The sequence below is a fragment of the Lepidochelys olivacea genome (genome assembly GCF_965140295.1).
Source record: "Lepidochelys olivacea isolate rLepOli2 genome assembly, chromosome: 3".
NCBI classification, from domain to species: Eukaryota; Metazoa; Chordata; order Testudines; family Cheloniidae; genus Lepidochelys; species Lepidochelys olivacea.
The window spans coordinates 3473585-3617763 of NC_140413.1; the positions used below are offsets into that span (position 1 = coordinate 3473585).

Consider the following 144179-nt stretch of genomic DNA (forward strand, 5'->3'; position numbering starts at 1 on the left):
TGTTGGATATATAACTATATTGACCACCTTCCGTGACCATAATAAGATAAGATTGATACCCGCCTATTATCCATATGTGGCCTTTTGGGTTTTCATAACTACAACTTAATCATTAATATTAATAAGCTACCTCATTCATTTCTTAATAATCTCGTAATAATTCCAATACATAAATGCAGTCCAACTTCCTAGTTACTGCACAGCAACCAGGTTGCTAATGCTCCCCAAAACTCCCTGCCATGTACTGGCCCTTTCATGATCATTTGTTTAACTTCCCAGAATGAGAGGGCAGAATTTGTGTTTTGCGGTTCTCATTTAATCTAAAATTCCACCTTTAACATAACTACTGCCACAAGGCCTCACACCAATACAACAGGCCTGTAAGCATAGCAAGCTTAATAAACCGGTCAGTTATGTTCACCTACTTGCCCCAATGCACATTCCAAGCCAATAAGCAATATATACCCATCGATTTTGTACCGCTATAACGTCATTCTGCCTATAGCAAAGCAAAAAGTCACTCACAAGATGTGGCAGGGTCATAGGTCAACAAATAGACACACACACTTTCTGCTAACTGCAGCTATTACAAGTTTAGATAAACAAGACTCCCATACTTCAATGATGAAAAACTGGAATTTAATGTTAAAGTAAATGGTTCTTGCATACAAAGTACTTCTCTATCCAGATATACAGAACAAGGAGCAATGGTCTCAAGTTGCAGTGGGGGAGGTCTAGGTTGGATATTAGGAAACACTATTTCACTAGGAGGGTGGTGAAGCACTGGAATGGGTTCCCTAGGGAGGTGGTGGAATCTCCATCCTTAGAGGTTTTAAGGCCTGGCTTGCCAAAGCCTTGGCTGGGATGATTTAGTTGGGCTTTGAGCAGGGGATTGGACTAGATGACCTCCTGAGGTCTCTTCCAACCCTAATCTTCTATGATTCTATGATACCAGAATATTATAAATTTTAAAAAAAACTGTTGACCATAATGTAACTGTACCCAGATTGTGCATGTAAAATCAAACATGGCAGTGTACATTAAATACTTCTGCACTTTAGTTAGCTCTCATGCTGTCTGGGCATGATGGAGCCCACCAAATGTGTTATGCGCCTCTATGATGTTCTGTCGTGAACCAAATCTGGCACATTCTGAAGTAGGCTGCCCATAATGGACAGGTATCTGATGCCATCCCACCATTGTGTTTTAGGTCTTCCAGGTTTTTTTTTTAATATCCTGCTTTCGTTGGGTTAAAGTCAAAGATAATTCTCACAGGGAAATTGGCATCAGATCATAACCTTTTATAAAAATGGTATTTACTAATGCGTTTCTTTGCTCTTCATCTGGCTATTTCTTGCTGAGCGAGTTAATCTTTCATAATATGCTCACACCAGGGAATTTTTTTCTTTATACACTAACACACAGGCAGGTGAATTATATCACTGTAGTTAGGAAAGCTACAAGGCTCTGACGTTATAATGAGGCAACTTCACTACTGTACACTGATATGAATAGTCTTATATTTCTCTGAGTTCTATGAGAGATTAAATATAGTTTACCTTGGATGATTATCTTCCTAAATCAAAATACAAGAATAATATTTGAAAATACAGTTGTTTCATACACTTTCAAATTAGAACAACGAATTTGCTATCAGGCTTAGAATCTTTCATTCTGACTAACTTAGAACTCCTTTTCCAGCTCAGAGAGGACATCCTTTTTCGTAATTTGTTTCCACTGAGAAGGGATCTCCCCTTTGCCTTCAAATTTCCCACTGTGCCAACTCTCTAGCTCTGCCCTGAAATGACACACAAACCATTTCCAGTAAGGCTGCACAGAGGTGTCAGGTGTGATGCTCCATTTGGAATAACAAGGTCCTGCATCCCGATAATTCTTGTATGGAATTTTACGGTCTTCATCCAGCACTAATGAGCAATTACTTGCGACAAGACTTGAACAAATGTCAGTAACTAGATGATTTGTTTTATGCCACCGAATGCCAGTTGTAGCTTGAGGACGATGGAAAGAAAGACTGTGATCTCCATCATGGTTCAATATGGTATTTGTGCAAAGAGCGTTGCAAAAGGGACACGGCTCCCAGCACCCACAGAGCTGTTCAGCTAATATTTTGTGTGGTTTTCTTTGAAATGGCTCCATGTCAATGACAGCAAAGTCTTTTTTCAGATTTTCTAGCACAGGATCCAATGCTTTACTCATTGCTTCCTTAAGAAATTCTACATCTGTCGTCTCCTGATGTTCAATGCTTTTCAGATCACTTCTGGGAAGGTCTAAGACATCTCCCAGTCTTCTGCAAAATTCATCTAACCATAAGGATACATTGCCACTTCTGTCTTTGACAACTTTAGTTGAGTCACGAATAGCTGCATGAACAAGATTCTGGAAATGATCAAGGGAAATATCCAAGAAATCCTTCAATCTTTGATCTTTCTTGTCTAAACAATAATCATCAACACACTTCTTGATAAATTTCTCAAAAAAGTCCTTTGGGAAATGAATGTACTGCCTGTATTTCTCAAAGTTTTCCTCCTCTGCCAGGGATTTCAGAATATAGATTTCTAGTTTGAATCTATTGGCATTGAGGGCAGGATGGTTAGACCGCATCTCACTGGCTACATTAATGGCAGTCTTGTCATAGACTGCCTGGCGGACAGCTTTAGAAAGCTTGGTGCATAAGAAATCAGCAAATGTTGTGATGGATGTGGCTCCTTGACAGGAAATCTGAAAACATTTAAAGAAATCTTCTCTTTTACTTTCCAGATAGATGGTTGGATCATTTGCTTTTTTAAATGCTGTGTGCATGTTTTTAAATCTTTCTGCTGCCATTTTACACAGATACAAGGATAAATCTATCTTGTAGTCATCATTAAATGTGTATTTTGAGTCATTGGGTGCAGATGATTCTGTACCTCGCCTTACTTCCTGCAATATTTCATGAATGTAACTTCGATTGTAATCCATTTTCTGCTGCTCTTTCTTGTCAATGTTTGCTATGACAGCCTGAATGATGCCATCAGTAACTTGCTGAATGTTGCTTTTGTCGCATTCATCTAAACTGTGGCTGAAAAGGAACATTTTTTTCTTCATGCTGATATGTTTAGAAAAATCAACAGAAAACGTATTCTTTTTTGGGAAATTCTTAATTTTTCCTAATAAATTAGTCTGTTTAAAATGCTCTAGAAGGATATTTTCTACATCAACATTAATATCAGACTCTTCAGCCTGTGGAGCATTTGAAGCCACTTCAGTCACCCACTCGATCCACAACAAGTTAAAGTTCGCTCTCAGTTCTGCTTCACCTAGTTCCTGGCCTTTTAAAGACAGAGCCAACTCTTTGCTTCTTTTCAGAAGCTCATTTTCATATTCTGACTTCTTTTCATCCAGTTTGCTTTGGTTCCTCTTTAGTTCAATAAGTTCTTCAGACTTCCTCTTAGTTTCAACAATGAGTGACTCTTTCAGATCTCTCAGTTTCAGTTCAATACTTCCTTTCCACTGAATCAACATTTCAGAGTCTTTGTCTTCACTGAAATACTTTTCTAGACCCTTCATTATGACACCATAATTTCCTTGAATTTGCTCTTCAAGGTTTCCTTTGGTGACTGAGTGCACTTCTCCATTCCTAATTCGATTCGTAAGTTTCATTTGCAAATCTAGTACGTGACTTCTCAACTGCCAGGTCCATTGGCTAAACATTATTTCTAGCTTCTTGTACGTTGCAATCTCCAGTGTATTCTTGAAGCTGAAAATAAAATTTTCATTTAACAAAGCATTCCACAGATCACTAATGCGGACTTTTAAACCTGACAGCCTTAAAACACTGCCCTGAGATTCTTTTTTGGCAGCCAAGAGAATCTTGCTTTTTAGTTCCTGCACATTTTTGCTGTAGCTGGGGTTTGGAGGTGCCATTGGTGGGTTCCCTTCCCAGAGGTGAGCAAAGTAATGAATGTGGGTGTTCACATCAAATCGGATAACGTCACTAAAGCAAGTTACATCACAGAACTCTTGCTGAGCTGCTGTAACAGTCATTTCATCTAGTTTTTCCTGGAAGCGTCTTTGTCCTTCCATATTCTGTTCTTTTGCAGTTATTTCTCCAACATTCTGGTGCACAAACAAACAACTTGGGGAGAGCTTTACTTGCTTCATTCTCAGAAATGCCTGGACAGCGATCTGCAGGACATCTTGCATTTCTGAAGGGTTTTCACCAAAAATATTTATCACAGTCATATTACCAATACCAATAACGAAGGTGGCTAGCTCGTTATCATGATTAAATGACTGTTTATTAGCCATCTCCATAGCCCGGAGCCCTTCTGTATCAATGACTAGTATATAACTAAAGTTCAAATCCTGTTTGAGGTTCTCCTCCACTTTAATCAGTTGCATGAATGCTCCTCTGGTGCATCTCCCTGAACTGACACTAAACTGAAGACCAAACATGGCATTTAGCAATGTTGACTTTCCAGTGCTCTGGGTGCCAAGCACTGAAAGAACAAACACTTTTTCGTCTCCTAACTTCTCAATTAATTTGTCCAAAACTGCTCCAACCCATTTTAATGGCACATATGACGCATCACCATCCATCAGCTCAATGGGATAACCTGAAACCATCAGGTCAGCTGCAATTTGAGGTAGTGCAAGAAAACATTCATCCTGTTGTTTCATTGAATCCAGAGCCTCATAAATCTGAGCTACCTCTCTCAAAATGTGTTCAAGGCCAATTGTAGAATCAATTATCGTATTTGAGAGTGTTTCTAATTTATTTAGCAAAGCATTTTTCAAGTAATCATTTTCTCCTTTTTTCTTTAGTTCCAGGACTTGAGACCACAATCTGTGGTATTCTTGGTGAAGTTCTGTAAGGCAGTCAGAGGACAAGTCATCCATAAATACTTTCATCCACTGCAGGAAATATTTTTTGGTGGCTTCTGGATGTGACTGGAGAAATTCAAGCACTGACTTCATTAGATCATTGAGAGGGAATGCTCTTTTTAACTGATTGCTTCGTATTTTATGCTTGTCTGACTCAACTTGGCCCCGGTGCTGCTCAATGCTTCTGTTTCTTTTCTCCTGCAAGCGGGTAAGTTCCTTGTCCTTTTGACACCACTTGTGCCACAATTCTCCTTGCAGAGGCAACAGTTTTGACTTTATCTCATATAAATTAGTCTTGTTCAAGAGCGTCATCAGAACCCGTGCCTTTGTCTTGGCTTTCGTGCACTCTTCTTCATCTTCATCAATGACAAAACCTTGCTGGCGAGCAATATTTGTACTGTTCTCAAGACTGCAAGTTATGTTTGAACCTGCTAGTAAATCCTTGATTGTTGTCATCAGTTCATCTATTAACTCTGCTTCATTTCTGTTTTTGATGGCTATTTTTATGTTCTGTCTGGATTTGCCAGCAACAACATTCTCTTTTTCAGCAAAAAGACAGATCAAAGGTTTTTGAGATTTCCAGAGGTCATGTATAATTTTCATGCCTCTCTTATCATTTTGATCAACATCTGATATGAGAACCACATTAACAGAAGAAATTTCCTGTAAAAATTTGACCTGCTGTTCATGCTGCCTTGCATCTCCATGCAGATTAGTGAATGCGACGCAGTTGTCAAATCTGTCATCGTCTCTCCCACCTGGACAATACCAGAAGATTTCCACAACCCCATTCATCAGGAGACAATCTTTGCTGCTGCCTTTACAATGACGGTGGAAAAAGATGTCATGTTTGTGATTACACAGCAGAGCATTCAGGATCTGGGACTTTGAAGAAGAAGAAGAATGACCAATCCGTATGAAGGACACCATGGGCATAGCTGCCTGATAAATCATTTTTTTATAATTTTTAAACCTAGTCTCCGTTCCTGTTTTCTCAGCACCCTTCCAGCTCTTTGTCACTTGGCTAAGGGACCAAAGAGGGAATTCTATTTGTGAAGTACAAGGATTTGGCACCAGAAGTGGGAGTGCAAACTGGCAGAAAGCGAGCTTTGTTGAAAGATATTGTCTCATGAAATCATCTGCACAATGAAAAATTGCCATCTGGATGTCCATTGGGTGTATGTGTGCCTGATCTGTAACAGATTCATTGGTTCCATGACTGATATCATTAAAAAAGTCATCAAATGTATCTGAGGATCCACTCTCATTTTCTAGGGTGGTCAGTGTATTTGTTGTTCCTTGTTTAGATTTTATGTCATCTTTGTAAACGAGGTATCTTACCCGATAGTCCACCATCAACAGCTTTTGCAAAAAGTAAAATGGCAGCTCACATTCGGTGCTGGGCTGGCTGTCATGTAAAGAGGTCTTGTAAATGACATGGAAGTCTGCTGTCCCCATTTTCTTTGGATAGCAACTTTCAAGTCCAAGTCTCTTCAGTAAATTGAGAAACTCTTGGTTTTCAATAGCTTCATACATTTTAACATTGCTAGATTTCACTTCAGGTTTTGATTTTGGTTGATTTGAAGGTTTTGTTCCTCGGCAGATGCCTTCTAATTCTTTTATTATACCCTGTTTCTTCAACTCATCATTTGTGGCTTCAAAGTCCCCATTTTTGAGGCAATTCAGGTCTGTTTCCAGTATGTCCCAATCACTGCATGCACTGTGCTTTTTAAGGACATTTGACATTTCAGTAGACAATGAGTTTCCCATTTGATGTTTCATAAAAGCTAAACGTCTGTTCTTTTCCTCTGGAGACGTGTCTTTACATTCAAATGTTACAGTCAGACCCACCAACAGCAGGAAAGCCTGAGCTCTGGAAACATCCTGAGCCCTAAGCGTCAAATATTCCTCCTGTGCTGTTTGCATTTCCTGCAATATGAAGTTAATTTCTGGGCACCCGAGGAGATACTGAAAAGTGTGACTGTCCACCCGGTATCCTGTGCTGGCTGCAATGGAGAGCAATAACAGCTCAATATCTGTCTGCTCTCTCTCCCTTAGAGCCTGCAGAAAGGAAGACAAAGCTAAGCTCACATTTAAGGTGGCCTTTACCTTTGCTACTTGCACTGCTTCTGCAGAGGACATAGGGTCATAAGTAACTTCCTGTATGTAATTCTTCATTTCCTGTAGGACTTGAGTAAAATCAGCAAATTCAGAGAGAGAGGTATTTTTTTGCTGCTTTTTTTCTTCATGAAAGATCCACTGCATAATGGAGGAAGATTTGGGGAAATTCTTAACTGAATAGACATGAGGGTCCAGAAGGCAGCGCAGTAGAGATTTGATGTATTCAGTATTTTGTGCAGGCGAATCTTTGCACAGTGAAACTGTATTTTCCAGGAAATCTTGAAGCACCTTATCCGACAGGCAAATGTTAATCCATGTACTGTAGTTCTTAGTTTTTGCAGTCAGCTTTTGTTTGAAATTGTTCAGTGTCACTAGCTGCTCTTCATCCCCAGTGACTTCCCAGGTCTTCATTTCCTCTAAGAATGATCTGGCCTCATCCACTGCACTGACTAATCCCTCTCCAAACAAAGTACCGACCCTTTGGTTAGTTAGGACTTCATAGGCATCTCTGAGGCTGCTGCTGACTTGATGAACATCACTAAAATCTTGTCTGTGACTGGACAGGACTATCTCCCACACAGGAATTAGCTGAAAGCCTCGGTCAATGACACTCCAGGTTTTGTTACTGGCCAATAGTCCAGATTTCCATGCTGTGAGTGAATCCACTCCAGGTGGGCCTCCTGTCTTAGTCACAAACATCTGAATCTCTGTTTGGATTTGTTTTCTATCTGTGCCCTGAAATGAGGCTTCAGAACCTGATTTTGATGCAGTAACACCAGCTGCAACGCCCCAACCGAAGCCACTATAGCTGCCCCCAACATAAGAGCTGAGCGCATCAGATGTTCGTTTCTTCACCTCGTCCAGCTGCTCTGCCCGGAATCCCTCAGAAGACGCTTTCCACCAGAATATCCCACCCAAGTGAAGCGGACCCTGGTTTACGTGAGACCCGAATCGGTTGAAGAATCTCCCGCCCCTGCTCTTCAGCATGTTGAGCTTGTCCGGCTCTGGGGTGTGACTCAAAAGCTGCTCGATCTCTTTTAATTCTTGCAGTGCTGCACTGGAAAGTCGAAGCTGAGCCTTGGGGAAGTAGCCTGAGGCCAGTGGGATGTAGTTGTACTTGGTGGTGCAAATGTAGGTGTGTTCTGAGCGGGATCTGTGGGTTTGTTCGGACCCTGAAGAGCTGCTGTAATCTGTGCTGGTTTCAGCACTAAACCCCCAAAATCCACCCTTGGCTGTGACGCTAATGCTGAAGCCCAGATTTTCCATGGTCCTGGTGAATGAGGACTCTGCTTCGGCAGATGAAAACTCCTTCTTCTCAAACAATGGCCCTTGCTCTGGACCAAAGAGCTTGAACCCTTCTGGGATGTCTATGAGCTGCTCTCGCTTCTCCACCATCTCTGCAAGCTTGTTGGTTTTGTAAATGCCCTGCAGGGCCAGCCCTCCTGATGCCCATCTCAAAAGGTCCTTATCAGGGAAATTCTTGCTCTGGGACACCGTCTCCTCCAGGAGGTCTAATTGTTTGTGCACATTCTCTATCACTTCCTTCAAACACTTCTCAGGTGGTGCCCAGTACTGTGGTGCTATGTCCATAACTCCCTGCAGCTCCTCCTCTTTCTTTCTTACAGCTTCCTCATGGCGGCTTCTGCCTTTCTCCTGCATTTCTTTCAATCCCTGAAGTGCCAATGTAGCCTGCTCCTGCTTCTTCTTTAGCATCTCCAAGCGCTCCCCCTGCAGCTGCTTCATTGTTGTCTTGCTCTCTGCTATGTTAAGTAGAGTTCGGAGAGCCTGCTTTTCCCATGGGTGCTCTACTTCACACTCCAGCTTTAAGTAGTCTTCATATCTTAGGTGTTTCAAAGCATGTGCGGAGGTAATCCCCAATTTGTCTTGTAGTTTGGGCAGCCAGTACTGTGTACTCAGTCGCACTTCATCGAGTCTCTGCCCCAGTTCTTCCATCTTGGTATGTGTTTCCTTCACAGGGGTGCCCTGAACTGGATCATCGTGGTTTATCTCCTCTGCAGAGAAGGATTTAAACATAGAGAACATATTTCTGTCAGTTCTTCATGAAAACATTTACCCTCCATCAGATCATATCCTGAATCTTGATGTACTGAAGTATTCTGACATTTTACCAGCGCTCACCCTGGAAAAATTAAAATATTGCGATCCCTATCCTATCCCCCAAACCCAAATACACACTGCACTAATCCAAACCACTGTCTATGCACTCGCCCCATAGGACTAAGGGTGGACTGGCCATTCCTTGTCAGTAGGGTGACCAGATGTCCTGATTTTATAGGAACAGTCCCAATATTCGGGGCTTTGTCGTAGATAGGCACCTATTGCCCCCCATCCCCTGTCCTGATTTTTCACACTTGCTATCTGGTCACCCTACTCTTCAGCAAAGTCTATGGTCCTTAATTGTCTATAGTTTTGCTCCATCCACCCATGCCTGTTGTTTTATTAATTTCTCCAACATGCAATCTTTCCTTAGACTTCCATTTTCTTTTTTCTGGTTATTTTATCCCTCTTTCCTCCCTTTTTAGTGACTTTCCTTTTATTTTTTTTAAAGAATTCACTATTCTATTTTGTTAACTTCCTTTTTTGTAGTACTCTCTCCATCCCTCATTTGATTTTCCTATTAAGTTGTATTACACTGTACCTAGAAGCCCTAAGCAAGTTCAGGTTCCAATTGTGATAAGAGCTTGTGTGTGGAACTCAGGCACAGACAGATTAAATGATTTGCCCAAGGTCCAGAGGTGAAAGTAAGCCGGTATGGTCTGGCACGGCGTATCAGCAAGAGCCGGTACACCATCGACCGTACTGGCTTCCCCAGGTTGGTGATTTAAAGGACCTGGGGCTCCCGACAGCGGCTGGAGCCCTGGGCCCTTTAAATCGCTGCCAGAGCCCTGCTGCTGAAGCCCTGGGGTACCGGCAGCAGCCGGGAGCCCCCAGGGCTCTGGCGGGAATTTAAAGGGCCCTGGGCTCCGTTGCGGTGGTGGGAGCAGGGAGTCTCTGGTCCTTTAAATCACTGGCAGAGACCTGGGCCTCTGCCACTACCCGAGGGCTCTGGCAGCGGAGCTGGGCTGTGATTTCAAGCAGTGGTTCTCAAGGCCAGTCCGCCGCTTGTTCAGGGAAAGCCTCTGGCGCGCCGGACCAGTTTGTTTACCTGCCGCATCCACAGGCTATGCTGATCGTGGCTCCCACTGGCTGCGGTTCGCCGCACCAGGCCAATGGGGGCTGCGGGAAGGGCAGCCAGCACGTCCCTTGGCCCGCGTCGCTTCCCGCAGCCCCCATTGGCCTGGAGCAGCAAACCCCGCCCAGTGGGAGCCACGATTGGCCAAACCTGCGGACATGGCAGGTAAACAAACCAGTCCGGCGCGCCAGGGGCTTTCCCTGAACAAGCAGGGGACTGGCTTTGAGAACCACTGATTTAAAGGGTCTGGGGATTTAAATCAAGATTTAAAGGGCCCGGGGCTCCGGCTGTGGTAGCAGCCGCCGGAGCCCCGGGCCCTTTAAATCTTGATTTAAATCCCCAGACCCTTTAAATCAGTGGTTCTCAAAGCCGGTCCGCCGCGTGTTCAGGGAATCTTGATTTAAAGGGCCCGGGGATTTAACGATTCCGCCTCTTTTGCTTGAGGCCCTGCCCACTGCTCGGGACTCCAGTGTACCGGTAAGTCCTTTAAGTTACTTTCACCCCTGCCACGGTCACACAAGGAATTAAACCCAGAACTCTCAAGTCCCATGCTAGTACCTTTACCAGAAGCTCATCCTTTCATTCCTCACTTGTCCTTTCTTTCTTATTTTCTGGTGTGCCCGTGTCCGTCCTCTCCTCCCCCCAACAAATTTCTATTTGGTCTTTTATGTTCCTATTTTTGTCTCTGGTGTTTCTATTTCTCTTTCACTTTCCCATTCTCTTCTGTTTCTTGGCCACCCCTCATCTGTCTTCCCGCTTAGTTCTACCTCCATCAGTCGCCTTGTCTTCCACAAAGGACCACAATTTCTATTCCCTCCTTCCAGGGCACTCAAATTCTGCTGTGTCTCATTCTGTATCCATCTTCATTCTTTCCTTCTCTTCTCTGGGGACAAGTGTGGTGCAAAAAGTGCCACATTTCTCACATCCCCTCTTCCCTTCTGGTCCCATGGGAAACACAGACATTCCAGAAACTGGTTTACATGGGCAGTAAGTATAGAAGGTGCTGAAATAAATGCAGGAGAGAAGTATCATCTTTCATTCAGTATCAAAAGGTTGAATCCCACCCCCAGCTGACCATGAAGTAAGCCTCTGTCACCCACTTATTACATTTTGAAACACCTCTGTGCTTTCCCCATGCTGTGCCACGCACTTGGGAAGCATTTCCCGTAAACATCAGCAAACCTAACTCACTAGCCTCCTTCAGAACCCTCCTTTGCCATGAGGCCCACAAAAACAGTGACAATGGGTAGGGTGCTGGTGTGCTGAAACCGCTGCCTGTCGTAGTGACTAATATTGTCTATGTTTCCTTGTGCTCCCCCGGCAGCCTGTCGGTGCCCATCTGTTGTCTCTTGTCTTCCACGTAGATTGTCAGGTGTTTGGGGCAGGGACTGTCTTTTTTCTCTGTCTGTACAATGCCTGGCACAATGGGGCCCTGGCTCATGCCCAAAGCTCTAGGCACCATGATCACACAGCTAATAAATAATAATAAAAGTAAAGCCTGTCATGAGGAAACTGTTCAGAAAAACCAAACCAGTAAACTGTGGCTTTGAACATGACTCATTTTAGTCCCAAAACTGCCTTTGTTCCACACAGCATCAGCTTCCCCTCACTTCTGCTGCAAATTACTCACATCAGAAATGAAGGATCAGATGGAGGTAATAGAAAGAATTATCTACAGTACAGGACAAATCCTGCATTTAAAGCTTCCCATGAAATACTTTATGACCTTTGTTTTGGGTCATTGTCACCCTTTTGTGCCATGGTGGTTTCAGACATAGGCACCAACTCTGTCGGGTGCTCCAAAAACATTAGTGGGTGCTTAGCACCCACCGGCGGCCCCACCGATCAGCTCCTTCCCCCCATCCCAGCGCCTCCCACCCACTGCGATCAGCTGTTCTGCTGGAGGGAGGGGAAGGAGCAGGGATGGGACGCGCTGGGGGAAGAGGCAGAACTGGGTGGCAAGAAGCGGAGCAGGAAGAGGCGGAGGGTGGGGGATTGAGGGAATGGGTGAAGTAGGGGCTGGGCCTGGGGCGGAGCGGAGCGGGGATTGAGCACCCCCTGCACAAGGAGGCAGCTGGCGCCTGTGGTTTCAGGAACTCTCAAATTATTAGGAGTAGACCCAGAAGCCGCCTCAGCAGGTCCGACTCCTGCAGCATTGCAGGGGTAGGAGGAAAGATGGGACCCAGCTGGGTCATCCCTTCTCGCAGCACCCCCTGGAGCCAGAACCATGCAAGGGTGTCCTTTGCAGTGCCTCCCCCTTACTCTTCCCTCCCAAGCGATGAAGGCTGGAGAATTAAAATTTCAGGGAGGAGCCAACCCTTGGAAGCCAGAGAAACTAAACCTGGCAGGTGCAGACATATCAAGAGCCTTAGCAGGTCTTGAACCAGGCACCCTCGGACACTAGTGATGTCATCAGACTGGTAGTCTCTTGCACCAACCCACTCCAGCCTGTCCCTCCCAGTCACTTCACCTCAGCCTCACTCCACCTGCCTTCCTTGAACTCCGCTTCTTCTCCCCGGCCCTACTTCCCTTCCCCCTTTCCTTTCTGGATCACCTTTCCACTCCTGTGTCCTTTCATCTAGCTAATTTCCTCCTAACTGGAGGCCTTGGATGAACAAGGAAAGAAAACAGAAGTAAGGAAACAGAGGTTAACAATGGACAAAGTGTGAATTCACAAGTGGCCTTGTAAATAATACATAGCTAGTAAATAAGAATTTAAGAATGGCCAGACTGCATTGGACAAATGGTCCATCTACCCCAGTGTCCTGTCTTCCAACAGTGGCCAGTGCCAGGTGCCCCAGAGGGAATGAACAGAACAGGGAATCATCAAGTGATCCATCCCCTGTCACCCATTCCCAGCTTCTGGCAAACAGAGGGTAGGGACACTTCAGATCATGGTTTTGCATCCCGGTCCAGCCTGGCTAATAGCCATTGATGGACCTATCCTCCATGAACTCACCTCGTTCTTTTTTGAACCCTGTTACAGTCTTGGCCTTCACAACATCCTGTGGCAAACTGCTACAGGGTAACTGTGTGATGTGTGAAGAAATACTGCCTTTTGTTTGTTTTCAATCTGCTGCCTATTAATTTCATCTGGTGACCCCTAGTTCTTGTGTTATGAGAAGGAGTAAATAACACTCCCTTATTTATTTTCTCCACACCAGTCATGATTTTATAGACCTCTATCACATGCCCCCTTAGTCATCTCTTTTCCAAGCTGAAAAGTCCCAGTCTTATTAATCTTTCCTCAGATGGAAGCCGTTCCATAACCCTAATAATTTTGTTGCCCTTTTCTGAACCTTTTCCAATTTCAATAGATCTTTTTCTTGAGATGGGGCAACCACATCTGCGCGCAGTATTAAAGATGTGGGCGTCCCATGGATTTACATAGAGGCAACATGATATTTTCTGTCTGATCATCTCTCCCTTTCTTAATTATTCCCAGCATTCTGTTTGCTTTTTTGACTGCCGTGGCACATTGAATAGATGTTTTCAGAGAACTATCCACAGTGACTCCAAGATATCTCTCTTGAGTGGTAACAGCCATAGGTACCGACTCCCTGGGTGCTCCGGGGCTGGAGCACCCACGGGGAAAAATTAGCGGGTGCTCTGCACCCACTGGCAGCCAAGCGCCCTCTGCCCCGCCTCTACCCCGCCTCCTCCCCTGAGCACACCATGTTTCCGCTCCTCCCCCTCCCTCCCAGCACTTCCGCCCCGCTGCCCAGAACGCTCCAGGAGGGAGGCGGAGGAGCAGGGAGGAGGCGGGGAAGAGGTGGGGCGGGGACTTGGGAAAGGGGGTGGAATGGGACGGATCGGAGGCAGAGCGGGGGCAGGAAAAGGCAGGGCAGGGCTTTGGGGGAACAGGTAGAGTGGGGGGCGGGCACCCACTGGCGGGAGCAGAAGTCGGCGCCTATGGTAACAGCTAATTTAGATCCCATCATTTTATATGTATAGTTGGGATTATGTTTTTCAATGTACATTACTTTGCATTTATCAACTTTGAATTTCATCTACCAATTTGTTGCCCAGTCACCCAGTTTTGTGAGGTCCCTTTGTAACTCTGCACAGTCTGCTTTGGACTTAATTATCTTGAGTAGTTTTGTATCATCTACAAATTTTGCAACCTCACTGTTTACCCCTTTTCCAGATCATTTATGAATCTGTTGAACAATAGTGATCCCAGTACAGAACCCTGGGGGATACAACTATTTCTCTCTCCATTCTGAACACTGACCATTTATTTGTATCCTTTGTTTCCTATCTTTTAAACAGTTATTGATCCAGAAGAGAACCTTTCCTTTTATCCCATGACAGCTTACTTTGCTTAAGAGCCTTTGGTGAGGGACCTTGTCAAAGGCTTTCTGAAAACCTAAGTACGCTGTATCCACTGGATCCCCCTTGTCCACATGCTTGTTGACTCCCTCAAAGAATTCTAGTAGATTGGTGAGACATGATTTCCCTTTACAGAAAACCTGTTGACTCTTCCCCAACAAATGGTGTTCATCTATATTAGATAATTCTGTTCTTTATTATAGTTTCAATTTATTTGCCTGAAGTTAGGCTTACCAGCCTGTAATTGCCAGGATCTCCTCTGGAGTCTTTTTAAAAAAATTGGCATCACATTAGGTATCCTTGTCTTCTGTTACAGAAGCTGATTTAATTGATAGGTTTCATACCACAGTTAGTAGTTCTGGAATTTCACATTTGAGTTCCCTTAGATCTCTTGCATGAATACCATCTGGTCATGGTGACTTATTACTGTTTAATTTATAATTTTGTTCCAAAACCACCTCTAATGACACCTCAATCTGGGATAGTTCCTCAGATTTGTCACCGAGAAAGAATGACTCGGGTTTAGGAATCTCCCGCACATCTTCAGCCGTGAAGACTGATGCAAAGAATTCATTTAGTTTCTCCGCAATGGACTTATCTTCCTTGAGTGCTCCTTTAGCATCTCGATCGTCCAGTGGCCCCACTGGTTGTTTAGCAGGCTTCCTGCTTCTGATGTACTTAAAAAATTTTTGCTATTACTTTTTGAGCCTTTGGCTAGCTGTTCTTCAAATTCTTTTTTGGCCTACCTAATTATATTTTTACACTTCAGTTGCCAGAGTTTATGCTCCTTTCTATTTTCCTCAATAGGATCTAACTTCCACTTTTTAAAGGATGCCTTTTTGCCTCTCACTGCTTCTTTTTACTTTGTTGTTTAGCCACGGTGGCTCTTTTTTGGTCCTTACTATGTTTTTCAATTTAGGGTATACATTTAATTTGAGCATCTATTATGGTCTCTTTAAAAAGTTTCCATGCAGCTTGCAGGGATTTCACTTTTGGCGCTGTAACTCCATCATATCCCCCCTTACTAAAGAAATAGTAAGAAGAAGAGTAATGTGTGATAAGATTGCAGCTGTAGTTTTGTATTCTAGCACACTTTGTAGCTCACGGACAGCTTGTGATCTATACAGGGCTTGATTCACAAGATTAGAAGCCAGTCATAAAGCGTGTGATACAATGTGGAAAGTAATGTGCGTGTGTTGGTGTGTTTTAGAATATGTACCTAATCTCACAGGTGCCGACTCTATGGGTGCTCCGGGACTGGAGCACCCACGGGCAAAAGTTGGTGGGTGCTCAGCACCCACCAGCAGCCCCTGTGATCAGCTCCTCCCCCTCCCTCCCAGCATCTCCCACTCGCCGCGATCAGCTGTTCAGCAGCGTGCAGGAGGCGCTGGGGAAGGAGTGTGGATGGAGCACGCTTTGGGGAGGGGGAGGAATGGGGTGGGAAGGGGCGGGGGTGGGGATTTGGGGGAAGGCATGGACTGGGGACAGGGCCTGGGGTGGAGCAGAGCAGAGGTCGAGCATCCCCCTGGCAAATCAGAAAGTTGGCACCTCTGCCTAATCTGATTGGTAATGATGTATTTTGGAGTTGTGGTGCATCCCAACCCACTGCCCTACCCCGGAGCCTGGTCACCTCAGGTGTAGCTTTATGAAATGCCCAAAAAAAGAACCCTCAGTGACAAGTCCACATTTGAACGGAGGGTTTGGATCCCAGAGAGCTGGATGAAGTGTCTCCCAGAACTGAACGAGGTGTTCTGGATTAAGCTGAGTGGAAAAGGTCTCGGAGGGAATCCCCAACTCTAAATTCCACCCAAAGAATTTTAAAAAAATGTGGCACTAATGACATTTGCAGCCCTTCACTGTGCTGGTACGTTCTGCCCTGTTCCCACAGGGCTGGTCTTGTTAGCTCTTCGGGGCAGGGACTGTCTTCTACTCTTTTGTTCAGTGGCTGGTACACCAAGTCTCTCTTCTCAGCTGGCCCTCAGGCACGGCCATGTCATCAAAATAAATAATAAGTTGAGAGGCGTGGAACCAGCTAGACACTTTCACAAGGCTCTTTGCGAGGTGTCATAACTCTAAAGGAAAGGGTAACCACCTTTCTGTATACAGTGCTATAAAATCCCTCCTGGCCAGAGGCAAAACCCTTTCACCTGTAAAGGGTGAAGAAGCTAAGATAACCTCGCTGGTACCTGACCAAAATGACCAATGAGGAGACAAGATACTTTCAAATCTGGATGGGGAGGGGGACAAAGGGTTCGCCTGTCTGTGTGATGCTTTTGCCGGGAACAGATCAGGAATGCAGCCTTACAACTGTTAGTTAGTAAGTAATCCAGCTAGAAATGCATTTGATTTCTTTTTGTTTCATGGCTGGCAAAATAAGCTGTGCTGGATGGAATGTATACCCCTGTTTTTGTGTCTTTTTGTAACTTAAGGTTTTGCCTAGAGGAATTCTCTATGTTTTGAATCTGATTACCCTGTAAGGTATTTACCATCCTGATTTTACAGAGGTGATTCTTTTACCTTTTCTTTAATTAAAATTCTTCTTTTAAGAACCTGATTGATTTTTCATTGTTCTTAAGATCCAAGGGTTTGGGTGTGTGTTCACCTGTACAAAGTGGTGAGGATTCTTATCAAGCCTTCCGCAGGAAAGGGGTGTAGGGCTTGGGGGGATATTTTGGGGGAAGACATCTCCAAGTGGGCTCTTTCCCTGGTCTTTGTGTAAGACGCTTGATGGTGGCAGCATAGGGTTCAAGGACAAGGCAAAGGTTGTACCTTGGGGAAATTTTTAACCTAAGCTGGTAAGAATAAGCTTAGGGGGTCTTTCATGCAGGTCCCCACATCTGTACCCTAGAGTTCAGAGTGGGGAAGGAACCTTGACATGAGGGGAGCTGCTGTGGCAAGAGATGCTCATCTCCGGCCCTGCCCAACCCCTTTCGTGGGGTAAAGGGATTTGGGAACGTGCTCAGCCCTGTCCTGCCAGGCACAAGAACGAAAAGATCATGAGAGAGATCCCAAAAATTCATGTGATGGGTCCAGTAATCATGACTGTTTAAAATGATCAGCTAGTGGGGTTTTCTTTGTTGTGGTTTTTTTTGGCCTGTCTTCTGACTTTTGAACTTCCCCTGGCCACTCCCAAAGTGTGGGTGACAATTCGTCCTGCCGACTGCTGTAAATTTAAAAAAAAAGAACGAGGAGCACTTGTGGCACCAAATAAATTTGTTAGTCTCTAAGATGCCACAGGTCCTCCTCATTCTTTTTGCTGAAACAGACTAACACGGCTACCACTCTGAAACCTGTAAATTTAAAGCAATTTTGTCCCCTGCCGAACAAGGTGTTGCTAGCAAAGCCACCTGAGATCGGGGCCCCGTTGCGGTAGGCACGGTACAAACGCATAGTAAGAGACCGACCCTACTCTACCCTGAAGAGCTACAGTCCAGTGCAAAGAATAGCGATGGGTTTGTGACATGGGAGCTGGACCTGGGACTCACCAAACTGGTTATGTAGAGAGGCTATCAAACATCCATTAAGTGGAAGCCCTTTATAATTCTTGCTGAGCTGAGCTGGATTCAGACTGACAGCCTCCATAACCATTAATGTGACACCTGTGAGAATGGGACTTGCTTTCTGGAAAGAGAAGTTTAGTAAATGAAGTTCTGACCATGTTGATGCTCACAAGCAGGGTTTTCTCCCATTCTCTGAACAAGGCAGCAAAATCTTCCACATGTTGCTCTCAGTTTCAAATATGGTGTAAGCCTGCCACACCTTGTTCTTAAAGGGACAACTCCCATTAACCAAATAATTTTTTTATAATTTATAACTGTGAAACAATACGAACACTACATCCACCCTCACTTCCAGATGCATTGTTTTGCGGTACAGAGGCACCACTTACAATTACTCCAGGATCCTTACAGTTCCATAGTTAGGGCTGAGTTCAGATTTGCACTTAAAGCAGGGATTCCTTCACCTGATTATGTATGAAACATACAGTGTGTGCTCTCCAAAGCTATGCCACTTGTTGAGTTCAGAATGAATTTTTCTGAAAATGTACAAGTAAATTGAATAATGTGTTCATGAGTTAAATTTGATTTTAAAATGGTTTTTTAAAATAAATTTAGCACAGGTGCCATAATATTTAAGAACATAAGAATGGCCCTACTGGGTCAGACCAAGGGTCCATCTAGCCCAGTATCCTGTCTTCTGACAGTGGCCAATGCCAGGTGCCTCAGAGGGAATGACCAGAACAGGGAATCATCAAGTGATCCATCCCCTGTCGCTCATTCCGAGCTTCAGGTAAACAGAGTCTAGGGACACCATTCCTGCCCATCCTGGCTAATAGCCATTGATGGACTTATCCTCCATGAATTTATTTACTTCTTTTTTGAACCCTGTTATGGTCTTAGCGGTCACAACATCCTCTGGCAATGAGTTCCACAGGTTGACTGTGCATTGTGTGAAGAAATACTGCCTTTTGTTTGTTTTAAACCTGCTGCCTATTAATTTCATTTGGTGACCCCTAGTTCTTGTGTTATGAGAAGTAGTAAACAACACTTCCTTATCTACTTTGTCTACACCAGTCATGATTTTATAAACCTCAATCTTATCTCACTTTAGCCGTCTCTTTTCCATGCTGAAAAGTCCCAGTCTTATTAATCTCTCCTCATACGGAAGCTGTTCCAGACCCCTAATCATTTTTGTTGCCCTTTTCTGAACCTTTTCCAATTCCAATATCTCTTTTTTGAGATGGGGTGACCACATCTGCACACAGTATTCAAGATGTGGACGTACCATGGATTTATATAGAGGCAACATGATATTTTCTGTCCTATTATCTCTCCCTTTCTTAATTATTCCCAGCATTCTGTTAGCTTTTTTGACTGCTGCTGCACATTGAGTGGATGTTTTCAGAGAACTATCCACAAGGACTCCAAGATCTCTTTCTTGAGTGGTAACAGCTAATTTCGACCCCATCATTTTATATGTATAGTTGGGATTATGCTTTCCAACATGCATTACTTTGCATTTATCAACATTAAACTTCATCTGCCATTTTGTTGCCCAGTCACCCAGTTTTGGGAGGTCCTTTTGTAGCTCTTTGCAATCTGCCTGGGTTTTAACCATCTTTAGTAATTTTGTATCATCTGCAAATTTTGCCACCTCACTGTTTAGCCCTTTTTCAAAATCATTTATGAACATGTTGAATAGGACTGGTCCCAGAACAAAGATCCCTGGGGGACACCACTATTTACCTCTCTCCATTCTGAAAACTGACCATTTATACCTACCCTTTGTTTCCAATCTTTCAACCAGTTACCAGCACCTCGATCGTCCAGTGGCCCCACTGGTTGTTTAGCAGGCTTCCTGCTTCTGATGTACTTAAAAAAAAATTTGCTATTACATTTTGAGCCTTTGGCCAGCTGTTCTTCAAATTCTTTTTTGGCCTTCCTAATTGTATTTTTACACTTCCTTTGCCAGTGTTTATGCTTCTTTCTATTTTCCTCACTAGGATTTAACTAACACTTTTTAAAGGATGCCTTTTTGCCTCTCACTTCTTCTTTTTCTTTGTTGTTTAGCCACATGCTCTTTTTTGGTTCTCTTACTGTGTTTTTTAATTTGGGGTATACATTTATGTTGAGCTTGTATTATGGTGTCTTTAAAAAGTTTCCACGCAGCTTGCAGAGATTTCACTTTTGGCGCTGTACCCTTTAATTTCTATTTAACTAACCTCATTTTTGTGTAGTTCCCCTTTCTGAAATTAAATGCTACAGTGTGGGGCCACTGTGGTGTTTTTCCTGCCACAGGGATATTAAATTTAATTATATTATGGTCACTATTACCAAGCGGTCCAGCTATATTCACCTCTTGGACCAGATCCTGTGCTCCACTTAGGACTAAATCAAGAATTGCCTCTCCTCTGGTGGGTTCCAGGACCAGCTGCTCCAAGAAACAGTCATTTAAGGTGTCAAGAAACTTTATCTCTGCATCCCGTCCTGAGGTGACATGTACCCCGTCCATATGGAAATAATTGAAATCCCCCATGATTATTATTATTGAGTTTTTTTATTTTAATAGCCTCTCTAATCTCCCCGAGCATTTCACAGTCACTATCACCATCCTGGTCAGGTGGTGGGTAATATCTCCCCACTGCTGTAGTCTTATTATTAGAGCACTGAATTTCTATCCATAGAGATTCTATGGTAAAGTTTGGTTCATTTACGATTTTTACTTCATTTGATTCTACGCTTTCTTTCACATATAGAGCCACTCCCCCACCAGCAGGACCTGTTCTGTCCTTCCGATAGATTTTGTCCCCTGGTATTACTGTGTCCCATTGATTATCCTCATTCCACCAAGTTTCTGTGATGCCTATTATATCAATATCCTCATTGAATACAAGGCTCTCTAGTTCACCCATTTTATTACTTAGACTTCTAGCATTGGTATATGAGCACTATAAAATCTTGTCTCCTTTTAGCTGTCTGTCATTATACCATGTAATTGAATGGGACTCTTTTTCATTTGACTGTTTCTGATCAGACTCTGCCTGTATTTTATCATTTTCCATCCTCTCGTCCTCACTAGGACATATTCTCCATTAATAGATCCTCCCCGAAGGGATGTTCAAACCACACATTCCTACACACCTGTCGGCTTTCCCCCAGCCCTTAGTTTAAAAACTGTTCTACGACCTTTTTAAAGTTAAGTGCCAGGAATCTGGTTCCATTTTGGTTTAGGTGGAGCCCATCCTTCCTGTATAGGCTCCTCCTTTCCCAAAAGTTTCCCCAGTTCCTAATGAATCTACACCCTTCCTTCCTATACCATCATCTCGTCCACATTTATTTTGTCCCAAATCATCTTAATAATAGAATAGTGCAGACCTTTCAAACTGACCGGATAGTTCAAAATCATTTATGTATTGGTTACATCTGATGGTTTGGGGTTTTTTTTAGGATTAATGGTCATTTTTTGCTACCATTCTTCACAGTAAAGTTTTCCCCTTCAGCCATGGCTGAAGAATGATGCTGTACTACAGATCGTTCCATGGCAAACTGACCCCTTTCAAAATGGCCGCCATCTCTTATTCTCAGTGGGACGGAAGCCAAGCAGTTCTCAGGGAACATAGTCGTGTTGACAGCATATGTGGCCAGGTCACCATCTTCCTGAGAACAGTTTGGCATTCAGTCTCATTCACTCTCAAACTCTTTGGTTTCATGTTTAATTTTCACATTGGAAATTTTAATCTGGGAATTTCCTTGTTTTTTAAAAACCATGTAACAGTTTAACAGAAAGAACATTATAGCGATGTTTTAATGATCCCCAAAGAAGCATTACAGATCTAGAAAATTCAGAGGTAAGGTTAAACTTAAAAGAAATCCAAACATGTCAAGGCATGGAAATGCACAGATACCACATGTACTGGTTACATCTGAAGGCACAGGTTCCCTCTAGAGCTAAGGTACAGAGTACCGAGCAGTAATTTAGGTTTAAATATTTTTCAGACATATTATAATTATCCCCAGACCTAATATACTAAACATGCTGTGACACATGGCTGGAAAGGGTAGTTTTTGCAAGCAGTTTGCTGCAACTGATGGGTGTGGAAGTGATTTGATTGAATTAACTCAGGGTGAATCACTGTATAGAGAAAGAACAGGAGTACCTGTGGCACTTTAGAGACTAACAAATTTATTGTAGCATAAGCTTTCATGGGCTACAGCCCACTTCATCAGATGCATGCAGTGGAAAATACAGTTGCATATACACACACACACACAGAGAACATGCAAAAATGGGGGTTGCCACATTAACTCTTTAACAAGACCAATTGATTGAGGTGGGCTACACTTCAACCTCCCTGGACACTCAATTACAGACCTAAAAGTCGCAATTATTCAACAAAAAAACCTTCAAAAACAGACTCCAACGAGAAACAGCAGAACTGGAATTAATCTGCAAACTGGATACCATTAAATTAGGCTTGAATAAAGACTGGGAGTGGATGAGTCATTACACTAACTAAAAATTATTTCCCCATGCTAATTTTCCCCCTACTGTTACTCACACCTTCTTGTCAACTCTTAAAAATGGGCCATCCTGATTATCACTACAAACGTTTTTTTTCTTCTGCTGATAATAGCTCACCTTAATTGATTGGTCTCGTTAAAGAGTTGGTATGGCAACCCCCATTTTTTCATGTTCTCTGTATATCTATATCTATATCTTCCTCCTGTATTTTCCACTGCATGCATCTGATGAAGTGGGCTGTAGCCCACGAAAGCTTATGCTGAAATAAATTTGTTAGTCTCTAAGGTGCCACAAGTCCTCCTCGTTCTTTCTGCTGATACAGACTAACATGGCTACCACTCTGAAACCTGTATAGAGAAAGCAACAGTTTGTTTGGGAGACTTGTTCCAGTTCCTAACTGCCAGAGTCTTTGTGAAGTGTATGGATCCACTGACGTTGCTTTAGAAAGACCTAGTGTGGATACCTTTGAAGAGATTTCAGATGGAATACAAATTGTTAGGGAGTTCAAACATCCCTATAAGCTTAACCAGCTTGTCGGGGAGACAGTGTTGTTGGGACAGGACTGTCTCCATGTTGATTCTTTGAGTATACAGTATGTATCTCAGGTTCAGAGGGAAGACTGGACAGCTAAAACTGCAGAGCAGGCGAACAGTTGTGCAGTTAATCTCTTGAGAATATAGGGGATGGCAGGTAAACTCTCATCTCTAGATATTTTGGATATGACTTGTAGTCTCTTAGTGGACTTGACATCTGATTCCATGTGGAAGCAGAGGTTGGTAATGGAAGGACAACAGAACTTTGAGTCTAGCTTGTTAGTGAAAATGGATGGTATCTCTTTAAGACAGAGGCCAGCCTTGGAATTGGTAAAGCTTGAGGATTTGAAAACTAGTAAACAAGCTAGTGTCTGTGTTGATGCAAATTACCTGACTGACTGGGGGGAGAAAGACTTGCCACAGTCATTAGCAAAGAGGATGCACCCAGCCAGCCTATGGATTCTGTTACACAAAAGAGTTCAGATTTTGACCCCACTGGACAGAGAGAAAGGGAAGCATTGAACCTTGCAAATAAAAGCTACAGGTTAACTCTAAAATACCAAAACCCCAAGGAAGTGGTTAAACTAAAAGTCTATGTTAAGGAAGATCCCGAGTTCAAGAAAAAGCTACAAAGGTTCAAAAGGGTTATTGAACAAGGTGACCTAAATAATGATTTGTCTAAACCAAAGGCTTGGCATGACAAAAAATGATTGTAAACGTTCACATGTGATAAACCTGATGTTATGATTGTAACTAACTTGTTGCTGATACTAAAAACTGTAAGACTGTACAATGTGCATGCCCTTTTGGAAAAGCCCTTGAGCATGTTAGGAGTGGTACATAATAGAAATCCGCGTGACTATGCCGTTTGGTTCAACAAGAACACACTTTGTGTTAAAAAGCCTCATTATGTTGAAGTTTCACAGCTGATGCATAGACACATTTCTAAAACTTTCCACAGCAGAAAAACTACTACAAGCTTGAAAGGCTGCACAAAAGGGGAAACGGAGGTACAACACCTCACAGCCTTCATGCTGAATACCGGACTAAGCGCTCTCTGAAGAACATTAATGGCTATGTTAAGTCAACACATAGAACAAACCCTGGAATCACTAAAGTGTTTCACAAAGTTTGGACTAAGTTTTTGGCTGGGGCCAAAGCATGCCTCAATAATTTGGCCTTACAAAGAATTCAATGTAAACACAGCTCATATCAATGTTGGAAGGTTCTTAAGGTGTATCCAGGAGCTCTAATTTCTCCCTTCAACACCAGTCTCACACTGCGGGAGTGATCCGTGGCTAGAAAGGGTTAAACAGTTTGCAGTCTGAATGACCCAAGCCCACCTTTAAAGTCATGTTAGAAAGGTCTGGGAATGATAATTAGGGCCATTCATGCTAAATAGGCTAGAACTTTGAAATGCAAACCTATATTCACAAAAAGAAAAGGAGGACTTGTGGCACCTTAGAGACTAACCAATTTATTTGAGCATGAGCTTTCGTGAGCTACAGCTCACTGCATCGGATGTGATGAAGTAGCTCACGAAAGCTCATGCTCAAATAAATTGGTAGTCTCTAAGGTGCCACAAGTACTCCTTTTCTTTTTGCGAATACAGACTAACACGGCTGTTACTCTGAAACAAACCTATATTGTTAGAAGTAATACTAATTGTGTGTATCTCAGATGCTCCCCTAAACAGACAGTTCCTGTCTGTCACTATAACTACTGATTCAGAGATCAAAAGGGAATATTAACATTTGGATGAATTTTGGGTAAAATAATGTCATCGTCTATATGTCTCTTTGAAGTTTGTAATAGACTGCCTAATGGACAAATTACCCTAGGTTAATTTGTGTAACTAATTACTGGTGGTGTTTAGAAAGCAAAAGCCTATTGTTTAACCAGGACTGTGTGGTCAACTGGATGCTAGAACACTGATTAAAAAGACCCTTGGGTGCTGATTCTGTCATCTCAGATCTGCTTAGACTTCATCAGGGGAAGTTTGAGTCGCAAGACTGAGGTCCCAGTTATGCTAGTACGCCCTGAATATGAGATTTGGACATTGGACTATGACCTATGAACTATTTCTGAAAGAACTCTTTGTAACTACAACGCTCACCATCTCTGCTATGAATCTGAACCTCAGTGAATTGAACTCATGTCTGTCTGTACATTGACCTTTTAACCACACTTGCTCTCTTTTGTTTTTTAATCAATTTTAGTTTAGTTAATAAGAACTGGCTGTAGCGTGTATTTGGGTAAGATCTGAACCATTCACTAACCTGGGAGGTGACGTGTCCGATTCTTTGGGATTGGTGGAACCTTTTCTTTTATAGGATGAAATAAAATTTACAGAAATTTTCATCATATTTGATGTAGGTACCTGGAGGCCTGAGGCTGGATCACTTTAAGGGAACTGTGTTGTTTGGACTTCTGAGTAACCAGCGCGGTAATAAAGAAGCTGTTTTATGCTGTCTTGGTAAATCTAAGTATTGGAATATCCACCAGCTTTTTGTGGTTTGGCTGCCCCATTCTTTGCAGTTCACCCTAATTGAGAGACCACAGCTGGGTCCCCACTAGGACCCCAGTCACACATGCATAATTAAAGTACAGTAAAAAGAAACCCAAACTTATTGTGGTAAGGACATGCACAGTGAGGGCACCCAAACAAGGTCCCTTCTGTCCTTTAGTGACACCATGAAATAACTGCATGGCTTCAATTAAGGTATTTCCATGTGTGTGGCCCCAGGTGAGATTAAACTGATTGGTAAAGACTTTTTTTTCTTTATTTTTCTTTCCCTGTATCCCTAAAAGGCAAATATAAGGTGGTTTGGGTCCCCAAATTGTGCATTTCCGTAACCCAATTTGTTTGGATTTCTTTTAACCTTAACTCTGAATTTCCTGGGTTTATAGTTGGGATAATTATAGCATCCCTGTAATGTACATGTAACCCACACATCTTTTGGGTGTGGGGTTCTGTCCCCTCTAGTGGCACCGAGACCACTTAGAGAGAGAGAGTGAAATGAGTCTGCTCCACAGCCTTAGCTACCAGCGAGTTGGCTTTTAGCTCATGCGGTAGAAGCTCATGCACTAAGCTCCAGAGGCCCCAGATTCGATCCCGCCCACCAACGACTGGGGTCTGTTGGTGTTACATACACTCAATCTTAAATCCCCTTTAACATGCATTTTGCCTGGGAATTTCCTTGTTTTTTAATTAAAAATATGCTACATGAACATTGAACAAGAAACTCAAAGCAAATGCTACCATGCGATATTTCTAATGATTTGAAGTCATTTTAAAAATGTAAATGTTTAGGGCCAGATTAATCAGTATGCCGGGGCTGCTTTATGCAGCTCTGGAGCCACAAAAATCAGCCAGAGGGTACACCCCAAATTTACACTGCCTCATGCATTCCCCCCGCCCCCTCCCAGACACTCTCGCTCTCCTCCTCCCTCTTGTCCTCTCTGTTCAGTAAATGTGGTGCAAAGAGTTGCTTAGAAATCATTCGGATTAATGGTAATTTTGGCCTTCATTTTTCATAACTGAAAATGTATCTGTTGCCAGGGTAAAGCATTAAAAAGTCTCTGAAGAAACTCATGAAGAGTTGACCACTTTCTATCAAAGCCCTGGGACAAAGTGCACCAACAAACACTAAAAGCTTAGCCCAAGCTACTTCATGATATGCCTGATCCCAGGGCTTTCCCAGCCATACATCCTGTTCCCCTCCACTCCCCGCTCACTGGGTCTCAGAGCCCAGGCTGCAGCCCAAGTGGGAATGTCTACTCTGCTATTTTTAGTCCTGTGTGCAAGCCCATGCATCCAGGGCAAAATGGCTGCCATCTCTCATTGTTACCAGTGGGACTGAGCTTACTGGCTGCACAGATTTAAGATGCCCTCTTTCAAAATGATTGCCAGCTTCCACTGTTTCCAAGGGTAGTGAATCCAAGTTGCCCTCAGGGAAGATGGTAGCTTCCTATGCTGTGAAGAAGAACGAGGCTCAGGTGAATGGCAGCAGTGGCTTTCCTTGTTTAGGAAAGCCTGCGGCCTCAGTCTAATTAAGAACTGATGACCGACATTTCGAAAGAGGGCAGTTCTTGTGGAATGAAGATTATTCCCCAGCCCCTGCTGAAGGAGAAAATGTCACTTATGAAATATAATAGCAAAAAATGACCTTAAATCTAAAATAAAATCTTCATATGTAACTTATGCATAATATTTCAGTAAGTTTTAACTACATGGGAAGTTTAAAGAATCAGTATTATTTGGTTACTGAGAACATTAGGGACAAATGTGTCTGCCACCCGGTGGTAATGTCTTTAAAGGACTCACTTTAAAATTTACTTTAATTTAAATGAATTAATTGTTTTACTTGCATATGCTCGTAAAAGTCATTCTATACTCAGAGTCAATGCTATGAGTTTGGGGCGTATATGATGTATTTTTTCATACATTAAAAAAGGATGAATCCCTGCTTTAAGTGCAAAACTCACTTCAATTCTGGAGCTGCAACCGATGCCCCCAGAAGAAGCAGGAGTTCTCAACTCCCCGTGTGCCTAACTATTGTCAGTTAAAATTCAGGATCATTTGGAATCCCAAAGAAGGGGGAAAACTCTTTATGCATTTAATTTTAATAACGCAAAAGTGGCCTATTTCTGAGATGTTATCAAAGTGTGTGCGACATTTGGAGTTTGTGGAGACTGTGACTGATTTTGTCACAGGATCCCAACAGAATGGTAGGAAAATAGTAAAATTTTAAGAAGGAGAATTTTTAAATGTTTCCTCTGCACCCATTTGTCAATGTTTTTCTAAAAGTATTACATGGGAAATTAATTTGGTCTATGAAGAGTCACAAGGCCAAGTTTGTAGACAGAATTTAATCATTTAAGTGTGAACCAGACAGATTTTCATGCAAATCCTAACCGCGGAGACACTACTGATGTCCCCGTCGCTGTCATTTGTATTTCAGTGGTCGGGGCAGCTGGTCCTTAGGGAACAATGGGGCTACGTCCCACCAATATCAGTTCAGGGGTACAGTGTGGTTGGGGTACCCCCTGCTGCCACTGGGGAGCGCCTGGTGGACTCTGGAGCTGTTCCAGCCTCTGGAGCAGCGGCGTCCAATAGAAATTCAATGCTAGCCACCCTTGTGGTTTTGAATTTTTCTTATTAGCCACATTATAAAAAAGCCACATTATAAAAAAATCACATGCATTAGCCACAATTCAATAGCCTATTAGCCACATGTGGCTAGTGGCGAACGTACTGGACACCGCTGCTTTGAAGGCTGCAGGACACCTCTGTGAATAAAGAGCCAGGCACAGAAAAAGGAATTCAAGCTTCTGTGGGGCTATTTCAGATCACAGACCCATGCCTCCCCGGTTCCTGCTTTCCCAGCACAAGCAGGGGGTTTCTGAGCTTAGTGGTGATGGGTGTCAGGTGGGCAGAGGAAGAGTTCTGCACTTGGGGGTGGGTTTTCTGTGCCTGGGGGGGGTTGTAGTTTGTCTGGAGGAGTTGGGTGCGACATGGCTCAGAGCTGAGGGGTGGGTGTGCGCTGTGGGGAGATTGGGTAGCCAAAGGGGGTCTCTCAGCCTGTGCTAGGGGCGTGTGAGTGTGTGTGACGAGACAGAGGGAATGATGGAGTTTGGGTGGTTCTGAGGTAGGCAGGAGGTGGTTGAGTGGTCAGGGTTTAGTGCCGAGGGGATGGAGTCATGTGAACGAGGCTGTGGGTGAATAGCTGGTGGTGCAGGAGGAGAGGGAGGAAGAGACGGTAGGAGGAGATGGGATGGTAGAGGGACATTGGAGAGGAAGAGGCTGGGATCTGGGGAGCACAGGGAAAGGGTCCCAGAGCGTTAAATTATTACTGTTGTTATCCCCTGCCCTTTACAGTGACATGTCCCAGGTTTCCTTTCTGAAAAGGAAGGCAGAATGGAGGCATGGGAGACCCCCTCTCTCCACTGCCGCTTCCCACCAACCTCCCTGAATCGCCATCAGAACGGCTCCCTTCGACACCCCAGCCACATTGTCCCAGTTCGTCACTTTGAAAAGGGGGCCAAACTGCAAGGGGGGAGGAGATGGCAGCCGGCAGCCCCACCAGTCATTCTGGGCACCAGTTGCCGACAGTGCCCACGATGTGCCAAGTGCTCGCCACAAACGTGCAAAGACACTGTCTCTGCCCCACTTCCAGTTGAAGGAGACAAGTAATCGACAAAGTCTGTTGGGGGCAGGGGGGGAACAAAACACAACCACCAGAAAATATAAACTGTGTTTTTGCTATCAACTATCCCAAGTGCCCCTCAACCCAGCCCAGAGGAGCCTCTTGTGGGTGTTGTGGCCCAGGTGAGTCTTGAGGAGGGCGCTGAAGGAGGAGAGGGCCGTAGGCTGAGGCAGGGCATGCCGTGTGGAAGGGGCAGCGTGGAGAAACAGGTGTTAGAGAACTGGACAGATGGGGGATGGAGTTTGCCGTTGCCGGAACAGTGGAGGGGAGGGACAATGCGATAAGAGCCAGGAGCAAATAGGAAGGGAGAGCAGAGTGTGAAAGATTTAGACAGCAAAGGGTTTGTATCAGCTCAGACACAAGGGAGAGAAGGCAGAGTTTCTCTAACCATTTGTAAGCAGGTGTGCAAAATGATTTTTGTCCCCATCCCCCACTGCAGCTTAGCAGACTCCTGTCCGGGATTATCAGACTGCTGTATCCTGAGCTGGCCTGAGGGTTTTGGGAAGATCAGTCATATGGTGGAACACAGCTCATTTCCCACAGCAAGTGAGTACAGGGGGTGTTTGTGTGTGGGATCTCTAGGGCCCCGTTGCCTGCCACAGGAGCGGAGTCCAGCTACGAGTTCCTTGCAGCCCCAGTGATTGCTCTGCGTTGGTTTATTTGCTTTATGTTTTCAAGGCTCCTTGCAGGGATCTGCCTTTTGATTTTTAAAATGAAACTGAGATTCTCCTTTACATTTGTGGCTCCTCCAGAGCCGGGTGGCTCACGGCACCAGGGGCCCAAAGAAAACTTTGTAGGAAAAGCACGTGGGGGACCCCCCTGAAGACACCCTGTCAAGGTTCCTTCCCCACTCTGAACTCTAGGGTACAGATGTGGGGACCTGCATGAAAACCTCCTAAGCTTACTTTTACCAGCTTAGGTTAAAACTTCCCCAAGGTACAAACTATTTTACCCTTTGCCCTTGGACTTCCACTGCCACCACCAAACTTTATCTGGGTTCCTGAGAAAACATAGTTTGGAAACGTCTTTCCCCCAAAATCCTCCCAACCCTTGCACCCATTTCCTGGGGAAGGTTTGGTAAAAATCCTCACCAATTTGCATAGGTGACCACAAACCCAAATCCTTGGATCTTAGAACAATGAAAAAGCATTCAGTTTCCTTACAAGAAGGCTTTTAATAGAAGTAAAAAAGAATCACCTCTGTAAAATCAGGATGGTAAATACCTTACAGGGTAATTAGATTCAAAACATAGAGAATCCCTCTCGGCAAAACCTTAAGTTAAAAAAAGACACACAGACAGGAATATCCATTCTATTCACCACAGCTATTTTCTCGGCCATTTAAAGAAATCATAATCTAACGCATCTCTAGCTAGATTACTTACTAAGTTCTAAGACTCCGTTCCTGTTCTGTCTCCGGCAAAAGCATCACACAGACAGACACAGACCCTTTGTTTTTCTCCCTCCTCCCAGCTTTTGAAAGTATCTTGTCTCCTCATTGGTCATTTTGGTCAGGTGCCACCGAGGTTACCTTTAGCTTCTTAACCCTTTACAGTTGAGAGGATTTTTCCTCTGGCCAGGAGGGATTTTAAAGGTGATTACCCTTCCCTTTATATTTATGACACACCCATAGGGAACAGATCTGCTCTCCTCCCCTAAGAAATCCCTACAGCCAGGGTTGGGGGTGGGGTCTTTGTGACAGTGGATCATTTCAAACCTCACAGGGAGAGGAAGGGGACCCATACAGTCTGATAAATATCCAGAGCTTGTAAGCTTATCCAAGCTGCAGAAATAACTGTATCAAATCCTGATTCATATAAAAATAACCTAAAATCCACTAGATTTTGTACAGCCCCCGCAGTGGCTGAATAACCCACAAACACCTGGTTTAGTTGTAGGATTGTCCCTGGGAAATTCTGGGCCCCTGCTCACTTTTGGCTACTGTCCTGTGCCTGATCTCAGGTCCAACTCCAGTCCTGCCTGCTCAGGAATGTGGGCTCCCCATTCCCCGTTGACCCTGCCAGCCAGTTCAGATACTAGGAGCCCCCCACCGTGACCATCCTGAATCCACAGCCTGCTCCTGAGCCCAGGTGTCCCCCTTTGCCCGACCAGATCATCTCTGAACTCTCATCTTCCCATTGGCCCTCCTGGTCAGCTGTTGAACCCAGGTCACTGCTCTCTTTTACACAGTACACATGGGTGATTTTAATAGTTTTCTTCTCTAATTTCACTCAGGCCGCCCATTATCAGCAAAGCAACAGGAAAGTGGATAACACTGCGGCAAGTGTTGCCTGATGTGGGGAAAGCCCCAGCACCCCAGAACCATTCGTGCAGTAGGGCAGTGGAGGCAAGTTATATGGGCTCCTGGTGCCCAGGCTCCAGCAATATTCAGGGCCTGTGGGCCTGGCTCTACCAGTGCTCGGGGCCAGGCCTTCCCCACCCCCGACCCCACCTGCCGCCCCCACGTGCCTCCCCGCATGTGGCCACCGGCCTCCCCTTGCTGCCCCCGCACACACCTCCCCGGAGCAGAGCATCCCTGCCTCTCCCCTGCAGCTCCATGCTGCCTCCCTGCATCAACTCCCGTCACAGGTGCCCTAGTGCCCCCCATCCAGACTGCCCCTGCCCTTCCCCCTCAGACCCTTCCCTTTTCCGATGGGACCCTCCACCAGCACAGTCCCCGCCCCCCGCCCGCAGTCACCGCTCCTGCCCCACGCTGGGCAAGGGGCAGCCCAATCCCCCACCCCCAGTGAGGGGTAGAAGCAAGCAGGGGAGGAGGCGCACGTGTGATGGCAGCCCCCCCCCCCCCCGTCCTCCGGCACCCACCACAGCGGAGGCGAGGGACATTCCTGGACCTGAGAGGGGCCCTAGCAGCAAGTGCAGTGACAGTGGTGGGGGCGAGTGTGCTGCTGGGGGGAAGAGGGGGCCCCTACCCCAGAGCTTGCTGCTGCCAGCAGGGAGAGGGCTGCGGGAGTCCTCCTCTCTGGCTCCAGTCCCGGGGCAGCCTGCCTGCACCCCAAACTCATCCCCAGCCCTGCCCCACCCCACATCCTCAGCCAGAGCCCTCACCCCCCTGCACCCTAACTCTCTGCCCCAGCCCTGAGCCCCTCCAACACCCCAACCCCTCATCTCCAGCCCCAGACAAAGCTCTCATCCCCCCACACCCCTACTCTCACCCTGAGCCCCTCCCACACACCAAAGCCCTCATCCCCAGTCCTAGACAGAGCCCTCATCCCCCCGCATCCTAACTCTCTGCCCCAACCCTGAGCCCCCTCCTGCATCATGAACCCCTCATCCCCAGCCCCACCCCACAGCCCTCACCCCACACCCCAACCCTCTGCCCTAGCCCTGAATCCCCTCCCATGCCCCAAACCCCTCATCCCTAGCCACACCCCAAACCCATCCCCTGCCTCACTCCACAATCCTCACCCCTGCACCTCCTCCCATCCCCAAACTACCTCCCAGAACCTGCACCCCCTCCCTCTGCACATCCCATCCCCAAACTGCCTCCCATAGCCTGCACCCTGCACTCCTCCTGCACCCCAATCCCCTGCCCCAGCCCAGGTCCTGCACCCCAGACCTCCTCCCCCACCCAAACTCCCTCCTAGAGCCTTGCACAGGTGGGGGGCGGAGTTTGGGGAGGGGCAGGTTCTGGGCAATACCAAAATTTCTACAAACCTGCCACCCCTGCAGTAGGGAAAAACAAAGGTGGGCAAAAAACAGATTGCAAAACACAGAGAGATCAATCAGAACCCTCGGCGCTGTTGAAAATCCCCCTACGCATCTAACTGCATCTTTAAGCATATAAATACCTTTGAAAATCTGTCCCCAGGAGCTTAGCAGCACTCAGAAAAGATCTGGACAATTATCTGGGTGATGAGAACTTCCAGCGTTACAATAGCAGGGGTTTTAAAAACAAAAGTTTGGAAGGGACAAGACCCTCCTATGTCAAGGCATGAGCCAACCTCTAACTGCCTTGCTGGGGATTAGGAAGAAATTTATGCTACAGGCAGGGGTGGCAGGTTTGACTGGCCACTGTCAGAGACAGGAGACTGAACGGGGTGGGTCATTGTTCTCATCTAAACCCTGCCTGGGGGCCCACATCTTGCAGGGTGCCCACAATATGTGAGGGATAGCTCAGTGGTTTGAGCATTGGCCTGCTAAACCCAGGGTTGTGAGTTCAATCCTTGAGGGGGCCATTTGGGATCAGGGCAAAAATTGGGGATTGGTCCTGCTTTGAGCGGGGGGTTGGACTAGATGACCTTCTGAGGTCCCTTCCAACCCTGGTATTCTATGATTCCTATGTCCCTAAAAGCCAGCACTGTACCTTATGTCGCCAGCGTTCTCCAGCTCTCTGGTTTGCTCTGCACTTCCTCTGATTTTTCCTCTGTCTCAAGCCGGTGATTCTGCAAGGCTATTTATACAGCACAGTTTCAGTTTCAGTTTTGGTAGCTTGCCAATAACTTCCCCTGATTTCCTGTAAATCACAGAGTTTTTAGAAAGGGTGAAAAAAGTCACCTGTTGGCTAAGCAAAGTTCTGACCGGAGCGAGCAAAGTGAAACCTGGCAGGGTCTGGGACACACTCTCAGCCCTGGTCTACACTACAAGTTTAGTTAGAATTTAGCCACGTTATTTCGATTTAAGCCTGCACCCGTCCTCACGACAGAGTCGTTTCTGTCGACGTAAAGGGCTCTTAACATCGATGCCGGTACTCCTCCCCGGCGAGGGGATTAGCACTGAAATCGACATCGCTGGGTCGAATTTGAGTTAGCAAGGACGCAATTCGACGGTATTGGCCTCCGGGAGCTATCCCACAGTGCTCCATTATGACTGCTCTGGACAGCACTCTCAACTCAGATGCACTGGCCAGGAACCCAGGAAGAGCCCCGGGAACTTTTGAATTTCAATTTCCTGTTTAGCCAGCGTGGCGAGCTCCCCTGCACAGGGGACCACGCAGAGCCCAGCAGCACAGGAGACCATGCAGTCCCAGAATCGCAGATGAGCTCCAGCATGGACCAAACGGGAGGTGCTGGATTTGATCGCTGTATGGGGAGAGGAATTCGTGCTGGCAGAACTACGGTCTAAAAGACGAAATGCCAATACGTATGGCAAAGTCTCCAAGGCCGGGATGGACAGAGGGTACAACAGGGACCCGCAGCAGTGCTGCGTGAAAATTGAAGAGCTCAGGCAAGCCTACCAAAAAACCAAAGAGGCAAACGGTCGCTCCGGGTCAGAGCCCCAGACATGCCGGCTCTATGCGGAGCCTAATGCAATTCTAGCGGGGGCTGCCACCACTACCCAACCCTCATCCGTGGACACCAGCATTGGAGGACTCTCAGTGCACGGGGATGGGAAATTTGGGGACAAGTGTAAGCAGAGTCAGGATGAGCTCCACCCTGACATTTGGGGGTGAGGTGTGGCAAGATGTGGAAAAGAACTTCAGGGGCTGATCTCATTTGCATAGGCACACCCACCCTGCCTAGCGTGAGCCCATAGCTGCCCAAATGGTCACTTTGGCTGCTGTGGGATCCCCAGTGACTCTGTTATTGGGGCAGGAAGAATAAATTGTTATTACCCTGATTATGGCAATCAAGGACAGTGGAACTGCACTTGGCCTTTTGTTATGATGGAGGGACTCGCCATCAACTAAGCAGCACTCGCTAGGCAAGGGACATGGGTTCCAAAACTCTGTGAATGGAGAGAGGCTGGGGTTAGGTATTAATACTTGGTAGTATGGGCCCCTCTTGTGAGGACCTTGCATGCTAATTGTACTTTCTCCACTGTGGAATATCAGAGCTAATTTTGATTCCATTAGGAGTCTAGTTACAGGCTGCTGAGCTGAATTCACTTTGGGCTAATGGTGTACCAGCCCTGAGGCTCCCCTAGTACAAGCTGAAATCACAAAGGAGCTAAACTTACTAAGAGCTGAAATCACTGAGCGTTGTGTTAAGTAGTGGGGGAGCCTGAAGATATATGGGGGAGCAGAGCAGAGCAGAGTGGCTGGTGGAGCAGAGCCGTTTGTTGGATGCCTAGAGCAGCCCATGGAGTTACTGGCAGAGCGGAGCCCCATGGAGAGGTGGGGCCATCAGCTTTGGACCACGTAAGGTGTCCCTTAAAACCGCCCCCCCCCAAATCTCCACCCAGGTTGGGAGGCAAAACTCTGCAGATAAACTTTTGAACTCTGGGGCTACCCTGACCAGGGACAGAGACTTTTGGGTCGTTGGACTTTTGGGACTTTGGGTGATTTTGGGTTGCTGGACTCAGAACTAAAGGGAAAGGACATGCCCCAATTTGCTTGGGGTGTGTTTTTTGCTCATGGTTGTGTTATGAACCTGTTGGTGGTGTTTCCCCAGCATAATGCCACATGGTTTCTCTCTGTTATTAAAAGGCTTTTTGCTACACTCAGACTATGTGCTTGTGAGAGGGGAAGTATTGCCTCTTGGAGGCGCCCAGCGGGGATGGTATGTATTTGTTCCAGGTCACTGGGTGGGGGCTCGAGCCGGTTTTGCTTTGTGTTATTGGAATGGAAACCCTAGATCCTGAACCCGGCCCTTGTTGCTGCCAACTCTGACAGGCAGAAGGGTTACACAAGGAAGATGAGAAGGACAAGGATAGCGCTGCGCGGGGAAGCAGAGAGACCGTGATCGTCCCCCTCTATTCGACATTGGTGAGGCCTCATCTGGAGTACTGTGTCCAGTTTTGGGCCCCACACTACAAGAAGGATGTGGATAAATTGGAGAGAGTCCAGCGAAGGGCAACAAAAATGATTAGGGGTCTGGAACACATGACTTATGAGGAGAGGCTGAGGGAACTGGGATTGTTTAGTCTGCGGAAGAGAAGAATGAAGGGGGATTTGATAGCTGCTTTCAACTACCTGAGAGGTGGTTCCAGAGAGGATGGTTCTAGACTATTCTCAGTGGTAGAAGAGGACAGGACAAGGAGTAATGGTCTCAAGTTGCAGTGGGGGAGGTTTAGGTTGGATATTAGGAAAAACTTTTTCACTAGGAGGGTGGTGAAACACTGGAATGCGTTGCCTAGGGAGGTGGTGGAATCTCCTTCCTTAGAAGTTTTTAAGGTCAGGCTTGACAAAGCCCTGGCTGGGATGATTTAATTGGGGATGGGTCCTGCTTTTGAGCAGGGGGTTGGACTAGATGACCTCCTGAGGTCCCTTCCAACCCTGATATTCTATGACTCTATGATTCTGTGATTCCTCAACAGCCAGGATCTGTTTATAACCCTGGAACCAGTGCCCTCCCAACCCTCCCCAGGCCATATCCCAGACCGTGATGCCGGCGAAGGCACCTCTGGTGAGTGTACCTTTGTATATATAATACGTGGTTTAAAAGCAAGCGTTTGTTAAAAATTTATTTGCCCGGAGGACTTGGGATGCATTCGCAGCCAGTACAGCTACTGGAAAAGTCTGTTAACATGTCTGGGGATGGAGCGGAAATCCTCCAGGGACATCTCCATGAAACTCTCCTGGAGGTACTCTGAAAGCCTTTGCAGAAGGTTTCCAGGGAGAGCAGCCTTATTGCGTCCTCCATGGTAGGACACTTCACCACGCCAGGCCAGTAGCACGTACTCTGGTATCATTTCATAACAAAGCCTGGCAGCATATGGTCCCGGTTTTTGCTGGCATTCAAGCAACATCCGTTCTTTCTCTCTCTGTGTTATCCTCAAGAGAGTGATATCATTCATAGTGACCTGCTTGAAATACGGGAATTTAATTAAGGTCCCCTTAATTCAGAGGTGGCCGTTCCTAAAGTGCTGCTTGCCTGTGGCTGAAAAGAAATCATCCCTGCATTTAGGCAAGTGTTTGGGGGGGAGGGGGCGTTGGCGCTGAGCTGTTCCCTGGGATTTTCCCTGATACCAGCCATGTGGTGGGGAGGGGAGGTGATGAAACGATCATCCTAGAGAATGGGAAGCGTTCCGGGAAGGGACGGTGGCACTGAGCTGCTCGCTGGGATCTTCCCTGATACCAGCCACGCGGTGGGGGACGGGGGGTGGTGTTCAAGCTGAGCTGTTTGCGCTTGTCTATCCAAAAGGATGCGGGGGGGGGGGTTAGCTGGGTTTCTGCTGCACGTTAATCCCATAACCACAGCACCTCCTTTGAAATGGCCAGCTCAACAGGCTTTGCTTGCTATGGGAAAGGAGGGCGCTGCTGTTATGGAGGTTGAAGGGCTTACCATGGCTGCCTGCAAGCCGAAATCTGTTGACCGGCCCAGCGTGTGGGATCTCTCACACCACACCTGCAGGCATGGACACTCAACATAAGATGCAAAATGCGACCTTGTACCGAAAGCACATGTGCTATGTTCTGTGAATAGTTTTGTTCACCGTGAAAGAGTCTACGCGTTGTTCTGTAAAATGTGTCTTTTTAAATAGTACTCTCCCTTTGTTTCCTCCCACAGCTGCCAATGTTTCAACCCCAACCCAGAGGCTCGCACAGATAAGGCAGCAAAAAAACCGCACACGCGATGAAATGTTCACTGAGCTCATGCAGTCCTCCCGCACTGAAAGAGCTCAGCAAAATGTGTGGAGATAATCAATATCTCAGTCCAGGCAAGCGGCCAATGAACGGGAGGACAGGAGGGACGAGCGCGAGCAGAGGAGGGACGACTGAGATGATAGGTGGCGGGAGCAAGATGAGAGGAGGTGGGAGCGCGACGAGAGGAGGCAGGAGGCAATGCTGCGGCTACTGGGGGATCAAACGGACATGTTCCGGCATCTGGTGGAGCTGCAGGAAAGGCAGCAGGAGCACAGACAGCCACTGCAGCCCCTGTGTAACCACCCTCCCTCCTCCCCAAGCTCAATAGCCTCCTAACCCAGATGCCCAAGAACGCGGGGTGTGGGGCTCCAGGCACCCAGCCACTCCACCCCAGAGGACTGCCCAACCAACAGAAGGCTGGCATTCAAAAAGCTTTGAAGTCCAGTGTGGCCTTGTCCTTCCCCCCTCCGGTCATCCATCAGCCCACCCGGTGCTTCCCTAATCCCCCACCCCTCCCGGGCTACCTTGGCAGTTATTCCCCTATTTGTGTCATCATCAATTAATAAAGAATGTATGATTTTAAAACAACTTTGACTTTATTGCCTCTGCAATCAGTGCTCGAAGTGGGGAGGGTGGTAAGGGGGGAGGGCGGTAGGCTTAAATTGAATTGGAGTGGACCAAGGAGGCGGGTTTTCATCAAGGGAAAGCAAACAGAATTGTCATACTTTTCCCTGGCCAGTCATGAAACTGGTTTTCAAGGCTTCTCTGATGCGCACCACGCCCTCCTGTGCTCTGTTACTCGCCCTGGTGTCTGGCTGCGCATAACCAGCTGCCAGACAATTTGCCTCAACCTCCCACCCCGCCATAAACGTCTCCCCCTTACTCTCACAGAGATTGTGGAGCGCACGGCAAGCAGCAATAACAATGGGAATATTGGTTTCGCTGAGATCGGAGCGAGTCAGTAAACTGCACCAGCGACCCTTTAAACGTCCAGATGCACATTCTGCCACCATTCTGCACTTTCTACCACATTCTGCACATTCAGCCTATAGTTGAACAGCTCCTGACTACTGTCCAGGCTGCCTGCGTATGGCTTCATGAGCCAGGGCATTAAGGGGTAGGCTGGGTCCCCAAGGATAACTATAGGCATTTCTACATCCCCAGCAGTAATTTTCTGGTCTGGAAAGTAAGTCCCTTCCTGCAGGTGTTTAAACAGACCCGAGTTCCTGAAGACGTGAGCGTCATGAACCTTTCCCGGCCATCCCACGTTGATGTCGGTGAAACATCCGTTGTGATCCGCCAGTGCTTGCAGCACCATTGAAATGTATCCTTTGCGGTTTTATGTACTGGCTGCCCTCATGGTCCAGTGCCAAGATAGGGATATGGGTTCCGTCTATAGCCCCACCACAGTTGGGGAATCCCATTGCAGCAAAGCCATCCACTATGACCTGCACATTTCCCAGAGTCGCTACCCTTGATAGCAGCTGCTCAATGATTGTGTTGGCTACTTGCATCACAGCTGCCGCTACAGTGGATTTACCCGCTCCAAATTGATTCCCGACTGACCAATAGCTGTCTGGCGTTGCAAGCTTCCAGAGGGCTATCACCACTTGCTTCTGAACTGTGAGGGCTGCTCTCATCTTGGTATCCTTGCACTTCAGGGCAGGGGAAAGCAAGTCACAAAGTTCCATGAATGTGCTCTTATGCATGCAAAAGTTTTGCAGCCACTGGGAATCATCCCAGACCTGCAACATGATGCGGTCCCACCAGTCTGTGCTTGTTTCCCGGGCCCAGAATCGGCGGTCCATGGCATGAGCCCGCCCCATTGCCACCAGGACATCCAAAGTGCCGGGGCCCGTGCCTTGAGAGGAGTCTGTGTCCATGTCCTCATCACTCTCGTCATCGCGCTGCCGTCGCCTCCTCGCCTGCATTTGCAGGTTCTGGTTCTGCACAAACTGCACGATAATGTGCAAGGTGGTTAAAATGGTCTTAACGGCTGCGGTGAGATGAACGGGCTCCAGGCTTGCCATGCTATGGCATCTGCTCGGGCAATCCGGGAAAAAGGGTGCGAAATGATTGTCTGCCGTAGCTTTCACGGAGGGAGGGGCGGCTGACGACATGTACCCAAAACCACCCGCGACAAATTTCTTGCCCCATCAGGCACTGGGAGCTCAACCCAGAATTCCAATGGCCGGCGGAGACTGTGGGAACTGTGGGATAGCTACCCACAGTGCACCGCTCTGCGAGTCGACGCTAGCCTCGGTACTGGGGATGCACACCGCCGAATTTAAGCGGGTAGTGGGGACGCACGAAGGGACTGTACAAAATCTGTTTTGAGAAATCGACTTCTAAATAATCGACCAAATTTCATACTGTAGACGTACGCACAGATCTACCTCCCAACTCCAGAGCGGTCTCCTTCCATCCAAACAAAATTTTGGCCCGTCCCTCAGACATCTCGTGATGTCTAGCCATCAGCTGAATCTCAATATGGCTAAAACAGAGCTCTTTCTTGTGACAACAGGAGACTGCTTTGCATTTGGTTCTTCTCGTGGTGTGGCATTTTGAGAGTCTGTTCCAACAGCCATTAGTCACGTAGGGTTGCCAGGTGTCCCTTTTTTGACCAGAACGTCCGGTCGAAAAGGGACCCTGGTGGCTCTGGTCAGGACCACCGACCGGGCCGTTAAAAGTCTGGTTGGCAGTGCTGCGGGTCTAAGGAAGGCTAGTCTTCTTGATCTGGCACTGGGCTGTGCCCTGGCGCTGCCCAGTGCCAGGTCCAGCTCCTAGGCGAGGGGGCCACAGGGCTCCACGCGCTGATCCCGCCCTGAGCCCCGGCTCCGCACTCCCATTGGCTGGGGACCATGGATAATGGGAGTTGGGGGGGCAGTGCCTGTGGGCGAGAGCAGCACATGAAGCCCCGTGCCCCCCCCCCCCCTGCCTGGGAGCTGGACCTGGCAGCCGCTTCCGGGGCACAGCATGGCGCCAGGACAGGCAGGGAGCCTGCCTTAGCCCCACTGCACCGCTGACTGGGAGCTGCCTGAGGTCAACCTGCACCCCAACCCCAAGCCCCAACCCCCTGCCCCAGCCCTGAGCCCCCCCAAACGCGGAGCAGAGCCAGGGGTTTGCCCCTTCCCCACACATTCCAACTCAGATGCACGGGGTGGGGGGCTATAGGGACCCCGTGGAGCCTGCTCTCTGTGCAGCTCCCCATGGTATGGATAAGCCTGCGGAGGGGAGGTAAGGGGATGCCTTATGCCCCCTTATGCCTCCGCATGGGCCTGCAGGGTAGGCCCCAGTCTGGTCCAGTGAAAATAGTTGCTAAGTATCCCAACCACAATGGAGAAATCTCTTCTCGGGCATTGGCCACTGTCAGAAGACAGGATACTGGGCTGGATGGACCGTTGGTCTGACCCAGTCTGACTTTGTTCTTGTTATAAACATTAACAGATACTTCCAAAGGGAGGCCTCAGAATGAGTGGTGTGGGCCCAGTCACTGTCCCCTTTTCTGCCTCAGTTTTCCTATATGTAAAATGGGAGTGATTATGGTTATGAAACTCCATAAAGGGCTTTGAACTCTGTGCACGAAAAGTGATATACACAACCGAACTATTAATTTTTATTATATATACTACCTTGTAATTTCCAGTGAAGTACTGATGTACCATTTTTACGAATGACATAGAGGATTCAAAAGTGATTTGCACACACCATGTAATGAGTCAGTTCCCCTCAGTCAAATGTTGGCTGTCATTAATTATTTTACTCTTATTTACCTTGTTTAATCCATTTAGATTGATTACCAGAGCTTCATGTGATGAAAAACACTGGAAAACTGGGCTTTTACATGTACTAAAATCAGTCTCTTAAATTCAATTAAATCCCTGTTTAATGTGGATAAAATTTCAGATGTATGAATGAATACAGCAACAATTTAAAAGAAACCAATCAAATAATGGATTTTTTAGTGATATGATGATGATCATAATTGTCGTGTTGCTGTAACATGGAATTTCACTCTTGTAAAATTACTTTTTTTTTTCTTTTTGTCAGTTATTGTTCCATTTGTTTTTCAACAAAAGTGCTCAAGTTCCGGTGGTTTATAGGACCAGTCCTGCTGGCATGCTGAGTGAAATCCTGGCCCCACTGAAGTCAATGCAAGATTCCACTTCTGAGCGGTGTTGAGTATTTGTCATTCCAAGTGGATGATTTCAAAGGGGTCAGACTATCACCGTCTTCTCCAGAGATCCCATTGCCTTCAGAGGGGTTTCTAATTTGAGGTAGCTACAGCACAGGGTGACCAGATAGCAACTGTGAAAAAAACGGGACAAGGGGTGGGAGGCAATAGGCACCTATATAAGGAAAAGTCCCCAAAAATGGGACTGTCCCTATAAAAACAGGACATCTGGTCATGCTACTACAGCATGAAGCCCAGTATTGTGAGAGGCACTGTATGGCTTCATTTCCATTACTCAAAACAGACAGATATTTCCCTCAGTTATGGATGAAAAAACGTAGAGGTATTTAATTGCACAGGAGGTATCTAATTACACAGATTGGTCTCATTTTAATGGATTATCCTGATTAGGACTTGCATTCTGATTATGATCTGCAATTTTGTAATGTTATTTACAATAGCATATGTAAATTATAAACAGGTAATGGATAACGGATGGCTGTCTGCAACAGACATTACATTTTGGGATTAAACTCTTATTTTTAATCATTCACGTGTGAACGACTTATTTGTTTAGTTTTTTTTCACTGTAAACGTGTAAACTGAATGATTAGAAAATGATTTTGGGGGAGGGGGAGTGTCTGGGAGGAAGATGGGGGGTAGGGAGGGTGGGCTTTGTGGGAATTGGGTGGTGTCTGGGGGGCAGTAGCCAAGTAGGTGGCTGAGGGCTGGGTGGAAGTTGGAGGCAGCTGAGTCCTGTCTTGGCCAGAGATCGGGGGTGTGTCCAGTTGCCCCGAGCTATGCATATAGGGCAGGGCTTTGTTACTGTCCCAGGAGCAGCCTAGGAAGTATATCAGTGGTGCTGAACTAATTTGTAACAAAAGGGTAACAAGTCAGTTTGGAGTATCCTGAAGTAGAGGCACCCTCATCTCTGCCCAGAGTTGCATACGGAGAGACTGAGGGTCACAAAAATGCTCCAGGGGCTGGAAAACAAGCCTTATGATGTGAGCCTGAAGAAGTACAATGGATTCAGCTTATTGAAGAGAAGGTTAATAGGAGGTAACTTGATCACAGCATATTGGTAAGGACGAGAGATCTGATGGTGGTGGGACTTTTCACCCTTGCTGACAAAGGCATAACAAGATCCAGAGGCTGGAAGTTGAAGTTAGAGAAATTCAGTCTTGAAATAAGAAGCACTTTCTTAGCAGTTGTAGCCTGATCAATTATTACACATGGGTTTATTTCATGGGATGCAACATGCACTTGTCGCACATGACAGGTACTTTTTCAGGTGGCTATTTAGAGTTAATTGAGAAGATGAAATTCGGTGAAACACACAGAGAAACTTTGAGCTCTAGTTTATACAGACAAGTATAACTGAAATCATAGAAAAGTCAATATACATAAATATAAAGATAAGATCAGCACAGTAAAGTGGTTTCCTGCATTGCTTATACTTACAATCTTGCCTTGTGCATATTTACAACTTTATTGAGACCACTGGAAAGAAAGATAGAAGGAAAAGTAAGTGGAATCCGTCAGAAGGAAGTTTATAGAACCTGAAATCCAGTGAACCTGAAAAATGAGGAACTAGACTGGATCTTTTCTACCTTTTCTTTATGTAACTTATAGACTTATATCAATTTCGGCAACCATAACAAGACGAATACGTGGCAATTATCCATATATGGCATTCCAGGTGTTTCTAACCTTGCCTCGAATCATTAATATTAATGACCCATGTCACTCATTTTCTAATAATTCATATTGGTTTTTGTAGTCTAGCTGCCTAGTAACCAGATTTCAAAAGCTCCCTTCCTGTGGAATTCTGCAGCGTACTGTACTTTTTTGTGGTTATTTGTTTCTTTTACCAAAAGAGAATGCAAAATTTATGACCTGGGTATTGTCTTAGCCCTGCTGCACTTTTCTCAGCTAAAACACAGCTTCAAGCATAACTACTTCCACAAGGCCTTTAACTGTAGCAAAGCCTAATAACCCAATGATTTGTTCTCCTATTTACTGTTACAACTTCAATAACTTCCATTATTATTCTATAAGCATGCTTAGCAGATAAATTATATTTTCTTCAAACATACAGCACCTCCACGATCAGCTCAGGGGCCAACAGAGTGAAGGTGAGTAAACATGGGAACAGCTTCCCAGGGGAGATGATGGACTCACCATCTCTTGGAGTCTTTGATGCAGTATTAGATATACTCAGAGCTCTGAGATGGTATAGAGAATCCTCTTTCTGACTATCTGGCTGGTTCTTGTTTGGCTGATACTGATCACCAGATCTCGGGTCGGGATGGAGTTTTCCCCCCAGGTCAGACTGGCAGGTAGTTTTGTGTTTTTTCCCCTTGCTCTGTGGCATGGGGAGTGGTTCGCCTGCTGGGATCCTCTGCTGCTGCCTGAGTTGACCTTCTGGCTCTCAATCAAATCACACTTCTGTTCCTCTTCTGGATCTCATTTAATACCATAAATATAACACTCAAAACAAGCATTCCAGCCTTCCTGCCCCGGCTCAGTTAGTTGTTTCAGCTTATAACTGACTTCATTATCTCTAAAGCCCTCCCTCTAGGCTCAGATATCTGTCAGCAAATACAGCACCTGCATAACACATTCCTTTGCATCCTTGAGAGTAGCCATCTACTCTGTGGTCATGACTCCTTAAAGGCCTAAAGTATTCTGTATGAATTCAACTAATTGAGAGCAGACAATGGAAGGGCAATGGGAATTTTCCAAGGGGCATGAATTATGGGGCAGTTGGGAAGCTCTCAGAATACAACTCTCTTCAGTAGTCCTGTGCCTGGAAGGCATCTTCAAACTCTTCCTCAGTTGTCTTGGTCCCCTGTGTGGGCCTTGCGGGAGCCCTAGGCATAACTAACCGTGTGACCCAAAGGCTCTGCATCAAAGTAAGCCCTGGCTTGGCAAAATAACAACACACTAGATATTAGCTAACACCAAGTAAGCACATTCCTGACCTGAGAGGATGGTACAGGATGTTGTTAAGTGCTGAAGAATGTTGTTACTGTGGCAACACTGTCCCGGCTGCTAAGCTGCTCAGTGCTTCTCCCCCTGGAGCTCCAGTGTTCTCAGCGCTAGCAGAGCGTGCAGGCTGCTAATCCAGCAGAGCCTGACGTTACTCAGGCTCGCTTTGGTGGCGAAGATGCGCGGCCAGGTTTATTGCCAACGAAGCACGGTACCAGTGCCCTGGCTTTGTAGCTACAGGTGTGCTCACACGTCTGTGCGCTACCAGTTCATTCAGGGCACCAGGACGATGCCCGATAGGCTGCGCAAAGGTGACCCTCCGGTGACTTTTCTTTTTTATAAACTCTTACAAAAGTTTTGCGCTCCGGATATGCTCAGTTACCACTGTTATCCTTGTACCTGCTTGTTTGAACAAAACATCCTTATCCATTGTCCTGTCATCCCATCCTCCTATTACGAAGGGTCGGTGTGTTCCTGTACCATCTCTTATGAATACGTTTACACAGTTACTTGAGAACTCTGGGTGTCCTCTACCAGCCTCTCTGGTACAAGAATGTGTTCCCAGCTGGCTGCCTGTGGCAGTGCAGTGGGCCCGCATGGCATCGGATTGCCTCAGCAAAAGACGTGGCTCTGTGGGCTTCTATCCCAGTGTCCCTTGCGCAACCTTCTGATGCACTGCCTTATGGGGAATTTTTGCTTTGTATTATGGGATATCCTCACTCCTTGCAGGGAATTTGTGATTGCAGGGGGTCGAATTCCCATAAATCCCGTGGTACTATTCCATAATCTACTCTTATTTGCTCTGTTTTCAGCCGCACTGCTGAAACCATGGACGCAGCACTGAGCAGCAATGCTCTGGGGTCCATTTTAAGGCCGGGACAAGGCATTCTCTTGTATTTGCAAGCCCATCGTGCTCAGAGACATGATACCGAGAATGAGTGGGTAGTAAAAGACATTGTCCAGCCGCGACAAGCATTTGCTGACCAACAGGCGCTGAGTGGTGGCATTGGGGCGTGATGCAGAACTAGGCCGACCAGCAGAACTTTTGGACATGGGAGGCCACATCCCTGGAGCTATGTGCCAGGCTCGCCCCGGCCCTGCAGCACCCAGGCACTGAGATGGCAGCTGCCTTGACTGTGAGGAAATGGGTGCTGAGAGCCAGGTGGGAGCTTGCAGCCCCACATTGCTATAGGGCGGCAGGCAAGCAGTTTGCTGCTGGGAAAAGCCACAAGGAGGGTGGTCGTCAGCCAGATGCACCAGGCCAGTAAACGTGTCCAGCTGCACAGCAGTGTGACCGGACAGTGTGCAGGAAATAACTGATGGAGTCAATGAAATGGGCTTCCCTGGCTGGGCAGGGGGTGATAGACAGGCTGCACATCCTGATCCTGTCCCCCCACTTGCCTCTGAGGGGGCTTCTCCATTGTTGTGCAAGTGTTGGTGGATCACCAGGGATGATTTACGGACACATTGGTTGGCATGTGTAAGTCCTTGGGGGGAGGGATAGCTCAGTGGTTTGAGCATTGGCCTGCTAAAGCCAGGCTTGTGAGTTCAATTCTTGAGGGGGCCATTTGGGACAAAAATTGGGGATTGGTCCTGCTTCGAGCAGGGGGTTGGACTAGATGACCTCTTGAGGTCCCTTCCAACCCTGATATTCTGTGATTCTATCTTTAGGAACACAGCACCTCTTGACAGGTTGAAAGCAGGAATGATTCTCCCGGACTGGTCAATTGGCATTAATAGGGTTCCAATGCCAGCTGTGAGTCTCAGGCAACCAGCCTACCCCTTTCCCCTGGCTCATGAAGCCTGGCACCAGACTCCTGGGCAGCAGCAAGGCAAGCTTTAACTATCTCCTGCCAAGGTTGGGGAGTGCATGGATAGGCTGTCTGCTGAACACGGGGCAGCTGAAAATAGGATGTTTAAGGCCAATTTCTGACCACAGGAACAACCAACAAGAGTGTCATGGCAGGTACATGAACTACATCTGCAGATAGCTAACAACAAGAGGGCCATGGTAATGAATTGATGTATGCAATAATAAGTTAAGATCAGTGATATGCTAATCTATAGAAGGACAGTCCAAAATTAGTAAATTGAGGTGTGACATTATTGGCATGAACTGTGACCGTATAGATCATTGTTGCAACCAAGGTCATATAGTTGCGCCGAATCTTGTACAAAGGAGGTCAAATAAGGTGCCTATGAAAATATTGTAATTTGCTGGTTATGATGATGCTGTCTGTATGTGTGTGTCATTTTTGTAGTTGAAGTTATGAATATTGGCTATGTACTTATATCTCAATGTGTTTGATTCTACATAGCATCACTGAAGCATTTGGTCAGCCTCTTGAGAAGAGATTATTCTGAGTAAGTGCCCAGTCAAGAAACACTTAACTGACTATGGACCTTGGGAGGCTCCAATCCACATTTGAGGAGCCTTCCTGGGAACATTCAAGGGAGCATGTGAGCAATGGCTGCCGCCTGCAAACTGAGTCATGCATGGACATGTGACTTGCCCATGTGACTCCAGACTCCATCTTGCTGCTGTGATTTTCCACAGTAAGAACAAAGGGGTCCTTCCACATGGCAGAGGATATAAAAGGCCCTGGAAACCCCTCCATTTTCTCTTTAATCCTGCTTCTGAACTCTGGAGGGACCATGCTATAAACTGAAGCTCTGAGCAAAGGACTGAACGACCCATCCAAGCTGGGATGTTTGTACCCCAGAGACTTGATTGGTTTAAATCAGCAGTAATCCCATCAGGCCTGAAACAAGCCTGAACTAAGAACTTTGCCATTACTGTATGTATTTGATTCCATTTAACCAGTTTTAACTCTCATCTATATTTCTTTCTTTTTATGAATAAATCTTTAGATTTTAGATTCTAAAAGATTGGCAACAGCGTGATTTGTGGGTAAGATCTGACGTGTATATTGACCTGGGTCTGGGGCTTGGTCCTTTGGGATCGGGAGAACCATTTTTCTTTTACTGGGGTATTGGTTTTCATAACCATTCATCCCCCTAAGGAGCGGTGCTGGTGGGGATACTGGAAAACTGGAGTGTCTGAGGGAATTGCTTGTGTGACTTCTGGTTAGCCAGTGGGGTGAGACCGAAGTCCTCTCTGTTTGGCGCCTTAGTAGTGAAGGACCCCCAGCCGTGGGCTGTGACTTCCCTGCTCTAAGCAATTTGTCCTTAATTGATACTCTCAGTAGTGTCCTGCCAAAGGCCACTTTGTTACACCCCACAAGAGCAGAGCAGGCTAAACTGGGGACCCAAACCCTTGAAGAGAGAAGCAGGTTGCTTCAAAGATTGGAGAGCCTGCAGCAGGAGCAACACCGCCTCCAGGCCCTGCTGAGGCAAAAGCTGGGGCGATAGAGCCCCCCCCACCCGAGAGTGGTCTTAAGGGGGAGGGTGTGTCGTGGGGCAGCTGCCCCACTTTGGCACAGGAGGGGTTAGAGCAGGCTGGAGGAAGCCTGTGCAGAACGCAGCTAATCAGGGACAGGCTTATTAGGAGTCAATCAGGAGGCAGGTTGCCCCGTAGCCCTGATATAAGGGTCTGCTCAGCAGAACAGAAGGCAACCTCTCCCTGAAGGGCAAGAGAGAAGGACTGGCTGCCTTAGGGAGCACAAGGACAGAACAGCGCTGGGCAAAGTCAGGGGATCCAGAGGGAGCTCCAGCCTGATAACAGCCAGAGTGGGCCCCTGATACAAAGGGCGGAGAGGGTGCGAGGGCTATGGGGAAGTGGCCCAGGCACGGCAGGCGGGACAGGGGAGTGGAGGAGGGCAGTAGGTGGCTATTGCTCGAGGTTCCCTGGGTTGGGGCCCAGAGTAGTGAGCGGGCCTGGGTCCTGTCGCCCACCCCGCCTTGCCCCACTGGCCTCTGAAGGAAGTGGCCAGCAAATGACTGAACTTTGCCCCTGAGGGAGGAGCTAGACTATGGGCTGCAGTCCGCCACTGTGGGGCTGGGCAAAGGGCTGCTGGTTCCCCTGGAAGGGGGAGAACGGAGTTGGGGAACAGCTGGAGGGCCATGGCCTGAAGATGATGCCGTGGTCCGGAAGCGACGTGGATCCAGGGAAGGTGGAGAGAGCAGTGTGACAGTGGGCGAGACACCACTTGAAGAGGGTGCACAGGGACTGGATTGAGCTAATTCCCAGAGTGACCAGCAGGAAGTACCACAGTGGTGAGTCTGACTCTGTTACACTGTGCATGGTGTTTCTGTGCTGATATTCATTTGGGGGGAACTCGCCATAGCTGCTCTTACCATGGCTCATGAAGCCTCGCTCCAACGTCGCTGACTGAAAAACAAGGGAATTCAATAGACTGAGTAGCTGCAGAATGGTGGTGGCATGCACCCTTGGTCATCTAAAAGCCCGTTTGTGATGCATCCAGACCTGTCTGGATGCCAGTGTGGCCAACGTGGTTTGGATTATCATGGCTTGCTGTGCTTTGCGTAATGTATGTGGAGCTAAAGGGGAATACTGCCACAGCAAGTGGGCACAGAACAGAATTGCTTTGCAAAGTCTGTACAGACAACTTGACCTCACCCATGTGCACACTGCTCCTGGTTCCTGGTGGCCAGGGAAATTCATGAGGCTGTGTGCTCACACATAGTGGAACAGCAGGGAGCCAGAAGGTGCATTGGGTTTGTGCTGAGGTACAGTATAGTGACGCTTGGTACTGTTAGACAAGCTCCATATTGCATTGTGACATATTTATGTTGTGAGATACCTGGGTGGGTTTCAGACAGCTGGAGGAGGACCCACAAGGATAACTCATTTGGCCCTGGTTTTGTGATGTGGAGACTGTTAATGCACTTTAATTGAATCACTGAGCAATATTTAATCATTTTAAAAAGAAAAATAAACAAACATGGGCACCAGGTTTGAATCAGAGATTGCAAAGTGACTGTGACTACACCCTGGGTGATACAAGCAAAATGAAACATGCGAAAAGTGAAAACCAGACTATACACCATACTGCATTGCACTGCTCCTAGTTATGTTAGTGAAGAAATGCATATTGCCAGAGTGGACAGGCTGTGATGGACCTTATAGAAAACTGTGACTTAATTTAGGTAACAAGGGGCACCATTTCAGATTTTGGTAGGGGAGGCAATTTTAACCTTGATATCAAGGACTACTTAGGCACCTGAAAACTCCAGGTTTTTGGCAGATAACTTAGCAATTATCTGACAGGAGCACGGTATCTAATTCCTATATAAAAGAAAGAAAAATTAAGTAAAATATTAGACCCACTCAGCTCTAATACTAACATGTTCTGCCATTGTGGCAAGTCATTTAAGGGACCCTGGTTAGGTTTAAAACTTTAATGTATATTCTTACTTTGTTAACTCTGAGGAGAGAGAGAGACCCCATCAGGATTGCTGGGTTCTATCTCTGCTCTGGGAGAGGAGTGGGGTCTAGTGGGTTACAGTGGGGGCAGATACATTTGGGTTATATATAAGAACATCAGAATGGCCATATTGGATAAGACCAATGGTCCATTTAGCCCAGTATCCTGTCTTCCAACAGTGTCCAATGCCAGGTGCTTCAGAGGGAATAAACCTCACTGTTTACTGCCTTTTCCAGTTCCTTTGTGAATATGTTGAACTGTACTAGTCCCAGTACAGACTCCTGTGGGGACACCACTATTTACCTCTCTTCATTGTGAAAACTGACCATTTATTCCTACCCTTTGTTTCCTATCTTTTAACTGGAGTGCCTGGCAATGCTTTCAGGATCATCTAATGATCCTTAATTTAACTACAAGCCTTTAACAGGTTTCAGAGTAACAGCCATGTTAGTCTGTATTCGCAAAAAGAAAAGGAGGACTTGTGGCACCTTAGAGACTAACCAATTTATTTGAGCATCAGCTTTCGTGAGCTACAGCTCACTTCATCGGATGCATACTGTGGAAACTGCAGAAGACATTATATACACAGAGACCATAAAACAATACCTCCTCCCACCCCACTCTCCTGCTGGTAATAGCTTATCTAAAGTGATCATCAAGTTGGGCCATTTCCAGCACAAATCCAGGTTTTCTCACCCTCCACCCCCTCACACACAAACTCGCTCTCCTGCTGGTAATAGCCCATCCAAAGTGACCACTCTCTTTAAAATGTGTATGATAATCAAGGTGGGCCATTTCCAGCACAAATCCAGGTTTTCTCACCCCCCCACCCCCCTCCAAAAACCACACACACAAACTCACTCTCCTGCTGGTAATAGCTTATCCAAAGTGACCACGCTCCTCACAATGTGTATGAAATCAAGGTGGGCCATTTCCAGCACAAATCCAGGTTTTCTCACCCCCCACCCCACCCCCATACACACACAAACTCACTCTCCGGCTGGTAATAGCTCATCCAAAGTGACCACTCTCCCTACAATGTGCATGATAATCAAGGTGGGCCATTTCCAGCTCAAATCCAGGTTTTCTCACCCCCCCACCCCCATACACACACAAACTCACTCTCCTGCTGGCAATAGCTCATCCAAACTGACCACTCTCCTTACAATGTGCATGATAATCAAGGTGGGCCATTTCCAGCATAAATTCAAGTTTAACCAGAACGTCGGGGGGGTGGGGGGTAGAAAAAAACAAGGGGAAATAGGCTACCTTGCATAATGACTTAGCCACTCCCAGTCTCTATTTAAGCCTAAATTAATAGTATCCAATTTGCAAATGAATTCCAATTCAGCAGTTTCTCGCTGGAGTCTGGATTTGAAGTTTTTTTGTTGTAAGATAGCGACCTTCATGTCTGTGATTGCGTGACCAGAGAGATTGAAGTGTTCTCCGACTGGTTTATGAAATGTTATAATTCTTGACATCTGATTTGTGTCCATTTATTCTTTTACGTAGAGATTGTCCAGTTTGACCAATGTACATGGCAGAGGGGCATTGCTGGCCCATGATGGCATATATCACATTGGTGGATGTGCAGGTGAACGAGCCTCTGATAGTGTGGCTGATGTTATTAGGCCCTTTGATGGTGTCCCCTGAATAGATATGTGGGCACAGTTGGCAACGGGCTTTGTTGCAAGGATAGGTTCCTGGGTTAGTGGTTCTGTTGTGTGGTATGTGGTTGTTGGTGAGTATTTGCTTCAGGTTGGGGGGCTGTCTGTAGGCAAGGACTGGCCTGTCTCCCAAGATTTGTGAGAGTGATGGGTCATCCTTCAGGATAGGTTGTAGATCCTTAATAATGCGTTGGAGGGGTTTTAGTTGGGGGCTGAAGGTGACGGCTAGTGGCGTTCTGTTATTTTCTTTGTTAGGCCTGTCCTGTAGTAGGTAACTTCTGGGAACTCTTCTGGCTCTATCAATCTGTTTCTTCACTTCCGCAGGAGGGTATTGTAGTTGTAAGAATGCTTGATAGAGCTCTTGTAGGTGTTTGTCTCTGTCTGAGGGGTTGGAGCAAATGCGGTTGTATCGCAGAGCTTGGCTGTAGACGATGGATCGTGTGGTGTGGTCAGGGTGAAAGCTGGAGGCATGTAGGTAGGAATAGCGGTCAGTAGGTTTCCGGTGTAGGGTGGTGTTTATGTGACCATTGTTTATTAGCACTGTAGTGTCCAGGAAGTGGATCTCTTGTGTGGACTGGACTAGGCTGAGGTTGATGGTGGGATGGAAATTGTTGAAATCATGGAGGAATTCCTCAAGGGCTTCTTTTCCATGGGTCCAGATGATGAAGATGTCATCAATATAGCGCAAGTAGAGTAGGGGTGTTAGGGGACGAGAGCTGAGGAAGCGTTGTTCTAAGTCAGCCATAAAAATGTTGGCATACTGTGGGGCCATGCGGGTACCCATAGCAGTGCCGCTGATCTGAAGGTATACATTGTCCCCAAATGTAAAATAGTTATGGGTAAGGACAAAGTCACAAAGTTCAGCCACCAGGTTAGCCGTGACATTATCGGGGATAGTGTTCTTGACGGCTTGTAGTCCATCTTTGTGTGGAATGTTGGTGTAGAGGGCTTCTGCATCCATAGTGGCCAGGATGGTGTTATCAGGAAGATCACCGATGGATTGTAGTTTCCTCAGGAAGTCAGTGGTGTCTCGAAGGTAGCTGGGAGTGCTGGTAGCGTAGGGCCTGAGGAGGGAATCTACATAGCCAGACAATCCTGCTGTCAGGGTGCCAATGCCTGAGATGATGGAGCGCCCAGGATTTCCAGGTTTATGGATCTTGGGTAGTAGATAGAATATCCCAGGTCGGGGTTCCAGGGTGTGTCTGTGCGGATTTGATCTTGTGCTTTTTCAGGAAGTTTCTTGAGCAAATGCTGTAGTTGCTTTTGGTAACTCTCAGTGGGATCATAGGGTAATGGCTTGTAGAAAGTGGTGTTAGAGAGCTGCCGAGCAGCCTCTTGTTCATATTCCGACCTATTCATGATGACAACAGCACCTCCTTTGTGAGCCTTTTTGATTATGATGTCAGAGTTGTTTCTGAGACCGTGGATGGCATTGTGTTCTGCACGGCTGAGGTTATGGGGCAAGTGATGCTGCTTTTCCACAATTTCAGTCCGTGCACGTCGGCGGAAGCAGTCTATGTAGAAGTCCAGTCTGCTGTGGCCCACCTTGATTATCATGCACATTGTAAGGAGAGTGGTCAGTTTGGATGAGCTATTGCCAGCAGGAGAGTGAGTTTGTTTGTGTGTGTGTGGGGGGGGTAAGAAAACCTGGATTTGAGCTGGAAATGGCCCAACTTGATGATCACTTTAGATAAGCTATTACCAGCAGGACAGTGGGGTGGGAGGAGGTATTGTTTCATGGTCTCTGTGTGTATATAATGTCTTCTGCAGTTTCCACGGTATGCACCCGATGAAGTGAGCTGTAGCTCACGAAAGCTCATGCTCAAATAAATTGGTTAGTCTCTAAGGTGCCACAAGTACTCCTTTTCTTTTTGCGAAGACAGACTAACACGGCTGTTACTCTGAAACCTGTCATTGTAGGGAGAGTGGTCACTTTGGATGAGCTATTACCAGCAGGAGAGTGAGTTTGTGTGTTGGGGGGTTGGGGGGTGAGAAAACCTGTATTTGTGTTGTGTATTTTTGACATTTGTATATAATGTCTTCTGCAGTTTCCACAGTATGCATCCGATGAAGTGAGCTCTGGCTCACGAAAGCTCATGCTCAAATAAATTGGTTAGTCTCTAAGGTGCCAGAAGTACTCCTTTTCGTTTTACAAGCCTTTGGTTATCTTAATCACCTTGCCTCTGTTTACAAAAAAACTCCCTGCCCCAAGGGTGGAAGCTGGGAGCAGTGCAGAAGTAATCACAGATAACACTCAAGCTGTGTTGCAGTTAAGAGCTCCGTCTGGGTCTAGGGTGTCAGCAGATCTGGGAGCAGATCTCTGGTATGAAACCAGGTGGGGAGCAGGAGCCCCTTCCAGCCTCCCCAGATGGCACCCCTGGAGCACACAGTGGACTCACCTGTTTAAAGAAAAGCAGGCAACATCTCTTAAAATATTTTGAACATACATGTATTTGCTCATCTCTTATAGGTATGCATCATTGCATTCATGAGGTAATGGTAGGTAGCAGAAAAAATTGTTTATTCCTTATAAATGACATAATGTATTGCAGTAAAATCTTAATACAGAATTAACAGTAAGAAAAAGAAAAGCTATTTGAGATCATTTTTAAAGCATCACAGTCTGCACTAAGATGAGTGGCCTGTGAATGAGGGCTGACACCTGGGCTCTTGCATTTCCTCCTCTTCTCCCTTGAGGTTGATCAGGTCTTGTTTTCTTTGACTGTTGGCCAGGCTGATTTGGTCCAGGTCCAAAGTTAAAGTTGCTTCTCAGTTTGCTTTTCAGGTATAGCACAGTAGGGCATGAACTCTCTGAAATCATTGTTCAAAAGTCTGTCTCTTGGGGTATTGTTCTTTTCTTCCTCTTCTCTCTCTCTCTCTCTTATACAACCATTTTAACTTGGATGAGACAACTAGGTCTAAATTTTCAGACCTGGTCTCAATGTGCATGTGACATTACCCAGGGTACAATCTGGACTGTTGAACAGCTGTGTCCCCTTAGTTCTCCAACCTGGGGTGCTTTTTACACTGCTTTACTGTGAGAATAACCTCTCCTGTCTGTTCACACTGTAGCCCATAAGATCAGTTTGCCAGCCTGCTATATTACATAATGTTTTCTTCATTGGGTTGATTCATACTATTTTGTTATCATATCTTACTATTGCTGAATCATACTTTCAGGGGTTGTTTATAAATTTCAGTATATGTTACTCATAAGAGTTATCCATGGTTATCCATAATAGTTGGCTGTAATGCAAGGAACCTGCAGGCCTGTATTCTATATGATTAGCTAGAGCAAGTTAGTATGGGTATTTGTAATCTTTGGCATAGATAAATGGCCTATTGGTTTCCCCTCTTGACTTTGGGGAACTGAATGCAGAACCGAACAAAGAACTGAATATGTTTATCATATGTCTTGAACAGACGAGTAACTTCAGGGTACACCACAGAACATGGAAGTCACAAGTGAGGCCAAAGGTAACCGTTTCAGGAGTGAGATAATCAATATTAATACATATGAATATGTGTCATAATATGCTAGCCTATAGAGTAAGTGTACCTGAAGATCTGTTAGGGTGAGGAAATAAGATTTGGGCATGGTAGGTTGGGCCTGGATAAAGCAGTACCAGGACCTATAAAAGGGGCCAACAACCATGCAAGAGGGTCATTCATTCACCGTGCTTTTCCTATCTTTTATCAAGCTATTAGCTCAACTTTGCAATACAGCTTAGCTACTCAACACTCGAATGAAATCCCTACCAACTGGGGAAGCCTGGACCATCAAATTCATCAGGCATGCCAGGGGTAAGGCTGGTCCTCCGTCTCCTACTACCAGGCCTTCGGGGAAGGGTGTGAGTATGTTAGGCTAAGTAGTTCTCTATAATAGAGATGTTACCATCAGGAGTCACAGAGTTGTGTTATTGCTTTGTAACTCTGTGTTTCATAGCATTTGTTGTTCTTTCATTCATTTTAATATAGACCTTATCAATTTGGTATTGTCCTCAGTTTAAGTGTCCTTGCCACGTAACCCGAGAGTCCTCTTCCAACGTTGAACTTTCTGTGTTCTTGCCATTGTTGCTACCAAAGAAGACCCACTGCCTTTGAATTAATTTTCAGGAATGGCTTCTCCAAGTGGAACAAAGCATGATGGAACTGGTGATTTCTGTTATGAAGAAGGAAGTTTCTTTTGGAAAGTTTCACGGCAACTTCTCCCTTGAGCCCTACAAAAAATACTGTTGGGTTTTTTTTCAGTAAAATATGACAAACCCTCCAACACACTTCACTTTATTTTTGATAGAAAAAGTTCCTTCTTAAAGCTATTCAAGCAATATTCATTGCAAATATTTTTCAGTATCCTTTTCAAAACATAAATTTCTCACATCCGATTGATTCTTCCATCAAAGATGGTCATCATTAACAACATCTCATCACATACTTTGTCCTTGTTTAAGTCATTCCAATCAGTCGGGATTGCCCCCTTGCCTTCAAATTTTCCATTATGGATTTTTTCTAAGTCAGATCTGAAATGACTGACAAACCATTTCCAATAAGACAGTTGTGAGGTATCTGGTTTGATGTCCCAATTTGCATAGTCAGGTCCTACTTCTCGATAATTTTTGCACAGAATTGTTTTTCCATCAAGCACTATCTTGCAGTCACTTGCTACAAGGCTGGTACAAATGTCAGTGACCAGATGATTTGTTCCTTCCCACTGGATGCCAGCCAGGGCCTGAGGACGATGACAAGAAGTGCTGTGATCTCCATCATGACCAGGAATTGTGTTCGTGCAGACAGCCTTGCATAAGGGACATTGCTTCAAACACCCACTGAGCTGCTCAAATAGGAGTTGATGGGGTTTTGTGACAAACGGATCCGTATCAATCTCGGAGAATATTTGTTTCAGCTGTTCTAAGGCAGGGATCAGTGACTTACTCACCTCTTCTTTAAGAAATTGTATGTCTTTTGTCTCTTGATGTTCAATGCTTGTCAGATTGCTTCTGGGAAGGTACATGTCATCTCCAAGCCTGGTACAAAATTCATCCAACCATGAGGCTACGTTGCCATGTTTATCTTTAACAACTTTAGTTGATTCATCAATTGCCAAAAGAACAAGAGTCTGGAGAGAATCAAGATTTAAATTTAAGAAATTTTTTAATTTTGGATTTTTTTTGTCTAAACAATACCTATCAACTTCTCGTCTGATAAAATCCTCCATATAGTAACTTGGGTTATAAATAAACTCCTGGTATTTTTCAAAATTTTCCTGCTTTAAAAGATAATCCAGCATGAACAATTCCAGTCTGGTTCTATTGCCATTAAAGGCTGGATAGTGAGACCTCATTTCATTTGCTATATCAATGGCAGTCTTGTCATAGACTGCATGGCAGATAGCAGATTTAAGATTGCTGCACAAAATATCAGCAAAAGTTGTGATGGATGTTGCTCCTTGGCAGGCAATTTTAAAAGAGCTAAAGAATTCCTCTTTCTTACTTTCAAGATACCGGACTGGATCATCTGATTTCTGGAATGCTTTGAATGTCTCTCTAAACTTTCTTGTGGCCATTTGGCATAAATATAGAGATACATCCACTTTGTATGAGGGTGTTAATGTAAAATTGTTATCCTCTGAATCAGATTCCAACTTTCTGCTTATTAACTCCACTATTTCATGAAAGTAACTGGAACTGTAATTCATTATCTCTCTCGCTTTGTTCTCAATGTATTCATAGATATGCTGCTCTAGGTGTGCTGTCCTTGTCTTTAAATTCTCAACATCACATTCTTTCGTAGTCTTCCACAGCATATACCATCGTCTCTTCATTGAGATGTGCTCAGTAGGGTTCAGAGGAAAAACAGTCCATTCAGAGGATATTGTAATCCTGTTTCTTATATTGTGTTCTGATCTAAAATGATTGAAAAGGAAAATCTCCATATCAGCATTAAAATTGGGCTCCTCAACACAAGGGGCAGCAGGGGACACCTCAGTAACCCATTCATTCCACATTCTGATAAAGCTATCTCTAAGTTCCCTTTCACTCAATTCCTTATCTCTGAAATGTCGGGCCAACTCCTGGCTTTTTCTAAGCAAGTCTTCTTTATAAGTTGATTTCCTTTGGTCAAAACTACTTTGACAATTCTTTAGATTGATAAGTTCTTGACCCTTTTGACACAGTTTGTCAATCAGTTCTTGTCTGAAAAAGTTCATTTTTGTTTTAATATTTTTTTCCCATTGAATCAGTATGTTACAGTCCTTGTCTTCCCTAAAATACCTTTCAAGGTCCTTTTCAGTGGCATCATATTTTTCTTGAACTTTTTTTTCAAGATCTACTTTATCTATTTTGGAGATTCTCCCATTCTGAATTTGGATGTTCAGCTTGTTCTGCAGATTAAGCACGAAACTTCTCAGTTCCCAGGTCCATTTGTTATAGTTGTTTTCCAGTCTGCTGTATACAACAATCTCCTGTGTATTTTTAAAGCTGAATACAAAATTCTCATTTAACAAAGCCTCCCACAGGTCCTGAGTGCGTGTTTTTAATTCTGACAGTTTTAGAAACCTATGTTCAGATTTTTCTTTGGCAGCCATGAGAATTTCCCTCTTTAGTTCCTGCACTCTTTGGCTGTAACTGGGGTTTGGAGCTGCCATCGGTGGGTCTCCTTCCCAGAGATGAGGAAAGTAATGAATGTGGGTGTTCACATCAAATTGGATAACGTCATTAAAGCAGGTAACATAATTGGACTCTTGCTGGGCTGCAGTAACTGCCATTTCATCTAATTTTTCCTGAAGGCGTCTTCGTCCTTCCATATTCTTTTCATTTGCAGTTATGTCTCCAACATTTTGATGCACAAACAAACAGCTTGGGGAGAGATTTACTTGTTTCATCCTCAGAAATGCCTGGACAGCGATCTGTAGGATATCTTGCATTTCAGAAGGGTTCTCTCCAAAAATATTGATCAAAGTTGTGTTGCCAAGACCAATGACAAAAGTGGCTAGCTCGTTATCATGGCTGAGTGCTGATCTGTTTTCTAGCTGTATTGCCCGCAGCCCTTCAGTGTCAATAACCACCATAAAGTCAAACTTCAGCTTTTTTCTGAGCTCATCATCCACCTTAACTAGTTGCATAAATGCTCCCCTCGTGCACCTCCCTGCACTGACATTAAACTGAAGTCCAAACATGGCATTTAGCAGTGTTGATTTTCCAGTGCTCTGGATGCCAAGTACAGAAAGAACAAACACCTTTTGGTCTCCTAATTTCTCAATTAACTTGTCAAAGATGGCTCCAACCCACTTCAATGGCACATAAGAAGTGTCACCATCCAGCAGCTCGATAGGATACCCTTCAACCATCAAATCAGCTACAATTTTTGGTAGTTCATGATAGCATTTATCCTGTTCAGGGTGTGCATCCAAAGCTTCATAAATCTGACCCACCTCTCTCAAAAGATGCTCGAGACCAAAAGTCGATTCATTTATTTTATGTGATAATTTTTCTAATTGTTTTTGCGAGTCATTATTTTTTCCCCTTTGGTTTTGTGACCATAAATCAGGGTATTTCTGGTGAAGCTCTGGAAGATGATCAGCAGGCAGATCAGCTATAAATACTTTCAGCCACTGTAAAAAGTACATTTTGGTTTTGTGGGAAGGTGAAGTCAGAGCTGAAAGCACAGACTTCATTAATTCATTCAGGGGGAATGCTCTCTGTAACTGATCCTGTCGCAGCACATGCTTTTCTGATTTTATTTGGCTTAGGCGTTGTTCAATGCCCATGTTCTGATTGTCCTGCAAACGGGTACGTTCTTTATCCTTTTTACACCACTTGTGCCACAACTCTCCTTGGAGAGGTAATAATTTGTCCTTAATATCTAAAATATTTGTCTGTTTCAGAACACCCATTACTTTTTGTGCCAGTTCTTTGCCTTCCATGCACTCTCTTTTGTCTTCGTCAACATGGAATCCATGCTTTTGAGCAATGTCTGCACATTTACCAAGACTACAAGGAATATTTGAAGTTTCTACAGCACATTTAATTGCAGTGGTCAGTTCCTCCATTAATTTTGCCTCATTCTGGTTCTTAACAGCTATTTTTACTCGCTTTTCATACTTATTAACTGTTATTCTCTCTTTGTCAATACAGAGAAAGATGATAGGTTTGGAGGATTTTAGAAGGTCTTGTAAAACCTTTGTGCCCGTTTCATTCCGATCAGTATCTGACAAGAGCACCACATTGACAGAAGCTATTTCCTGTAAAAATTTGATTTGTTGCTTATGTTCTCTTGCATCTCCGTGAAGATTAGTGAAGGCAATGCAATTGTCAAAACTATCATCATCTCTACCTGGACAATACCAGGCGATTTCTACAACACCTTCCATCAAGAGGCAGTTTTTACTACTGCTTTTACAGTGACGATGGAAAAAAATATTATGCCTTTGCTTACTCAACAGTGTATTTAAGAGCTGAGATTTAGAAAAAGAAGATGCACCAAATCTTATGAAGGACACCACTGGTAGATCTGCTTGATAAATCAATTTATCTGTACATTTCCTAATCCCAGTCCTGTTTTGAAGTTTCTTGTAACTCTGCCATTTCTTGTTAACTTGGGCAAAGGACCAAAGAGGGAATTCTATTTGTGAAGTGCAGGGATCTGGCACCAAAAGTGGAAGTGCAAATTGACATAAAGAAAGCTTTGTTGAAATATATTGCCTCATGAAATCATCTGCACTGTGAAAAATTGCCATCTGTATGTCCATGGGATGCACCTGATCCTCATTACTTTCAGCAGATTCATCAGATTCCTGCTCATCGTCATTAAAAATGTCATCTACATTATCTGTGGGTTCATTCACATCATCGCTGGTGGTCAGTGTATTGGCTATACCTTGTTTTGTTTTACAGTCATCGTTGCAAATCAAATATCTTACCTGATAGTCCATCATCAACAGTTTATCCAAAAAATAAAATGGCAGCTCACTTTCATTGCGGGGGTGCCTGGCATGTAAAGATGTTTCATGAATTTTCTGGATGTCTGCCATCCCCATTGTATTTGGATAGTAATTTTCAAGTTTAAGTCGCTGAATTAATTTTAGAAACCCTGAGTTTTGGGGAAATCCGTATGTCTTAGTGTCTCTGGATTGCACTTCTTTGGATGTTGACATTGGTGAATTTACCTGCTTGATTTCTTGAAAAACATTTCCTAGATCTTTCTTTATATACTCCTTCAGCTGATCATCATTTGTGGCTTCAAAATTTCCATTTACAAGGGAATTCAAGTCTCTTTCCAGTGCCTTCCAGTCAGTGAGTGCCCTGTGCTTTGTAAGGACAAAAGTAACTTTCTGTGACAGCGAGTTGCCCATGTGATCTTTAATAAAAGTCAAACATTTCTTCTTCTCTTCAGGGGCTATAACTTTATATTTAGCTGCTACTGTCAGACATGTCAACAACAGGAAAGCCTGAGCTCTGGAAACATCCTGACCCCTAAGAGTCCAATATCTCTCATGTACCCTTTGCATTTCCTTTAACATGAAGTTAATTTCTGAGCACCCGAGGAGATTCTGAAAAGTGTGACTGTCCACATGATATCCTGCGCTGGCTGCGACTGAGAGTAATAACAGCTCAGGCTCTGTCTCAGCTCCCTGTCTCAGAGCCTGAAGTAATGAATGGAAGGATAAACTGAGAATCAGAGTAGCTTTTCTTTGTGCTTCATGCTCTGCTGCTGGAGAATTCATCGAGGCAGCGGTAGCTTCCCTGATGTCACTTTCCATTTGTTGTAAAACTTTAATGAAATCTGTAAGATCTGAGCTGCAGATCCGTCCTGCTTGTTCTTCTGCTAACTGGAAAATCCATTGCATAATGAAAGAAGATTTGGGGAAGTTCTTAACTGAATAGATATAAGGACCCAGAAGGCAGTGCAGCAAAGATTTGATGTACTTCTCATTTGGGGCAGAAAAATCTTTGCACAGAGAAACTGTTTTTTCCAGGAAATCTTGAAGCACCTTATCTGATAGGCAAATGTTGATCCATACATTAGGGCTTCTTGTTTTTTCATTCAGCTTCTGTTTGAAGTTCATCAGTGTCACCAGCTGTTCTTCATCCCCAGTGACTTCCCAGGACTTCATGTCCTCTAAGAATGATCTGGCCTCATCCATTGCACTGGCTAACTCCTCCCCAACCAATGTACTTGCACTTAGCTTTGTTAGGGCTTCATAGGCCCTTGTGAGGCTGCTCCTCATTTGATAAACATCTTTAAAATCTTGTCTGTGATTGGACAGGATTATGTCCCACACTGGAATCAGCTGAGAGCCTCTGTCAATAACAGACCAGGTTTTGTTACTGGCCAGTAGCCCAGATTTCCATGCCGTGAATGAATCCACTCCAGGTGGGCCGCCTGTCTGGGTCACAAACAGCTGAATCTCTGTTTGCATTTGTTTTCTATCTGTGCCCTGAAATGAGGCTTCAGAACCTGATTTTGATGCAGTAACACCAGGTGCAACGCTCCAACCGAAGCCTCTATAGCTGCCCCCAACATAATTGCTGAGTTCATCAGATGTTCGTTTCTTCATCTCGTCCAGCTGCTCTGCCCGGAATCCCTCAGAAGACACTTTCCACCAGAATATCCCACCCAAGTGAAGGGGGCCCTGGTTTACGTGAGACCCGAATCGGTTGAAGAATCTCCCGCCCCTGCTCTTCAGCATGTTGAGCTTTTCCGGCTCTGGGGTGTGACTCAAAAGCTGCTCGATCTCTTTTAACTCTTGCAGTGCTGCACTGGAAAGTCGAAGCTGATCCTTTGGGAAGTGGCATGAGGCCAGTGGGATGTAGCGGTACTTGGTGGTACAAATGTAGGTGTGTTCAGAGCGGGACCTGTGGTTTTTTTTGGATTCTTCAGATTTGCCATAATCTGAGCTGGTTTCAGCACTAAACCCCCAAAATCCACCTTTGGCTGCGGTGCTAATGTTGAAGCCTAGCTTCTCCATGGCCTTTGTGAATGTGGATTCTGCTTCAGCAGATGAAAACTCCTTCTTCTCAGACAATGGCCCTTGCTCTGGACCAAGGAGCTCAAACCCTTCTGGGATGTCTATGAGCTGCTCTCGCTTCTCCACCATCTCTGCAAGCTTGTTGGTTTTGTAAATGCCCTGCAGGGCCAGCCCTCCTGATGCCCGTCTCAAAACTTTCTTGTCAGGGAGATTCTCACTCTGGGACACCGTCTCCTCTGGGAGGTCTAACTGTTTGTGCACATTCTCTATCACTTCCTTCAAAGGCTTCTCAGATGGTGCCCAATACTCTGGGGCTATGTCCATAACTCCCTGCAGCTCCTCCTCTTTCTTTCTTACAGCTTCCTCAGGGCGGCTCCTGCCTTTCTCCTGCATTTCTATTAGCTCCTTCTGCGCCGACTTAGCCTGCTCCTGCCTCTTCTTTAGCATCTCCAAGCGCTGCTCCTGCAGCTGTGTCATTGTTGCCTTGCTGTCTGTCTTAAGTAGTTCTTGGAGGGCCTGCTTTTCCCATGTGTGCTGTACGTCGCATTCTAACTTTCGGAAGTCTTCATATCGCAGGTGTTTCAAGGCTTGGATAGAGGTAACTCCAAGTTTTTTGTGCAGTTTAGGCAGCCAGTACTCTGCACTCAGACCCGCTGCTTCCAGTCTCTTGGCTAGTTCATCCTTGGCAGCATCTCCCTGCCCTGAATTCTTGGGTTTTTCCTTTCCCATAGACATGGCTGTGAAATGGAGTAGAAAAATAATATCACACTCCAATGAAGATGGCCCTCCCTTCCTCCCTCTGCCAGCTTCACTCCCGGCCTTATATAATATACAATGGGCTACACCAGTGGTATTCACAGTTATGTGATTCGGGAGCCACATTTGCAACCACCATTAACCAAAAGAGCCACATGACTTCTGTATGCCCTGCGCACCACCCCACCAAACACACGCATACAATAATATTAAATATATAACTATAAATATAACCAAATTTTCAAATACATTTTCAATAAAACGAAAACTAAGTTCAGCTAACTTATTTATTGCATGAGGGGTTCAGAATGCAGGAGGGGGCTCTAGGCTGGGGCAGAGGGTTGTGGTGTGGTAGGAGTGAGGGCTCCAACTGGGAGGGCTCTTGGGGATGAGGGTTTTGGGGTGCAGAAGGGGGCTCCAGGCTGAGGCCAAGGGGTTTGGAGTGCGGGAGGGGGCTCAGGGCTGGGGCAGGAGGTTGGGGTGCAGGGTCTGGGCAGAAGTTAGGGTGCAGGATGGGGCTCAGGGCTGGGGCAGGGGCTTGGGATGCAGCGTGCTTACCTTGGGCAGCTCTCGTTTGGTGGCGCAGCAGGGCTGAGACAGGCTCCCTGCCTGCTCTGGCCCCCCGCCATTCCTGGAAGCAGTCGGCAGGTGGCTCCACGCACTGCCCTTGCCTTCAAGCACCACCCCCGCAGTTCCCATTGGCCGCAATTCCCAGCCGATGGGCTCTGCGGGGGCAGTGCCAACAAGCGAGGACAGTGCGCAGATGGAGCATCGGAGCTTCCCCTGATTGCCGTGCAGCTCCAGGCCAGCGGGAGGGTCGGCGGGGAACTAGGGTGACCAGATGTCCCAATTTTATAGGGACAATCCCCATTTTGGGGTCTTTTTCTAATATAGGCTCCTATTACCCCCCACCCCCTGACCCGATTTTTCATACTTGCTATCTAGTCACCCAAGGGGGAACAGCAGCACACGGATCTGCTTCCCGTGCCCGGCCAGCTGGATTAATGCAGGGACTTTAGTGGCTGTAGTCCTGGGCTAAGGGGGCCCCCGCAAAAAGATCTAGACTGGAAGACCCGGAGAGCTTTTTGCTGGCCCCCCTTAGCCCAGGGTCCTGGCCTGCAGCCCCTAAAGCCCCTGCATTAATCCGGCCCTGCTCCCTCCAGGAGTGCCATGAATCAGCTGTTCGCGGTGCTTTCGGAGGGAGCCTTGAAGAGCCGCAGGCTATGCTTCAAATAGCCACATGTGGCTCGCAAGCCGCGGACTGAGTATCACTGAGCTACTCTGTGACACTTTGCCACAGCCAGGGTGGATAAAAAATTATGACTTAAAAATAAAATAAAATTAAGGATTTTTTTGTGTTTAAACATATTTTTCTTTTTAAAAATAAACCTACTTGAAATTATATTTGAAAGTATTACAATATATGTTAAGGCCTAAACTTACTGCAAGATATTAAACAGAGTTTTAAATTAAATTAAATTATGTTAAACAGTACGTTCGCTGCCTACGTTTTTAAAAAAGTCAAAGCACTCAATGGCTGCAAATCATTATCTAAGCACCTGGAACCAGAGTTTGTTGAAGGGCTAAAGCAGCTTTTGACAGCGGTAGCTTCTTCTGCAGGTGCAGAAAATCATAGAAGCATGTTCTGTTTCTATCAAGGCTCAAAAGCAGGACCAAATCCTGCCTCTCGCCTCCTTGTCTCCTACCGCACTGCTGCCTTACTTCAGCAGGACACAGCCCTCAGGACCTCTCAGCAGGCACTGAATATCTTATAGGGTTGGGTCCACAATTGTTAAGGATTACTTAAATCAGACTGGCACAAGCAAGCTCACCATGTACACAAGTACAAACTGCTCCTAGGAGAAAATGGTTGCTTTAAAATGACATGGGTATCTAGCTGCCCCAAGTATGGATGGTGCGAGGAGCCTTCCCTCCCCGCTGGCTCCTGCAGGAAGGAGCCAGTCACAACTGCAGTCCTTGCAGTCACTTGAAAATAATGACTGCACACGGAGCTAGCAATGCTCACAGCAGTAGGGGGTGGGGAGGGTAAGGGCCGTGGGCCCACACCTGCCAGCAAGACTCCTCAGCCATGAAGGAGAGCCCACACTGAACTCTCTAACAGAGCAGAGGAGCTGGGTTCCCACTGCCCAGGGAGGCGCTCTGGGAGGTATTTCACAATGCCTCCCAGGGTTCCTACCGAGGTGACTTTGCTGTGCTTCACCCTCCAGCTCAGGCCAGTGCAATCACCAGACACTCCTTGGAAGCTTGAAATCTGCTTTGTTAACAAGATTTTATTTCCAGTGCACAGGCGTTGTTCTCTGTTATAGGGCTGCTCATCAGCGCTGATCTACTGCCATCCAGGGCCAGATTCTACTACCTTTACAGACATTCATAGATTCCAAGGCCAGAAGGGACCAGTGTTTCCAACTCCCATGATTTTGTCATGAGTCTCATGATAATCATTGTTTTCCTTAAAGCCCCAGCTCTTGGAGTCAAGTGATATGTGATGATTTCAGCCGTCATTCTTAAAGAAAATAAAGTTTCTAGCCCTTGTGGCTGTGGAGAAAGCTCCAAAATGTGAACCCCATACGCCCTAAAGTCTCAAAAAGCAGAGAGCAAGTAAAAACAACATCATATCTAGCTCATGATTTTAAACCCAATCTCATGATTTTTGGTGAGCCTGACTCATGATTTTTGAACATTTGGGGTTGGCAATACTGTTCTTTTAACATAATTTGTGTATGTGCCTGCATGTAATTTCCTAAATTTTTAAAAAAGGAAACTGAAAAACTAGAAGTTCCATCATGTGGCATCATATTGACAACCACAAGGTGATCAGCAGGGTTGAAACTTTAGATCCACCGCACAGAATTCTGCCACTTGAGGTAACTGAGTAACTGATAGCAGTAGCAGGTTGTTACCCAGTCTCCTTGCCCACCAAGTCCTAGTCTCACCCCTCCAGATTCCTGAACTTGGGCCTGTCGCCAACACCGCCCCCTTACATTGATCCATCCCACTCTGGTCCTGCAGCTCCCGCCCCCCTTTCCCTCCTGATCTGATCTTAAACCCAGCCCCCACCCAACATTTATCCCCCAACCTGCTTCTGAACCCAGCTCTCCCCATATGCCCCCCCCACAACGTCCTCTTGAACCTGGAGCCTCCCCCTATTTATCCCCTGACCTGATCCTAAACCCAGCCCTACCCCAAAAACATTTCATTCCCCAACCTGCTCCTAAACTTAGGGCCCCCATAGCTCTGCCAACCTTCCTCTGTACCTGCCCCCACAATTTGTCCCCCAGTCTGCTCCTGAACTAGATGCCCCCCCATATTTGTCTCCCCTGAGCTGCTCCTTAACCTGGATCCCCCTCAGCCCTGCTGACCCACCCCGACCCGACCCCAGGCCTCCATCCTCAGCCTTGACAGCTGGCTTGGGGACACAAGACACTCCCCCTCCACCCGCCAAACCATAGCTCTTTCAGCTGCTGCTTGTTCCCCGCATTTAGCCCTGCCAGTCCCGCACCAAGATCTCCGGCACCTCACCCTTAGCCCTTGCAACCTGTCCCTGGTACCCCTTCCTGACAGTTTAATCTCCCCAGACTACTCCTGAACCCACCCCCCGTCTGTTCCTGAACCCTGCCTGCCCCACACCCTACCCGCCTGCCCAGCATCTGCCTCCTTAACACCACCACTCCTGCTCCTGGGCCCAGGCCTGGCTTTGCTCCACTGAGCTCATGTGAGCACTGATTTCTACACTGAATTTGAACAGCTATTTTCTCACACCTGAACTGCAGAGGAAAGGCCCCGGGCTCCCTGCTTCGCCTCCCTGAACCCAGCAGAGAGCTCTGTGATGGATCAGCAAAGCAGAGGACAACAACTCCCATCAGTGCCCTCCCCACGGCACATCCCCTTATTCCTGGCCAGGGAGGGGAAAGGTCCTAGCCTGGGAATTGTCCAGGCTCTCTTTGGAAGCGGCGGCTGCATGGTGAGCCAGAGACTGCAGAGAAACCAAAGCAGCAGCCACATGGCAAGCAGGGAGCTGGAGAGAAGCTGAATTCAGAGTGGAAGCCCAAGGACTCATATACCGAGCCACGTGTGGGATGGGCTGTGTGTGCTGGACATCACAGCTGGGTGCAGGGCTCTGTGGGACTTATGGGACAACAGTAAAGTTGCCAATTTTCTAATTCCAGAAAACTGAACACCCTTGGCCCACCCTCTCCCCAGCCCCTTCCCAGAGGCCCTGCCCCCTGTCCCGTCCCTTCCGGAGGCCCTGACCTTGTTCACTCCATCCCTTCTCCCTCCTTCGCTCACCCTCGCTCATTTTCACTGCAAGGCCCAAACAGGCAACAGGAGAAGGCCAGGAGCTGCAACAGTCTGACTGTGGGAGATGCACACACCTGCCTACACAGAGACTCTTTTTCCATGTGTAACCCACACACCTCCTGGCTGTGGGGTTCTGTCCCATCTAGTGGCACTGAGACCACTTAGAGAGAGAGAGAAAGAGAGCAAAGGAGTCTGCTCTACAGCCTCAGATAACAGCCTTTTAACTCGTGCAGTAGAGGCTCCGTGCACTAGGCTCCAGAGGTCCCAGGTTTGATGCCACCCCCCGCTGTCTGTTGGTGTTACACATACACTTTCTCGGGGCCCTAGGAGGCAGGTGGTGCAGAAGTCACACAGGGCCCTGAGATGGGCAGTCTTGTGTCAGGGCTGGCCTTAGGGAAAATGGCACCCTGGGCGAACTTGCATTTTGGTGCCCCTGGCCCCCATGGGCGTGGCATGCCCTCACCCCAAGTGCCTCCCCACCCTCCCTTCACCCCTAACCCCTGCACTGTGCCCCCTTTGTCCCTAACCCCTGGCCCCTCCTGCACGCTAACTCCTACATTGTTCCCCCTTCACCCCAAATCCCTACACTCCCCTCCTGTGCCCCTAATCCCTGCACCCCCTTCACTCCCACCCCTGCACCTCCCTCCTGCACCCTTAACCCCTGCGCTGTGCCCTCTTCACCCCAACCCCTACCCCCCTCCTGTGCCCCTAACCTCGGCATCCCCTTCCTGAACCCATATGGGGAAACTGACCTGCGTGCAGTGATGGAGCAGTTGGCATGGCTGCTCCCCTGACCCATCCCCGCGCACCCCTAAGGGGCTGTGAGGCGGGGGGAGGGGGCAAGGAGTGAGGTCATGGCTCCCTACATCCAGGTCATTTTCCCTGCTTGGGCTGCGTCAGGAGAGGGCAGGAGAGCAGCAGCTCCAGACACTGACCTCGCAACTCTGTCTCTTTAAGGAAGCGCTCAGGGTCGGTCAGGGGCCTGAGGGCTCATTCAGACACAAGCAGCTGCAATGCCAGCAGCTCCTTGCCCAGCACAGATTCCTCCTGTCCTGTCACCCCAGCTCAGTGAAAATCAGGCACACGGGCAGGGGGAAGGGGACACCCTTGTTGCCAAGAAGGCCAACGGCATATTGGGCTGTATTAGTAGGAGCGTTGCCAGCAGATGGAGGGAAGTGAATATTCCCCTCCATTCAGCACTGATGAGGCCACACCTGGAGTATTGCGTCCAGTTTTGGTCCCCCCACCACAGAAGGAATGTGGACAAATTGGAGAGAGTCCAGGGGAGGGCAACAAAAATGGTTAGGGGTCTGGGGCACATGACTTTGAGGAGAGGCTGAGGGAGCCGGGGTTATTTAGTCTGCAAAAGAGAAGAGTGAGGTGGGATTTGATAGCAGCCTTCAACTATGCGAGGGGGGTTCCAAAGAGGATGGATTTAGACTGTTCTCAGTGGTGGCAGATGACAGAACAAGGAGCAATGGTCTCAAGTTGCAGTGGGGGAAGCCTAGGTTGGATATTGGGAAACACTATTTCACTAGGAGGGTGGTGAAGCCCTGGAATGGGCTACCTAGGGAGGTGATGGAATCTCCAGCCTTAGAGGTTTTTAAGGCCTGGCTTGACAAAGCCCTGGCTGGGATGATTTAGAATCATAGAATCATAGAATATCAGGGTTGGAAGGGACCCCAGAAGGTCATCTAATCCAACCCCCTGCTTGAAGCAGGACCAATTCCCAGTTAAATCATCCCAGCCAGGGCTTTGTCAAGCCTGACCTTAAAAACCTCTAAGGAAGGAGATTCTACCACCTCCCTAGGTAACGCATTCCAGTGTTTCACCACCCTCTTAGTGAAAAAGTTTTTCCTAATATCCAATCTAAACCTCCCCCACTGCAACTTGAGACCATTACTCCTCGTTTTGTCATCTGCTACCATTGAGAACAGTCTAGAGCCATCCTCTTTGGAACCCCCTTTCAGGTAGTTGAAAGTAGCTATCAAATCCCCCCTCATTCTTCTCTTCTGCAGGCTAAACAATCCCAGCTCCCTCAGCCTCTCCTCATAAGTCATGTGTTCTAGACCCCTAATCATTTTTGTTGCCCTTCGCTGGACTCTCTCCAATTTATCCACATCCTTCTTGTAGTGTGGGGCCCAAAACTGGACACAGTACTCCAGATGAGGCCTCACCAATGTCGAATGGAGGGGAACGATCACGTCCCTCGATCTGCTCGCTATGCCCCTACTTATACATCCCAAAATGCCATTGGCCTTCTTGGCAACAAGGGCACACTGCTGGCTCATATCCAGCTTCTCGTCCACTGTCACCCCTAGGTCCTTTTCCGCAGAACTGCTGCCTAGCCATTCGGTCCCTAGTCTGTAGCGGTGCATTGGATTCTTCCATCCTAAGTGCAGGACCCTGCACTTATCGTTATTGAACCTCATCAGATTTCTTTTGGCCCAATCCTCCAATTTGTCTAGGTCCTTCTGTATCCTATCCCTCCCCTCCAGCGTATCTACCACTCCTCCCAGTTTAGTATCATCCACATTTAGTTGGGGTTGGTCCTGCTTTGAGTAGGGGATTGGACGAGATGACCTCCTGAGGTCTCTTCCAACCCTGATATTCTATGATTCTAATTGTCACTAAAATGCTTAGGTAAGAGGAAGTGAATTGGCACCTGGGCAAAAGAGCCAAAGGGAAGACTAGAAACTTTCAAAATTGAGAAAAAACTTCTCTTCTTTGTGAGGGTTGTGGTTCTCTCTCAGCTGGAGAGACAGAGAGCAGCAGGTATGCTGTAAAGCTTTGGCCAAGTATGAAAAATCATCACCATTTATACCTAGAAATTACTTATTTGTAACTACAGATATGTAAGTAGAACAGGAAATGTTTAGTTAGACACGATCAGGTTTATCTCTTTATTCTGGGCTTGTGGATTCCTCTGTGCTAAACACAGGAGCTTTTGTTTTCTTTGTAACCTTTAAGCTGGACCCCAAGGGAGGGGTGGAAAAGCCGAGGGCCTCAGGGAAACTTCCAAGTGAGTTTTCCTGATTCTCAAGAGGCATTTTTTTCACGTGGGTGGTGGCAGCACTACTACCAAGGCCAGGGGGATCTGTAACCTTGGGAATTTAATACAAGCCTGGAGTGGCAAGGTATTTTTAAAGTCTTTTGAGGGCCCCCAGCTTCTGCACTCGAAGTGCCAGAGTGGGAAATCAGCCTTGACAGATGGCTACTTTTAAATCTGTTAGTGAATGTCCAGGGGGATCGAAGTGTTCTCCTACTGGTTTTTGTATGTTGCCATTCTTGATGTCTGATTTGTGTCCATTTATTCTTTTACGTAGAGACTGTCCAGTTTGGCCAAGGTACATGGCAGAGGGGCATTGCTGGCACATGATGGCATAGATCACATTAGTAGATGTGCAGGTGAATGAGCCCCTGATGGTGTGGTTGGGTCCTCTGATGGTGTCACGAGAGTAGCTATAGGGACAGAGTTGGCAATGGGGTTTGTTCTAGGGATTGGTTCCTGGGTTAGTGTTTCTGTGGTGTGGGGTGTAGTTGCTGGTGAGTATTTGCTTCAGGTTGGGGGGCTGTCTGTAGGCAAGGACTGGTCTGCCTCCCAAGGTCTGTGAGAGTGAGGGATAGGTTGTAGATCACTGAGGATGCATTGGAGAGGTTTTAGTTGGGGGCTGAAGGTGACGGCCAGTGGCATTCTGTTATTTTCCTTGTTGGGCCTGTCCTGTAGTAGGTGACTTCTGGGTACCCATCTCGCTCTGTCAGTCTGTTTCCTCACTTCCCTGGATGTGTATTATAGTTTTAAGAATGCTTGATAAAGATCTCATAGGTGTTTGTCTCTGACTGGAGCTGATTGGAGCAAATGCGGTTGTAGATACTCACCAGCGACTACACCCCACACCACAGAAACACTAACCCAGGAACCAATTCCTGCAACAAACCCCATTGCCAACTCTGTCCCTATATCTACTTTAGCGACATCACCAGACTCCTCGTTGCTCTCAGTTTCAAATACGGTGTAAGCCTGCCACAGCCTATTCTTAAAGGGACAGCTCCCATTAACCAAATACACATTATAAAAAATTAACTGTGAAACAAATATTAACACAGCATCCACCTCACATCGAGATATGTTGTTTTGGAATGTATAGTCACTACTACATTTACTCCAGGATCCTTATGGTTCCATAGTTGGGGTGAGCTCAGATTTGCCCTTAAAGCAGGGGTTCACCCTCTTTGCTATGTATGAAACATACAGTGTATGCCCTCCAAAGATATGCTACTTTTTGAGTTCAGAATAAATTTCTCTGAACATTTACAGGTAAATCTATTAATGTGTTCATGAGTTAAAATTCATTTTAAAATGTTTTTAACAAATTTAGCACAACTGCCAGAACAGGTATTTTGTCCCAAATTATCTTAAAAACAGAATAGTGCAGATCTTTCAAATTGACCATCTAGTTAAAAATAATTTGTGCATTGGTTACATCTGAAGTTTTTTTTTTAGGATTAATGGTCATTTATTGCCACCATTCTTCACAGCAAAATTTTTCCTTTCAGCCATGGTTGAAGAAAGGGGTAATTCATCATGGAACTTTCAAAATGGCTGCCATCTCTTGTTTGCAATGGGACTGAAGCCAAAAAGTTCTCAATCGTTTCTTGTAGGTTATGTTTTCTAGACTCTTAATCATTTTTGTTGCTCTGCTCTGGACTTTCTCCAATTTGTCCACATCTTTCCTGATATGTGGTGCTCAGACCTGCCATGAGTACTCCAGTTGAGGCCTTGTCAATGAACCCCATCTTTCAGGTGGAATCGACAGCAACACGGTTTGATCTCTATAGGGGGAGTTAAGCTCTGGAATAGGCTTGCAAGGGAGGTTGTGGTGTCACTATCATTGGAAGCTTTTAAAAACAAGTTGGACAAACACCTGTCAGGGATGGTCTAGATTTACTTGGTCCTGACACAGTGCGTGGGGCTGAACTTGAGGACGTTGAGGTCCCTTCCAGCCTGACATTTCTATGATTAGCAGGGTTTGAACTGACAGTCTTCAGATTCACATTAAAAACCACTTCTACATCAGTGATAGTGGTAACCAGCAGGGGGGAAATATGCTGTCACAATGTGGTCCAGCCCACACAGGGAGATATACAGGGGTAACCAGAGAATGGTTCAAGTAGTGGGGAGAGAGTAGTGGAACGCTGGGTATCAGGATTCTTGGTCTCCATTCCTGGCTCTGGGAGCAGATTGTGAGCTAGTGGTTACAGACAGCAAATCCAGCTGTAGCCAAGCCCCTGTTTGAATCGGCTGTGGGGACTAAAGACCCGAGTAGTAAAATCACGAGCCTCTGCTGCTTCCGCTAATGAACCAGACCTCCCAACCTGGAAGTAGTAGCAAAGTCATAAACTTCTGTATGTGGGCTAGCTGCTAGAATATGACACCGGGTCACATGCTGTCAGTGTCAGGCATCTAAGGGTTATTTAGTATTTCACGCTTTGGGTATCTGAATGTTTCTATAAATTTCAACATCTTTTTAAATAAGGACTAGAGAATGTGACGGTGGGCTGTGGTACTGGCAGCCAGAACCAAGATAGTCAGAAAAGACCCCGGGTCCTTTTTCAGTAATGAAGCAGCAGCTAACAGAGCTGCAGGGGAAGAATGCAAAATCAAAAAGACAATGCACCTCTGGAGCCATATAAGCCCCCTTAATAGGGGGTTTACAGAAACTCTGTCAGCACAAGCAAACAGTGCCGCTTCACGGGAAAACTGATCTGGCTAACACGATTGTACGGCAAAAAAGGGGCAAAGGCTGCAATATGGAAGAAATATGTATTCCCACGGAACATGCAGTGTGTACCATTAAAAGAGGTAAAAGAAGTAAACAAGACATGCTATTTAATTATAATTCTACAGAGGCTCCAAAGAGGAGTCAGAATGGATTTGTGTTTTCTTTTTCAGATGTCCGTATGCTTTGAAAGAAACCAGCTCAGAACCAAGGAAGATCAGTGAATATAAGAAATGGAGACTAACTATTGAAAATCCTATCCAAAAGTTCGGTGCAACTGGGATATAAAATCTATATGGTGGTGTTTTGTAAACGGGAATAGAATAATTGTATTAAAACTAAGCAATTGTATAAAACCCCCCTGAAATGCCCTAAACTGGAAACCAATTGAAATAATCCGTTCAATCTACACAAGCAAAGGGATCTCATCTTTGAATTTCACCCCTCACAGTACTGTAGTTCCTGTGAAACAGGGGTCTAAAGGAAATGTGAGACACTAGAAAAAAATGTAATCATGTGCCCCTTTTTAAAAAACTCAAAGCAAACCTCAAATGATATTTTCCTCACCACCTGGTATAGAGAAATCAAGCAGTGCACAAATGACAACGAACATTTACAAGGTGATACTCTAAATCAAAAGACATAATGCCATAGACCTTGTTCACCCAAGTTAGAATTGCAGTCCTGACATCATCTTACCAATGGCAGGGCTCAGAAGTGCTGATGGAGACAGACTGTAACGGGGTGGTGAGGAAATGGGCACCTTTTTCTTGCAGTGAAATGCTTGTGGGGGAGGGGAAGTAGTTATCCGTGCCCTGCCTCTCCTACAAATACCCCCATCCCTCAACATTCCCCCCAGGGCTGCACCACCAAGCTAAGTGGGTGAGCTCCCGTTCCCTCCACTGCGTCCCAACTGGGGAAGGAACCCAGCACTCCTCTTCTTCCCCATGCTTCTGGGTAGCTCCTCTGCCATGCCTGACCTAAACCTGTTTGGCTGTAGCAGGCACAAGGTGTTTTATCCTGTAGGACTCATGTGCTCTGGTCCCACAGTGTTCTGTAGCCTCTGTAAGGGCAGAGTGTTAATGTGTGTGTGTTACTGGCACATTAAGACACCTCTCAGGGTTAAGGTTAAGCATTACAGCGGTAGCATTCACCTTCATTTTGTATTTCCTGGAGTTCAGAGGTTTAATTTTAGCCACTCTTCACATACTGGATGGGCACAAGGCAGCACTAGACAACCTGAGCTCTGTGTTAGCAAAGAGTTGGGCAGTTAATTGGTTTATGAAGCTTCGGATTTTCAAGGCCGTTTGCAGAGAAAAGCCCTAAAAAGTTACTTTTAAAAAAATTAAAGGGGAGATTCTCCTTTTGAGAGAATCAGGAAATCAGGAACGTCTGCTCTTCCTGCCTTATAACACAGGAACAAGGGGACAATCAATGAATTTAAAAGATGGAGAAATTTACAGCTGAAAAGGGAATATTTTTTCACACAGTGTTAATTCAAATGTGGAACTTGCTACCACGGGAAATCATTGGGGCCAAGAATTTAACAAGCTTCAAAAATCAACTGGACAAGTTCATAGAAAAATATTCAGAGTTATCATAATTCATAACAAAGTTTGGAAGGAATATAAAGCTTACCTTGATAAGGAGAGAGATGAAGCTCAGGATATATAACACTTCTGTGGTCAGTACTGCGACATACGGGACCGGAACTTGGCCGCTTACTGTTAAGATTGAAAAGAAGTGGGACACTGTTCAGATGAAGTGTCTCTGATTTTATTTGTGAGTCACATCCTTCCTTAGCTCCCCCAAATAACATTCTTGTTCTGGGCTTCAGCCTGCCCCTGGCTGAGATGGGTCTCCTCTTCATCTAGGGACCCGAGCAGGAACTTTCTACTCAGCGGGGTTCCCCAGCTCTGGCCAGTTCTGTCCCCAACTCCCTTCACCTCCGGCTCTGCACCAGCTCTCCCACCCAGCAGCTCCCAACTACTGCTCTCTTGGGGCGCAGGCAGCTCTCTGCAGGGAACTCCCACCAGTGCCCTGCTGCAGCTTCCTGATCTGCCCTCAGCTGCTGCCAGGTGTCTTCTGTCATGTCCCATCAGGAGGCAACTAACTAGTCAGGTGACCTAGACCCATTCCCTTTTAAAGCTGCCAGTCACCCTGGGACAGGGTCCTATAGACAACAGCCCCCTTCGGTGCACAACCCTGAATTATCCTGAGAGCAGCAGGTCTGTCCTGCGTACCGAATGAGGCAGGAGTCCTGCTGGAAAACAGTACGTGATCACGTAAAAACAGACTGTGTCATAAAGCAAAAGAGGCTGAATTTAGGCTGCAACCTTAATTCTGGCATTTCCTAACTTTTCAGTGGTTGACTCTGCAACCTTAATACTGTTCTTTTAGCAGAGGCTTTCTATCTGTAATCTCCTACTCAATTGAAAAACAGTAGTTCTATCATGTGGAATCATAGTGGCATCTACATGGTTCATCAGCAGGGTTGGAACCTTTAGATCCATCGAACAGACCCCTGCCCATGAGCGAACTGAAAACGGAGAGCAACAGCAGGTCCTCACCTACTCTGTGGGCCAGCCCTAGAAGGGAACAAAACATACATTTCACCAGTGGGTTCCCCAGGTTATTTGCTGACAGCAGAGCAGTGGTGAGTCTCAGGAATCATGGGTTCCAGTCCAGGCTCTGGAGGGGCGTGTGTCTACAGAATCAGATTCTTCTTCCATCCCCCCACAAGCTCGACCCCTTTTGTCCTGTCCCCTCCAGCCTGTACTTGTCCCGGTTCTGTCTCTTCACCAACCCTGGCTCCTTGTGCCATTCTCCTCACCTACCCAGTCCCAGTCTCCATGCCTCACATTTGTCATCCTAGTCTCTTTGCCCAGCCAGTCCTCGTGTTCTCATCCTCATTCTTGGCTGCTCAACCAATTGGTTTCTCTCCTTCAAATCCCCCATTCTTCTGTTGTTCCCCCCTTCCATCATTCCTTCCCCGACACTGGCTTCCAGTTACAGTCTCCTCATCCGGTCTCATTCTGCCCCCTTCTCTGTGGATCCTTGTTCCAGTTTCCTACCTCCCCAGCTCACGTCCCAACCTCATTGCCCAGCTATTACTCGTTCACTGTCCACATCCTGGCTCCTCTTCAGATCTGTCTCCATTCCTCCTCTGGTTCTCTATCCCCCTCCTCTTGACCAGCCGGTCCCAGTCCCTCCTACTCCCCCAGCTCTCAGTCCCCGTCTCCCAGCCCATTTAGTCCTAGTCTACTCCACAACCGGAGTTTCATTCTCCTTGGCTATCCAGTTCCAGTCTCCCCATTCCACCCAACTCCCAGTCCCCGGTTCTCTGCAGCCTTCAGTCCCAGTCCCCATCACTCAAGCTCATTTCTCAACCTACTCCCCCCACATCCCTGTTCCAGTTTTTGTCTTGTCTACATTTGATTCAGGCCACTTCCTCCTCCAGCCTGCCTTTGCACCAGCTGGGGAGCCTTGAGACCCCAGGAGAAAGAGGCCCCTTGCACTCAGTTTCTGTGCCCAGCCCTGGCCCAACCTGGAGGATCCAGGAGCAGCAATTTCAGGAAAACTCCTGCTTGGCCCCTGCAGCCCCAGGCTGGGTCATGCTTAGTGCAGATGGTATCTGGGGATAATTTAACTGCAAAGCTCCAGCGAGTCTCTACTGAGAACTAAGATTTTTCAAAGGCTTCTGACTTGACCAAATTTGGGAGAAATTTCACAGGGGTGGCAAGAAGCGCATCATTGATGCCAGGCTGGACCCCCTGACACAATTCAAGTTCTTACTCCCAAGCCTGGGGCCACGAGAGCTTCTCAAGGAAAAAGCTGGACAGTGTTTTAACAAGGGCAACACAAAGTATTTTCCCCAAACCTGTTCTTGGCAGTGGTGAAGTGCTTTCGCTGAAACTTTCCAAACCTGAACCCAGCACTGACACCAGCGTGGAAAGTTTCAGCCCAAACTGTGAAAGTTTAGCAAAGTGAAAAGCAACGGACAACAGGGCTCTTTCAATGGAAATGTTAGGCACCTTAGCTATAGGCATCCCACCTGTGCTATCTGTAAGACTAGATTGTATCGTCTAATCTCCTTAGTCCTACCAGCAGGCTCTTGAGTATGGTCTCCCCGTCCCCTTGGAATCTGCCTTCCTCTTCTAACTCCAGAGTCTTCCCACCATTAGCATCCTGACCTACAACCTGCTGCTGGACCCAAATGTCCCCTCAAATGTCTGCCTGATCTGATCTGATGTTCTCAAAATCCAAAACAGAACCGTACATCTCCAAAGTTTTCCAGCTCTCTGCGTTGCTCTGTTCTTGCTCCACTCTTTTGTCACTCACAGAGCAGTGACTCTGCAAGGCTGTTTATACAGCAAAGGCTGAGCTTTGGTAGTTAACCAATAACTCGCCCCTGATTTCCTGTAAATCACAATATGAACAGAAAGGGTAATAAATACCATCACTGGCTGGGCAAAGTTCTGACTGAGGTGTCAGGTACCATAACGCCCTATAGAAGTAAGACAAAACTCAGACTGGCTGGGATGTGGCAGTATGGGATAGACTCTTAGTGGGATTTTCCTGGTTAAAATCAAAGGGGAAAAGTTAGTAATTTAGGCCCAGATCCACAACCGTATTTAGGCTCTTAACTTCCATTGGTTTAGGAGCCTAAATCCCATTGAGGGTCTAGGCCTTGCCATCTAAAGAAGACATTTTTTATAATGTTTTGTAACAGGGAAACCTGATTGATTGGCAATGGAAATATTCTATTGCTTCTTGCTATAGGCACTGAGCAACCTCCCAATCCTGGTCAGAGAATATAAATGTAAGCTTTCTACAACAATTCATCTAACAGGAGAAGGATAAAAAACTGTCAATTCAACCCTCAAAGTGCTGTAACTTCCCTGACAAAGAAGACTGAAGGAAATGTCAGACACAAGAAAAAACGTAGCCATGTGGAGTTTTTTAAAAATGGCCCTAGCAAAGCTCAAATGATATTTCCCTCCCAAGCTGCTAATAAAATTAACAATTGCATTTAAAAATGATGTTTTAACCCAAAAGACACATAATGTCAGACCTAATAATGAGCCGTGATAATTATTTATTATTTATTATTGTCATAGTACCTAGGAGCCCAGGACCAGAACCCATGGTGCTGGGTGCTGTACAAATAACTCTGTATCTTTCGCAGGGGTCCTGGCTCTGCAATAGTGCCCCAATTTCCACCCCTTCCGGGGTCCGTAAGTATCATTTTTGGATGTGTGCATTTATGGCACTGTCAGCCAGTTTTTGTGACATTTTTTTTAAATCTATTTAATTTGTTCTTATGAGAATTTCATATTTTAGAGGAGAAAGTTCTGTTGTGCATTTACTCCTAATCCAGACTGTTGCACAATTTGTTGATTCTTCGGCCCAGCTGTACACCCAATGAGAGAGCAGCATATTCAGCTGCTGCCTCTGATAGCTGTATGCAGCAGCAGGGGGTGTCAGAGAGATTCCTCTGCCTGCAGACATTTGGTGGTGTGTGGGGATGTGCAGGGTGTGGGGACCTGGAGGGGGTGCAGAGACAGGGATCGGTAGGGGTTACAGATTTCCTCCAACCCCTGCACTCAGAGCTGCTTTGTGCTTTACCCTCCAGTTAGTTCTTAGCCTCCCCTTCCCACCTGATCCCAGAAGTTCACACCTCCCATTCCCAAAGCCTCTTTTACCTTCCCCTCCCCAGACCTGGTTGGGAATTGTTCCCTGCATTCCCCTGCCCTGGGGCCCTTCTCCTTCTACAGCCTATATACACTAAGACTATGGAAGAGCTATCTCTCCTAATGAAAATGGAACAATTCCTAGAGGGTGTCCCTGAAGAGATACAAAGATACATCCTAGATGGGAAGCCCAAAACCCTAACGGAGAGAGATCGGAGCTAGGTGGGTGGAAGTGACGGAGAGGACCAGAACTAGCAGCAGGTTGGGGGGATATCAGAAGGGATGCCCAGAGATGGCATACCACCACTGGGGGCAACTCAAGGGCCTACCTCACGGGCAGGAGCCCTCTCCACCACAAGGGAAACCCCAGATGCCCTCTCATCCCACAACTCCATTCTCCAGCAACCTACTTCGCTCTAGCGACAAGCCAGCTGGGCGATGTTCTAAATGTAACGAGGTGGGGCATGTGAAGGCCAACTGCTTCAAGACCACCAGCAGAGTGCAGTTCATTGCACCAAGGTCTCAGGCCCAGATGCCCCTCAGATACCCCCAGAGCGAAGGGAGACCATGAGTGTGGGCAGGAAGAAGGTTATCCCATGGAGAGACACTGGAGCACAGGTGTCAGCTATCCGTCGGTCCTAGTGGACCCCAAACTCATGAACCCAGAGGTCCAAGTAACAGTTCAATCCTTCAAGGTGGATTCTTTTGACCTGCCCAAAGGCGCCGACTCCATGGGTGCTCCGGGGCTCAGCACCCACCAGCAGACCTGCCAATCAGCTCCTCCCCCCCCTCCCAGCACTTCCCACCTGCCGCAAGGGGGAGGCATGGGGCGGGAAGGGGCAGGGGTGGGGATTTGGGGGAAGGCGTGGATTGAGGACAGGGCCTGGAGTGGAGCAGAGCGGAGGTCGAGCGTCCCCCTGGCAAATCAGAAAGTCGGCAGCTCTGCCTAATCTGATTGGTAATGATGTATTTTGGAGTTGTGGTGCATCCCAACCCACTGCCCTACCCCTGAGCCTGGTCACCTCAGGTGTAGCTTTATGAAATGCCCAAAAAAAGAACCCTCAGTGACAAGCCCACATTCGAACGGAGGGTTTGGATCCCAGAGAGCTGGATGAAGTGTCACCCAGAACTGGACGAGATGTTCTGGATAAGCTGGGTGCAAAAGTTCTCGGAGGGAATCCCCAACTCTAACTAAACCCCACCCAAAGAATTAAAAAGAAATGTGGCACGAATGACATTTGCAGACCTTCACTGTGCTGGTACGTTCTGCCCTGTTCCCACAGGGCTGGTCTTGTTAGCTCCTCGGGGCAGGGACGGTCTTCTACTCTTTTGTTCAATGGCTGGCACACTAGGTTCCTTTTCTCAGCTGGCCCTCAGGCCAGGGACCAGCTAGACACTTTCACAAGGCTCTTTGCTCTTTGTGAGGGGAGCTGCTGTGGCAAGAGATGCTGACCTCCTGCTCTGCCCAATTGCTTTCGTGGGGTAAAGGGATTTGGGAACGTGCTCAGCCCTGTCCTGCTAGGCACAAGAATGAAAAAATCATGAGAGAGATCCCAAAAATTCATGTGATGGGTCCAATAATCATGACTGTTTAAAAAGATCAGCTGGTGGGGTTTTCTTTGTTGTGGTTTTTGGCCTGTCTTCTGACTTTTGAACTTCCCCTGTCCACTCCGAAAGTGTGGGTGACAATTCGTCCTGCCGACTGCTGTAAATTGAAAGCAATTTTGTCCCCTGCCGAAGAAGGTGTTGCTAGCAGACCCACCTGAGATCTTGGCCCCATTGTGGTAGGCACGGTACAAACACATAGTAAGAGACCGACCCTACCCTACCCTGAAGAGCTACAGTCCAGTGCAAAGAATAGCGATGGGTTTGTGAATGGCAGCTGGACCTGGGACTCACCAAACTTATGTATAAGGGCTATCAAACATCCATTAAGTGGAAACCCTTTATAATTCCTGCTGAGCTGAGCTGGATTCAGACTGACAGCCTCCATAACCATTAATGTGACACCTGTGAGAATGGGACTTGCTTTCTGGAAAGAGAAGTTTAGTAAATGAAGTTCTGACCATGTTGATGCTCAGACAAGCAGGATTTTCTCCCACTCTCTGATAGGGTGACCAGACAGCAAGTGAAAAATCGGGATGGGGTGTGCGGGGTAATAGGAGCCTATATAAGAAAAAGACCCAAAAATTGGGACTGTCCCTATAAGATCGGGACATCTGGTCACCGTACTCTCTGAACACATCAGCAAAATCTTCACATGTTGCTCTCACTTTCAAATATGGTGTAAGCCTGCCACACCCTGTTCTTAAAGGGAAAACTTCCGTTAACCAAACGCAAATTATAAAAAATTAACTGTGAAACAATACGAACACTACATCCACCCTCACTTCCAGATGCATTGTTTTGCGGTACAGAGGCACCACTTACAATTACTCCAGGATTTTTACAGTTCCATAGTTAGGGCTGAGTTCAGATTTGCACTTAAAGCAGGGATTCCTTCACTTGGTTATGTATGAAACATACAGTGTGTGCTCTCCAAAGCTATGCCACTTGTTGAGTTCAGAATGAATTTTTCTGAAAATGTACAAGTAAATTGAATAACGTGTTCATGAGTTAAAATTCATTCTCAAATGGTTTTTTAAATAAATTTAGCACAGGTGCCAGAACATTTATTTTGTCCCAAATGATCTTCTTAACAGAATAGTGCAGACCTTTCAAACTGACAATATAGTTAAAAATCATTTGAGCATTAATTACATCTGAAGGTTTGGGGGAGGGGGGCGGGTTAAGGATTAATGGTCTTTTTTTTTTTAACCATTCTTCACAGTAAAGTTTTCCCCTTCAGCCGTGGTTGAAGAATGATGCTGTACTACAGATCATTCCATGGCAAACTGACCCCTTTCAAAATGGCCGCCATCTCTTATTCTCAGTGGGACGGAAGCCAAGCAGTTCTCAGGGAACATAGTCGTGTTGACAGCATATGTGGCCAGGTCACCATCTTCCTGAGAACAGTTTGGCATTCAGTCTCATTCACTCTCAGACGCTTTGGTTTCATGTTTAATTTTCACATCGGAAATTTTAATCTGGGAATTTCCTTGTTTTTTAAAAATCATGTAACAATTTAACAGAAAGAACATTATAGCGATGTTTTAATGATCCCCAAAGAAGCATTACAGATCCAGAAAATTCAGAGGTAAGGTTAAACTTAAAAGAAATCCAAACATGTCAAGCCATGGAAATGCACAGTTACCACACGCACAGGCTCCCTCTCGAGCGAAGGTACAGAGTACCGAGCAGTAATTTAGGTTTAAATATTTTACAGACTTATTGTAATTATCCCCAAACCTAATATACTAAACATGCATAATTAAAGTACAACTAAAAAGAAACACAAACTTATTGCAGTAAGGACATGCACAGTGAGGGCACCCAACAAGGTCCCTTCTGTCCTTTAGTGACACCATGAAATAACCGTGTGGCTGCAATTCAGGTATTTCCATGTGTGTGGGCCCAGACGAGATAAAACTGATTGGTAAAGACTTTTTTTTTCATTATTTTTCTCTCCATGTGTCCCTACAAGGCAAATATAAGGTGATTTGGGCATTTCCATAACCCAATTTGTTTGGATTTCTTTTGGATTTTCCTGGGTTTATAATGGGGATAATTATAACATCCCTGTACTGTACACTCAACCTTAAATCCCCTTTAATGAAGTCCTGTGGCACATTAGAGACTAACAAATTTATTTGGGCATAAGCTTTCGTGGGCTAGAACCAACTTTGTCAGATGTGGATTCCAGGATTCATGGTAATTTTGGCCATTTTTCATAACTGAAAATTTATCTGTTGGCAGAGGCTGAAGCATAAAAGTGTCTCTGGAGAAAGTCATGAAGAACTGACCGCTTTCTATCAAAGCCCTGAGACGAAGTATAGCAACAAACACTAAAAGCTTAGCCCAAGCTACTTCCTGATAAACCTGGTCCCAGGGCTTTCCCAGCCATACATCCTGTTCCCCTCCATTCCCCCCTCACTGGGTCTCAGAGCCCAGACTGCAGCTCAAGTGGGAATGTCTACTCTGCTATTTTTAGTCCCATGTGGAAGCCAGGGCAAAATGGCTGCCATCTCTCGTTGTCCTCAGTGGAACTGAGGTTACTGGTTGCACAAATTTAAGATGCCCTCTTTCAAAATGATCAACACCATCCACTGTTTCCAAGGGTCATGAAGCCAAGTTTGCCCTCAGAGAAGATGGTAGCTTCCTATGCTGTGAAGAGGAATGAGGCTCAGGTGAATGGCAGCAGTGGCTTTCTTTGCTTAGGAAAGCCTGCGGCCTCAGTCTAATTAAGAACTGGTGGCCGACATTTTGAAAGAGGGCAGTTCTTTGTGGAATGAAGATTATTCCCCAGCCCCTGCTGAAGGAGAAAATGTCACTTATGAAATATAATAGCAAAAAATGACCATGAATCTAAAATAAAATCTTCAGCAATAACATACATAATATTTCAGTAAGTTTTAACTACATGGGAAGTTTAAAGAATCAGTATTATTTGGTTACTGAGAACATTAGGGACAAATGTGTCTGCCATACCGTGGTAACGTCTTTAAAGGACTCACTTTAAAATTTACTTTAATTGAGATTAATTGTTTTACTTGCATATGCTCATAAAAGTCATTCTATGCTCAGAGTCAACGCTATGAGTTTGGGGCGTATATGATGTATTTTTTCATACATTAAAAAAGGATGAATCCCTGCTTTAAGTGCAAAACTCACTTCAATTCTGGAGCTGCAACCGATGCCCCCAGAAGAAGCAGGAGTTCTCAACTCCCATGTGCCTAACTATTGTCAGTTAAAATTCAGGATCATTTGGAATCCCAAAGAAGGGGGAAAACTCTTTATGCATTTAATTTTAATAGCGCAAAAGTGGCCTATTTCTGAGATATTATCAAAGTGTGTGCGACATTTGGAGTTTGTGGAGACTGTGACTGATTTTGTCACAGGATCCCAACAGAATGGTAGGAAAATAGTAAAATTTTAAGAAGGAGAATTTTTAAATGTTTCCTCTGTACCCATTTGTCAATGTTTTTCTAAAAATATTACATGGAAAATTAATTTGGTCTATGAAGAGTCACAGGGCCAAGTTTGGAGACAGAATTCAATCATTTAAGTGTAAGCCAGACAGATTTTCATGCAAATCCCAACACAGCCCTAACCGCGGAGACACTACTGATGTCCCCGTCGCTGTCATTTGTATTTCAGTGGTCGGGGCAGCTGGTCCTTAGGGAACAATGGGGCTACATCCCACCAATATCAGCTCAGGGGTACAATGTGGTTGGGGTACCCCCTGCTGCCACTGGGGAGCGCCTGGTGGACTCTGGAGCTGTTCCAGCCTCTGGAGCAGCGGCGTCCAATAGAAATTCGATGCTAGCCACCCTTGTGGTTTTGAATTTTTCTTATTAGCCACATTATAAAAAAGCCACATGCATTAGCCACAATTCAATAGCCTATTAGCCACATGTGGCTAGTGGCGAACGGACTGGACACCGCTGCTCTGGAGGCTGCAGGACACCTCTGTGTATAAAGAACCAGGCACAGAAAAAGGAATTCAAGCTTCACAGACCCACTCCTCCCCGGTTCCTGCTTTCCCAGAGCCAGCAGAAGTAGGGGGTTTCTGAGCTTGGTGGTGGTGGGTGTCAGGTGGGCAGAGGAAGAGTTCTGCACTTGGGGGTAGGTTTTCTATGCCTAGAGGGTGGGTGGGTTGTAGTTTGTCTGGAAGAGTTGGGTGTGAGATGGCTCAGAGCTGAGGGGTGGGTGTGAGCTGTGGTGAGATTGGGTAGCCAAAGAGGGACTCTCAGCCTGTGCCAGACGGTTCTTGCCAGACAGGATGCTATCAAACTAAGTTTCCTTTTACATCTTCTAGGCATTTCCCTTTCTCTGGAGGTGATAGGCATTATCAGGACAGGACTGTATTCCTAACAGCCCAATAGCACCTTCTTTCAACGTGACTAGGATGTGACCGGTCGCTTCCCAGCTTATGGCTGCCTCTCTTGCTTAGCCAGAGATCTCAGCCTAAAGAACAGGGCCTCCAACTGTCACAGTAAGAGAAGGCCCTTACACCGGCAGACAGTGATTTTGATTCTTTATTTTATACCTCTAGAACTAGCCAAGTGATAAGAATACACCTACATTCTTAGAGGCTGGGTCTTTACAGACAGGCCTGAATATCTATATCCTAACACTCCACCCCTTTTTTTTCTTTTTCTTTTGGGATCCTCCTGCCCAGGTATCCCTGGAGAAGCAGAGGACATATGGCGACACATTTCCTGATAGGGCCAGGCATCAAGGGGGAAGGTGTCGATATTCCATTTGTCCCACTGCCCCGTGTGTAGTATAGTGCCCTGCACCTTCTCTCGTATGGGCATACCACACCTATTCCAATTAGTGTTCCAGACTTCCCATTAGAGTGGGCCCGAGAAGGTTGGGTCCGGGTTGTCTAGTACACTGCAGGGTTTGGAGGGCTTATTACTTATAGGTTGTCTCTATATGCAACGTAACACAAGTACAGTTAACAATACAAAATCCACAGCAACACCGAGTCCTGACCACTGCAGTATGGTCCAATATCCAAGACACCCCCAAAACACTGCCTCTCCTCCTTCGACGGGTCACGATCTGATGTGTCCAGTTGCTGGCAGTTGCAACAAGCTGCCCCTGCAGGTTTTGCTTGCTTTTGTCCATATCATAAGTCCATTGAATGTTCACAGAGAAATGGGATATTGTCCAAACTAGCTTGACCACTTGGTATGGAATCAGGCAATAGGCCCTGGTTTGATTATTCACAGCAATAAGATTCACAGATCCATTTGTGCACCAAAGTCCAGATAGCAGCATATAGATGGGTGTAGTTTAGTTATGGGCTGGTGTAATTGTGCCCCCAGTAATATGTACATTCCCAGCAAAATACCTTATACACAATACACCCAATTGTCCACCCTTGCATAGGCCATTGATCCTGCTCCTCCATAGTCATAGGAGAAGGAAAAATCAGTCCCCGGAAAAATCGTGGAGCAGGTCCTCAAGGAATCAATCCTGAAGCACTTACATGAGAGGAAAGTGATCAGGAACAGTCAGCATGGATTCACCAAGGGAAGGTCATGCCTGACTAATCTAATCGCCTTCTATGATGAGATTACTGGTTCTGTGGATGAAGGGAAAGCAGTGGATGTATTGTTTCTTGACTTTAGCAAAGCTTTTGACACGGTCTCCCACAGTATTCTTGTCAGCAAGTTAAAGAAGTATGGGCTGGATGAATGCACTATAAGGTTAGTAGAAAGTTGGCTAGATTGTCGGGCTCAACGGGTAGTGATCAATGGCTCCATGTCTAGTTGGCAGCCGGTGTCAAGTGGAGTGCCTCTGGGGTTGGTCCTGGGGCCGGTTTTGTTCAATATCTTCATAAATGATCTGGAGGATGGTGTGGATTGCACTCTCAGCAAATTTGCGGATGATACTAAACTAGGAGGAGTGGTAGATACGCTGGAGGGCAGGGATAGGATACAGAGGGACCTAGAAAAATTGGAGGATTGGGCCAAAAGAAATCTGATGAGGTTCAGTAAGGATAAGTGCAGAGTCCTGCACTTAGGACAGAAGAACCCAATGCACAGCTACAGACTAGGGACCGAATGGCTAGGCAGCAGTTCTGCGGAAAAGGACCTAGGGGTGACAGTGGACGAGAAGCTGGATATGAGTCAACAGTGTGCCCTTGTTGCCAAGAAGGCCAATGGCATTTTGGGATGTATAAGTAGGGGCATAGCCAGCAGATCGAGGGACGTGATCGTCCCCCTCTATTCGACATTGGTGAGGCTTCATCTGGAGTACTGTGTCCAGTTTTGGGCCCCACACTACAAGAAGGATGTGGATAAATTGGAGAAAGTCCAGCGAAGGGCAACAAAAATGATTAGGGGTCTGGAACACATGACTTATGAGGAGAGGCTGAGGGAACTGGGATTGTTTAGTCTGCAGAAGAGAAGAATGAGGGGGGATTTGATAGCTGCTTTCAACTACCTGAGAGGTGGTTCCAGAGAGGATGGTTCTAGACTATTCTCAGTGGTAGAAGAGGACAGGACAAGGAGTAATGGTCTCAAGTTGCAGTGGGGGAGGTTTAGGTTGGATATTAGGAAAAACTTTTTTCACTAGGAGGGTGGTGAAACACTGGAATGCGTTACCTAGGGAGGTGGTAGAATCTCCTTCCTTAGAAGTTTTTAAGGTCAGGCTTGACAAAGCCCTGGCTGGGATGATTTAATTGGGGATTGGTCCTGCTTTGAGCAGGGGTTGGACTAGATCATAGAATCATAGAATCATAGAATATCAGGGTTGGAAGGGACCCCAGAAGGTCATCTAGTCCAACCCCCTGCTCAAAGCAGGACCAATTCCCAGTTAAATCATCCCAGCCAGGGCTTTGTCAAGCCTGACCTTAAAAACCTCCAAGGAAGGAGATTCTACCACCTCCCTAGGTAACGCATTCCAGTGTTTCACCACCCTCTTAGTGAAAAAGTTTTTCCTAATATCCAATCTAAACCTCCCCCACTGCAACTTGAGACCATTACTCCTCGTTCTGTCATCTGCTACCATTGAGAACAGTCTAGAGCCATCCTCTTTGGAACCCCCTTTCAGGTAGTTGAAAGCAGCTATCAAATCCCCCCTCATTCTTCTCTTCTGCAGGCTAAACAATCCCAGCTCCCTCAGCCTCTCCTCATAACTCATGTGTTCCAGTCCCCTAATCATTTTTGTTGCCCTTCGCTGGACTCTCTCCAATTTATCCACATCCTTCTTGAAGTGTGGGGCCCAAAACTGGACACAGTACTCCAGATGAGGCCTCACCAATGTCGAATAGAGGGGAACGATCACATCCCTCGATCTGCTGGCTATGCCCCTACTTATACATCCCAAAATGCCATTGGCCTTCTTGGCAACAAGGGCACACTGCTGACTCATATCCAGCTTCTCGTCCACTGTCACCCCTAGGTCCTTTTCCGCAGAACTGCTGCCTAGCCATTCGGTCCCTAGTCTGTAGCTGTGCATTGGGTTCTTCCGTCCTAAGTGCAGGACCCTGCACTTATCCTTATTGAACCTCATCAGATTCCTTTTGGCCCAATCTTCCAATTGGTCTAGGTCCTTCTGTATCCTATCCCTCCCCTCCAGCGTATCTACCACTCCTCCCAGTTTAGTATCATCCGCAAATTTGCTGAGAGTGCAATCCACACCATCCTCCAGATCATTTATGAAGATATTGAATAAAACCGGCCCCAGGACCGACCCTTGGGGCACTCCACTTGATACCAGCTGCCAACTAGACATGGAGCCATTGATCACTACCCGTTGAGCCCAACAATCTAGCCAGCTTTCTACCCACCTTATGGTGCATTCATCCAGCCCATACTTCCTTAACTTGCTGACAAGAATACTATGGGAGACGGTGTCAAAAGCTTTGCTAAAGTCAAGAAACAATACATCCACTGCTTTCCCTTCATCCACAGAACCAGTAATCTCATCATAAAAGGCGATTAGATTAGTCAGGCATGACCTTCCCTTGGTGAATCCATGCTGGCTGTTCCTGATCACTTTCCTCTCATGCAAGTGCTTCAGGATTGATTCTTTGAGGACCTGCTCCATGATTTTTCCAGGGACTGAGGTGAGGCTGACTGGCCTGTAGTTCCCAGGATCTTCCTTCTTCCCTTTTTTAAAGATTGGCACTACATTCGCCTTTTTCCAGTCATCCGGGACTTCCCCGGTTCGCCACGAGTTTTCAAAGATAATGGCCAGTGGCTCTGCAATCACAGCCGCCAATTCCTTCAGCACTCTCGGATGCAACTCGTCCGGCCCCATGGACTTGTGCACGTCCAGCTTTTCTAAATAGTCCCTAACCGCCTCTATCTCCACAGAGGGCTGGCCATCTCTTCCGCATTTTGTGATGCCCAGCGCAGCAGTCTGGGAGCTGACCTTGTTAGTGAAAACAGAGGCAAAAAAAGCATTGAGTACATTAGCTTTTTCCACATCCTCTGTCACTAGCTTGCCTCCCTCATTCAGTAAGGGGCCCACACATTCCTTGGCTTTCTTCTTGTTGCCAACATACCTGAAGAAACCCTTCTTGTTACTCTTGACATCTCTGGCTAGCTGCAGCTCCAGGTGCGATTTGGCCCTCCTGATAACATTCCTACATGCCCGAGCAATATTTTTATACTCTTCCCTGGTCATATGTCCAACCTTCCACTTCTTGTAAGCTTCTTTTTTATGTTTAAGATCTGCTAGGATTTCACCATTAAGCCAAGCTGGTCGCCTGCCATATTTACTATTCTTTCAACTCATCGGGATGGTTTGTCCCTGTAACCTCAACAGGGATTCCTTGAAATACAGCCAGCTCTCCTGGACTCCTTTCCCCTTCAAGTTAGTCCCCCAGGGGATCCTGGCCATCCGTTCCCTGAGGGAGTCGAAGTCTGCTTTCCTGAAGTCCAGGGTCCGTATCCTGCTGCTTACCTTTCTTCCCTGCGTCAGGATCCTGAACTCAACCAACTCATGGTCACTGCCTCCCAGATTCCCATCCACTTTTGCTTCCCCCACTAATTCTATCCGGTTTGACCTCCTGAGGTCCCTTCCAACCCTGATATTCCAACCCTGATATTCTATGATTCTATGATTCTAAGGGCACATCCAAACATCTTCTGTTGATTTACACTATTTTACACACCCCTCCATTGATTCCCAGTGAGCTCCTCCCCTTCTCATTATTTCCATAGGGCTTATGGGGACCACCTTAGTTGCCATTCCATTTCCAGGTACCATGGTAGCTATTACACAGGTGCTGGCCTCCTAGCTGAGCATTTTGCATTCCCATAAACATCTTCCCCCCCCCCCCCCAGGTTAGCCTTTTGAAGCCATCCCCCACCCACATCATGAGATTTTCTGTTCACTGAAACACAACAATGCTAGCAACAAGACAAACACCACAGACAAACAGAAAACACAGGTCCATTGTATTGTGGGTTATTTTGCCCACTGGCGCCAGCTTGCTTGTAGAATGTCTGAAAAACAAAAGAAACCATTTCCACCCCCCTGGTGGGGACAGACTATTGCTTAATAATAATACCACTTTCTTTTACAAATTTCCTTGCTAATTGCAGGAAAAACAGAAGAATTACCGCCAGGCTGTCCTTATTTTGTTCTATAGTCAGGCTAGTGAATTACACCACTCACTGGTCATTTACAAAATTCATGAGGTGGTTTACCTCACTTTCCCCTCTTGTACAACAGACCATGTTTGCAATAGTTTCTCTGCTGTACCAAGCTTTAAGTTTATTCTCAGGTAATAGCTGAGACACAGCTTCAGATTTTAGCACTGTACACACACACAAAATTCTTTTTTGCCTAACATCCCTTGCATTGTGATTACTCTTTTTTACACAACTGTACCCTGATTACACTTCCATCTTGTACAACTAGACACAACCAGGGGCAGCCAAGTTAAGTTCCAATAGAAACCCCTTCCATCCTTTAGTGATTTTGATTACATTACCCAAGTCAAATAATTTTGATCAGATTCTCTCTCCTCCTGCAGCAGTCCCTTATAGACCATTTCTGTGGGAAAAGGGCCCATTTTCCCTCAGAATAGCTGTAAAGGCTTCTGGGGACAGAAGCATAGTGGTGGGAATAGTCACTCTACCTGACCCCCTTGGATAATTTAAGTACCAAGCTTCCATCCAATGTGACTGCACAGAGTTGCACATACAGTTACATTTATATAACTGGGTTTGATCATTAAACAAAAACTTCCTTCTTGTAACACCACAACTGTTACCTTTTATCATTTCCACAACTCCCAAAGGTTTACTTTCCTGCAAACCCTGTAGTATCAATTTTTGCAAAAGCTATTTGTAACTTTTCACTCACTTCTTTAAATCACTTACTTCTACATTTAGTTCTTTAAGGGAGTGTAATTTGTCTGTAACAGCTTAGCCACCAAGTACAATTATTGCCACACAGCTGCCTTAACCTGTGCTGTCTTTACCCTGAGACTGTTCAAAGAGGCAGTAAAACATTTGTCTCCATGGATGCCCATGGATCTTTTACTTCCAAAATTCCAGTGGAGTACAGCAGACCTCCCTCATACTTTGTCCAAAATAACCAAAAACATCTCACATAAGTATCCAAAGTACCCTCCATTAAAACTTCAGAAAAACAAAAGTGTGGAAAGGCAGGGGGAAAGAGATGGAAAGAAACCAATTAAGCCTGCCAGGTCAGTTTAAAGTATAGGCTACCAGCAGCAAATTAAGTAAACCGAGAAAAAGAAGAAGAAAAGGACATAGTTAGCTCTGAGCCAAGAGTAGGCTCCTTCCCCTTCTTTCTCTCCACTCCCCCAGGACCAAATCCCAGCTCTAGTCTCTAAAGGTAGTCTGTTAACTCTGCTTTTGACTTGAAACCCTGTTCTGCCAAATCATCTTTCACTACCCCTAACTAATTTACAACCCTTCAGCAGCCCTTGCTGAAGCAGCACCAAACTTGAAAGATTCCTGGCAGCTTCCCATAATGCTGCCCTTACTTCAAACCTCTCACAAGCGGACTGAAGTGCCTCCTTTCCCTGGAAGGCATTCAGTCCCCATGGGCAAGGACCTTCTTCCACTACCCATATACCAAGGAGGGTGGGCTCCTCTGCCACCCCCAATCCCTCTGGGTCCACTAACACTTCCTCCATCTCCTTTTTAATCTCATCCCAGGTTGACCCCAGAACCTGGTATGGGCCCTGGTTCTTCCTTATCCATTTATCCAAAAAATCCTTTACCCTGGCTTGCCAGAACCCGCAACTACCATCACGAGAGTTCGCGAGACCCCCTCCAAGCAGCTGCACGGACTGTTGGGGAGAGGGACTTACAGGCTGCCACTCACCTATACGATGTGATGCATCCGAGTCATGGCACCAAGATGTTAGGGGGCTCATTCCTTCACCCACTTACTTCCCTGGTCCTTCTCGCATGAACAGAGAGCAACAGTACCCGAAGTCCAAAGATACAAACAATTCAATGTTTATTGGGGTGAACTTCCAGTAAGCATGATTCCATTTTCCTTCCTTAGTGTCCCCCTTCCCAGCTCTGACACCACAGAGCCTTACCTGTGGCCTTGTTCCCATTCCCCACTCTTAGCAAAACATGATTCCCATTTCCCCACCCCCATTCCCTGTTCCCATTACCCACACCCACACCCTCCCCCTCACTTCCTGATTGACTGCAGACTATATAGTAAAACTTGAGTTCTGCTTAGCTATACCTTAATCAATCATTTTCCTGAAATTCAACTAAGCAATCCTAACATATTGTAACATGATTATGTAACCAGTTATATCCCACCACCTTAATTAGTTTACACCCAGCAAAATTAATTATACAGCAGACAGGAACAATCACAGAACCAGACAGAGATTATACAGACAAACAACAGCAAAGTGGGAACTATAATGACAAAACAATGCAGAAGTGAGGATTTCACATCCCAGCTATTGATAAGTGAGTTCTTGCCAGACAGGATGCTATCAGACTAAGTTTCCTTTTACATCTTCTAGGCACTTCCCTTTCTCTGGAGGCGATAGGCACTAACAGGACAGGATTGTATCCTAACAGCCCAATAGCACCTTATTTCAATGTGACTAGTCTGGGATGTGAGGAGGTGACCGGTCGCTTCCCAGCTTATGGCTGCCTCTGCTGCTTAGCCAAAGGCCTTAGACTAAGCACAGGGCCTCAGACTGTCACAGTAAGAGAAGGCCCTTACACCGGCAGACAGTGATTTTGATTCTTTCTTTTATACCTCTAGAACTAGCCAAGTGAGAAGAATACACCTACATTCTTAGAGTCTAGGCCTTTACAGACAGGCCTGAATATCTATATCCTAACATCTATCTGTATTTGACTTTGTGTGTGTGTGCCTACCACCCCCACACCCTGCCCCAGCCATGCTGAGAGCTGACAAAACTAGGCTTCAATCCCACTTCCTGGGATAGCTGCCTGGGGAGAGGAGTTCCAAATAACTGCCCCTTTCCTCCCCCCAGGTAGAAGCGGGGGGGCGGCCTGACTCCATTGCTTGTGCCCAGGACAGTGGGTCGGAGGCTCCTGAAGGGGAGTGGGGCTCTCCCGTGAGTCACCAGAGCAGGTGTCCTGTCCTAGAGGTGAGCATTTCTTAGAAGAGCCTTGTGCTTTCTCCTGGCCCAGGAATAACCAGCTCTGGAGTATTCTGTCCCTGAATCTGTGATCTGCAGGAAAGTGGGGTTTGCTGCCTGCTTGAATGGCAAACCAGCAAAAACCATGGCCAATGGGAGCTGCATGGGGGCAATGCCTCCGGCGAGAGCAGCGCGCGGAGCCCCGTGGCCCTTCCCAGTTCTGACGCCGCAGAGCCTTACTGCGTCCCTGTTCCCTGTTCCCTGTTCCCGTTCACCCCCTTAGCAAACATGATTCCGACTTCCCTTCTCCCCACTTCCTGTTTGACCCCAGTAATATTCTCAGCTATTCCTTAACCAATCATTTTACTGAAATTTAACATATTTAACGAACCAACCCTAACATATTGTAATACTTGTTGTATCTCTATAACAAGCTAAGTGATAAAAATACACCTAAGTTCTTAAAATATAGACCTTTACAGACAGGCCTGAATATCTATAGCCTCACAACACAGCAAAGTTTCAGTTTCAGTTTTGCTAGCTTGCCAATAACTTCCCCTGGTTTCTTGTAAATCACAGTGTTTTTAGAAAGGGTGAAAAATGTAATCTGTTGGCAAAGCAAAGTTCTGACGGGAGTGTCAGGTCAGGCATGTAAATACTAGGCAAAGGGAGACCTGGCAGGGTCTGGGACAGATTCTTAGCAGGACTTTCCTGTTTAAAATTGAATGGGAAAAAGGTTGTAACTTAACATCACAGAAACACTTATGTTTCATAACACGTTCTAATAGTGAGAGCCTATTGAGCAGCTCGGTTTCTGCTTCTTTTCTGTTTCTCCTTGACTCTAAGCAAGCCTCCTTATCCTGGACTACCAAGCCACTCCCTGTTCTCATTTAAATCCTGCATCGGGACCCACATCTACCAGGGTGCTCAGAATACGTGGCTCAGTAATATCTGCTAGCCTCTTCATTTTTTTTAATATTAAAAACGAGCAACAACTTAAATGACCCATTCAGACATGCACGTGCCAAAGTGGGATCGCATGGCTGTAACCTGTGTCCTTTCCTCACCCCAGCCTCTCCCTGCTGTTCATCACCCTCACTGGTGGTGTCTTCTCGAAATCCTGTCCTCCCTTGGTTTTGTGAGTCTGTCCTCTCTTGGTTCTCCTCCTACCTTTGGAATTACTTCTTCAGTTTGTCCTTTGGAGAAACAGCCTTATTCCACCCACCCCAGCCAGCTTTCTGCAGGGGTTCCACAGAACTCTGTCTTAGGTCCCCTTCTCTTCTCTCTCCACGCATTATCTCTGGGTAATCTCCTCTGCAAACACAAATTCCACTACTATCTCCATGCTTATGACTCACAGATCTACCTCCCAACTCCAGAGCGGTCTCCTTCCATCCAAACAAAATTTTGGCCTGTCCCTCAGGCATCTTGTGATGTCTAGCCATCAGCTGAATCTCAATATGGCTAAAACAGAGCTCTTTCTTGTGACAATAGGAGACTGCTTTGCATTTGGTTCTTCTCGTGGTGTGGCATTTTGAGAGTCTGTTCCAACATCCATTAGTCACGTAGGGTTGCCAGGTGTCTGTTTTTTTACCAGAACGTCCAGTCGAAAAGGGACTTTGGTGGCTCTGGTCAGTACCACCAACCAGGCCATTAGAAGTCTGGTCGGCAGTGCTGCGGGTCTAAGGCAGCAGGCTAGTCCCTACCTGTCCTGGCACCAGGCTGTGCCCCGGAAGTAGCTGCCAGGTCGAGCTCTTAGGCGAGAGGGTCACGGGGGTCCACGCGCTGACCCTGCCCTGAGCCCCGGCTCCGCACTCCCATTGACTGGGAACCATGGATAATGGGAGCTGGGGGGGCGGTGCCTGTGGGTGCGAGTAGCGCACGGAGCCCCGTGGCCCCCACACCATGCCTAGGAGCTGGACCTGGAAGCTGCTTCCGGGTTGCAGCGCGGAGCCAGGACATGCAGGGAGTCTGCCTTAGCCCCACTGTGCCGCTGACCAGGAGCCACCCGAGGTAAGCCTGCGCCCCAACCTCGAGCCCCAACCCCCTGCCACAGCCCTGAACCCCCCCAAAAGCAGAGCCCCCTCCTGTACCCCAAACCGCTCATCCCCGCTTATCACCCATGTCACTGAACACATGGCAAAGAAATCTTAAAGGAGAGAGGAGCAAAGAGGGTTTTAAAATTTTAGAAAAAATCAGGTTATTTTGAAATAAATGAAAGAAAAGCAAAAGGGTTATTAAATAAAACGGGTAAAAATAAAGGTAGGTTAATGAAGAAAGAGGAAAATGCAAGATTCTTTTGTTAGGCAGAGAGAGAGAAATTAAAGAAAAGGAAAATTAATGAAAATAAAGATGTCTTTGATAGGTAAGTTTAGTGAGCACATGGTAGAGAGATTTTAAAGGAGAGAGAAGAGAAAAGAGAGGGAGCACATGGTAGAGACAGGAATAAGGAGGGTTTTAAAATTTTAGAAAAAAATAAGGGTTCTTTTGAAATAAAGTTTGAAAAATAAGCAGCAAGAGAGCCTGTGTCACTGAACACACAGTCATGAAAGGAGCAATGAGGATTTAAAAAAGTTTATTTAGACAAAAAGAAGGGTTAATTTGAAATAAAAATAGAGAGAAATTAAAGAAAGAAGATTTTAAAGAAATTAAAAAATAGAAATAAGATTGTTTCAAAGGTTTATTAAAGAAACGAGTACAAAATAAAGAATCTTTTGTTAGTCTGGGGGAGAAATTAAAAAGGGTTATTTTGAAATAAATTAAATAAAAGCAAAAGAGTTATTAAATAAAAGAGGAAATATAAAGGTAGGTTAATAAATAAAGAGAGGAAAATTAAAGCATAGAAAGAGAAATTAAAAAGGGTTATTTTTGAATTAAATATTTCTTTGTTAGGTTGACAGAAACTTTAATAAGCACATGACAAAGAGAGGAGAAAAGACAGCATATGGCAGAGAAAGCGAGAGAGAGGAGCAGATTACCGAGCAGCTGCCTGCAGTGAAATGCTACCAATTCCAGGGGCTGTGAGCCCTGGGGGCACGCCAGCACCCCCCGCCCATAGCTGTCCCCCACCCCTGCTCATCAGCTGCCGCCGCCACCCAACAGCTGACAAGGGGCAGCACCACTGCCAAACAGCTTTTGGTGGCTTGGGGAGGGGTTTGGGGGGTGTGGAGAGCAGCAGCTAGGCAGGGGCCTCAGGGAGAGGGCGGGGTGGGGCGTCGAGGCAAAGTGTGGGTTGAGCACCTCTGGGGAAAAGGAAGAGCCGGGGCCTGTACGCGCCGGACCAATCAAAAGCTCTTCTACAGCTACATCCTAGAATGTGTCGTCCTGTACCAGTCATACCGTACCAAGAGTTTAAAACAAGAGCTCCCTCCCTTCTAACTGTCTGAAGATGTAAGAGGAACACTGACCCTGAAGAAACAATCCCTTTTCTTAATTCTTTTGCTAAGAGTGAAAAAACAGCACTGGTCATTTTTGAATGAGCTGTAACATAACAAGTCCTTTTGAAAGGTTGTTTTGTAGGCAGTGGGAGCTATTCGGGGCAGCAAGGTTTTTGTTTTGTTTTTTAATGCTGGTGAAAGAGTTAATGCTTTTTTTAAACCAGAGATAAGGAGACTGTTTTTCCCCACCACACCCACTTTTTTCTTTCCTAACTTTGTAAACGCTGTTAAAGTTTTAACAAATGCCCCAATCTTTAAAGTTTTGCCTAAAGGTTTTAGTATTTATACATAACATGAACACCACTGAATGTATATCCCCTCATTTACAATAAAAGTTATGTCAAACTGATGTAAGCAGAGTCAGGATGAGCTCCACCTTGACATCTGGTGGTGAGGTGTGGCAAGTTGTGGAAAAGAACTTCAGGGGCTGATCTCATTTGCATAGGCACACCCACCCCGCCTAGAATGAGACCATAGCTGCCCAAATGGTCACTTTGGCTGCTGTGGGATCCCCAGTGTCTCTGTTATTGGGGCAGGAAGAATAAATTGTTATTACCCTGATTATGGGAATCTAGGACAGTGGAACTGTACTTGGCCTTTTGTTATGATGGAGGGACTCGCCATCAACTTAGTAGCACTCGCTAGGCAAGGGACATGGGTTCCAAAACTCTGTGAATTGAGAGAGGCTGGGGATAGGTATTAATACTTGGTGGTATAGTCCCCCTGGTGAGGGTTTTGCATGCTAATTGCCCTTCCTTCTCTCTCCACTGTGGAATATCAGAGCTAATTTTGATTCTATTAGGAGTCTAGTTACAGGCTGCTGAGCTGAATTCACTTTGGGCTAATGGTGCACCAGCACTGAGGCTCCCCTCCTACAAGCTGAAATCACAAAAGAGCTAAACTTACTAAGAGCTGAAATCACTGAGTGTTGTGTTAAGCAGCGGGGGAGCCTGAAGCTATATGGTGGAGCAGTTTGCGGGACAGCGAGCGGAGCGGCTGCAGGAGCAGAGTAGTTTGCGGGATGGCGAGCGGAGCGGCTCGTGGAGCAGAGCAGTTTGTGGGACAGTGAGCACAGCGGCTGGTAGAGCACAGCAGTTGGATGCCTAGAGCAGCCCATGGAGTTACTGGCAGAGCGGAGCCCCATGGAGAGGTGGGGCCATCAGCTTTGGACCACGTAAGGTGCCTCTTAACCCGCCTTCCCCCCCCCCCAGACTCCACCCAGGTTGGGCGGTAAAACTCTGTAGATAAACTTTTGAATTCTGAGGCTGCCCTGACCAGGGACAGAGACTTTTGGGTCGTTGGACTTTTGGGACTTTGGGTGATTTGGGGTTGCTGGACTCAAGAACTAAAGGGAAAGGACATGCCCCAATTTGCTTGGGGTGGGATTTTGCTCATGGGTTGTGTTATGAATCCTGTTGGTGGTGTTTCCCCAACATAATGCCACATGGTTTCTCTCTGTTATTAAAAGGCTTTTGCTACACTCAGACTCTGTGCTTGCGAGAGGGGAAGTATTGCCTCTTGGAGGCACCTGGCGGGGGTGGTATATATTTGTCCCAGGTCACTGGGTGGGGGCTCGAGCCGGTTTTGCGTCGTGTTATTGGAATGGAAACCCTAGATCCTGAACCCGGCCCTTGTTGCTGCCAACTCTGGCAGGCAGAAGGGTTACACTTACTTATTTTGTTTACTGGAAATTGAATTTAGCTGTCCTTTTAATGTAAGCTTTGTAAAGGGAAGATTGTCATATCCCCAGCATTTAAAATAAAAGTTTAAAAGGACTGAAAACTGCATGATAGGAATAAAGCTTTATTAGCAGGTTTTGTACTGGCCGACACAAAGAAAGCAGCTTCTACAAAAAAAAAAGAGAGAGAGAGGCTACTTGTTTAAATTTAAAAGGAAAACCTTATATTTTACAGCAAGAGTCCCCCACCCCCTGCTGTCTGAAGATGTAAAATAAACATTGACCCTAAAGAAACAAACCCTTTTCTTAATTATTTTGCTAACATTGAACTAAAGATGCATCTTTTAACAAAGGATGTTCTACCCTCATAAAAAATGCACCAGCTTTCTTTTTAAAGTTTTGCCTAAAGGCATTAGATTTATACAAAACACACACAAAAGAAAAACTAGCTAATGTAAAAGAGTTAGCACTTTTTTTTTTTCCACCAGAGATAAGGAGGCTGGTTTCCCTCACCACACACACTCTTTTCTTTCCTAATTTTTTTTAAATCTAAACCAAGGACAAACAAACTTTTAAAACATTAATTAAAGGGAAGAGGCATGTAGATTTCTTTATTTAATTTTGTATCAGGAGTGAAATTACATTGAAAGACACTTGTGTAAGTTATATTAAACTTCCTTATTTTGTTTACCGGAAATTGACTTTAGCTGTAAGCTTTGTAAAGGGAGAATGTCATAGAATATCAGGGTTGGAAGGGACCTCTGGAGGTCATCTAGTCCAACCCCCTGCTCAAAGCAGGACTGAATCCCAACTAAATCATCCCAGCCAGGGCTTTGTCAAACCTCACCTTAAAAACTTCTAGGGAAGGAGATTCCACCACCTCCCTAGGTAATGCATTCCAGTGTTTCACCACCCTCCTAGTGAAAAAGTTTTTCCTAATATCCAACCTAAACCTCCCCCACTGCAACTTGAGACCATTACTCCTTGCTCTGTCATCTGCTACCACTGAGAACAGTCTAGAGCCATCCTCTTTGGAATCCCCTTTCAGGTAGTTGAAAGCAGCAATCAAATCCCCCCTCATTCTTCTCTTCTGAAGACTAAATATCCCCAGTTCCCTCAGCCTCTCCTCATAAGTCATGTGTTTCAGTCCCCTAATCATTTTTGTTGCCCTCCGCTGGACACTTTCCAATTTTTCCACATCCTTCTTGTAGTGTGGGGCCCAAAACTGGACACAGTACTCCAGATGAGGCCTCACCAATGTCGAATAGAGGGGAATGATCACGTCCCTCGACCTGCTGGCAATGCCCCTACTTATACATCCCAAAATGCCATTGGCCTTCTTGGCAACAAGGGCACACTGCTGACTCCTATCCAGCTTCTCATCCACTGTAACCCCTAGGTCCTTTTCTGCAGAACTGCTGCCTAGCCATTCGGTCCCTAGTCTGTAGCGGTGCATGTCATATCCCCAGCATTTAGAATAAACGTTTAAAAGGCTTGAATAACTGTATGATCGGAATAAAGCTTTATTAGCAAATTGTTATGCTGGACGGCACTAAGAAAGCAGCTTATACCAAAAAAAAAGGCTACTTTTTTAAAATTTAAAAGGAAAACCATATATTTTACAACAAGAGCTCTCCCCCCCATTGTCTGAAGATGTCAGATAAACACCCTATCCTTTTAAAAACAGTGTTTTACAGTACCAAAACAACAATTGAGTATACTATGAAAACTGTCAAGTGAGGGGAGTTTACATACGTGTTTCAGTAAATCACTTAGCATGCAGTGAGGCCTATTTGAAGCAGCATGTTTTTTTAAAAGCTGTTAACATTTGCAGCAAAAGCACAGGCTTAAAATTAAATAAAGTGATTAAGAGTGATACTATCACAAATTTTTAAAATAATGGAAGCATGTTTTGACATTTGAAAAAGATGCTAACTTTACTCAAATTCCATAAGCAAACAATTATCATTTCTGCGACACAAAGATTTTAGTCCAAATGACTTACCTAATAAGATCAACCCCTGTTTACAGGAATGTAAACTGTGAAGAAATAAGTTCCTGGTGTTACGAATTACACTCGTAGGTCACGTAAAAGTTCGCTCTGAGGGTGAGGCGCATTAACCAGACAAGTAAAATGCAGAGTATTTCTCAATGAGACAAGTTTAATAACTCTTAAGTGTGGTACCCCCTCGCTAGCCAGGGGGGGGACCCCAAAATGCCGATTTACCCTTTCTTATATACACTGACTCATTACGACCCGTCCTCATGCCCAATCCTTTACATCTAGTCATGTTACAGATCGTTATCTTCCACTAACGGTGTGTCGCCTTCATACTCATGTTCAGATCCTGCTTAGTGCATACCACAAGCACAGGATGTATCTACAATAGCATGTTTTTCTCCACTGCCTCAAAAGGTCAAATTACGACCACAACAGCCTTGTTACAAAGTTCACCTTACATACAGACTATTATGCATCAAGTATCGAATCACATGCTGAGACCCATTAACTTTTCCTTAACGCTGGGGAATAGGAATATTTACAAAACCCTCATGTAAAGGATAGTTAGTGGTTCTGTTGTGTGGTATGTGGTTGCTGGTGAGTATTCACTTCAGGTTGGGGGGCTGTCTGTAGGCAATACCACACAACAGAACCACTAACCCAGGAACCTATCCTTGCAACTAAAGCCCGTTGCCCACATATCTATTCAGGGGACACCATCAAAGGGCCTAATAACATCAGCCACACTATCAGAGGCTCGTTCACCTGCACATCCACCAATGTGATATATGCCATCATGTGCCAGCAATGCCCCTCTGCCATGTACATTGGTCAAACTGGACAGTCTCTACGTAAAAGAATAAATGGACACAAATCAGATGTCAAGAATTATAACATTCATAAACCAGTCGGAGAACACTTCAATCTCTCTGGTCACGCGATTACAGACATGAAAGTTGCGATATTACAACAGAAAAACTTCAAATCCAGACTCCAGCGAGAGACTGCTGAATTGGAATTCATTTGCAAATTGGGTACAATTAACTTAGGCTTGAATAGAGACTGGGAGTGGCTAAGTCATTATGCAAGGTAACCTATTTCCCCTTGTTTTCCTAACCACCCCCACCCCCTTCCTCAGACGTTCTTGTTAAACCCTGGATTTGTGCTGGAAATGGCCCACCTTGATTATCATACACATTGTAAGGAGAGTGACCACTTTACATAAGCTATTACCAGCAGGAGAGTGGGGTGGGGGGAGAGAAAATCTTTTGTAGTGATAAACACCCATTTTTTCATGATTTGTGTGTATAAAAACAAACATCTTCCGTATTTTCCACGGTATGCATCCGATGAAGTGAGCTGTAGCGCACGAAAGCTTGTGCTCAAATAAATTGGTTAGTCTCTAAGGTGCCACAAGTCCTCCTAAACAGTTAGAGGGGGTCTTTAAAATATAGTGTTTGTTTGTTTGTTTGTTTTTGAAAGTTTTGCCTAAATGAATTGCCCAGAATGCGAAAAGATAACCAAACAAAAAACGCTGTACCTGAAAACTGTTAAGAAAGCTTTAAACATCCAGGGTATAGTTAAACCCCTCCTCACACGAGATGGGTTTTACAATAGAAAAGAATTAAAAAGACAAAAGCCACAGAGAACATGACATGGGGATAAGAGAGCTGTCCTGAGTTTTAGGGGAATATTGATAACTGATTGAAATCTCTTTTAGTGAAACAGTTTTGTAGGCAGCCATTCTTTGTTAGTTGTTATGCTTTAGCACGGGCAAGCGTTTGCCATTCAGAAACACTTTCTCACTTTATGAGGTATTATCTCCCCCCATCCAATGGACTATCAGAAGTAATGAAGAAGATTAACAAAACCATTGCGGGATTATATACTTGGAGATGCGATGCAGCAATGCCTGCTAAGCAGCGATTACAGTTTTGTTTATTATTACCTTGTCTAGGGACCCTAGAATTTTTTGTTTGTTTTTATTTTATAACACTTTTATACAAACTGTAACCCTAGATGTTTTACAGCATTAAATAGTATGAACTGGTAGATGAGAGACCTGAGACATTGCTGAAATCAGAAGTGTCATGATCACTAAAGTCCTAATGCAGCGGGCCTGGGGGGAAATGAAAAAGTGCAGCTGAAGCGGAAGATGGTATGATTTCAGAGGGGTTCTGGGGCTGCTTTGCAATGGCCCAGATGCCCCAACAGCCTATATCCCTCATGAACAAGCACCCGGGGGCCCTTGTTAGTGGAACAGGCCATCCATATACCTCTTGTTGTTGTTGATAACCCATAACCTAACTACAAGTATACTATGGGTGCAACCGTCTTCCCTTTTGACATCCACCCACTGCCATCCCGACCCCCCCTTGAGCTCCATAAAAACATGCTTCATACCATCATTTTCAACTGACATTTTATTTAAAACACGCATCTTTATTTTATTTTTAAAATACACCCTGCTTTGTTCCCAAACCACGCTCTAACTTTTAGGGTTTTTTCTCAGCAGGATTTTGTAATTTGTTGAATGAAGAAGACATTCAGCATTTCTCTGTTGGTTTGATTATTTCATCTAATGCTCTATCTTGGTCCTCTGCCTCTGTCACCTTGTCCACCAGCTCTGCCCTTGGAGATAAATGTTCCTGGGTTAAACAGAGGCACTGTAGTGCATATCCCAACGTGGTGAGGATATTTAAAACACTCTCCATACACAAATTACCACTAATTTTCTTTAATTTTACAGTTCACCACATCTACAGACCAGTTGGCACAGCCGTGACTGCTCTGACCGGGGGCATCTATGGCGCACCCAGGGCAATCTTCAATTTGCTTCTCTCTCAGGCAGTGCTTGAAGATTCTGTGCACTGCAACTCCTACAATTGCACGCATCCCGGTTTTATGGTTATGAATTTGCACAGGCTCAATACCATATTGCTTCCTCAATGTGTTATAAATTATGATAACTGTTTTATTTGTGCTGACCTGTATGTAATATGTTATGGATAAGCGATGGAGAACATTATTTTTGTTATATGGAGGTACAAGATAAAAATTCTCTGAAAACTCCCAAAAATCTAATTTCACCTTATTATCAGGCGCAAGGCCATTTTGACATCTACGTGTACATAGCGTGCGGGAGCTGCATTGTTATGACAGCAAGAGACTTCTACTGCGTCCCCAGTAGCAGTAGCCGATGTGACAGGCGCATTAAAAAGAGCCACTAGCATAAGAGCCGACCGGATGTACACTTTCAAAAGCTACCTGAGGCGTCGACGTGGATCTATACTGACCTGGATTTAACACCTGTTCTGAGGCTATAAAGGTTCCAAACTCCCAGATATGTGTGAGCCTAAAATAAAATCAGATCTTCCGTCCCAATCAATTGTGAGAGTGTTAACAGTAAGTGTGACCTTGTACATGCCAAGTGGAAACTAAAGCAGTAAAGGTTAAACTCCACACCCCTTCCTGTACCTACATAGGTAATATGACTTGTTACAATAGAAACAAAGATACCTGTGAGTCAGGAAATGTTAACTCATTTTGTTCAAATGACAATAGCAGATGTCTTGTTTTTTGCTACAGTACCACCAAGGTGAATGTTAGTCCAGAGGACTCAGGCATTTTGGAAAATAAGAGGCCTATTTGGGGCTCATAGAAGGCAATCTGTCACAATAATACCAAAGCCTCTTTTAGGTTATGTGGGCCCGGTAGTTGTAAAAGAAAATGCAGAACGTATGGTGTTAGTAGGGCCTACATACTCACTGAAGCGAGTTTCCCTGTCACTGCAGTTAAACATCAGTAAAACAGAAAGTAGGTGCATGCCCTTCATAGGACCTCTGTTAGAAGGATGGCAAGCGTGGATTAAATCCATCCTCGCTGAGGGTGCAAAGGCCAAAAGAGATCTAACTGCATCCATACTTGGAGTGCTGGTAGAGGTCTAGGTGTTTTAAACACCATTGATATGGATATATTGCCAGAAAAGTTAAGTGGCATGGGACATGATGTGTCCATGCTAAAGTCAGCCTTTAACGGACTCATTTAAGCAATTTAGCAATCTAGAGTATGAAATTGTAAAAACCTGTAACCGTCTCTTAGTGGGTCGTAACTGAGAATGCCAAATTCAGGACAAATTGCTGAGAAATAGGGCAAACAACACAAAGCTGGTGGCTATTCTTTTATAAAATATACCTGTGACGGGTTGGGTCACAGAGACCCCCTTGGGAACGGCCACCTGATGTGCTGTGGCTATTTCTGAGCCCATTTTCCCTGCCAGCTTGGGGCTTCAGAACCTGCCTGGTTGAGCCAGACATGCTAGCCTGCTGCAAACACAGACCCAGGTCTGAACCACGTCCCCCAAAAGCTGCAGACTTAACTGAAAACAGCTTAGAAAGTGTTCCTGTCTCCAACACCCAGATACCCAGTTCCCAATGGGATCCAAACCCCAAATAAATCCGTTTTACTCTGTATAAAGCTTATACAGGGTAAACACATAAATTGTTCGCCCTCTATAACACTGATAGAGAGAGATGCACAGCTGTTTGCTCCCCCAGGTATTAATTATGTGCTCTAGGTCAATTAATACGCAAAACGTGATTTTATTAAATATAAAAAGTAGGATTTAAGTGGTTCCAAGTAATAACAGACAGAATGAAGTAAGTTACCAAGCAAAATAAAATAAAACACGCAAGTCTAAGCCTAATACAGTAGGAAACTAAATGCTGGTAAATCTCACCTTCAGAGATGTTCCAATAAGTTTCTTTTACAGACTAGACTTCCTCCTAGTCTGGGTCGAGCAATCACTCTCACCCATGCAATTACTGTCCTTTGTTCCAGTTTCTTTCAGGCATCTCTTTGGGGTGGAGAGACTACCTTCTGAGACAGCTAAAGACAAAATGGAGGGGTTTCCAGGGCCTTTTATATTCTTTCTCTTGTGCAACATCACAGCCACAAGACGTGGTCTCTAGCCACCTGGGCAAGTCACATGTCTATGAATGATTCAGCTTTTTGCAGGCCAACGCCATTGTTTACATGTTAGTTTGAATGTTCCCAGGAAAGCTCAGATGTGGATTGGCGTCTCCCAAAGTCCATTGTTATTTAAGTACTCCCAATTACTTGAATAACCCCTTCACACTATGTTGACCAAATCTGTCTCATGTGCTTCCTACAGCAAACACTTTAAATATAAGCACAGAGCCAATGCTCATAACTTCAGATATAAAAATGATACATGCTTACAAATAAGATGAATATATTCAGTAGATCATAACTTTGCAAAGATATGTTACATGGCATATCTAGCATAAAACATATTCCACTTGTATCATACTTACACTCATAAGCGTATTTCTATAAAGCATTATGGGGTGCAACGTCACAATACCAAACCAGCCACAAAAGTAAACTCCTGTTTCACCAGACTGAATAACAAGAAAACATAAAGGCAGTTTCCTCAGGCATTCCAGTTCTTATATCACGACCAAAAACACTGGATTCAGAGAGGAGTCATTCTTTACAACTGGTCTCATCAAATAATAGGTTCTTCTAATCCCAAAGGACCAGCCACATGCCCAGGTCAATATATAACTTAGATCTTACCCAAAAATCACACTGGTGCCAATCCTTTAGTATCTAAAATCTAAAGGTTTATTCATAAAAAGAGAAAAAGAAAGGTGAGAGTTAAAATTGGTTAAAGGAAGCAAGTACATCCAGTAATGGCAAAGTTCTTGGTTTCAGCTTGTAGCAGTGATGGAATAAACTGATGTCTTAAGTAAAGTCTCTGGAGTACAACCACAGCTTGGATGGGTCCTTCAGTCCATTGTTCAGAGCTTCAGTTTGTAGCAAAATTCCTCCAGAGGTAAGAAGCAGGATTGAAGACAAAGTGGAGGTGTTTCCAGGGCCTTTTATAGCTTTTGCCATGTGAAGGGCATCCCATTGTTCTTACTGTGGAAAATTACAGCAACAAGATGGAGTTTGGAGTCACATGGACGAGTCTCATGTTCATGCCCAATTTCCGTCAGTCATTGCAGGAAACCATTACCTACACTCCAGATAGCACGTTTACATGACAGTCCACTCAGTGTAGATGGGCGTCTCCCATGCTCCATTGTCAACCAAGTATTTCTTGATGAGCCACTTAATTCACACAGTCCCTGCAAGATGTGCTGGATGTTACCTTAGAATCATAGAATATCAGGGTTGGAAGGGACCTCAGGAGGTCATCTAGTCCCACCCCCTGCTCAAAGTAGGACCAATCCCAACTAAATTATCCCAGCCAGGGCTTTGTCAAGCCTGACCTTAAAAACCTCTAAGGAAGGAGATTCCACCACCTCCCTAGGTAACCCATTCCAGTGCTTCACCACCCTCCTAGTGAAAAAGTTTTTCCTAATATCCAACCTAAACCTCCCACACTGCAACTTGAGACCATTACTCCTTGTTCTGTCATCAGCTACCACTGAGAACAGCCAAGCTCCATCCTCTTTGGAAGCCTCTTTCAGGTAGTTGAAAGCAGCTATCAAATCCCCCCTCATTCTTCTCTTCCGCAGACTAAATAATCCCAGTTCCCTCAGCCTCTCCTCATAAGTCATGTGCTCTAGCCCCCTAATCATTTTTGTTGCCCTCCACTGGACTCTTTCCAATTTTTCCAAATCCTTCTTGTAGTGTGGGGCCCAAAACTGGACACAGTACTCCAGATGAGGCCTCACCAATGCCAAATAGAGGGGAATGATCACGTCCCTTGATTTGCTGGCAATGCTCCTACTTATACAGCCCAAAATGCTGTTAGCCTTCTTGGCAACAAGGGCACACTGTTGACTCATATCCAGCTTCTCATCCACTGTAACCCCTAGGTCCTTTTCTGTATGTAAGCAGTGTCAGGATGAGCTCCACCCTGACATCTGGTGGTGAGGTGTGGCAAGTTGTGGAAAAGAACTTCAGGGGCCGATCTCATTTGCATAGGCACACCCACCACGCCTAGAATGAGACCATAGCTGCCCAAATGGTCACTTTGGCTGCTGTGGGATCCCCAGTGTCTCTGTTATTGGGGCAGGAAGAATAAATTGTTATTACCCTGATTATGGGAACTGTGCTTGGAACTGTACGTGGCCTTTTGTTATGATGGAGGGATTCACCATCAACTAAGTAGCACTCGCTAGGCAAGGGTCATGGGTTCCAAAACTGTGTGAATGGAGAGAGGCTGGGGACAAGTAGTAGTACTTGGTGGCATGGGCCCCTTGGTGAGGGCCTTACATGCTGATTGCACTTCCTCCTCTCTCCACTGTGGAATATCAGAGCTAATTTTGATTTCATTAGAAGTCTAGTTATAGGCTGCTGAGCTGACTTTGGGCTGACAGTGCACCAGCACTGGGGCTCCCCTACTACAAGCTGAATTCACCTAAGAGCTGAAATCACTGAGTGTTGTGTTAAGTAGTGGGGGAGCCTGAAGATATATTGTGGAGCAGTTTGCGGGACGGCTGGTGAAGCAGTTCGACGCGGAGCAGTGTGTGGATGGCAGGAGCTGCTTGTGGGCCGTGGAGCTGAGTTCGTGGGGCAGCTGAGCGAAGGAGTTTGTGGGGCGGCTGACGGAGCGGAGCGCAGCTGAGCGAAGGAGTTCGTGGGGCGGCTGGCGGAGCGCCGCTATGGAGCTATGGGGCGGTCAGCTTCAGATCACGTAAGGTGCCTCTTACCCCCGTCCCATTTCCACCCAGGTTGGGAGGTAAAGCTCCGCCGATAAACTTTCGAACTCTGGGGCTGCCCTGACCAGGGACAGAGACTTTTGGGGCATTGGACTTTTGGGGTTGCTGGACTCAAGAACCAAAGGGAAAAGGGCATGCCCCAATTTGTCTGGGGTGGGGTTGTTTTTGCTCATGGGTTGTGTTATGAATCCTGTTGGGGGTGTTTCCCCAACATAATGCCACATTGTTTCTCTCTGTTATTAAAAGACTTTTGCTACACTCAGACTATGTGCTTGCGAGAGGGGAAGTATTGCCTCTTGGAGGCGCCCAGCGGGGGTGGTATATATTTGTCCCAGGTCACTGGGTGGGGGCTCGAGCCGGTTTGCATTGTGTTATTGGAATGGAACCCCTAGATATTGAACCCGGCCCTTGTTGCTGCCAACTCTGACGGGCAGAAGGGTTACATGTAGAACTGCTGCCTAGCCATTCGGTCCCTAGTCTGTAGCAGTGTATGAGATTCTTTCATCCTAAGTGCAGGACTCTGCACTTGTCCTTGTTGAACCTCATCAGATTTCTTTTGGCCCAATCCTATAATTTGTCTAGGTCCCTCTGTATCCTATCCCTACTGTGACGATGTGACTCAGCAGGGAGGGGGGAGTGTTGACCTGGGAATGTGCCCTGGGGATGGGAGACCTGAGAGCCTGTCACCTGAGCCAGGAGGGGGAGGGGGAGGTAACACCTCTGCCCAGGAATGTGAACAGAGGCTGCAGCAGGGAACCTGCTGGGTGGGTTTAGTTTCAGTTTGGGGCTGGGTGGAGGAACACAGGGAACCCCAGGGCTGGGGTCTAAGCTCCCTGCTCCCCCAGAAGGACGTGATTGAGGGGTCCTGGTTGTACCCACAAGCTCTGTTGTGGACTGTGTTCCTGTTGTCCAATAAACCTTCTGTTTTACTGGCTGGCTGAGAGTCTCAGTGGATCCCAGGAAGACGGGTGCAGGGCCTGGACTCCCCCACACTCCGTGACACCTACCCTCCAGCGTATCTACCACTCCTCCCAGTTTAGTGTCGTCTGCAAACTTGCTGAGGGTGCAGTCCACGCCATCCTCCAGATCATGAAGATATTGAACAAAACCGGCCCCAGGACCGTCCCTTAGGGCACTCCACTTGATACCGGCTGCCAGCTAGACATGGAGTCATTGATCACTACCCGTTGAGCCCGACGATCCAGCCAACTTTCTATCCACCTTATCGTCCATTCATCCAGCCCATACTTCTTTAACTTGCTGGCAAGAATACTGGGGGAGACCGTATCAAAAGCTTTGCTAAAGTCAAGGATTAGCACGTCCGCTGCTTTCCCCTCATCCACAGAGCCAGTTATCTCATCATAGAAGGCAATTAGGTTAGTTAGGCATGATTTGCCCTTGGTGAATCCATGCTGACTGTTCCTGATCACTTGCCTCTCAATTTCTTCAAAATTGATTCCTTGAGGACCTGCTCCATGATTTTTCCAGGGACTGAGGTGAGGCTGACTGGCCTGTAGTTCCCAGGATCCTCCTCCTTCCCTTTTTTAAAGATGGGCACTACATTGGCCTTTTTCCAGCCATCCGGGACCTCACCCGATCGCCACGAGTTTTCAAAGATAATGGCCAATGGCTCTGCAATCACATCCGCCAACTCCTTTAGCACCCTCGGATGCATTAGATCCGGCCCCATGGACTTGTGCTTGTCCAGCTTTTCTAAATAGTCCTTAACCTGTTCTTTTACCACAGAGGGCTGGTCACCTCCTCCCCATGCTGTGCTGCCCAGTGCAGTAGTCTGGGAGCTGACCTTGTTTGTGAAGACAGAGGCAAAAAAAGCATTGAGTACATTAGCTTTTTCCACATCCCCTGTCACTAGGTTGCCTCCCTCATTCAGTAAGGGGAACACACTTTCCTTGACCACCTTCTTGTTGCTAACATACCTGTAGAAACCCTTCTTGTTACTCTTAACATCCCTTGCTAACTGCAACTCCAAGTGTGTTTTGGACTTCCTGATTACACTGCTGCATGCCCGAGCAATATTTTTATACTCCTCCCTGGTCATTTGTCCCATCTTCCACTTCTTGTAAGCTTCTTTTTTGTGTTTAAGATCAGCAAGGATTTCACTGTTAAGCCAAGCTGGTCGCCTGCCATATTTACTATTCTTTCTACACATTGGGATTGTTTGTTCCTGCAACCTCAATAAGGATTCTTTAAAATACAGCCAGCTCTCCTGGACGCCTTTCCCTCTCATGTTATTCTCCCAGGGGATCCTGCCCATCAGTTCCCTGAGTGAGTCAAAGTCTGCTTTTCTAAAGTCCAGGGTCCGTATTCTGCTGCTCTCCTTTCTTCCCTGTGTCAGGATCCTGAACTCGACCATCTCATGGTCACTGCCTCCCAGGTTCCCATCCACTTTTGCTTCCCCTACTAATTCTTCCCTGTTTGTGAGCAGCAGGTGAAGAAAAGCTCTGCTCCTAGTTGCTTCTGTGACGTTGCACCCTATACAATTTTATGAAAATATGCTAATGAGCATGAATATAATGTAACTGGAATATGCTTCATGCAAAAGGTCTCTTGTAAGGTATCATTACAAAGTTTATAATCTACTGAGTGTGGTCATCCTATCTGTATAAATGTATCATTCTTGTATCTGAAACTAGAAATATGAAAAAAGAAAAGGAGTACTTGTGGCACCTTAGAGACTGTCATAAATATAAAGGGAAGGGTAAACCCCTTTGAAATCCCTCCTGGCCAGGGGAAAGCTCCTCTCACCTGTAAAGGGTTAAGAAGCTAAAGGTAACCTCGCTGGCACCTGACCAAAATGACCAATGAGGAGACAAGATACTTTCAAAAGCTGGGAGGAGGGAGAGAAACAAAGGGTCTGTGTCTGTCTGTAGTCGTCTTGGCCAGGGACAGAACAGGAATGGAGTCTTAGAACTTTTAGTAAGTAATCTAGCTAGGTATGTGTTAGATTATGATTTCTTTAAATGGCTGAGAAAAGAATTGTGCTGAATAGAATAACTATTTCTGTCTGTGTATCTTTTTTGTAACTTAAGGTTTTGCCTAGAGGGGTTCTCTATGTTTTTGAATCTAATTACCCTGTAAGATATCTACCATCCTGATTTTACAGGGGGGATTTCTTTATTTCTATTTACTTCTATTTTTTATTAAAAGTCTTCTTGTAAAACACTGAATGCTTTTTCATTGTTCTCAGATCCAAGGGTTTGGGTCTGTGGTCACCTATGCAAATTGGTGAGGCTTTTTATCCAACATTTCCCAGGAAAGGGGGGGTGCAAGTGTTGGGAGGATTGTTCATTGTTCTTAAGATCCAAGGGTCTGGGTCTGTAGTCACCTAGGCAAATTGGTGAGGCTTTTTACCAAACCTTGTCCAGGAAGTGGGGTGCAAGGTTTTGGGAAATATTTTGGGGGGAAGGACGCGTCCAAACAGCTCTTCCCCAGTAACCAGTATTAGTTTGGTGGTGGTAGCGGCCAGTCCAAGGATAACGGGCGTAATATTTTGTACCTTGGGGAAGTTTTGACCTAAGCTGGTAAAGATAAGCTTAGGAGGTTTTTCATGCAGGTCCCCACATCTGTACCCTAGAGTTCAGAGTGGGGGAGGAACCGTGACAGAGACTAACCAATTTATTTGAGCATGAGCTTTCGTGAGCTACAGCTCACTTCATCGGATGCATACCGTGGAAACTGCAGAAGACATTATATACACACAGAGACCATGAAACAATACTTCCTCACACTCCACTGTCCTGCTGGTAATAGCTTATCTAAAGTGATCATCAAGTTGGGCCATTTCCAGCACAAATCCAGGTTTTCTCACCCTCCGCCCCCCCACACACAAACTCACTCTCCTGCTGATAATAGCCCATCCAAGGTGACAACTCTCTTCACAATGTGTATGATAGTCAAGGTGGGCCATTTCCTGCACAAATACAGGTTCTCACCCCCCCACCCCCTTTTTAAAAAAAACCACACACACACAAAAACTCACTCTCCTGCTGGTAATAGCTTATCCAAAGTGACCACTCTCCCTACAATGTGCATGATAATCAAGGTGGGCCATTTCCAGCACAAATCCATCCGCACAGACACACCCCTGGAACCCGGACCTGGAATATTCTATCTACTACCCAAGATCCATAAACCTGGAAATCCTGGGCACCCCATCATCTCAGGCATTGGCACCCTGACAGCAGGATTGTCTGGCTATGTAGACTCCCTCCTCAGGCCCTACGCTACCAGCACTCCCAGCTACCTTCGAGACACCACTGACTTCCTGAGGAAACTACAATCCATCAGCGATCTTCCTGATAACACCATCTTGGCCACTATGGATGTAGAAGCCCTCTACACCAACATTCCACACAAAGATGGACTACAGGCTGTCAGGAACAGTATCCCCGATAATGTCACGGCAAACCTGGTGGCTGAACTTTGTGACTTTGTCCTTACCCATAACTATTTTACATTTGGGGACAATGTATACCTTCAGATCAGCGGCACTGCTATGGGTACCCGCATGGCCCCACAGTATGCCAACATTTTTATGGCTGACTTAGAACAACACTTCCTCAGCTCTCGTCCCCTAACGCCCCTACTCTACTTGCGCTATATTGATGACATCTTCATCATCTGGACCCATGGAAAAGAAGCCCTTGAGGAATTCCTCCATGATTTCAACAATTTCCATCCCACCATCAACCTCAGCCTGGTCCAGTCCACACAAGAGATCCACTTCCTGGACACTACAGTGCTAATAAACAATGGTCACATAAACACCACCCTATACCGGAAACCTACTGACCGCTATTCCTACCTACATGCCTCCAGCTTTCACCCTGACCACACCACACGATCCATCGTCTACAGCCAAGCTCTGTGATACAACCGCATTTGCTCCAACCCCTCAGACAGAGACAAACACCTACAAGATCTCTATCAAGCATTCTTACAACTACAGTACCCACCTGCGGAAGTGAAGAAACAGACTGATAGAGCCAGAAGAGTTCCCAGAAGTTACCTACTACAGGACAGGTCTAACAAAGAAAATAACAGAACGCCACTAGCCGTCACCTTCAGCCCCCAACTAAAACCCCTCCAACGCATTATTAAGGATCTACAACCTATCCTGAAGGATGACCCAACACTCTTACAAATCTTGGGAGACAGGCCAGTCCTTGCCTACAGACAGCTCCTCAACCTGAAGCAAATACTCACCAACAACCACATACCACACAACAGAACCACTAACCCAGGAACCTATCCTTGCAACAAAGCCCGTTGCCAACTGTGCCCACATATCTATTCAGGGGACACCATCAAAGGGCCTAATAACATCAGCCACACTATCAGAGGCTCGTTCACCTGCACATCCACCAATGTGATATATGCCATCATGTGCCAGCAATGCCCCTCTGCCATGTACATTGGTCAAACTGGACAGTCTCTACATAAAAGAATAAATGGACACAAATCAGATGTCAAGAATTATAACATTCATAAACCAGTCGGAGAACACTTCAATCTCTCTGGTCACGCAATCACAGACATGAAGGTCGCTATCTTACAACAAAAAAACTTCAAATCCAGACTCCAGCGAGAAACTGTTGAATTGGAATTCATTTGCAAATTGGATACTATTAATTTAGGCTTAAATAGAGACTGGGAGTGGCTAAGTCATTATGCAAGGTAGCCTATTTCCCCTTGTTTTTTTCTACCCCCCACCCCCAATGTTCTGGTTAAACTTGGATTTATGCTGGAAATGGCCCACCTTGATTTTCATACACATTGTGAGGAGAGTGGTCACTTTGGATAAGCTATTACCAGCAGGAGAGTGAGTTTGTGTGTGTGGTTTTTGGAGGGGGGTAGTGGGGTGAGAAAACCTGGATTTGTGCTGGAAATGGCCCAACTTGATGATCACTTTAGATAAGCTATTACCAGCAGGAGAGTGGGGTGGGAGGAGGTATTGTTTCATGGTCTCTGTGTATATAATGTCTTCTGCAGTTTCCACAGTATGCATCCGATGAAGTGAGCTGTAGCTCACGAAAGCTCATGCTCAAATAAATTGGTTAGTCTCTAAGGTGCCACAAGTACTCCTTTTCTTTTTGCGAATACAGACTAACACGGCTGTTACTCTGAAACCTAGAAATATGAAATATAGCTCTGAGGGCCTATTGTAATTATGCAAAATGTGGGCCATTAATGGTGATTTGGAATCTTGATGGCTCCCATTAACCAGGACAATTGACTGTAGATGGCTCTGTTTCACTTGTAAGTCTTCCTGTATACGTGTGTGCTGGCAAGTGGGTAATGAAGTCTTACAGTGACATGTGATCATGTCACCTGAACTGGAATCCATCTTTAACCTGGTGCTTTTCCATTGAGAAGGAGGGGTGGGAACCCAGAGAGGGACAAAGGATTCCCACCTTATGCAAAAGATATATAAGTGGGTGGAACAGAACAAAGGAGGTTGCAATCATGAGAAATCCCCTAGCTACCACCTGAGCTGGAAGAAGGGCTATACCAAGGGAAAGGATTGTGCCCAGACTAGGAAGGAGTCCAGTCTGTGATAGAAGCTTATTGAAACATCTGAGGGTGAGATTTTATCTGTATTCAGTTTTCTTACTGTATTAGGCACAGACTTGCAGGTTTTATTTTATTTTACTTGGTAATTCACTTTGTTCTGTCTGCTATTACTTGGAACCACTTAAATCCTACTTTCTGTATTTATTAAAATCACTTTTTACTTATTAATTAACCCAGAGTATGTATTAATACCTGGGGCCGGGGGGGCAAACAGCTGTTCATATCTCTCTATCAGTGTTATAGAGGGTGAACAATTTATGAGTTTACACTGTATAAGCTTTATATAGGGTAAAACAGATTTATTTGGGGTTTGGACCCCATTGGGAGTTGGGCAACTGAGTGTTAAAGACAGGAACACTTCTTAAGCTGCTTTCAATTAAGCCTACAGTTGTTAGGGGACGTGGTTCAGACCTGGGTCTGGGTTTGCAGCAGGCTAGCGGGTCTGACTCAAACCAGGCAGGGCACTGAAGTCCCAAGCTGGGAGGGCAGGGAAAGCAGGGACAGAAGTAGTCTTGGCACATCAGTTGGCAGCTCCAAGGGGGTTTCTGTGATCCAACCCATCACAGGTTCCTCCAGCACTTGCACCAGGAAATTGTCCCCTACACTTTCCAAAAAGTTTCCCAGGGGATGTTTCATAAAAGCTAAACATATGTTCTTTTCCTCTGGAGACACGTCTTTACATTCAAATGTTACTGTCAGACCCGTCAACAGCAGGAAAGGCTGAGCTCTGGAAACATCCTGATCCCTGTGCTAGTTGCCTCTCAGGAAGAAAGTCCTTTTATCTGGCCTGCTCCTTCTGTCTGGCGGTTGGGGAAGATACAAAGAGCTGAGCTGGGATGCTGAGAGAGGTCCACATGAGGGCTAGGATGAGATTTTTTTTGTTTCAAAGTCTCTTTTTAACCCCCTCTAATCCTCCCAAGAGTTTATCCCCTCATTATTTTGTCCACCAATTAGTCCTAATAGCTGCTATACCATTTGGGAGCCATTAATTTCCAGTTTCATATTATCTTGTTTACCACACATAATCTCAGTATAGTCCTTGTACCATATCAGTTGGCCTTTTTTATTTTTTGGGACTAATCCAGTTTCTCTCTGGTTTTCTTGCACTTATTGATAATATTCATTATTGAAAACAACTTTACCTACTTTTTATGATTAATTTTCAAGCAGGCAAAAAGTTATAGTTTAGTGTATCATCTTATGAACCGTCACATGCCTTTTACATTTGAGATTACAATTGAGGTAGTTTTAGGCCCAATAATCACAACAGGCCCCACTCTAATAATACCATAAAATCACTTTATTATCAAAATTTGCATCTTTCAGGTTCTGTAGGATTTAATTTGCTTTATTTTCCATGAGGACAGCTCAGCCATGTTCCAGGACGTCAGAAAGAAGCTCTCAATGCTGTTGAAGAAGAGTTAAGTGAATTATTCCACCAGCTCCAATGGAAATAATCACTCTTCCACTGTCTATAGTGCAGTCTTTTTTTAATTTAAATTGAATGTAGTGATTTGGTATCACGCTCCAATGGATTCAGCTCCTGTTGCTCCAATTTCAAGCTCAACGGAGTGAAAAATCACCAAATTTTTCTCAAATGTGGAGTCTCCAGGAACACACGAAGACCAAGGATAGTGACCACGAACACAATCATAAGTACAAAGTCTTATCTGTACTGCAAATTTAATTGAAGCAATAATTAAAATTACAATTACCCATTGTGATGGACTCGGACCAGAAGGATATAAGAGAGTGATGGGAGGCAGGTATATCAGCCTCAGGATGAGCAGGTCCCTGCTCCCTGGATAGCCAAACAAAGGCTACTCCTGGTCAATTAACGCACCTGATGCCAATTAACCAGTTAAAGCCGTTAGGCTAATGGAGACAGCTGGAACCAATCAAGATCTCACTCATACTGCTTAAAAGCTCTTCTTCCAGTTCCCTCAAGGGAGCCCCAGTGAAAGGAGCTAGAGAAGAGGAAGCGTTGCTGAAGCCTGAGGTAAGGGTGAAGCTAGAAAAAGGGGACCACGGGGAAGTGGCCCAAGGAATCAAAGCAGCTCCAGTGGTGAAGGGGAAGCCGCCAACCACTGCTATCATTAGGGTCCCTGGACTGGAACCCGGAGTAGAGGGTGGGCCCGGGTTTCCTCCCCCCCCATGCTCTACGGAGACGCTCTTGAGAGGGGAAGCAGGCCTCGGTCCAGGCAGGAGGCTGAACTGCGCCGACTAGCTCAAAAGGAGCAACAGAGGCTGTGGGGTATCCCCCCTTCCCACCTCCCATACTGGCTTGTGATAAAGTAGCTCGGGAGGTGTGACCCTTGCCACTACACTGAGAAAGGGAGGTCACATTGAGGGCCTTAGCAAGCTTCGGAGGCCACTGAATCTGCCCGGAAGCACATGACCCATCAATACAGGCTCAGAGCTTTGTCACACCATGTCTATACAAATCATACAGAAACCCATGCAATAACTTCTACAGACATACTCACATCCTCAAAGATATTCTAGGGTCTGATGGATCTCTCAACAGACAATCATTGATAGAGGGATGGTTCCTGCTGGGGTTTCCCTTGGGGTCTTCCCACTTTTACCCAACCAAGGAATCTCTTTTATATTGTAGTTCTGACCACACCTAACACCTTATGCATATGCATGAAGGTTTCAGCCCTCTTTTCCTTATCTGTACTTCCACACCCCATGAATATTGGGGTGCCCCATTTTTCAAAGGCTGTTTCTTAGTTCTCCTTATTCTCATTTGCATCTTCGCATAACATGTGTCTATGGCAACTTGTGGTCAGGACAGGACTTTCCATGATGTTACAATCAGGGATCTCGTGGTCTTGGACAATACATTGCTGTCAGTTGCTGTTTTTCCGTGACATGACCTATTGGCACATCTTTTACAGTAATCTTGTGACCTTACTGGCATGGAGTTACCTGTAGGTCACCCACTCCTGCCAAGCATTCCTAAGCCTATGGCCTAGTCTAGCTAAGCTAAAATCTTACAGGCCTCAGTCTGTCGGCCTTCCATACCAGCCAGGCTTCACCTACATGTCTAATACACACACAACACTCCTAAATACTGGTTAATCTTACACCGTCTATAACCCTACAATTTAAATCTACTATGCATACATTAATTATAGAAAAAATAGCATATAAATTATCCATTACACTAAATAACACAATAATAAATGGCTGATAAAATAAACTAATTGGCTACAATAACAAAGTCTGGTACATTAATGTCCCCTTTTTATATAGGGGATGCTATACTAATGTTACAGCTGTTTCAGCTCAGAGATTACGGTCTTCTTTTCAATCTGGCCCCACTCTGGAGGGATTGCTCCTTTGCCCTCAAATTTTGCACAATAATCTTGTTCCAGTATTGACCTGAAATGGGACACGAACCATTTCCAGTAAGACTGTGCTGAGTTGTCTGCTGTGATGCTCCAATTGGCATAAGCAGGTCCTGCTTGTCTATAATTTTTATATGGAATTTGATTCTTTTCACAAAGCACCATGAAGTAGTCACTTGCCACAAGACTAGAGCAGATCTCAATGACAAGCTGGTCTGTTCCATACCACTGGGTACCATTCAGGGCCTGAGGACGATGGAAATGAACACTGTGGTCTCCGTCATGACCAGGTATTGTGTTTATGCAAAGAGCCTTGCAAAAGGGACACTGCTCCCAGCACCCACAGAGCTGTTTGAATAGTATTTTATGAGGCTTCAGTTTAAGTGGCTCCATATCAACCACAGCAAATTCCTGTTTCAGGTTTTCTAGGACCGGGGGAAAAGATTTACTCATTGCCTCTTTCAGAAACTCTATGTCCTTTATTTCCTGATGTTCAATGCTTTTCAGATCACTTCTGGGAAGGTCTAAGTAATCTCCAAGTCTGCTGCAAAATTCATCCAGCCACAAGGATACGTTGCCATATTTATCTTTGACAACCCTAGTCGAGTCATGAATAGCTGAAAGAACAAGAGTCTGGAAAGAATCAAGGGAAATATTTAAGAAATTCTTCAGTCTTGGATTTTTCTTGTCTAAACAATAATCATCAACGCATTTCTTGATAAAACTCTCTAAGAAGTCCCGTGGGAAATGAATGTATTGTCTGTACTTCTCAAAGTTTTCCTCCTCTGCCAGGGTTATCAGAATGCTGGTTTCCAGTTTGGATCTATTGCCATTGAAGGCTGAATAGTTAGACCTCATCTCATTGACTATGTCAATGGCAGTCTTGTCATAGACTGCTTGGCGGAGAGCTGCAGAAAGCTTGGTGCATAAGAAATCAGCAAATGTTGTGATGGAGGTTGCTCCTTGGCAGGAAATTTGAAAACATTTAAAGAAATTGTCTCTTTTATTTCCAAGGTAGACGGTTGGATCATTTGAATTCTTAAATGCTCTGTGCATGTCTGCAAACCGTTCTGCTGCCATTTTGCACAGATACAGGGATAACTCTATTTTGTACTCATTATTAAATGTGTATTTTGAGGTTTTGGCTGCAGAGTCCACCTCTCTTCTTATTTCATTCAATATTTCGTGAATGTAACTTTGATTATAATCCATTCTCTGCTGCTCCTTCATATCAATGTTCATCTTAACAAGCTCTATGATGTGAACTGTAACCTGCTCTATGTTCTTTATATCACAGTTATCCAAAGTCTTATGGAAGATGCCTAGTGTTTTCTTCAGGACAATATGCTTGGAAATATCGACAGAAAAACTATTTTTGCAGGAGGAACTTTTAATTTTCTCTGCTATATTGGGTTCCTGTTTAAAATGCTGCAGAAGAATGTTTTCTACATCCATGCTAATGTCAGGTTCCTCAGCAGAAGGGGCATCTGAAGATACTTCATAGACCCATCGTTTCCAAAGGCCATCAAAGTTTTCTTCCAATGCTGCTTCACTTAGTTCCTCGCCTTTTAATCTCAGAGCCAACTCTTTGCTTCTTTTGAATAGCTCATTTTCATATTCTGACTTCTTTTCAACAAGTTTGCTTTGGTTCTTCTTCAGTTTGATAAGTTCTTCAGACTTCCTCTTAGTTTCATCAATCAGTGACTCTTTCAGATCATTCAGTTTATTTTCAGTACTTGCTTTCCACTGAATTAATATTTCACTGTTTTGATCCTCAGTGAAGAATCTTTCTGTGTCATTCATGATGGCATGATATTTTTCTTTAACTTCTTCTTCAAGGTTTCTCCTGGTGACATGCTGAATTTCTCTCTTCTTAATTCGATTGTTCAGTTTTGTTTGCAGCTCTAGCATGTGACTTCTCAGCTGCCAGGTCCATTGGTTAAACATTGTTTCTAACTGGTTGTACGCTGCAATCTCCAGCGTGTTCTTGAAGCTGAAAACAAAGTTCTCATTTAATAAAGCCTTCCACAAATCACCAATTCGGACTCTTAACTCTGACAGCCTTAAAACACTGCCCTTGGATTCCTTTGTGGCAGCCATGAGAATCTTGCTCTTTAGTTCCTGCACATTTTGGCTGTAGCTGGGATTCGGAGGTGCCATTGGTGGGTCTCCTTCCCAGAGGTGAGCGAAGTAATGAATGTGGGTGTTCACATCAAATCGGATAACGTCACTAAAGCGGTTTACATCACAGAACTCTTGCTGGGCTGCAGTAATTGTCATTTCATCTAACTTTTGTTGGAGGCGTCTTTGTCCTTCCATATTCTGTTCTTTTGCAGTTATTTCTCCAACGTTTTGGTGTACAAACAAACAGCTTGGGGAGAGCTTTACTTGCTTCATCCTCAGAAATGCCTGGACAGCGATCTGCAGGACATCTTGCATTTCTGAAGGGTTTTCACCAAAAATATTGATCAGAGTCATGTTGCCAAGACCAATGACAAAGGTGGCTAGCTCGTTATCATGATTGAGTGTTGATTTACTGGTTAGTTCCATGGCCCGAAGCCCTTCAGTATCAACGACTAGGATATAATCAATGTGCAGACTTTGTTGGAGATTCTCATCCACTTTAATTAGCTGCATGAATGCTCCCCTGGTGCATCTCCCTGCACTGACACTAAACTGAAGACCAAACATGGCATTTAGCAATGTTGACTTCCCAGTACTCTGGATGCCAAGCACTGAAAGGACAAACACCTTTTTGTCTCCTAACTTCTCAGTCAACTTGTCAAAAACTGCTCTCACCCATTTCAGTGGCACGTAGGAAGCATCACCATCCATCAGCTCAATGGGATACCCTGAAGCCATCAGGTCAGCTGCAATTTGTGGAAGTTCAAGAAAATGTTGATCTTCTTGAGGCAAAGTACCAAGAGCTTCATAAATCTGAGCAACCTCTCTCAAAATATGTTCAAGGCCAATCGTAGAAGCAGTTATCTCAGCTGAGACGGTTTCCAAGTTACTTTTCAATACATTTTCTGAGTCACCATTTTCTCCTGGGTCTGTTTCTTCCAGCAGTTGTGACCACAGGATATGATATTTTTGGCGAAGTTCTGCAAGGCGGTCAGAGCTCAAGTCATCCATAAATACTTTCAACCACTGCAGGAAATATTTTTTGGTGGTCTCTGAATGGGACTGGAGAATTTCCAGCACCGACCTCATTAAATCATTGAGGGAGGATGCTCTCCTTATCTGATCATGTCGTATAGCATGTTTCTCTGATTCAATTTGGCTCCGGTGCTGTTCAATGCTTCTCTTCCTTTTATCGTGTACACGGGTAAGTTCCTTATCTTTCTTACACCACTTGTGCCATAATTCTCCTTGAAGAGGCAATAGCTTCTCCTTCATGCCCAGTAAGTTATTCTCCTTGAAGAGGGCCATCACTGTCTGTGCCATTAACTTGGCTTGCTTACACTCTTCTTTGTCTTCATCAATGAGAAAACCATGCTGGTGAGCAATTTCTACACAGGTTTCAAGACTACAAGTGAGGTTCGAACCAGCCAATAAATCTTTGATTGTTGTTGACAGTTCATCAATTAATTCTGCTTCATTTCTGTTCTTCATGCCTATTTTTATGTTTAGATTGGATTTACCTGCCGCAATGTTTTCTTTTTCAGTAAAAAGACATACAAAAGGCTTTGGAGATTTCAGGAAATCACTTACAATTTGCTTGCCTATTTTGTTCTCATCAGAAGTTGTAAAGAGAACCACATTTATAGAAGCTATCTCCTGTAAAAATCTGACTTGTTGCTCATGCTCTCTTGCATCCCCATGAAGATTAGTGAATGCGATGCAACTGTCAAATCTGTCGTCATCCTTTCCACCTGGGCAGTACCAGGAGATTTCTACAACACCGTTCATCAGGAGACAATCTTTGCTGCTGCCTCTACAATCACGATGGAAAAAAATGTCATGCTTGTGCTTACTCAGCAGAGCATTCAGGATCTTAGACTTTGAAGAATGAGGTGAATTACCAATCCGTGTGAAGGACACCACAGGTGTATCTGCTTGATAAATCAGTTTATTTTTATAATTTTTAATGCTAGCCTCCTCTCCTGATTTCTCAACATGTTGCCAACTCTTTTTAACTTGTGTAAGGGACCAAAGAGGGAATTCTATTTGTGAAGTACAAGGATTGGGCACCAGAAGTGGGAGTGCAAACTGGCAGAAAGCGAGCTTTGTTGAAAGATATTGTCTCATGAAATCATCTGCACAATTAAAAATTGCCATCTGGACGTCCATTGGGTGCACGTGTGTCTGCCTTGGTGTAACAGACTCATTAGTTCCCTCATCGTCATTTAAAAAGTCCTCGTAGATATCTGAGGTTGCCTCTGAGGATTCGTTCACCTCGCTTGACGTGTTCAAGGCACTTGTTCGTTCTTGTTTTGTTTTACAGTCATCTTTGCAAACCAGATACCGTACCCGATAGTCCAGCATCAACAGTTTTTGCAAAAAATGAAATGGCAGTTCACTCTCAGTGCTAGGCTGGCTGTCATGTAAAGAGGTCTTGTCAATCACATGGAAATCTGCCATCCCCATTTTCCTTGGATAGTAGTTTTCAAGTCCAAGTCGTTTGATCAAATTGAGAAAGTCTTGAGTTTTGAATCCTTCAGATATTTTACCATCATTTGGTGGCGCTTGGGGCTGTGGCTTTGGTAGGGTTATCTGCTTAGCCCTTTGACAGACATTCTTTAGTTCTTTTTTTATATCCTGTTTGTGCAGATTGCTACTGGAAGGTTCATATTCTCCTTTTACAAGGGTATTTAGGTCTCTTTCCAGGGCATTCCAGTCATCACATGCATTAGGCTTCATAAAGACATTAGCTACATCACCTGACAACAAGTGTCCCAGGTGACACTTCATAAAAGTAAAACGTTTGTTCTTCTCCTCTGGAGACACATCTTTGAATTCAGCTGCTGTCACTGTAAGACCTGTCAATAAGAGGAAAGCCTGAGCTCTGGAAACATCCTGACCCCTAAGCGTCAAATATCCCTCATGTGCCTTTTGCATTTCCTTTAACATGAAGTTAATTTCTGGGCACCCGAGGAGATACTGAAAAGTGTGACTGTCCACCCGGTATCCTGCGCTGGCTGCAATGGAGAGCAATAACAGCTCTATGTCTATCTGCTCTCGGCCCTGTAGAGCCTTCTGCAAGGAACCCAAAGCTAAGCTCACATCCAAGCTGGCCTTTACTTTTGCTTCCTCCACTGCTGCTGCAGAGGACATAGGGTCATAAGTAACTTTCTGTATGTAATTCTTCATTTCCTGTAGGACTTGAATGAAATCAACAAATTCAGAAACACGGATAGATTTTTGCTGCTTTTCTTCAGCATGAAAGATCCACTGCATAATGGAGGAAGATTTGGGGAAATTCTTAACTGAATAGACATGAGGGTCCAGAAGGCAGCGCAGCAGAGATCTGATGTATTCAGTATTTTGTGCAGGTAAATCTTTGCACAGTGAAACTGTGTTTTCCAGGAAATCTTGAAGCACCTTATCCGACAGGCAAACGTCAATCCAGGTCCTGCTGTGTTTTGTTTTTTCATGTAGCTTCTGTTTAAAATTGAGCAGAGTCACCAGCTGTTCTTCATCCCCAGTGACTTCCCAGGTCTTCATTTCCTCTAAAAACAATTTGGCCTCATCCACTGCACTGACTAACTCCTCCCCAACCAATGTACTTGCACTTAGCTTTGTTAGGGCTTCATAGGCCCTTGTGAGGCTGCTGCTCATTTGATAAACATCTTTAAAGTCTTGTCTGTGATTGGACAGGATTACCTCCCACACTGGAATCAGCTGAGAGCCTCTGTCAATGACACTCCAGGTTTTGTTACTAGTCATAAGCCCAGATTTCCATGCTGTGAGTGAATCCACTCCAGGTGGGCCTCCTGTCTTGGTCACAAACAGCTGAATCTCTGTTTGGATTTGTTTTCTGTCTGTGCCCTGAAATGAGGCTTCAGAACCTGATTTTGATGCGGTAACACCAGGTGCAACGCTCCAACCGAAGCCTCTATAGCTGCCCCCAACATAATTGCTGAGTTCATCAGATGTTCGTTTCTTCATCTCGTCCAGCTGCTCTGCCCGGAATCCCTCAGAAGACGCTTTCCACCAGAATATCCCACCCAAGTGAAGCGGACCCTGGTTTACGTGAGACCCGAATCGGTTGAAGAAACTCCCGCCCCTGCTCTTCAGCATGTTGAGCTTGTCCGGCTCTGGGGTGTGACTCAAAAGCTGCTCGATCTCTTTTAACTCTTGCAGTGCTGCACTGGAAAGTCGAAGCTGAGCCTTGGGGAAGTAGCCTGAGGCCAGTGGGATGTAGTTGTACTTGGTGGTGCAAATGTAGGTGTGTTCTGAGCGGGATCTGTGGGTTTGTTCGGACCCTGAAGAGCTGCTGTAATCTGTGCTGGTTTCAGCACTAAACCCCCCAAACCCACCTTTGGCTGCAACGCTAATGCTGAAGCCCAGATTTTCCATGGTCCTGGTGAATGAGGACTCTGCTTCGGCAGATGAAAACTCCTTTTTCTCAAACAACGGTCCTTGCTCTGGACCAAAGAGCTTGAACCCTTCTGGGATGTCTATGAGCTGCTCTCGCTTCTCCACCATCTCTGCAAGCTTGTTGGTTTTGTAAATGCCCTGCAGGGCCAGCCCTCCTGATGCCCATCTCAGAAGGTCCTTGTCAGGGAGATTCTCACTCTGGGACACCGTCTCCTTCAGGAGGTCTAACTGTTTGTGCACATTCTCTATCACTTCCTTCAAACACTTCTCAGGTGGTGCCCAGTACTGTGGGGCTATGTCCATAACTTGCCGCAGCTCCTCCTCTTTCTTTCTCACAGCTTCCTCAGAGCGGCTCCTGCCTTTCTCCTGCATTTCTTTTAGCTCCTTCAGTGCTGACTTAGCCTGCTCCTGCCGCCTCTTTAGCATCTCCAAGCGCTGCTCCTGCAGCTGTGTCATTGTTGCCTTGCTGTCTGTCTTAAGTAGTTCTTGGAGGGCCTGCTTTTCCCATGTGTGCTGTACGTCTAACTTTCGGAAGTCTTCATATCGCAGGTGTTTCAAGGCTTGGATAGAGGTAACTCCAAGTTGTTTGTGCAGTTTAGGCAGCCAGTACTCTGCACTCAGACCCACTGATTCCAGTCTCTTGGCTAGTCCATCCTTTGCAGGATCTCCCTGCACTGAATTCTTGGGTTTTTCCTTTCCCGTAGACATGGCTGTGAAATGGAGTAGAAAAATAATATCACACTTCCATGAAGCTGTCTCTCCTTCCCTACCTCTACCTGCTCCATTCCCAGCCTTATGCAATATATAATGGGCTACACTGTGGTGCTTAGCCACAGCCAGGGTGGATAAGAAATTATGAGTTTTAAAAAATAAAATAAAATTAAGGATTTTTGTGTTTAATTTAAATATATATTTTTCTTTTTAAAAATAAACCTATTTTAAATTATCAAAATATATTTTAAGGCTTAAACTTACTATGATGTATTAAAATCATTTAAACACAATTAATATTAAGCAGTACATTTGTTGGCTAATTTTTAAAGAAAGGTCAAACCACTGAATGGCTGGAAGTCATTATCTAAGCACCTGGAACCAGAGTTTGCCAAAGGACTAAACCAGCTTTTGACAGCAGTAGCCTCTTCTGCAGGTGCAGCGAACATTTTCTTCATCTCAGTTCATTCAAAGTTAAGAAACTAACTGGGAATTGATGAAGCAGGAACTCTTGTTTTTCTCTTCCAATCTATGAATAAAAGTTAAGTGTGAGAGAATGAGATCTACTAGTTCTAAAACCCTGAAGATTGGGATGAACAGAAACAATCTTTCAATTTACTACCCACAGATAATGCTTCCTTTACTAAATCTGTCAGTTTTAAATATGAAATATGTTTTAATAAATGTTTTTCTTATATTCAGCACATTTAAGGTAGTTTTATTTAACTAATAAGAACAAAACTTTAAATGCACTTTTTGCACATTTTCACATGAATTCCAATTTCCATTAAAACAGAGCTTGACACAAATCATAAGTAAAAAATTAAACATAATTTCAGAAATAAGAAATTCATCATTCACCATTTTCCTAATATAATAAAGAAATGTAAAAATTAAGAATCCAAATAAATGTATGTTAGGCTACGTAATTATTTAAATAAATTTGTATAGATATAGTGTATCCTCCTGGTTAGCAAAAAGTACCACCAAATTTAGTGTGAAGGCTCTAATTCATTGCAAATCAACATGTTTTTCATAGTTAGCAACCACTGAGACTCAACATTTCTTTACATAAGTATCTAAAGGTACAAATGCAAAGCAAGATTAAAATTATTTAAATCAATAACTCCTGCTTGCTGATTTAAATCAGGATTAAAATCAGTTATTTAAATGGCTTTGATTTAAATCAGTGCACCCTGGCTACAGCGCTGGGTAGGGTGTGATGTGGTGCTGTTGAGGTGCTCTGGGAGGCGTTGTGTCAGGGGTAGGAAAACATAGTATGTGATCATGTAATTAAAGGCTGTACCATTAAGGCTGCGTGGCAACCTTATTTCTGGCATTTCCTACCTTCTGAGTGCTTAACTTGGCAACCGTAGTAATGTTCTTTTAACATAGGTTGTGTGTGTGCACGCAAGTCATTTCCTAAGTTTTTTTTAAAAATGTTTTTCAACGGCAATTCCATCATCTGGCATCATATTGACGACCACATGGGTCATCAGCAGGGTCAGAACCTTTAGAGCCGCCGCACAGACCTCTGCCACTTGAGGTAACTGAGTAACTGATAGCAGTAGCAGGTTGTTACCCAGTCTCCTTGCCCACCAAGTCCTAGTCTCACCTCTCCAGATTCCTGAACTTGGGCCTGTAGCCTAAACATTTATCCCTCTCACTCTCTGCTCCTGCAGCTGCCCCCGCACTTTCCCTCCTGATCTGATCCTAAACCCAGCCCCCACCCAACATTTATCCCCCAACCTGCTTCTGAACCCCACCCTCACCTTTAGCCCCACTAAGCTGCTTCCAAACCTGCTCCCTCCCCCTTAGCCCTGCTGACCAGCCCCTACCCAAGGCCTCTATCCTAAGCCTTGACAGCTGGCTCATGGACACAAGACCCACCTCCCATACCCTAGCTCTTTCAGCTGCTGCTTGTTCCCACCATTTAGCCCTTCCAGCCTGCACCAGGATCTCCAGCACCTCACCCTTAGCCCTGGAACCCTTTCCTGACACTTTAATCTCCCCAGGCTGCTCCTGAACCCACCCCCCATCTGTTCCTGAATCCTGCCTGCCCCCAACACCCTACCTGCCTGCCCAGCACCTGCCCCCTTAACACCACCAGTCCTGCTCCTGGGTCCATGCCTGGCTTTGCTCTGCTGAGCTCATGTAAGCACTGATTTCTACACTGAATCCCTGAGGGGATGATCCATTAATAGAGAATCTCTATGTCCTAGTGAAGATGAAAGGATGGAAAATGATAAAATACAGGCAGGGTCTGATCAGAAACAGTCAAATGAAAAAGAGTCCCATTCAATTACATGGTGTAGTGGCAGACAGCTAAAAGGGGACAAGTTTTTAAAGTGCTTATATACCAATGCAAGATGTCTAAGTAATAAAATGGGTGAACTAGAGAGCCTTGTATTCAATGAGGATATTGATATAATAGGCATCACAGAAACTTGGTGGAATGAGGATAATCAATGGGACACAGTAATACCAGGGGACAAAATCTATCGGAAGGACAGAACAGGTCCTGCTGGTGGGGGAGTGGCTCTATATGTGAAAGAAAGCGTAGAATCAAATGAAGTAAAAATCGTAAATGAACCAAACTTTACCATAGAATCTCTCTGGATAGAAATTCAGTGCTCTAATAATAAGACTATAGCAGTGGGGAGATATTACCCACCACCTGACCAGGATGGTGATAGTGACTGTGAAATGCTCGGGGAGATTAGAGAGGCTATTAAAATAAAAAAACTCAATAATAATAATCATGGGGGATTTCAATTATTTCCATATGGACGGGGTACATGTCACCTCAGGACGGGATGCAGAGATAAAGTTTCTTGATACCTTAAATGACTGTTTCTTGGAGCAGCTGGTCCTGGAACGCACCAGAGGATTTAGTCCTAAGTAGAGCACAGGATCTGGTCCAAGAAGTGAATATAGCTGGACCGCTTGATAATAGTGACCATAATATAATTAAATTTAATATCCCTGCAGCAGGAAAAACACCGCAGCGGCCCAGTGCTGCAGCATTTAATTTCAGAAAGGGGAACTACACAAAAATGAGGTTAGTTAAATAGAAATTAAAGGTACAGCGCCAAAAGTGAAATCTCTGCAAGCTGCGTGGAAACTTTTTAAAGACACCATAATAGAAGCTCAACATAAATGTATACCCCAAATTAAAAAACACAGTAAGAGAACTGAAAAAGAGCCACCGTGGTTAAACAACAAAGTAAAAGAAGCAGTGAGAGGCAAAAAGGCATCCTTTAAAAAGTGTTAGTTAAATCCTAGTGAGGAAAATAGAAAGGAGCGTAAACACTGGCAAATGAAATGTAAAAATACAATTAGGAAGGCCAAAAAAGAATTTGAGGAACAGCTGGCCAAAGGCTTAAAATGTAATAGCAATTTTTTTTTAAGTACATCAGAAGCAGGAAGCCTGCTAAACAACCAGTGGGGCCACTGGACGATCGAGGTGCGAAAGGAGCACTCAAGGACGATAAGGCCATTGCGGAGAAACTAAATGAATTCGTTGCATCGGTCTTCACAGCTGAGGATGTGAGGGAGATTCCCAAACCTGAGCCATTCTTTTTATGTGACAGATCTGAGGAACTGTCCCAGATTGAGGTATCATTAGAGGAGATTCTGGAACAAGTCGGTAAACTAAAGAGCAATAAGTCACCAGGACCAGATGGGATTCACCCAAGAGTTCTGAAGGAACTCAAATGTGAAATTGCAGAACTACTAACTATAGTCTCTAACCTATCATTTAAATCAGCTTCTGCACCAGATGACTGGAGGATAGTTAATGTGACGCCAGTTTTTAAAAAGAGCTCCAGAGGTGATCCCAGCAATTACAGGCCTGTAACCCTGACTTCAGTACTGGGCAAACTGGTTGAAACTATAATAAAGAACAATATTGTCAGACACATAGATGAACATAATTTGTTGAGGAAGAGCCAACATAGTTTTAGTAAAGGGAAATCACGCCTCACCAATCTACTAGAATTCTTTGAGGGGGTCAACAAGCATATGGACCAAGGGATACAGTGGATACAGTGTACTTAGATGTTCAGAAAGCCTTTGACAAGGTCCCTCACCAAAGGCTCTTACACAAAGTAAGCTGCCACGGGATAAGAGGGAAGGTGCTCTCATGGATTGGTAACTGGTTGAAAGATAGGAAACAAAGGGTAGGTATAAATGGTCAGTTTTCAGAATGGAGAGAGGTAAATAGTGGTGTCCCCCAGGGGTCTTTGTTCTGGGACCAGTCCTATTCAACATGTTCATAAATGATCTGGAAAAAGGGCTAAACAGTGATGTGGCAAAATTTGCAGATGATACAAAATAACTAAAGATAGTTAAGTCCCAGGCAGACTGCGAAGAGCTACAAAAGGATCTCTCAAAGCTAGGCGACTAGGCAACAAAATGGCAGATGAAATTTAATGTTGATAAATGCAAAATAATGCACATTGGAAATCCCAGCTATACATATAAAATGATGGGGTCTAAATGAGCTGTTACCACTCAAGAAAGAGATCTTGGAGTCATTGTGGATAGTTCTCTGAAAACATCCACTCAATGTGCAGCGGCAGTCAAAAAAGCTAACAGAATGCTGGGAATAATTAAGAAAGTGATAGATAATAGGACAGAAAATATCATGTTGTCTCTATATAAATCCATGGTACGCCCACGCCTTGAATACTCTGTGCAGATGTGGTCGCCCCATCTCAAAAAAGAGATATTGGAATTGGAAAAGGTTCAGAAAAGGGCAACAAAAATGATTAGGGGTCTGGAATGGCTTCCGTATGAGGAGAGATTAATAAGACTGGGACTTTTCAGCTTGGAAAAGAGACGGCTAACAGGAGATATGATTGAGGTCTCTAAAATCACGACTGATATAGAGAAAGTAGATAAGGAAGTGTTGTTTACTACTTCTCATAACACAAGAACTAGGGGTCACCAAATGAAATTAATAGGCAGCAGGTTTAAAACAAACAAAAGAAAGTATTTCTTCACACAGTCAACCTGTGGAACTCCTTGCCAGTGGATGTTTTGTAGGCCAAGACCATAACAGGGTTCAAGAAAGAACTAGATAAATTCATGGAGGATAGGTCCATCAATGGCTATTAGCCAGGATAGGCAGGGATGGTGTCCCAAGCCTGTTTGCCAGAAGCTGGGAACAGGCGACAGGGGATGGATCACTTGATGATTCCCTGTTCTGTTCATTCCCTCTGGGGCACCTGGCACTGGCCACAGTCAGAAGACAGGATACTGGGCTAGATGGACCTTTGGTCTGACCCAGTAGGGCTGTTCTTATGAACAGCTATTTTCTCACACCTAAACTGCAGCAGAAAGGTCCAGGGCTCCCTGCTTTGCCTGCAGAACCCAGCAGAGAATTCTGTGATGGATTAGCAAAGCAGGGGACTACAACTCCTGTCAGCACCCTCCCCACAGCACATCCCCTTCTTGCTGGCCAGGGAAGGGGAAGGTCCTGGACCATGGATTGACCAGGCTCTCTTTGGAAGCAGTGGCTGCATGACAAGCCAGAGGCTGCAGAGAAGCCGAAGCAGCAGCCACATGGCAAGCAGGGAGCTGGAGAGAAGTTGAATTCAGAGGGGAATCCTCAGGACCCATATACCGAGCCCTGTGTGGGACAAGCTGTGTGTGTTGGTCGTCACAGCAGGGTGCAGGGCTCCACGGGACTTATGGGGCAGCAGCAGTGGGTGGGCAGGGAGCCTGTGCAGAGGGGCCCCAGTGAGAGACACTGACTGAATCTAGCCTGGAAGCCTGCAAGCTCCTACTTGCTGGACAGGAGGCTGGATGGGAGAAGGCCCCCCCAGGCACTAGGCCTAAGGAGCCCTGACTTTCTGGACGGCCCCAGGGACCCAAACAGGAACCGCTGGAACTGGAACTGTTGAAGGCTCTGTATCTAGGGTACCTGCAACCTTCCCCTTTCCTGCCAGCCCCAGTAAAACACCCTTTCCCTGAGCCATGTGTCTGAGTGGCTCCTGGGACCCACCAGGGCTAGCGCCTACACGGCCTAGCTGCGTATGGGGCTTACCGCTGAGTCCCGGTACACCAGGCATGGTACTGGCCCCTCAGGGTTTGGGGTACTGAGCAGTCCCAATAAATACTGTACGTTAGAAAAAGGGCCAGGGACAAACGAGACTCCCAAAGGGACAAACAAGACTCAGTCGGAAACACCCCCCCCGCCTCAGGGAAAATCACCAGCATTCAAGGACTGCACCTTCCTTCTCCAACACCTCACAGCTCCCTGCTCTGCTGCCACACCCGGCTCTTTCTCTTTACACAAAATAACTTTTTCTTTCACTCGGCCTATTGCTTCCTGGGCACACAGTTGCTATCTCAGCTGGCTCCTGCTTTTATAGAAACCACCCCCACTGTCCACTGAGCTTCCATGTGTAACATTAACTGTTTCCCACAGCCCAGCATGCCATTCAGCCCAAACATACGGACGCTGGACATTTCGGCAGGGGTGAGGTTGGAGGAAGGGGCTACAGTTTGCTCCTAAGCCCCGTCTGCACATGAAGCCAAAAACAAGATGCCACATGCTGTAGACTGTGGAAACCTGCATAATAGGATCATCCCTTTTCGTTCTGACCTGCTTTGATCAGAAGAACTAGTGAACGATGCAGACATCTATGTTGCTGTCATTAGGTCTCAGAGTTAACTTTCCACTGATGAATGGGGCAGTTCATGCCTGTCAGAGATACAGTTTCAAGCTGTCTCCAGCCTCGGGGAGATATCGCTGCATTGGTTACACTGGGTCACATTTTAAAGTGTTTTTTTCCCAGCCATGTAAGTTAGAGCAGCGGTTCTCAACCTGTGGTCTGCGGACCCCTGGGGATCAGCAGACTGTGTCTAAGCCCTGGTCTACACTAGGAGTTGAGGTTGAATTTAGCGGTGTTAAATCGATTTAACCCTGCACCCGTCCACACGACAAAGCCCTTTTTTTTGACTTAAAGGGCTCTTAAAATCGATTTCCTTACTCCACCCCCGACAAGGAGATTAGTGCTGAAATCGCCTTGCCAGGTCGAATTTGGGGTACTGTGGATGCAATTAGACGGTATTGGCCTCCGGGAACTATCCCAGAGTGCTCCATTGTGACCGCTCTGGACAGCACTCTCAACTCAGATGCACTGGCCAGGTAGACAGAAAAAGGCCCGCAAACTTTTGAATTTCAATTTCCTGTTTGGCCAGCGTGGCAAGCTGCATGTGAGTGCAGAGCTCATCAGCAGAGGTGACCATGATGGAGTCCCAGAATCGCAAAAGAGCTCCAGCATGGACCGAATAGGAGGTACGGGATCTGATCGCTGTTTGGGGAGAGGAATCCATGCTATCAGAACTCCGTTCCAGTTTTCGAAATGCCAAAACGTTTGTCAATCTCCCAGGGCATGAAGGACAGAGGCCATAACAGGGACCCGAAGCAGTGCCACATGAAACTTAAGGAGCTGAGGCAAGCCTACCAGAAAACCAGAGAGGGAAACGGCCGCTCCGGGTCAGAGCCCCAAACATGCAGCTTCTATGATGAGCTGCATGCCATTTTAGGGGGTTCAGCCACCACTACCCCAGCCGTGTTGTTTGACTCCTTCAATGGAGATGGAAGCAACATGGAAGCAGGTTTTGGGGACGAAAGAGATGACGGTGAGGATGATGATGAGGTTGTAGATAGCTCACAGCAAGCAAGCGGAGAAACAGGTTTTCCCGACAGCCAGAAACTGTTTCTCACCCTGGACCTGGAGCCAGTACCCCCCGAACCCACCCAAGGCTGCCTCCCGGACCGCCAGGCAGAGAAGAGACCTCTGGTGAGCGTACCTTTTAAAATAGTATACATGGTTTAAAAGCAAGCACGTTTAATGATTAATTTGCCCTGGCATTTGCGGCTCTCCTGGATGTACTCCAAAAGCCTTTGCAAAAAGTTTCTGGGAGGGCAGCCTTATTCCATCCACCATGGTAGGACACTTTACCACTCCAGGCCAGTAGCACGTACTCGGAAATCATTGTAGAACAAAGCATTGCAGCGTATGTTTGCTGGCGTTCGAACAACATCCGTTCTTTATCTCTGTGTTATAAAGTCCCTTCCTGCAGCTTTTGAAACAGACCAGAGTTCCTGAAGATGCGAGCGTCATGTACCTTTCCCAGCCATCCCACGCTGATGTTGGTGAAACGTCCCTTGTGATCCACCAGAGCTTGCAGCACTATCGAAAAGTACCCCTTGCGGTTTATGTACTCGCCGGCTTGGTGCTCCGGTGCCAAGATAGGGATATGGGTTCCGTCTATGGCCACACCACAGTTAGGGAATCCCATTGCTGCAAAGCCATCCACTATGACCTGCACATTTCCCAGGGTCACTACCCTTGATATCAGCAGATCTTTGATTGCGTGGGCTACTTGCAACCCAGCAGCCCCCACGGTAGATTTGCCCACTCCAAATTGATTCCCGACTGACCGGCAGCTGTCTGGAGTTGCCAGTTTCCACAGGGTTATTGCTACTCGCTTCTCAACTGTGAGGGCTGCTCTCATCTTGGTATTTATGCGCTTCAGGGCAGGGGAAAGCAAGTCACAAAGTTCCATGAAAGTGCCCTTACGCATGCGAAAGTTTCGCAGCCACTGGGAATCGTCCCAGACCTGCAACTCTATGTGGTCCCATCAGTCTGTGCTTGTTTCCCGGGCCCAGAATCGGGGTTCCACCGCATGAACCTGCCCCATTAGCACCATGATGCCCGCATTGCCAGGGCCCGTGCTTTGAGAGAAGTCTGTGTCCATGTCCTCATCACTCTCGTCACCGCGCTGATGTCGCCTACTCGCCCGGTATCGCTCTGCCAGGTTCTGGAGTTGCATATACTGCTGGATAATGCGCGTGGTGTTTAATGTGCTCCTAACTGCCAAAATGATCTGAGCGGGCTCCAGGCTTGCCGTGCTATGGCGTCTGCACAGAAAAAAGGAGCGGAACGATTGTCTGCCGTTGCTCTGACGGAGAGAGGGGCGACTGACGACATGGCTTACAGGGTTGGCTTACAGGGAATTAAAATCAACAAAGGGGGTGGCTTTACATCAAGGAGAAACAAAAACAACTGTCACACAGAATGCCCCCCTCAAGGATTGAGCTCAACCCCCTGGGTTTAGCAGGCCAATGCTCAACCCACTAAGCTATCCCTCCCTCTGGTATCTCAGGCAGGACTGAATTAAAGTTTTCAAGGTGCCCCTGACAGACTTCACCAAAATGATTGTCGGCCGTTAATTTCACGGAGGGAGGGAGAGACGGGGGAGCAAATGAATACAAAACAAATCTGCTCTATTTCTTGTTTTGATCCACTCCATCTATCTTTTACATCTTTGGCTGGCAGAAGATGGTGCAGTAGGACTGCAAGCCATCCACATCTCCTGCCTGCTCACCATAAGATGGTACAATAGGACTGCCTGCAGGACTAAAGAGAATGACCGGGTCGAGTCACTCCTATGTTAGTCCCTGCACCCATGTCTGCCCAGGCGTTCCTGACCGACCTTACCGCAGCGGCCAGGAGCACCTCGGACACGATGACGATGGTTTTCGGGCCTATTGCACTGTCTGCTGCCACAAGGCAATGGGTTGCTGCTGCTGTGTAGCAATGCAGTACCGCGTCTGCCAGCACCCAGGAGACATACGGTGACGGTTTGCTGAGCGGGCTCCATGCTTGCCGTGGTATGGCGCCTGCACAGGTAACTCAGGAAAAAAGGCACGAAACGATTGTCTGCCCTTGCTTTCACGGAGGGAGGGAGGGGGGCCTGAGGACATGTACCCAGAACCACCCACAACAATGTTTTTTGCCCCATCAGGCATTGGGATCTCAACCCAGAATTCCAATGGGCGGCGGAGACTGCGGGAACTGTGGGATAGCTACCCACAGTGCAACGCTCCGGAAGTCGACGCGAGCCTTGGTACTGTGGAAGCGCTCCGCCGAGTTAATGCACTTAGAGCATTTTGTGTGGGGACACACACAATCGACTATATAAAAACGATTTCTAAAAAACCAACTTCTATAAATTCGACCTAATTTCGTAGTGTAGACATACCCTAAGGTGTCCGCGAAAGACTTGGACCTAACACTGACTGAACAGAATTCAATTCTATATACAGACAATAGATGTCCAGAGGGGTCCACGCCTCCATTTGACATTTTTTAGGGGTCTGCAAATGAAAACAGATTGCGAAGCTCAGAGTGAGAGGCAGAATTTTGCTTTAAATTAAAACTTTGATTCTGGAGCACGAGATGTAGAAAACCCCCGGCTACGTGTTGGGGGCGGAGCGAAAGCTGCATCTGCCTGTTCGCGTCGGGCACGTGCTGAGTTTTGAGTGCATCATTGTGCAGCCCAAATCTCCTCTCCAAGGGGCGCCCTTTGAACGGCAAACGGATTTTCTGGTCCAAAGCCAAAGGAGGGAGGGTTGCCCTAAGAGGAGAGAAGAGCCAACGCTGAACCACGCTTTACCATGTGCACTTTGCCTGGCAAAGACGAGAGCAAATGCTTATTCCGTTAAAAGATGCCACGCTCCCCGCTCCCCACAGGGCGACCGGTGCATTAATTAGCGGGCTGCAGGATGGAGGTGCCAGCCTCAGGCCCGGCTCTCCCCACCCCAGAACCATGGGGTTGTTCCTTCAGCCCTGGGTTACCCGGCGGCATTTCCAGAGCTGTGGGGAGAGGCTGAGGCAGCCCCAGAGGGTGAAAACCGGAGGTGGAGGGTAAGTGGTGCCGAGGGCCTGAGCCTGCCCCGCTGGTAGGGGAGAATCTCACTGGGCGGGACCCATCCCCCCTGCAGCTGCAGCCTTTGTCCGAGCAGGGAACTACCTGCAAACGGACTTGGAGAGTTACAAGTTCACTGGCAGCCGCCGATTATCGGGGACACGTTGTCCTATGAAACCAGGGGCAGCGGGTTTGTGCCATTTTTGGTGGTGCCCAGAACGGGTCCAAGTCCCACCCTTACACTCCTCACACGCACCTGCCTATGGCTCTGGGAGGGGGTTTGGGGTGCGGTCTCTGGGACAGAGTTTAGGTGCTGGGTGCAGGCTCTGGGCTGGGGCAGGGGGTTGGGGTGCAGGACGAGATGTGGGGTGCGGGAGAGAGTTTGGGTGCTGGGTGTGGGCTCTGGGCTGGGGCAGGGGGTTGGGGTGCAGGAGGAGATGTGGGGTGCGGGAGAGAGTTTGGGTGCTTGGTGTGGGCTCTGGGCTGGGATTTGGGGTGTGGGGGGTGCGGCGTGCTGGGTGTGGGAGGGGGTTGGGGAGCAGGGTGCAGGCTCTGGGCTGGGACAGAAGGTTGGGGTGTGGGACGGGGTGCGGGGCATGGGGCTGTGGACGAGGAGTTTGGGGTGCAGCAGGCAGGCTGCCCTGGGGCTGGGGTGGGGGGCCAAAGAGGAGGACTCCCCCCAGCCCTCTCCCTGCCGGCAGCAGCGAGCTCTGGGGGGGCTCTCCCCAGCCCCCCCAGCATGACACTTACCCAGGTCCCCTCAGGCTGCTGCTTAGCAGGTCCAGCCAGGGTGGGGGCTGCCATGTGCCTCCTCCCCACTCCCTCCGCAGTCGCCGCAGCCTGCCGGCTGCACCGATCCCGTGTAGCTGGCGAGGGAGCTGCAGGGGGCAGCCACCCACTGCCCAGGTCAGGCACGCGGGGGCAGTAGGTGGGGCCAGGGGAGAGACCCGGCCCCAAACTTTGGTGGAGCCGGGCCCCCCGGGCCCTGAATTTGCTGGAGCCCGGCACCACAGGCCCATATAACTCGCTGCCCCTGGGTGCAGCCAGCTAGGGACACAGACACTTTTCCATTTGCTAAAGCTACTAATTTTGTTTCCTATGTAGCTGTTGGGCCCAATGCAGCCTGGGGTAAATGGACGTGGCTGGGCCACGCTCAGCAAGGCTATAAATGGAGGGGAAGGTGACAGGTTGGGTGGCTGCTGGTCAGAAACCAGGTGTAAATGGTATGGAATTAGTGCAATTTGCATTGATCTGGCACCCAGTGCATGTGCACAAGGCCTCCACGCCCACTCCTGGTGTAACTCCACCGACACCGATGGGCTACTAGGATCTTAGCGATGCCTTTGGCCCTCAAAATGCAAGACAAACGCTGACAATAGGTCTGAGACCCATTCAATGAACCCTCCTGTGTCCCTGGGGGGACCTCGCTCCAGCCGCTGAGAGGACAGGAATACAAAGACTCTACGTTGTACTGGGCAAAATCCTGGTTCCATGGAAACCAGGGGCAAAGACCCCACCCAGCTGCCCCTGAACCCAGGGCCCCACCTTTATCCCCAACCTGCCTGCGAACCCACAGCTCCCATATTAACTCCCCACAACCTGCTCCTGAACCTGGGGCCCCATATTGATCCCACTTGACCTGCCTGAACTGGGACCCCTCCTTTAACCCCCCCAACCTGCTCCTGAATCTGCCCCCCATGTTTATCTCCCCACCTGCTCCTGAGGCCTCCCCACCCTGCTCCAGACCTACCTCTTGGCCCTTAGCCCCACTAACCTGCTCGCAGCTCTGCTCCCACCCCCCCAGCTCTGCCAGCCAGCTGCTGGATGCATTTTCTGCCGGTCAGCCCATGATCTCAGGCAGGAGCCGTGAGGTGTATGGGCCCGTGGTTCCGGGCTCCAGCAAATTCAGCTCCCCCAGAGCTTGCTGTTGCCAGTGGGGAGAGGGCTGGGGGGAGTCCTCCTCTCTGGCCCCCCCACCCCAGCCCTGAGGCAGCCTGCCTGCTGCACCCCAAAGTCCTCATCCCTAGCCCAGCCCCAAGCCCCGTACCCCCTGCCTCACCCCAACCCTCTGTCCCAGCCCAGAGCCCACACCTAGCACCCAAACCCCCTCCCGTACCCAGCACCCCAAAACCCCTGCCGTACCCCCAACTCCCTGTCCCAGCCCAGAGCCTGCACCCAAACCCCCCTCCCAGAGCCCACACCCCGCACCCACTCCTGCACCCCAACCCCCTGCCCCAGCCTGCACCCCAAACCCCCGCCTGCACCCAAACTTCCTCCCAGAGCCTGCAGTCCGCACCCCCCCGCACCAACCCAGAGCCTGCACCCCCTCACACCCAAACTTCCTCCCAGAGCCTGCACCCCAAATCCCCTCCTGCACCCAACTTCCTCCCAGAGCCTGCAGCCCGCACCCCCTCCTGCACCAGCCCAGAGCCAGCACCCCTCTCACACCCAAACTTCCTCCCAAAGCCTGCACCCCAAATCCCCTCCCACACCCAAACTCCCTGCCAGAGCCTTAGGCAGGGTCGGGGGGACTTGGATCCGTTCTGGGCATCACCAAAAATGATACAGACCTGCCACCCCTGATCTCAGGGCCATCCCCCCCAGCCCGGCCCTAGCACCTTTCCCCAACACTTTACTCCTCCCACCCAGTCTGCTCCTGAGCCCTGACCGCCCCTCACCCTCCCAGCCTGCCCCAGCGTCCGTCCTGCTCCCAGGGCCTGCTCCTGGGCCCATGCCTGCCTGTGCTCCGCTGAGCTCCTGTGAGCACCGATTTCTTTATTGACTCTGACTAGCCTTGTTCTCAGGCCTAAACTGCAGCAGAAAGGCCACGGGACCCCTCCACAGCCCCATTAACCCAGCAGAGAATACCGGAGAGAAAGAGCAGGGGGCAAACAAGAACCCCATAGGCACAGGCATGAGAACCTTCCCCCTCCCTCCCCATCCCCAGGGGAAAATACCTGCATTAGAAGACTGCACCCTCTTTCTCCAGGGCTTTGCATCTGCCTCCTCCCTCCCGCTCGCTTTCCACAGTGCAGCTTGTTCACTTTCACTTTCTCTCTGACTGCAGTTGCTTCTAACTTCAGTTGGCTTCTGCTTTCCTAGAAACTGCACCCATTCTCCATGTAAGCAGAATCAGGATGAGCTCCACCCTGACATCTGGTGGTGAGGTCTGGCAAGTTGTGGAAAAGAATTTCAGGGGCTGATCTCATTTGCATAGGCACACCCACCCCGCCTAGAATGAGGCCATAGCTGCCCAAATGGTTACTTTGGCTGCTGTGGGATCCCCAGTGTCTCTGTTATTGGGGCAGGAAGAATAAATTGTTATTACCCTGATTATGGGAATCAAGGACAGTGGAACTGTACTTGGCCTTTTGTTATGATGGAGGGACTCGCCATGAACTAAGTAGCACTCGCTAGGCAAGGGACATGGGTTCCAAAGCTCTGTGAATTGAGGTTGGGGTTAGATATTAATATTTTGTGGTATGTTCCCTTGGTGAGACCCTTGCATGCTAATTGCACTGCCTCTCTCCACTGTGGAATATCAGAGCTAATTTTGATTCCCTTAGGAGTCTAGTTACAGGCTGCTGAGCTGAATTCACCTTGGGCTAATGGTGCACCAGCCCTGAGGCTCCCCTACTACAAGCTGAAATCACAAAAGAGCTGAAATCACTGAGTGTTGTGTTAAGCAGCGGGGGAGCCTGAAGCTATATGGTAGAGCCATTTGTAGCACGTGGAGCGGCTGGCGGAGCAGTTTGTGGGACAGCGAGCGGAGCGGCCATCAGTGTTGGACCATGTAAGGTGCCCCTTAACCCCCCCCCTCCCCTGCCCCCCAATCTCCACCCAGGTTGGGAGGTAAAACTCTGCAGGTAAACTTTTGAACTCTGGGGCTGCCCTGACCAGGGACAGAGACTTTTGGGTCGTTGGACTTTTGGGACTTTGGGTGATTTGGGGTTGCTGGACTCAAGAACTAAAGGGAAAGGACATGCCCCAATTTGCTTGGGGTGGGTTTTTTGCTCATGGTTGTGTTATGAATCCTGTTGGTGGTGTTTCCCCAGCATAATGCCACATGGTTTCTCTCTGTTATTAAAAGGCTTTTTGCTACACTCAGACTCTGTGCTTGCGAGAGGGGAAGTATTGCCTCCTGGAGGAGCCCAGCGGGGGTGGTATATATTTGTCCCAGGTCACTGGGTGGGGGCTCGAGCCAGTTTTACTTTGTGTTATTGTAATGGAACCCCTAGATACTGAACCCGGCCCTTGTTGCGGCCAACTCTGACAGGCAGAAGGGTTACATTTTAAACTGTACCCATTCTCCATAAGGGCTGAGATTTCCTGTAGGGAGTCAGCTGGTTTCTGCAAGCCTGCATGCAACTCAATTCAAATACATAGACACTTTAGTGCTGGAGATTTCGGTAGGGGGTTAGCTTAAGTGGGGCTACGGTTCGCTCCTAAACCCCATCCACACAGAATGCCAAAATGAGATGCCACTTGCTGTAGACTGCGGAGACCTTCATAATAGGTTCATCCCGTTTCTTTCTAACCTGCTTTGATCAGCAGAAATAGTCAACAACATAGACATTTACAACATTGTCATTAGGTTTCAGAGTCAACATTTCATTCAGATAAATGTGGCAGTTCATGTCTGAGGGAGATACAGTTTCAAGCTGTCTGAAAGCTCCGGGAGACCTCCTGCACTGCTTACATTGGGCCACTTTTAAAGGGGGTGGATTTTATTTTGGGAGGTGGGTTGTTTTGTTTTTTCTGGGGAGGGGGGCGGGAAGGTTGCAACCGTGTGAGTTAGAGACTTAATTTTGTTTTGAATTGGAACTTTAGATTCTAGAGCACAAGCTGCAGCCAGTATAGGAAAATCCAGGATATACGTAGGGAGCAGAGCTTAAACCCGCACCTGCATATTTATGCTTGGCACATTCTGACATTGCAGCGTCTCACTGTGCAATCTACATCGTCTGTGAACATGGACGGAAGAGCATCTCTCCGATACAAAGGCAGTGGCAGGAGGCCTTACCTTAGCACGAGAGAAGAGCTAGCTCCGAACCAAACTTTCCCACCTTCAGTTTGTCTGACAAAGACTCGAGTCAGAGCAAAAGATGATTCTGCTAACAATGTCATTCTCCCCTCTCACCGCAGAGGGACAGCTTTACCCTGGGCATTAATTAGCCAGCTGGCATTGATAGAGATGCCCCTTCAGCCATGGCTCTCCCCCTCCCAGAGCCAGGGGGCTTTTCCCTTCAGCCATTGGTTACCACCCTGATGGGGTTCCTAGAGCGGCTGGCGGCTGCTCACGCAGCCCAGGAGGAAGACAGACGGATGGACGTGGAGAGCTTGTGGGGTCCAGGCCTTGAGCCTGCCCATTGCCAGGGGTGAATTTCATGCAGACGGAACCTCTGACCTCACAGCCGCAGCCATTTCGCTATCCAGGAATTATCTGCAAACAGACCTTCACTTTGACGAGTTTATTGGCAGCAGTGGACTATCAGGGACATGTGATTCCATCTTCTCCCCAGCCCCTCCCCACCTACACTTCCCTTCTTTGTATCGACTGCTTCCAAACCTGCCCTCTGGGACAGAGGGAACATGAAACCCACTGGGGCTGCAGGTGCTTTTCCACGTTTTTTATTTGCTAAAGCTCCTAAATTTGCTTCCAGTATAGCTCTTGGGCCAAATGCAGCCTGGGGTAAATGGACGTGTCTGGGCCAGACTCAGCAAGGATATAAATGGGGGGGAAGGTTACAGGTTGGGTGGCTACTGGTCAGAAACCAGGTGTAAATGGTGCAACTTAGTGCAACTTCCATTGATCTGGCATCCAGTGGAGCTGCACAAGGCATCCACATCCACTCCTGGTGTAACTCCACTGACACCAATGGGATACTAGGATCTTAGCGATGCCTTTGGCCCTCAAAATCCAAGACAAAGGCCGACAATAGGTCTGAGACCCATTCAAAGAACCCTCCTGTGTCCCTGGGGGAACCTCGCTCCAGCCGCTGAGAGGACAGGAATACAAAGACTATACGGTAAAAGCTTTGTTATCTGGTGTATTGGGGGGGATGGGGGGTGCTGGTAAGTAAAACATTCCAGTTAACTAAGAGGGAGGGAGTTTGGGTGTGGGAGAGGGCTCAGGGCTGGGATTTGGGGTGCAGAAGGGGATGCGAGGCATGGGCTCTGGGAGGGTGTCTGGGTGCGGGAGACGGCTCAGGGCAGGGGATTGGGGCACGGGTGGGGGTGCAGGGAGCCAGATCCAGGCAGTGCTCACCTTGGGTGGGTCCCCGCAAGCAGCAACATGTCTCCGCTGCTCCTAGGTGGAGGTGTGGCTAGGTGGCTCTGCACGCTGCCTCCACCCACAGGCACCGCCCACGCAGCTTCCATTGGCCACACTTCCCGGCCAATGGGAGCTGCGGAGCCAGGGCGCAGGGCGGGGCAAGGCGGGGGCAGCACGCAGAGCTGCCTGCCGCGCCTTCGCCTTGGAGCAGCAGGGACATATTGCCGCTTCAGGGGAGCTATGTGGAGCCAGGTAGGGAGCCTGTTGGCCCCACGCCAACCGGACTATAAACCGGACTTTCAGTGAAGATCAGAAATGCCAGTTTATAGAGCTTTCTGGTTGGAAAGGTGCTGGATAACACAGCTTTTACTGTACACTGTACTGGGCAAAATCCTGGTTCCATTGAAACCAAAAGCTGTCACTGAACTCAGGGGAGGCAGGGTTTGTCTCTGCAGTGAAGTGTTCCACTCATCACCTGGTTCCAGCCAAAGGCTCCCGGTTACAGCCAAAGTGGCTGCTTCACACAGCTATTAAACCTGGTTCCGTTCCCTTCGGAATGCCTGAAAGCGGGCCTTCGGCAGCGCTTTGTAGGAATCTGAGCCCAGTCGGTGGTACTGTCATTATCATGACAGGTACTGTCCCCAGAATGGGTCGTACGTGAGCCACGGGGCACCCAGTCACGCATTGGTTATTGATCCTTTTACTAGTAGTGTTTGCCTAAGAAAGGGAATGAACTCGCTGTCTGTAAAACAATACAGGAGGGAGCAGATGGTGGAAATGATAAGAATGGGTGATAAAATGACCTCTTCCAAAGCAATTTCCTCACTGATTGTATGACTGACTGTCTCTGTTATATATAGTGTATGTGTATACATACACTGAAATTAGTGGCAGCTATTGGGTACTGATCACTTGAAATCAGGCAATTTATTTAGGTGCCTTAATCTGGATTTATGCACCTAACTTTAGGCCCCAAAGTTTGAAAATCTGGGCTTTTATTTTTTTGCTTGGCAGCAGAGCTCTCTACTGATGCAGGGATGGGCTCCTGCCTGCTCCCAGGGGTAACTGTATTATTTATGAGTGTAGTTTTTAATCATGCTGCGGTGCGTGGATGCTCCAATGATGAAAATTATGGATGGGTTTGGATAAGTAAATACATACAGGCCGGGATCAGTATGGACGGTTCCTTAGTCTGCACAGAATAAGAATAAAATAATTCCACATCATCGGGATGCATTCAGCCAATGCTCAGCAATTAAGTGATGCTTAACTAAGTGTTGAATAGGAGTCGAGTCCAGAGCTGATGGGAAAGGGGGAGAGATTCTGATCTCCGTGACCTCAGTGCAAGGCCCTGGCCACATAACAGCTGCTAACCAAGCGTGTAACTATTTCATGGACTGATTGGCTCAAAACATGGTTTGTGTCTACACAACCAACACCTGGTAAAAACATGGTTAGTAGCTATGGCAGCTAACAGCGTTTCACACCTGCC

General features: G+C 46.3%; 1 protein-coding gene and 2 pseudogenes across 5 annotated transcripts; all 3 read right to left on the reverse strand.

The window, feature by feature from the left end:
• Positions 1 to 1618: 1618 nt before the first annotated feature.
• Positions 1619 to 33655, reverse strand: LOC311518471 (interferon-induced very large GTPase 1-like). 2 transcript variants are annotated; one of them, XM_084624311.1, is made up of 2 exons: positions 33618 to 33655; positions 1619 to 9017 (listed from the first exon to the last, which is right to left on the reverse strand). In XM_084624311.1, exon 2 carries the CDS (start codon positions 8956 to 8958, stop codon positions 1684 to 1686), a length of 7275 nt encoding a protein of 2424 aa, XP_084480437.1. In that variant the 5' UTR covers positions 8959 to 9017; positions 33618 to 33655; the 3' UTR covers positions 1619 to 1683. The 2 variants fall into 2 exon arrangements, with proteins under 2 accessions (XP_084480437.1, XP_084480438.1); XM_084624312.1 differs by lacking the exon at positions 33618 to 33655 and adding an exon at positions 10966 to 11097.
• Positions 33656 to 54554: 20899 nt separating this feature from the next.
• On the reverse strand, positions 54555 to 75445 carry LOC311518470 (interferon-induced very large GTPase 1 pseudogene; annotated as a pseudogene). The gene is made up of 2 exons (XR_014714670.1): positions 75419 to 75445; positions 54555 to 63661 (listed from the first exon to the last, which is right to left on the reverse strand). The product of XR_014714670.1 is annotated as an interferon-induced very large GTPase 1 pseudogene (transcript).
• Positions 75446 to 116354: 40909 nt separating this feature from the next.
• Positions 116355 to 139534, reverse strand: LOC311518138 (interferon-induced very large GTPase 1 pseudogene; annotated as a pseudogene). Of its 2 annotated transcripts, XR_014714672.1 has the most exons (3): positions 139371 to 139534; positions 126058 to 126211; positions 116355 to 125681 (listed from the first exon to the last, which is right to left on the reverse strand). The product of XR_014714672.1 is annotated as an interferon-induced very large GTPase 1 pseudogene (transcript). The 2 variants fall into 2 exon arrangements; XR_014714671.1 differs by lacking the exon at positions 126058 to 126211.
• Between the last annotated feature and the right edge of the window lie 4645 nt (positions 139535 to 144179).

Bases quoted from the DNA above. Each gene is read 5' to 3' on its own strand.
- LOC311518471 (XM_084624311.1), bottom strand. From the start codon at position 8,958: ATGGAAGAACTGGGGCAGAGACTCGATGAAGTGCGACTGAGTACACAG.